Source organism: Mastacembelus armatus, chromosome 7 (assembly GCF_900324485.2).
Source record: "Mastacembelus armatus chromosome 7, fMasArm1.2, whole genome shotgun sequence".
NCBI classification, from domain to species: Eukaryota; Metazoa; Chordata; class Actinopteri; order Synbranchiformes; family Mastacembelidae; genus Mastacembelus; species Mastacembelus armatus.
In genome coordinates, this window is record NC_046639.1 from 8,027,289 (window position 1) to 8,131,699 (window position 104,411).

The 104,411-nt window shown below is 40.2% G+C and overlaps 8 protein-coding genes and 1 non-coding gene across 11 annotated transcripts; 6 read left to right on the forward strand and 3 right to left on the reverse strand.

The window, feature by feature from the left end:
* The first annotated feature begins 1,141 nt into the window (after window positions 1-1,141).
* nkain5 (sodium/potassium transporting ATPase interacting 5) lies at window positions 1,142-5,885 on the forward strand. The gene is made up of 7 exons (XM_026332966.1): window positions 1,142-1,283; window positions 2,188-2,325; window positions 3,287-3,367; window positions 4,611-4,808; window positions 5,322-5,382; window positions 5,645-5,718; window positions 5,809-5,885. The coding sequence occupies exons 1-6, from the start codon at window positions 1,230-1,232 to the stop codon at window positions 5,698-5,700; spliced, it is 588 nt and encodes a 195-aa protein (XP_026188751.1). The 5' UTR covers window positions 1,142-1,229; the 3' UTR covers window positions 5,701-5,718; window positions 5,809-5,885.
* A 1,581-nt stretch (window positions 5,886-7,466) lies between these two features.
* ythdf1 (YTH N6-methyladenosine RNA binding protein F1) lies at window positions 7,467-13,593 on the forward strand. The gene is made up of 6 exons (XM_026332982.2): window positions 7,467-7,836; window positions 8,217-8,244; window positions 9,175-9,269; window positions 9,358-10,986; window positions 11,561-11,605; window positions 12,061-13,593. Exons 1-6 carry the CDS (start codon window positions 7,807-7,809, stop codon window positions 12,073-12,075), a joined length of 1,842 nt encoding a protein of 613 aa, XP_026188767.1. The 5' UTR covers window positions 7,467-7,806; the 3' UTR covers window positions 12,076-13,593.
* Window positions 13,594-22,726: 9,133 nt separating this feature from the next.
* LOC113145837 (glucose-induced degradation protein 8-B homolog) lies at window positions 22,727-26,865 on the reverse strand. Its single transcript, XM_026332950.2, has 5 exons — window positions 26,386-26,865; window positions 25,942-26,069; window positions 25,434-25,630; window positions 24,831-25,028; window positions 22,727-23,979 (listed from the first exon to the last, which is right to left on the reverse strand). The coding sequence occupies exons 2-5, from the start codon at window positions 26,060-26,062 to the stop codon at window positions 23,806-23,808; spliced, it is 690 nt and encodes a 229-aa protein (XP_026188735.1). The 5' UTR covers window positions 26,063-26,069; window positions 26,386-26,865; the 3' UTR covers window positions 22,727-23,805.
* A 1,728-nt stretch (window positions 26,866-28,593) lies between these two features.
* On the forward strand, window positions 28,594-34,084 carry dnajc5aa (DnaJ (Hsp40) homolog, subfamily C, member 5aa). The gene is made up of 5 exons (XM_026332951.2): window positions 28,594-28,816; window positions 30,957-31,085; window positions 31,207-31,420; window positions 31,544-31,715; window positions 31,806-34,084. Exons 2-5 carry the CDS (start codon window positions 30,976-30,978, stop codon window positions 31,907-31,909), a joined length of 600 nt encoding a protein of 199 aa, XP_026188736.1. The 5' UTR covers window positions 28,594-28,816; window positions 30,957-30,975; the 3' UTR covers window positions 31,910-34,084.
* Window positions 34,085-35,480: 1,396 nt separating this feature from the next.
* Window positions 35,481-40,241, forward strand: LOC113145142 (tumor protein D54-like). Its single transcript, XM_026331541.1, has 9 exons — window positions 35,481-35,493; window positions 35,945-36,060; window positions 36,164-36,312; window positions 36,610-36,657; window positions 37,094-37,195; window positions 38,925-38,951; window positions 39,939-39,974; window positions 40,085-40,133; window positions 40,221-40,241. Exons 1-9 carry the CDS (start codon window positions 35,481-35,483, stop codon window positions 40,239-40,241), a joined length of 561 nt encoding a protein of 186 aa, XP_026187326.1.
* A 1,514-nt stretch (window positions 40,242-41,755) lies between these two features.
* On the reverse strand, window positions 41,756-41,827 carry trnae-cuc (transfer RNA glutamic acid (anticodon CUC)). The gene has a single exon. It is a non-coding gene; the product is annotated as a tRNA-Glu (tRNA).
* Window positions 41,828-42,279: 452 nt separating this feature from the next.
* ppdpfa (pancreatic progenitor cell differentiation and proliferation factor a) lies at window positions 42,280-44,489 on the forward strand. The gene is made up of 5 exons (XM_026332696.2): window positions 42,280-42,444; window positions 43,529-43,631; window positions 43,757-43,834; window positions 43,912-44,005; window positions 44,084-44,489. Exons 2-5 carry the CDS (start codon window positions 43,577-43,579, stop codon window positions 44,208-44,210), a joined length of 354 nt encoding a protein of 117 aa, XP_026188481.1. The 5' UTR covers window positions 42,280-42,444; window positions 43,529-43,576; the 3' UTR covers window positions 44,211-44,489.
* A 10,972-nt stretch (window positions 44,490-55,461) lies between these two features.
* nol4la (nucleolar protein 4-like a) lies at window positions 55,462-73,884 on the reverse strand. The gene is made up of 11 exons (XM_026332957.1): window positions 73,407-73,884; window positions 64,765-64,920; window positions 62,358-62,469; window positions 60,858-60,967; window positions 58,399-58,540; window positions 57,373-57,665; window positions 57,051-57,236; window positions 56,443-56,631; window positions 56,207-56,323; window positions 55,879-56,068; window positions 55,462-55,679 (listed from the first exon to the last, which is right to left on the reverse strand). The coding sequence occupies exons 1-11, from the start codon at window positions 73,746-73,748 to the stop codon at window positions 55,462-55,464; spliced, it is 2,055 nt and encodes a 684-aa protein (XP_026188742.1). The 5' UTR covers window positions 73,749-73,884.
* An 11,371-nt stretch (window positions 73,885-85,255) lies between these two features.
* On the forward strand, window positions 85,256-102,629 carry LOC113145375 (uncharacterized). Of its 3 annotated transcripts, XM_026332023.2 has the most exons (26): window positions 85,256-85,386; window positions 87,515-87,649; window positions 88,381-88,526; window positions 88,841-89,012; window positions 89,118-90,850; window positions 90,949-91,003; window positions 91,201-91,260; window positions 91,500-91,555; window positions 91,938-92,087; window positions 93,290-93,352; window positions 93,476-93,625; window positions 93,715-93,822; window positions 94,355-94,484; window positions 94,675-94,791; window positions 94,896-94,940; window positions 95,035-95,114; window positions 95,274-95,386; window positions 95,847-96,030; window positions 96,906-96,990; window positions 97,188-97,333; window positions 97,471-97,561; window positions 97,725-97,873; window positions 97,982-98,067; window positions 98,164-98,233; window positions 98,660-98,778; window positions 99,352-102,629. In XM_026332023.2, exons 2-26 carry the CDS (start codon window positions 87,526-87,528, stop codon window positions 99,491-99,493), a joined length of 4,374 nt encoding a protein of 1,457 aa, XP_026187808.1. In that variant the 5' UTR covers window positions 85,256-85,386; window positions 87,515-87,525; the 3' UTR covers window positions 99,494-102,629. The 3 variants fall into 3 exon arrangements, with proteins under 3 accessions (XP_026187808.1, XP_026187807.1, XP_026187809.1); XM_026332022.2 differs by having other exon boundaries at window positions 97,982-98,233; XM_026332024.2 differs by lacking the exon at window positions 91,938-92,087 and having other exon boundaries at window positions 97,982-98,233.
* The last annotated feature ends 1,782 nt before the right edge of the window (window positions 102,630-104,411 follow it).

Consider the following 104,411-nt stretch of genomic DNA (forward strand, 5'->3'; position numbering starts at 1 on the left):
ACCGTCCTGCCAAGAAAATAACAGCATCAGTCGTTTAAGCAAATGTCTGGATGCATTAGACACATGTGAAGAGGTTGGGCTGGTTAGATGTGTCAACAACTTTACCTGGGAGGTCAATGTCTCCAGTTTACGGCTAAGAGTGATGCAGTGTCCCCATGGCATCTATCTTAATCCAAACCATGTTATTTCCCTAAGCCTAGCACACATGACAAGTGTTTCAGCATCTTTACCCAACAAAACACTTCACTATAGTAGCTATAGAGTTTGGTCAAAAACGGTTTTGGTTTCAGGAGGCATTAATATATGATGTCATCCTGCACAAAGAACAAACTGGAAAATGTTTACACATGTTCTGGACAGCACTTCCAAATCACTGATGATCTAAAAGGATATAACGTGAAGACATAGACAAATATAAAATAATTTCTCTGTGTAATAGGCAGCCTGGACTTCAAACATATGTATCTCATGGTTCCTATTACACTAAAAAGTAATAGAGTAATAGTAACAACAATATAATATAATATATTATAATACATAATAATGTATATATGTAATATATAGATCATGTATATATGTAATATATATCAATATAATATAATATAGTAACAACACTTTAATGTAGAAGCTTCCAAAGGATAAAATATAACTTTCAAATTGTTATAAAATTGTTATATATAATGTTATTGACTTGTTCAGGCTGAAAAAAGTCCAAAAGTGAAAAATATTTGTTTGCAATAAGAGAAAACAGAGAAAGAAAAACTGCTCATTTATGCATAGAGGGAATGTTATTGTGGCTCGTAGTGTCGCATTTGCTTGAATTATCTCTGGGTGACAAGAAACCAACAACAAGAGAAAATGGACCAAGTTTACAAACTGGGTCAGTGATTTGAACACATGTAAAGGAGCTGCATGAAATGTCCTTCAGGCCAGAATCTGTCAACCTTGCAAACAAACAAACAAACAATTCCTCACATAATAGCAATGTATGGAAGTGCACTCATCTCTTTGGTGGCACTGATGGATCCTTATACAGCCTACCCTCCCCCTTCTTTGTAGTTTCCACACAGGGACAGCCTACGTGTTTTCCTCATGAGGTAAAGTGCACGGTGCGTTGCCTCACACGTCTGGCAATGGATCTGAAGCTCCGCAGGTCTGGCTCCTGTGTTTGAGCAATTTTTAAAATCCAGGCTCTTCACCGTGGTTATTCACCTGCTCATCAGAGGAAGATGGGCTGCTGCTCGGCGAGATGCATGCTGATCCTGCTGTGCTGTCTGCAGCTGGTAAGATGTTTTTTCTCTCTCACACATGATGCTTTGACATAAACACCTGCTTACACATCAGCCTAGCTGCTTGCTTTCCTCGTTGAATTAACTTATAGAAATATAAATCACAAGAAATATTTTTTAGGAATTAATCTGATGAAAAGACTATTTCCTAAAAGTTATTTTCTTGGGGCTTTAAGGCTTCACCTTTTCTTTTTTTCTGACAATATAAAGTCTTCCATTTAGACTATGGACTGCAACATTTTAATAATCAGCAAAACATTAATGCCGGTTTAAAAAATACTGCAAAACTGCAAACTAAAATTAAATATAAAAATTTGAGCTGAAACAATGAAACCAGTCTTTGGAAAGAGAATTGAAACTAACAAACTAAACAGGAGGTGTTCAGTTTTACTTATTGTCAGTTGTTATTTTTAAACAAAAATGTCAAAAACATCCACTAGTTCCAGCCTCTTAAATTCCGATATTTCCAGGTATGAACGAAACAACTGGCAGATTGAGCATTAAAATCAATCAAATTAATTGTGAGTTGCAGTCCTATTGAAATTATGCTCAAAGAACTTGTATTGTTATTGGTGATGCTGATGAGAAGCAGTGAATACCCACCACTACAACCACCACAATGAAGGGCTGCCCCCACGTTCTCCTCCTGTGTGTTTCCCACCCTGCCCCCTTTTATGACTGGTGGGGGCACCGTCCTCAGAGGGCGCAGCACTAAAACCTAGGGCCTTGTCCCCTGTGGGTCAGTTGCCTTGACAACCTACAAGAAAAAAATACAACTTTACGTCTTGCAGAAGCAGAAGGTCACAGTCTAGTCATCTGTAGCACAGTCTCAGCTGACAGAGACTGGCCAAACAAAGTCACTGTCTGTTGTAACTTTCTGCTCCTTCTGACCCTCCAGATGACTGCTCTGGAGAGGCAGGTGTTCGACTTCCTCGGCTACCAGTGGGCTCCCATCATGATCAACTTCTTTCACATCATCGTGGTCATCCTGGGCCTGTTTGGTGCCATCCAGTACAGGTCACGCTATGTTATTATGGTAAGAAACCAGTCTGATTTAAAGTCTGTGTGTCAAATAACTTAATCTTGAATGTTGGGGTATATCAGTGCTTCCTAAAACTTTTTGACCCTCTGGAGGTATAGTTTGATATTTTTGGGTACTTCCTTAATTTGTTTAGTGTAACACAAAGAGTAGAAACAACCAGATTTTTAACATGAGTAAAATCACCTATTAAAACAATGTCTGTTGCAGTGACTCACGTGGCTGGTTTTGTTTTATGATGATATTATTATTAGTTTTATTTATGCTACTGGAGGCATTTGTGTGTGCAGCTCTTTAGTCCAAGACAAATGTCCCTAAAGGGACAATAAAGTATATTGTATTGTAAACACTACAAGTAAAAATCCTCCATTCATAATCTCACATATGCAAATGTACTTATGAACTTATCAGCTAAATCTGAAATATCTAAATTAACAGCACTCTTTCTGCAGTAAAATGTCCCAAGTAACTGATATTATTATATAACATAATGTTTCACATTCTACTCATCGGACCTTTAAGTCTGTACTTGAGTAAATGTACTTGTTTGCTCTTCACTAATGAAAACAACAAGTCTGGCTTTGTCCAAACAGAATCCATGTGCCATCACTTTTAAAGCTCACATTATATCTTGTTTGTAGGTTTTATCTTGAAGACATTACTGCTAACATAAACCAGTCCAGCAAAACCCTCTGTCAAACAACAAAGTGCTATGTTTCTAATTTGTTTTTGATTGGATTAAAGAAACAAGAGATCAAATGTTGATTATTAAGCCTTATAGGTGCTTCTAAGTGGATTTGGTTTTCATTGGACCAAGCCAGACTAATTGTTTTGACTCGTTACCAGTCTTTATATGTTACAGAATGTAGAATTGTTAGTTTAATACATTTTATTATGTGTTTGTTTGTTTTGTTTTTTTTCATTTTTATTTTATCATTATTATTATTATCTTGCTCAGTACTTGCTGTGGATCTTGTTCTGGATTGGCTGGAATGTCTTTGTGAGCTGCCTCTACTTAGACTTGGGAGGGCTTACAAAGGTAAGTCTAATGGTCATGTGAGTGTCTGTTAATTAGAGACCCACAGAGCTACAGCAGCTAAATACAGTGTTCAGCTCTTTCTGTTACCAGCTCCTCTCAGCAACCTGTCTCCAATTACAGACACATGACAAAACTCCTTTCCAGTATATATTTCTGTTCTCATTTACACAGTATTGCATTTCAGGAAGTGACAGCAGCTGTTTTTGTCACCTATCTAAACTGGAAGAGATATGGAATTGGCATTGATTGGTCTTTACTGAATAAAATAACAAGGGATAGCATTAGTTAATTAAAATGATGATTCGTGATAGAAATAAAAGTGGTGACAGTCTGATTGATTTTAGCAGAAAGATGAATTGATGATGATAAGTGGAGCTGCTAAAATAATAAATTCATTAAGCAATTAAAAAATATATTTAAGGAGCATCCTATGTACTTTTAATTTGTCATTTATTTCTGTAAAGCACTTGGAATGACTCCGTGTATGAATTGTACAATCAACTTGTCTTGCCTTGCCATTAATGCCCTGCAGAGGGGGCTGAGAGGATCACTGGAGTCTTTACTCCAGTAAAGTCTTCACTTGGCCCTGCAGCAATAGAACCAGAACAACAAGAGTGTTTAACAGCGTCCTATCCAGGCTTTCAGGCTGCTTCATAGCCACCTCACTGTGGCCATTGGTGGCATAACTGCAAAAATCAGAATATTACTGGATTACTTTTACTATTTATAATTGTGATTGTTTAGTGGGCACTTTAAAGTGGGTGTTACTTTTGCTCTTTGCTCTCAGAGAAACTCTCTGACTACAGAGCAAAATGCTAAAATGACAATAAAGTTAAATTGAAATGAATTGAACTAAATTGAATTGCATTGAATTGATAAGTCTTCTGAGATGTCTTTTTTTCTGAGGCAGGCTTCACTTAAGCACATGATTCTTGTGAATAACAATCTCAGGATGTTTGGATGTTTCTGTATCAACCAGAGTAGCTCTGACAAACACCTCCAGTCTGGGTTCACTGGTTTGTAACGCCTGACTCCAGTTAGCTCTTGTTGGTATCAGTACCTGATAGACTCACATACTTTTTCCATCATACACTGTGAATGACGGAGTGATGTATTCCTTATGGACATGGACAATACTTTGTTTATTATTGTAGATAAACACATTTTAAGTCAATTTTGTACATAAATTTACATAAATTAAAACTTGAGAGCTGAAGTGTTTCTGTCTGATTTCTCACTGCAGGACAGTGATATTCTCTCCCTTGGAGTGTCGTCACATCGTTCCTGGTGGAAGGACAACGGGCCTGGCTGTGAGCATGATGACCTTCCCTACGCTGCGTGGCAGAACCAGCAAAATCCTGAGCTGACCACAGTGATGCACTGCTGGCTGGAATACCAATACATAGAAATCCTGCACAGCATCGTCCAGCTCCTCATATCAGTGAGTCTCTCTCTAAGTAACTCAGGCGTCACATTAGTCCCTGTGTTTACATCTGAAACTGAACTACTACACAGTGTTTTAAAAACTTAAATCAAACTGCCAATTTATTAACTTCCTAATATTGTTTTAATATCAAGACATATGTATATGAGCATACAAGAGTGAAAACTGATATATCAATCATATCTATTAGGGTGCAGAGGTTTTGTTTAGTCTATGCAATCAAAAAAAAAATCACAGTTGAAAGTGACGTCTTTTAATGTCTGGTTTTGTTTGACCACAAGCTCAAAAAATCAATGACATTTTTTCACAGTCTCAAAAATGAAGAAATGGTTGGTTATCAAAAGAGTTGCTGTTTATCTTTATTTCAATACTTCAAATACTGTATCTGTAACATATGTGCAGTCAAAATTTATTATCTTTATTTTACACTGCGATGGCGCTTGTATGAAGCAGCGTGCAACAGATCCAGACACAGGATTAACATTATTATTTTTGCATCCACTTCCACAGCTCCTGGGATTTGTTTTTGCCTGCTACGTTGTCAGCACTTTGTCAGATGAGGAGGACAGCTGTAAGTAGCTCCTCATCAGTGGTAGAGACACACAGGAGAGATGACATGAAACCACTGTTATTAATTTCACCAATATAATATACATTTTTACATACAAAGTATTATTATTTTCAGTTATGCATGATGATGAAACATTGTTATGATATGTTCCCCCAAGATCAGCATGTTTTATATCTGTTTTTATATTTTCCTTTTACATTTATGGGGTTGATTTATGTTTGTGTATCGTTTATTTACATTGTTCTTTCCCCATTTATTGTAGTTCATTTCATTGGTGAATTTCATCATCCATCTAAACCTTCTCAGTTGCTCTTCTAGTGAAAAAAGACTTGATTGGTAGGTATAAACTGACAATCCCTCAATTCATGCATCAGACTTTTGCAGCTTTTTATCCAGTTTCTCATATATTTCTATAATTTTGTTCAGATTATAAATAACAATCTTGGGCGGAAGAAGAAACACCTCTGAAGACTGGTGGTCGATAAAACAACTGTCACAGATGCTGAACTGTCCACAGTCAAGAGGGGAAAAAAATCCACTGAATCACTATAAACTTCACAGTTACACAGGTTTTTTCCACAGGCATCAAGTGATGTAGATATAAGTGAAAGCCTGTTTGTGAGTGTGCACGTGTGTCAAACAGACAGAAATCACTAGATATTAAGCACTCAGATACAGTTAGCTTAAAGAAAACTGTGATTTTAGGTTTGTAAATAAATGTCTTTTCTTTCTGCTGGTTTGTAAAATGTATAAGTAACCATCCCATGTTGTGTATATGATATTATTCAGTGAAATAAACATCTATAGTACAGCTTGTATTGAAGTGCAGTACACATTTCTCTACTGGTAAAGAATCTCTTGAAAAGACCAAAAGCAACACTGCCTCTGTGTTGCTGTATGGGTGACATGTAAAAATGTGGGCAGTGCGGTTTTATTTTGTGTCCATCCCATAATTTGTTCTGCTGCTCACTAAATGTGTATTAATCCTACACCCCAAATAGCTTCTGACAAATACACTATTTCCTCCTGATTGAACAATAGTTGCCTAAAAACAAGCGTACTCATCTGTTTCTATTTAGCCTTTAAAAATGAATCTGTACATGTGTGGAGTCATTTTAAAAGCTTTATGTCTTCATCAGGAATCAGTGTGTTCAGAGGTAGGGGCACAGTGTTTATTTGTTGTTTATTGTTGCTGTGCTTTTCTCCCTCCTCCATCCTCTCACCCATCGAAGCAGATGGCCTCCCAAACTAAGCCCAGATTTGCTTGGTTTCTATGTGAAGTGCCTTGAGATGATTTTTATTGTGATTTGGAGCAATACAGATAAATTCAATTGAAGTTGAAGTCAGGACAGTGTTGAAAGACTGATAGACGGCTAAATTCTTGATTAGTCTTATACCCATGAGTGACAAAACTGATTATTTATTCCAAATATATATATGTGACCTGAAATTGTGTGTATCCAGTTGTGTTCATATTTGGGCTTCAAGTAACAATTATTTTCTTTATTCATTAATATACCAATTATTGTCTTCATTTATCTTCTGATAAGGCCTATGGAAAGTCAGGTAATGTAAGAAAAACAATCTCCTTTTTATAAACAGTGTCAAGAAACAAAAACTATAAAACGTGATCATTTGGTCCATGACACAGGGAAAAGGTTAGAAACCCGTCAGGTTACAGAAATTAGGAGAATCAGAAAAACGTAAAGGGATAGTATGAAAGATTTCCCTCTGACTATTTGAAGACAGCCGGAATAATTAAACTAACGGGATATTGACGAAAAGTAAAGCCAAAAGGTGGCAGTACTGCAAAATACGGGCGCAGTAGATCCCTAAAAAAGACGAAGAGGACGGACAGTAACTCGCTGATCTACATGTGCACTCATTCATTGTCCTAAGTCTGATTCAGTAACAACTGTAGAGCTGCTGGGATTCAAATTCATCTATGTACAGTGGAAACTACTGTTTTCGCTGCACCGTGACGCTTTTAGCGCTCTGCGAACATATCACTCAGTTGCAAGGGCCGACGGTAAAAGTAGTGCACTACATGGACCAGTGGTAAATACAGTAGTTACGGACGCGCACTGGATCCGTGGCGTAACTTCCGCCAGGTAGATCCCGGATGAAGCTGCCATTGGGGCAAGTAAGCAGGGCCACCGAGGCTGGTCGGGTTTTGGTCTGACGGCGCGGGTCGGAGCGGTTTGCGGCCCTGCTGGATTAATGTGGACAGGGCAGCGCGGAGGGGCAGCAGGCCTACGACGAGCAAAGTGTCCGCGCCGAGCGGAGACACCGGCGGACAGCCGCCGCTGACGGTGCTCAGCTGTTAGCCGAGTGACGGAGCAGGGAGGCGCTTCTCCATCATCAGCCTGGGCACACAGCGGGTTGGCACAGATCACACACTGTACGTGCTGTCAGGGCGGATGAATGATGTCTGCTGCTAGTATTGACCCTCAGGTAAGCAGCGAGAAGAAAATAAAACATCCCTTCAGGCTTCAGTTTTTTATTTCCACAGGGAGGCGAGATGTGCGTCCCAGTCTGAAGGCGATGCCCGCCCCCCCCTCAGCTAGTCCGCTATTCGGCCAGCTCAGAGCTTAGCTAGGAAACTGCTGTAAATACCCACGGCCTGGGCCACAGCAGCACTGGGCATCTAATATACCATAATATTAAACACCATCTAGCGCTGAGGGCCTGCATGTGTCAGTCAGGTTTCACAGGAATGGGATGCATCAGTATGTATCTAGAACAACGTGTCTTGCATGAGATTCGTGACCAATGTGGGGCTGTCTCCTTTTCCTTCTTTCACATGTGTCCCTCCTTCATACATGACCACTAAGACACCCAAAGGACAAGATGCAAGCAAAGGTAAGAAAAACAAAAACATCTGTTTAGCCTACTCCCAGATGTTCCTGTGTCTAAAGATTACAGATACAAACCAGGTTAGTTGTCACCTGATGTTTTATACAGCGCTCTGCAAACGATCACTGAGGATGCTTTCATAAATAATGCAATTAATAGTTTTTATTTAGCAGTCAGCATCACAGCCTGCAGGAGACAGACAAAAGCATAAATCAGTATTTGGTGTGACCACTTTCTGCCTCCATGATAATGCGTGATGGAGAGGAATCTGAACTGTATCTGATGCAGCTGACTCATGTGTTATTGTAGTGCTCCAACACACATGTTTAAAACATGTATGTTTTTGGATGTCAGCATCACATTTTGTGATCCACGTTGCTGTTGTGTGTAATTTTCGAAACACATCATTCTGAGGTAAGCAGCTTATCAACTGAAAACAGCTTGCGCATTTCAAAAGGTCAACCACCTCACTGTGCAGCGCCCCCCCCCCCTCACCAGTGAGTGTCATACAGGGTGATCTGTTTGAAATCTCTATGCAGTGCTGTACATCATTCATGTTGGTCACATGTGGGAAGTTTTTAATTCCCCCCCGCCATAGGTTTAGTACAGCTGCATAAGTATTGGCAAACTGCACAGTTGCTGATAGTGCTACTAGTAGTAGTAGTAGTAGTAGTAGTAGTAGTAGTAGTAGTAGTAGTAGTAGTGCAGAAAACATATTATTTATATATTTCCACTGAGCACATCCTGTTTTGCTTTGGTTTTAACCACAGTGTGAATAAGGTTATATCATCGGAAATCTATGCAGGTATTGTGTAATAACTTGCCCTGTATGTTGGAGTATTTTAGCCTGTGTAATACATTTCTCATCATTAAGTTGTTTGGAACTGTTTTGAAATTCTGGTGTGCAGTTTTTACAACAGTTTAATTTTATTGCAGCTTTTCCAGTTTCAGTTCAGAACGGCTCCCTCCACCAGAAGGATACGGTCCATGACAATGACTTTGAGCCTTATCTCAGCAGCCAGTCCAATCAGGTGGGAAGTGCCTCAGGATTTGAATAATTTAGTATCTGTTTTACAACATTGTGTTGCCTCAACAAATTGTCTCTCTTTCATCTTGCAGAGTAACAGCTATCAGTCCATGACAGACCCTTACTTGTCCAGCTACTATGCCCCCTCCATTGGATTTCCTTACCCTCTCAGTGAGGCCCCTTGGTCTACAGGAGGGGACCCTCCAATTCCCTACCTGGCACCCTATACCCCCCTCAGCAATGGAGATCATCACTTCATGCACGACACAGTGTTTGGGCAGCCAGGGGGGCTCAGCAGCAGCATCTATCCACACAGGTTTAATTTTTTCCCAGAGAACCCTGCCTTCTCTGCTTGGGGCACCAGTGGTTCTCAGGGCCAGCAGACTCAGAACTCAGCCTATGGGGGAAGTTACAGCTACCCACCCAGCTCTCTAGGAGGCACCTTAATCCCTGATGGCCAGACAGGTTTCCATAGTGACACCCTGAGCAAGGCTCCAGGTATGAACAGCCTAGAGCAAGGCATGTTGGGCTTAAAAATAGGCGGGGATGTGACAGGAAGTGGCTCGAGCGTGAAGAGTGCAGGCTCCGTGATCGGTGGAGGTGGCAGTGTAGCTGCAGCTGTTGCCACGGGCAACGGTAGCACACCAATCGGAATGCCCCCTCCGAAAACGACATCGTGGGCTGCTATTGCTAGTAAACCTGCCAAGCTTCAGCAACAAAAGAGCAAGAACAAGTCTAGCGCACCCATAACTGCAGGAGTTCTGCCTCCACCTGCCATTAAACACAACATGGACATTGATACATGGGATAATAAAGGAACTGCTGCCAAAATGGCCCCTCCTTTGCCCCCACACCACCGCCACCAACCTCAACTGCACTCCCACGCTCCCAGTCTCCTTCCTCCTCTTCAGCAGTCCCTACAGTCTGCCCAGTCCCTCGTGCAGCAGATGACCATGCAGGGTCCTCCACCCCCTCCTCCCCAGTCCTACCAGAACCACAATTCCACTTCAACACCTCAGACCCGCTGGGTAGCCCCACGCAACCGCAACTTATGTTATGCTGGCGGAAGCTTAGACAGCAGCAGCTCTTCTAATGGTGGTGGTGTGGGTAACGGAGGCGGAGGTGGTGCAGGTGTGCCTCCAGAGCTGATATCAGAGTCCCACCCAGTGCTGGAGAAGCTGCGAGCAGCCCACAGCTATAACCCCAAGGAGTTTGACTGGAACCTGAAGAATGGTCGAGTGTTTATCATCAAAAGCTACTCTGAGGATGACATCCACCGCTCCATCAAGTACTCCATCTGGTGCAGCACTGAGCACGGCAACAAGCGTTTGGACTCAGCCTACAGGGCAATGAACTCTAAAGGGCCCGTGTACTTGTTGTTCAGTGTCAACGGCAGCGGTCATTTCTGCGGCGTGGCAGAGATGCGCTCTCCTGTAGACTATGGCACCAGCGCTGGTGTTTGGGCACAGGACAAGTGGAAGGGAAAGTTTGATGTGAACTGGTTGTTTGTTAAGGATGTGCCTAATAGCCAGCTGCGCCACATCCGCCTGGAGAACAATGACAACAAGCCGGTCACCAATTCGCGTGACACTCAAGAGGTTCCTCTGGAGAAGGCAAAGCAGGTGCTCAAGATTATTGCCCAGTACAAACACACCACCTCCATCTTTGATGATTTTTCCCACTATGAGAAGAAGCAGGAGGAGGAGGAGGTGGTGAAAAAGGTAATATCCTATACACTTAAAACACAAGACTTGTGACATCTATAGGGACTGTATGAAAGTGTTGAGTGTTTTGTCCACACTCTTAATCAAAAATATATTAAAAAATAGAATATAATAGTATTAGCCTGGAACAGTTGTATTTATAATTTAATATTGTGCCCCACTTGAGATATTTAATATCTTAATACACTTGTATCGGATATAGATATTTTTTTCACACTGACTCTAATATCCACATTCTAAGTCAAATTCATGGTAAATGTATATGATAAATAACCTGCTGAAGCTCTTAACCACCATAATATTTTTGCTTGAGCCTGAAGTATAAATAATACGATAAAATCTTATAAATATTGCCAATAATTAAAACCACTTCCATGTCTGAGACACAGAACCAGGTGCAGGTTGGAGCTCTTCTATGTAAATGTGATAACTATATCTCTGATAGAGACATCACTGCTGTCAAAACCTGAATGGCCCATCTTGTTGGTGTAACTCTAATCTCTCTTATGAATGTATTTTTTAATATGATTTTTCAGTAAAGCTTTACATGTTTTTTTTTTTTTCTTAACAGAGCTATGAGCCCACTTCAATACAGAGCCGATCCCGAATTGATCAGGTAAAGTCTCTTATCTTAATTTTAGCTGATATGGCCAACATGAGAAAAGTAAATGTGTACAGAACTACATATATAAAATCATCAAACTGATGTTTAATGCACGAACTGTGTTCTATTGTTTTTCATTACACCAAGCAAAATTTCCATATGTGTAAAATAACTTCAGCGTCTCATTTAGTTAGTTTATAGTGGTCTGGACAACAAAAATTTTGTAAAACAATAACAACATGGTTAAGTTAAGTCAATGTAATTTCACTAAAGGTAAATTATATTGAATTGTTACTTTTTGGCTCCTTTTTTTGCAAATAAAATCTTTGGTCATTTACAGCTACAAAAGTGGTGTAGTTTTCCCCTATAATATAACAGGTGTCTTGCATCATACTGGTTGATCATCTCTGATCATTTCTTGTTTTTTTTTTTTTTTTTGTTTGTTTTGTCTTTATATCTCCAATTAGGATCGTCAGAAGTAAACCACAGAAGTCAGCATCTGAATGATCAATCATCAGTTGTGCTTGGATGGACATACTGAAATTGAGATTTAAAAAGAAGACACAAGGACATAAAGAAATTTAAACTAATATTTTTTTTTTTTCTATTTAATTTTGACTTTAGAACACATCAAACTTTTGAGCCACATTTCTCCTGGTTCCCCCAACTTAAAGATGCGTGCAGGGATGAAGCTAGTTCCACTAGTTGAATCACTTCAATAATATATATTTTCTTGTTTTTTCTGTATTTTTAAGCCTTATAAATCTTATTGCTATCCCGGAACTTGCATTCTAAACTAAATATAAATATCTGCACGTCTGTTTTGAAAATCTCTTGACAACATGCTGCTGATATCCAGTGACTGTTCACTTTGTGATTTGTGTGTTGGAGAAATGTTAAGTGCTTGTATTGATTAATCTTAACAAGTGAACAACACTTTATTGACAAATGTCTGCTATCTATGTGTGGCCAGTTGTATTTTATATTATCAGAAGAAAAAAAGTTGTGTAATTCCCCCTTTTTCGTGTGAGGGGTGTCTTACTATGGTGAAGGAATGTGTACACTGAAAGTTTCCGTATGCATAGACATAATTGTGCAAAGTTGTGACATTAGAAAGCATAAATGTTAGACAAATATTTTGAATAACACCTCACCTGGCTTACATCTTATTTAAATTTAACATTAAGGTGCAGAAAATGTGTGATGTTTTTTTTTTTTTCTCTCTCCAGAGTGGAGCCTTAACATTTCATTTCAGCAGTAGTGTAAATGAACTTTTGTTTTTCGGTACTGTACCTCAAAGATTTCAGCTAGAGATTCAGGGAAAAGATGTCTAGAGATCAGAACACTCTTGAAGGTGGTCCCTCTCTTTCTTGTTTAAAGGATGGAAATACAAATATACTGTATGGGTTCTGGTTTTTGTCTGTTTCGGTTAAAGCGATTTTTATTTTCATTTGTTCCCTGCTGTTCCAATAGGGGGCTCTGTTTATGAAACTTATGGAGGTAATGTAGCATGTACTGCTTTGAAAACTCAAGCCAAGCCCATCACTTTGGCTTTTGTTACTTGTTCTCTTTAACGTCATTATAATCTTGGCATTTTCATTATTTTCATTGCTATAACCTGTCCACGTCATCCTCAGAAAATGTAAGCTTTAATGTACTGGCATTTCTAACTGAGATCGCCTCAAAAATGTAAACTGTAGCATTATACTTAACTGATTTATTGTCAAGTGTATGAAAACCCAGAGGTTAGCCTATATGGTATATGTTTGTGACCTTTTTTTAAACTGCTTGCTGTACTGTGTGTATATGTATGCAAGAGTGAAAGAAAAGAGAGGGAGTGTGATTGTGGTGCCATCAGAGATATATAATGATATTGGAATACAGAAAATTTATGCAAAAAAGTTTTAAGTCACCCCTGAATTAAATATCCATTGTATCAGAGCTCATTATCATATTCTTAGATTTGATCATGTTCATCATTAAAGATATACTTATCTGTTGTTTGTGTTTTATTTTAATTTGTTACTATATTTGCATACATAATCATCAGTTTTATTCATACTGTCCAAAATCCCACATTTGCCACATCTTGTATCTTTACTATACCCATGTCCTGGACAATGAAAAACTCCAAAAGTAATACCCTAAAAAGCAAAAATTATAACCTGTAAGAATTTTCACACCATCTGTTTTACAGGACCTATACAGGAACCATTTTTAAATCCATGTGTGATATAAGGTTATGAATATACTATGTTAGTCATATATGCGATTGTCTGGGCTGTGTAGATCATAAGAGATCATTTACAGTACAAGTTGATAAGAGTACAAATGAGTGAATCATTTATGTTTCATACATGACACTGTAAAACATAAAACAGCCTAACAGTGTTCGTGCTACTCCCACCATGGTGTGACACAATACACAATCACATACGAATGCCTGATCACTAAATACTTTTCATTTGTGTCTAAACAATATTAGGCAGAGTACAGATGATACAACTGACTGCTACCTGCTGATAACTGGGTTGTTGTGACAAATATTATCCAAAGATTGTCACACACATTTCTGTGTGCTGCTTATGTTTGCACATACTGTACTGTAGGGCTGCAACTCATTCATTCATTCATTCTCAATTAACTATAAGTAATTACTTGTTTGCATCAAATGTCAAAAATAGTGAAAAAAAAAACATTGAAATATATGAAAAAATATCAAGGCTACATTTTTTTTAATTTGTAAAGACAGACAGGAAATGTTTGGCATTTTTGCTTAAAAATGAATCAATAAAACAATGAATCTATTATCAAATAGTTGCAGATTAACTAGTCGACGAATTGTTGCAGCTCTAATAAATAAGGATGAATTTATGATTTCACTGACTTTAAATAGACCAAACCATCAATCAAGCAAATACCCGTTAAGAATAATAATTGCTAGTGTCAGCCTCCATACAGGCTATTTTGATGCCCTGTGGACAATGCAGAAGTAGCCTGTAGTACGTATGGAAGACCTTTTGTATGAAATTACACAATCTGTAGTAAAAAAAAAAAAGGGCGCACTGGGTCACAGGCGGTCTTTGTTCTAAGAGCAGGTGTTTCCTCTCTCTCTCTGCAGATGTTTCACCCTCTCCGTCTCCATCGGGGATGCAGGACGCGCAGAGTGGGATTCCTCTCTTGGCATTCACCGCGTGCCTTAATTGTATGGCTAATAAATCAAGGTCCGCCGTGAACACGAGGAGCGGCAATCCTGTCCCTGACCGAGGAAACTTGGAGCTTTATGAGCATTTCACAATCAGATGATGAAACACGCACAAGAACAAAACAACATCTCCACATAATTTCTGTAGGCCGTGCGCCACTGCAGTGCAAGGTCACTGAATGCCTAAAAATATATGTGAGCCTATTTCACATAAATACAACGATTGATTTAAGATGTAGCTCAACAATACGCCTCTTCTTCTTCTTCTTCTTCTTATCACTGCTGGTGTAATGGCACACACTGAAGCTCCTCTGGTGCGGCCTCAGGTCCGGCTCCAGCGTATGCAGCTGCATGCCCCCATTCCGCACCACGGCCGCTGGTTTTCGGGTTGCTTTTCAGCTGACACTGCTCACTGAAACGATTACAGAAAGATGGATCCGGTGAGGTAGAGCAGTTCAGACAATGCCGAGCACAGACATCGCTGTCAGGAGAGGCGGGCGGACAGGCCCACACTTGATATCCATGCAGATTCAGATTCAGGGCGAAAGACGCTTCAGCTGTGTCGGGCCTTCGTGTTTAATATAGCTAACAGACTGTTCCTCGGCACGGTGGATAGGACATTTCTCCACACCGAGTCTACCCATACTGATGTGCTGTGGCTTTATAGGCTAAAGCAATAACGTCATGACGTGGATGCGCTGAATGCTGCCCCCATTAAAGCGTCTGGCAGACCAGGTTAATGTAATGTATTGGATGTGCTGCCGGACCGGCTGTGGTGCTTTGTTTCCCTCTGTGCGGACGGGAAAGCTCTGCGGGCTGCGCTGACCGGGGTGCTGAAACCTAAAGACGCACAGCAGCTTTTCCTCCAGCCTCATTCTGTCAATGCAATTCACTCAGCCCTTTATTATGTTGTTGCTTTCCCTCAGTGCAGCCGTAGGAAGATAGTTCCTAAAACATCAGTCGTCAGGTCTACACCATAATGCAGGACTGTGTAATCTCAATCTTAGTTTAATACGCTTCATATATTACGGTCTATTTTAAACCAGAAGGTAGAAACATAAGTTCCCTTGACTTTAGGTCTTTTGACAAGATTAAGTTGAGTTAATGACTTTTGATTAAGTTAATGAACTGCAGATAGTCCACACCTCTCCCTCTCTCTCAAATGAAGTTTAAAGAAACATAATCAGTATATTAGCAGACTTCCCAGCATGCACTGGGTGGACATTTGACTCTGCACAGATTTTTTTTTTTAATATGAGGAAAACATCTAGAAGAAAACTTTAGTTTTTTAGTTCACTCACATTTTAAGACAGCAAAGGAATTCATATGTTTAAGTTGATCCAGTTATTGGCTCAAAGCTGACCAGGCTGTCCATTGATCAGATTGCATTGTGGGTAATGTAGACACCTGTGTCTGAATGTATTGTCAGTATGTAGCCCAGAGTGCATCAACCAGCCCAAAGTATGCATTTATTTAGTGTGCTTTCTCGGAAATATTATACCTTTTCTTTGTGTCTTTATTTTATTTATTTATTTTACACATCATATAAAAATCAGACTAGGCTTCCATGAATAATAGACTATGGTTTATGTGGTGAAGATTTGCCCAAAACCATCAGACAGATAGGAATTTAACACAACATTTGTGTGGACTAAATCTCATGACTAGAAGTTGTTTAGACTTTTTATACAGACCAAAACACCTCATGGTGGTGCTAGAGAAAAGTCAAGGGACCACTAATACTGTTAGGAATAATCCTCTGAGTATGATGAACATCTTTACACAATTTTTTAAGGATTTATCAGTTGTTGAGATATTTCAGTTTAGAGTCAAGCCTTCTCTATACTCTGTTAAAGTACGGTATTTGATTATTATTAGAAGAGTATTTTCACTTTATTATTCATGGGTACATGGCCGACTACAGCCGTAATTACTGTACCTTTTAATAAACACTGCCACACAATGAGTGCCCAGAGTCCAGAAAGTAAACCAGTGTGGAAGAACATGCTTTCCCAGCTGTACGAATCGTGTTATGAAACAGAGGCCCCATCCCACCTGCTAATAATGTTCTGAAAGAGCAATGAAGAGAAGAAAAAAAAAGGTGTTGCCATGGATGGACAGAGTGTTTATGAGTGGACTACTGTATATGAGTGTGTACACAACATACCCCAGGTGACTACTGCTGTGTATGGTGCTGAATAAAAAACCCCTCTTCCCTTCCACTACACGCTGTGAGCAAAGACTGGACAAAGACTGGAAGAAAAACAAAGACATCATAGGTCCTTTCAATAAATATGAGCTTGAACAGTTCAGTCACACTTTATAGCAAATTGTGAATTATTTATTAATCATTGGATTTCACTGGATTTATCATTTTCTACTTCCACTTTTCCAAGTGTAAGGATCTACCTATCTTCTCAGTAGAACTTATTTTCATATTCATGAGACCAGCAGTGTGAGAGCCAAGCTGAGCCAGAAGAGGTGCGCCAGTCATAACAAAAGCCCGCAAGGCTACAGGGATGAGCAGGATATGTGGTGCTACAATATTTTACCAGCTGATATGCTCACTGTAACTAAAGAACAGGATACTTACAGCTTACTATCATATCAGACCTGTAAAATCCAAAATATTTTCATTGGAGAAGCTGATAACCATATTTTATGTGTCTCTCCTAATGAAAAACAACATAACAATTAAGGGATGATCAAAATAGGATCAAAATCTTCAGCTGATCAATTAAAAAGTTAATCAAATAATTGTTGCAGCTCTACTTTCACGCACTTTCACTTTATAATCAAGGTAGACTGGTTTAAGTCAATAATAATAATAATAATAATAATAATACATTTTATTTCATGGCGCCTTTCAAACTCTCAAGGTCACCTTACAGAGAGAAAAAGGAAGCATACAGCATGAAATACATAGAGTGCATTAAAACAACAATAAAATCAACAATGCATTAACAGAGGGCCAGAAAGTAAAGGCAAAAGTGCGGAGCATCCAGGAGGTGGGCGATGCACAGCAAAAGCAAATTGAAACACAGAAACCCAGATGACAGAACAACAAATATGAAACAATATGAGACAATATGAAATAGGCAGAGGGTGGTAGAACATCACGGGCTGCTTTGAGAAGTTAAGACAGTTAGGTGGAAAACGCTATACGGAACAGATACGTTTTGAGTGATGATTTAAAAGTTGATAAGTCCGGAGACGACCGGATGCGATGAGGGAGAATGTTCCAAAGGCGGGGCGCAGTGTGGCTGAAGGATCTAGCGCCCATGGTGGCCAGGCGCACTGTAGGGGTGCAGAGGAGAGTGGAACTGGAGGAACGGAGAGTACGAGGCGGAGAATAGATGTGAAGTAGATCAGTGATGTATGGTGGGGCAATAGAGTGGAGGGCTTTGTAGGTGAGAAGGAGGATTTTATAGTTTATACGGAAGGACACAGGGAGCCAGTGAAGTTGTTTAAGGACAGGGGTAATATGATGTGAGAATGGAGTTCTGGTGATGATTCGGGCAGCAGAGTTCTGGACAAGTTGAAGTTTATGAAGTGATTTGAGAGGTAGACCAGTGAGGAGTGAGTTACAGTAATCCAAACGAGAGGTGACAAAGGCATTAACGAGTATGGCCGTGCTATCGATGGTGAGTGAAGAACGGATGCGGTTTATGTTACGGAGATGGGAGTAGGCTGACCGGGTAGTGGTATTGATATGCTGAGTGAAGGAGAGAGTACCGTCTAGGATGACACCCAGGCTTTTAACTTGGGGGGAGGGGAGGACAGTATTGTTGTCAATTAAAATGGAGAAGGTGCTGGTTTTAGAAAGGGTGGATTTGGTGCCCACGAGGAGAATTTCAGTTTTGTCGGGGTTGAGATTCAAAAAGTTATGGGTGAACCAGGATTTGATATTATGTAAGCAGGTAAGGAGGGAGGGAGGGGGGAGGGTAGAAGATGGAGCAGCAGAGAGGTAGAGCTGGGTGTCGTCTGCATAACAGTGGAAATTGATGTTATGTTGCCTAAAGATATGTCCGAGAGGAAGGAGATAAATAATGAAGAGGAGGGGCCCCAGGACAGAGCCCTGGGGCACGCCACAACTGACAGTAGAGGGCTGGGAGTGGAAGTTCTGGAGATGGACGGACTGGGTGCGGTCAGAGAGGTAGGAGGTGAACCATGAGAGGACCGAGCCGGCTATGCCGATGGAAGCAAGGCGATGGAGGAGAATATTGTGCGAGATGGTGTCAAAAGCTGCAGTTAGGTCAAGGAGGATGAGGATGGAGACAAGGCCAGAGTCTGCGGCTACTAGGAGGTCGTTGGTGATTTTGACCAGGGCAGTTTCAGTGCTGTGAAGATGGCGGAAACCAGATTGAAAGTGTTCGTATAAGCTATTGGCGGCAAGGTGGGTATGGACCTGGTGGTGGACAACTTTTTCAAGAATTTTAGAGAGGAACGGGAGATTGGAGATAGGGCGGAAGTTGTTAAGGTTTGCAGGATCGAGGCCAGGTTTTTTTTAGGATTGGTGTGATGATGGCTGTCTTGAGTGATGGGGGTACGATACCAGAACTGAGGGAAGTGTGAATAATGTGGGTAAGATGAGGAAGGAGAGAGGGGAGACAGAGCTTGACGAGGTTGGTTGGTAGGGGGTCAAGTTTACAGGTTGAGGGTTTGGATTTGAGGATCAATGAAGAGATAACGGTGGTGGGTGGAATGATAAAACTCGAAAGCGGGGAGGATACTGATAGACAGGGTAGGGTACAGTGGAGGCAGTTCGCAGTGTCACAGATGGGGGGAAATTGCTGGTGTATATTTTCGATTTTTGATGAGAAGAAATCCAGGAAGTTATTGCACAAGGTGGTGGAGAGTGAGGGGAAGAGAGGAGTATCGGGAGGGCCCAATAAATTTTTGACAGTGGAGAAGAGGGAACGCGTGGAGCCAGAGGCGGATACAATAAGAGAGGCATAGAAGTCAGATTTTGTTTGGGTAATGGTTTGCTTGTACTTCAGTATGTGGTTTAGGTATAAGTCCTTGTGGGTGGATGAACCGGTTTTTTTGAAGAGACGTTCAAGGCGACGGGCTTGGGTTTTGAGGAGGCGGAGTTCGGGGGTGTACCACGGAGCAGAGTGCGTAAAGGATACAGATCTAGTTTTGAGTGGGGCGAAGTTGTCGAGTAGATTTCGTAGCTCACGGTTGAAATTGGATAACATGTTGGAGAGGGACGGTGTATAATTAGAACATGAAAGGTTGTTGAGAGCAGCAGTGAAGGAGGGGAGGTCGATGTTCTTTAAGTTACGGAAGGTGATGGTGCGGGAGAGGTGGGTTTTGAAGATAGGTAGTTTGGAGTTAAAGCAGACTAGTTTGTGGTCGGAGAAGGAGGTGTCGAGGGTAGAACATGACTGAGCTGTGACGCCAGAGCAGCAGACTAAGTCGAGGGTGTGGCCTAGAGAATGTGTTGGGGAGGTGATGTATTGTTGGAGCCCAAAGCTGTCCAGACAGGAAATGAAGTCTTTTGTTGTGGTGTTGTTGGGATTGTCGAAGTGGATGTTAAAATCACCAAGAAGAATTATGTTGGCTGACAGAGAGATGAGGTTGGCTAAGAGGTCAGACAGTTCATCCAGGAAGGTCGGGTTGGGTTTTGGTGGGCGGTAGATAGTGGCCAAGAAGGTTGGTGTGTGACCGTGAATACGTGCTATGAGAGCTTCAAAGGACTGAAAGGTGACAGTGGGGTGGATGGATATTTTGTATTTAAGGTTGAACAGTATGGCGAGGCCGCCACCGCGTCCCGAGAGGCGTGGATGGGTGAGATATGTGAAACCAGGAGGAATAGATTGATTAAGTTCAGTGAAGTCGTTGGGCTGCTGCCAGGTTTCAGTTAAGCACAGGATGTCGAGATTGTGTTTTAGAATAATGTCAAAGATGAGGGATGCTTTTTGAGAGAGGGAGCGAACGTTAAGTAGCCCAAAATGAGTGTTATGGAAAGGTGTAGAGTCCATGTGTCTGGGGATGTTAGCTAGAACAGAGTGGTTGATCAGGCGTATACCAGGTTTCCTCGGCTGAGGTCGGGAGGATGACCAGATGGAGGGGATTGGTAGTATGGAGTCAGATAGTCAGGCTTGTGGGACAGAATGGACAGGTTGTCCAGTGTTAGCGTGTGGGGTACAGTGAACTGCATGTTGAATGTTGGTGGAAAGTATATGGGAGCCCAGGCGGTTGGGATGCAGACCATCTCCTGCAAAGAAGGCAGGTCGGTTCCAGAAGAGGTTGAAGTTGTCGATGAAATGGAGATTGTAGGACAGGGAGACAGACTTGAGCCAGGTGTTGAGATTGAGGATTCTGCTGAAGCGGCCAGAGCCTCTTCCAAACGTGGGGATGGGACCAGACATGAAAATAGTCTTACCACAGTTGCTTAGGAGGTGGAGGAGAGAGAGAAAATCCTTTTTAGTTAGTTCAGACTGGTGGAGTGACGTGTCACAAGTTCCGATATGAACAATCACTCTAGAGATGGAAGACGGAAGTGTTGGCAGTAATCCAGGAAGCATGGCCAAGATGTCTGAGGTCGTAGCTCCAGGGAAACAGTGAGTAGTGGCGTTGAAAAAGCGTACATTCCTTATAGTTGAGTCTCCGATGATTAACGTGGTTGGGGGGAAAAGGGGGCGTGGAGAAGTCGCCAGTAGTTGGCCGTTTGAGTCCTGTCGTCTTGTTGACTGGCGGGGAGGCGGGGCGGTGACATCAGGTGCTGAGGTGGAAGATGGAGGCGGCAGTTCGGTTGGTCCGTAGCTAGGGTGCCCGTGAGTGTGCCTGAGCACGGCCTCGCGAAGGATCCTACGGCGCACTGATGTAGTAGCTGAGCGGGATGGAGACTGTTTTCCGCCGGGGCAACGGGCTTCGCGAGGAGCACTTGGACTAAGGCGGGGGCAGCGGGTGTCGTCAGAGGGGAGCGAGAGCAGGTGACGGCGCCGAACGACATTGGCGGGTGACGGGTGTTGTTGGGATACCGGAGCGGAAAGATCCGGTACGTGATTGGCAGATGAGACAGTATGTAGGTCTGGAGTGGGAGAAGACAGAGGTGCAAATCGATTGGAGAGGTCTAGGGAGGGACGCGGAGACCCGTGGTGATATTTTTTCCGCCCACGAACCGCAACCTCGGTCCAGGAGGACCGAAGACATGGTGTAGAAGAGGAGGAGGGTCGTGGACAGGTTGACGGGTCCCATGGCTCATTTGTCAATGAGCATAGTTTACATTAAGGGCAATATAAAAAAAATTCATGCACTGTGTAATGCAGACTGACTGTACGATGGTGAAATGATGTTATGTTTGTAAAATTCATTTTTTTAGCTCAGATGGATAAGTAAAAACTGGAATAACAGCAAGATTGTACATAAAGTGAACTCTAACATGGTTAGTGTGATCTAGGACTTCTGTGCCCTCATCTGGGCCACAGGTATTGTTCTTCTGGCTCCACTTCAGCTGAATCATTGGCAGTGTAAACCTTATGATCCAACAGAGAACCACTGAAACTGTTCCCATCCTCTCCTGGTGTGTGTTTGTCAGCCACTCAGAAAACACCAGTGACTTGTCCATTATCTGTGCAGCTCCAACACTTCAAGATGTATGATGCTTCAGCCATACCTCATATCCTCATACAGACAGGGCAAACAAGTTTAACTTCTTGGTACAAAACCCATAAGAGCACCTGGATATAATTTGCAACAGAGTAGAGGTACCGCTGGTGGCTTCACTGGGAATAGTTACATATTGCATCTGAAAAGGACAGAGGCATATTTGTTGTTTCAAGCTTCCTGTTTTACTTCAGAACCATCACCAAATTGCTAAAGTAAAATCAAAAGCCTGAAAAAGAGTAACTCTTCTGTCGCATACACACACACACACACACACACACAAACACAAACAGCTCTTTTATGATTCACAAAAATTTTGTTTATTTCAATAACTGCAAATCTGATCTTAAAAATGTTGAATAATAAAAGGGATGTGAGCTCTCTGGGTCTCAGCATTTCTCAAAGCCAATACCTATAAATACAATACAACCTTAAAAGAAATTAAAGATGGACATCTAGCAGCAAATCTGTTTCTTTTTATAAAAGTAAACAAACCAAACAAGCAAGTATCTTTGCCCATGAAAAAAGGTACACTTACATGCAATGAAAGTGAAAATGCTAACAGCTTTAAAAAGTGCAAAAATCAACAAGAAGTCCTGTTGGCTTGAAAAAGGCTCAGGGGACTCGACTTGGTAAGAAGGACATGTCTGCTTTCATTTAGGACCCATTTCACTTTCTCAACACATCTGAAATCACTTTTATGAGGCAGTTCATCCCAGAGACATATTGTAGAGGTACAATAAAGTTTGAAAATGTAGAAAGCAAATGGTTGATTCTACAGCTAATGATACTAACATCCTACTAAATAAAAATGTTAAATAATATATTAATTAAAATAATATTGCATTGATAAAGTCTATCTGTCCATTCAATTGAAAAAAATAGTCAGAATTTGTTTATGTGATTTACGTTTTAAACTTATTTCTGCAGTATCTTCATTAACTGTAATTCTGTGTTTACTGTTTGAATGATTACAGTTCCTCTTCATCCTGGGGGCGCCCAACACACACACCACACTAATAAGATTATTCATTTACACCATCAAACCCACTTTCTGGCAAAATAATGTCTTGGTCGGGAAAAGTTGTCACAATAAATAATACTACTGGCTTAGGCTTTAGAAAGACAAAATATAAAACAGCAATGTGAAGTTTTTTTGTCTTCAAGATCTATTTAAAATTCAGGATCAGTATTTAAACTAAATAAATTCTGTCACTTTGCAAATACAGCAATTTACAGTTTGCACAATGAGTAAAGTTTTACTTCTCAAGAATGAAACATGAAAAAACAACATAGCATTTGTTTATACATATATGTTACCTGGTTGTCACACAGTCACTGACTGATCATAAATTAAGGGGACATGGGAGGTGTTTGCTCTTGTCTGGTATGTTCACTTCGGGTCCTCGATGGTGCCTGTGCTAAGGTCAGTCATTTTGGGATATTTCACCTTCTTCTGGTCCAGCTCATTCTGTGCCCACAGCAGTAACTTCAAGAGTTTAGCCAGTTTAGGTGTTGACTCCCTGTTTTCATAGTCCAGCACAGCCTGGTTCACTTCACTCCACACCTGCGCAGCAAGACACGTGTTGCAGTCAAAATGAAATGACAGTTTCTTCCACAGGTGCTTATCAGTTGCATTCACTTTGTTCGTCATCCTTATATAGAGTCTCACACACCTCTGACACAACCAGCAACAACTCAATAGCCTAGTTCCAGACCTCTAACAGTGCTTTCACTATTTGGGTCAAGCAAAGTCAGATGTGCTTGTCTATTTAGTTTGGTTCATTTAGGCCTGTGTGAAAAATGGTCAACTTCGAGGGAATCTGGTGAATTTTGGTGGTAGTGGTGGTTGCAAACCCGCAAAAGTTTGTGATAGTTGATGTCATTCTGGCATGAATGCAAAAGCCAATATGCAATTAAATGCATAAATCTAATCTGTAAAGGCACTGCACAGTCCTTATTTATGATAGACATTTTGGTAATCATATTGTAAAGTACACACATCAACATGTGAATATAGTGTCTTTCCCAGATACAGTCAAAAACACTATGTTCTGTTTGTTTTCTTCTGTCTATTGAGCATTTTCCTGATAAAAGTACAAAACTTTTTTTAACATACAAAATGCCTCTCTGACCAAGCTGCCACTGAACTACAACAGTTTACACACATGTACCCAATAAAGTGGCCAATGAGTGTAGAAATATCTTTAAAAAAAAAAAAAAAACAAACAAAAAAAAAAAAGACGAGGTGCTTTGTTCTGTAACATTGTGGACATAACAGGAAAAAAATGTTTAATTCTTTTTCTTTGCTTGGACAAAAAGAAGATGCACTGAAATCACTGCTCACACCTCATTTGTTTAGCGATTCAAAGACAGAGGTGACTTAGTCAATGAAACGAAACAATAATTCAGTCTGACCTTTTGCCGCTGCATCATGTTGAGCAGGTCTCCAAAGGGGGACTCTTCTGGGTTGTCAAATGCCAGAAGGGCTAGTGTTCTCTCCATCTCTGTCAGACACTCTCGGCTCTCCTCCCCCTGCTCGGCCAGCTGTGTCTGCGCAAACTCCAGTGCTGACTCAGTCTCCCTTAGCCTGATTAACTCAATCAAATGTTGCTGCTGCAATGACAAAAAAGTACAAATAAAATAATCAATGCTGATGTTCAGCCTTTATCAGACTTTCCTTGGTATTAGAAAAACATCCAATTTAACCATGACAAAAAAACATCTCATTATGGGGAATGGGAGGTTGGATTATTATCTACAGGGAATGGGGGAGTTAAATGTTTATTCACATTATTTGGTGTTATTTCAGTACTGTCACCATTCCTTACTCTCAATGCTACTAAGACAGAATGTTGCCTTTTACCTTTCAAAAGTCTTCATTCCACATAAAACTCAGACTAACACCTTCTGTCACACTTACATGACATTAAGAATTGGTCACCAACTAGTTTTCAATTCACAGGCAGGCACTATAATCAGAACCCCTGACACTTATTATAAAGCACTGTGCAAATGTACCTGCAGATGAAAATACAAGTATCGATTGGTGTCCAGGAGCTCGGGGTGTAGGCTGTTAATTAGTGCGATTGCCTCCTGTATCTGTCCCTTCAGGATCATCTCTCTAATCTTTATCCTTTCATCCAGAGAGTCCAGGTCCACGCTTGGCTCGATACCAGACTCCATCCGGAACTTCTCCGCTGCCTCTTTGAATCCCTCTTGACAGAAATGAAACAGATGCAGCCAGAGGCAAAAAGGGAAGTTAATAATAAAGCTTCAGAAGTGAGTTTGCTATGTTGATAATCTTAAGTCATTCTGAAAGTAACAATGCCAACATCCCCTAGTTCTAGCTTGTTCATTGTGAGTATTTGCTGTATCCAGTATTTTCATATTTCCAGTTGGTCGAATTTAAGTCAAATTGATGACGCTGCGTTAAAACGAGTTAAAAGACATTTTCACAGTTTTAAACACAAAATGATTAATCATGTTGTTCAGCTCACAGCCACTGTCCTCAAGCTAGATGCCTTACCTGTCACCAAGTAATTCATAATGAGCCGATTCATATCCGCCCTCTGTATGTGAACATTGTTTAACTTGTCCATCCACTCCTCTTTTGTGATGTCTTCTGGCTTTTCGGCATAACTCATCATTGGGATCCTGAAAAGCAATAAATCCATTGGAAATCCAGCAAAACGGGAACAAGACTGACACAGCTTGGTCACCCTTTGTACCTACATGAAGAGTAACGTTACAACCGTGCGGACACATAATAACAACTGGACGTACATAGACGTAACATGCGTTACAAACCAAAATGAACCGAACAAAAGACACTAAATGCCTGGCACAGACTGTTTTTCAGTGCTTGTTAGCGTCACTAGTAAAAATGATTTTGAAATTCTCCAAAACAAACCCATTTCCTCCTGGGAAACAGCCCTGGCTAGCTAGCACACCGCGCGTTTACACAACTTACCGTACAAACGCAAGATCTGGCGATTATCCTTTCGTGCAGGCGCGACAAGACAGTAATCGAACAGCAATGTGCAATCTCCTCAGTGCTTTGGAAACTAGTTAAAGAAACTGTAAACTGCGAGTACACGATCAAGCTTTTCGCGGCTAGCTAACTAACCAAGCTAATGTGATAACCTCGCGATAGGACCGTCAGGCCCGAGAGCTCTTCCATTGGTGGGGACAGTGACATCACGGTTGCCGAGGAACAGTTCGGGTCAGTGCAGTGACCGTATAATGTTCAGATATATGTTCATTTAATGTTATGAATGAAAAGCCTATATATATATTTATATTGTATATGTATATCAGTATTGACATTTAACGGATGCAATGGACCACAAAGCTATGGTTCAGGGTGCAGGTATTATTCTCTGTATTGATGCCAGGTGTTATTCCTCAAACTAGTGCAATGAAGCTGCCATATTTACTCTGTCATGTGCACTGCTCTGAAAGTAAGAATGTGGTCAAATGAGTTCGCTGCAGCAAAGTTTTTGACCTAGTGCATGCTCACAGGTCAAGCAATTCATGCCTATATGGGAGATTTTGGACCCAAGTGTTAGAGCTTTCCACCGCTATCAATAACATGTCAAATGAGTGAATATCTCTTGGGACATGTATGTGTATTCATGCATCCATGCAGTCATATCCAGGACAAGCAGCACTGAAGCTGTGGATGCTCATGGTGGCCCAACTATTTGCTATGACTCTTACGGATGTGTTGTCTTATCCTTTCTTTTTTCAGCTCTTAGTTCTAAAGTTTTGAAAATACCATTAGTAAAGAAAACACCACCTTTCAGTGATTCAAATATTTATATTTGCCACACCATAGGATATACAGTGCAATGTAAAGTGAAACAATATTTTTCACAGAGAATGAATAAAAATATACTGCTCCCCACCTTTAATGAGAAAGAAATAAAATTTTGTGAAGTTAATGCAAAGGAGGGCTTGAATAAAATTCTATACTGAATTATAAGGAAGTAGTGAAGGGTTTCTTAGTACTGTCGTGCAGAAGTGGGGAATTGCCTCCAAATGCCCTGTGATTTATTAAAAGTAATAGCCTTTTTTTGCCAGACATTTTTACAACCACATGAAATAATGGCTGATGACGTAGCAATATCATATTAGTACTTCGCTGCATGTATGTTGAATTGGGACCTGTTCTAGGAATACAATCTGGTTAAAATTAGGTGTGTTGTAAAAGACACCAGTGTCATTCCGGGAATGGTTTATGACCCTGAGGCATCTGCCCTACTTTCCCTGTGAATTATCCAGGCATGAGTTTGTAGACTGTCCCACTCACAAAGGGAATATCAGATATTTGCCAACAGCTGCAAGATGAGACACACGTTAATTATTATGGCTGCAGTCAAGGTCGAATCTGCCCCTTATTATGCAGTAAAATAAAAATAAAAAAATGTGTAAATTGCAAATTATGGGACCATTACTTTTTTGTAACAGTTGGTTCAAACTCAATGTGAGATTACTTTCCAGGGAATACAACATATAGGCAAAATATATGTACCAAGCACCACCCACAGACCACCATATAGACCCCTGGTTCTCTGTAGTCTGTATTATCCCAGCATTGAAAGGAATTGTTTAATGTGTTAGCTAATTCAGCTTACAGTAAATATGAACAGCAGTTTGGTTTACAGTTATAGAGACTGGAAGCAGAAGGAACCTGAAACCTGAAGGGTTAAAAAATGTACATAGTGCTATTGGTACTGTAGCCAAAATACAGATGCATGTCATATCTTGTGGATGTAATCTGTACAAAAACTGAACAATAATTCATGAGACTATGTAACTTTGTGGTTTCTACTTATTAAAGCCAATTAGGTTTCACAACCCACCCCGCCCCCTTTTATTATGCATTTATTTATTGATTTATTTGCATAAATTAAAATAGTTGGTACAGTGGGCAACTTTATGAGCGTTTGGACGTCCTGGCTAGGCTAGGCCAGCTGTTTCTGTCTGTTTCCAGTGTTTGTGCTAAGCTAAATGACTGCTGGCTGCAGACATATAATTAACACATATATCGCTAAAAGGACTCGATCTTCTCGGCTAAATGATAGAATGCAAATCAGCCTATTCCCCACAATGCCGAACTCCTGTTTCACTCTATTCCATCCACGTTAAACGGCGTTAAATAATATTACGGTTTCTGTGATCGTAAAGCAGCATCTAGCACTTAGCTTGGTAGCAACGTCCTCTCCGCCTGTGCACGCGCACGCTGGGGGCGGAGTCAGCGGCTGCAGCTGTGCGCGGTCGTAGTGGGAGCCACACAGGGTGCGGGTGCGTGCGCGATGCAGCCATAGTCACGAGAAATTGTCGAAAATCACCACCTGCTGGGATCCATAGTTTAGCAGCGCGTCAGAGTCAACTGGAAGGTGAGTGTTGTTGAGCATTTCGGTAATTTCTGTGCCTCCGAGCCGCGGCCCCGTGCCCTTGACAATACTGCTGATCCATCCCTGTCTACATCCAGGGCAGGCCAGGAACCAGCCAACATGGATGCTGTGCGCTATAGCAGTGCTGCTGATGATGCTTGCTCAAAGATTACGCTCCTTACATCTCGGGCCTAATCCTTCCTATAGACAATTTACAACGATATGCGATTGGTAAGAAAGGGATATTTGACACCTGCGTTCAGCCAGTTTGCGTCAAAACGTTGAAATAAACTATACCTTCAAACAGATCACTGTCTGTTCATTTGTGTCAAGATGACACCCATTTGGAAGCAGCTATGTTGTCATCTGTTTTTTATTTCTGCATCAATTCGATGGGCTCAGTCTTTCTCTCCTGCGGTATCCTTCACTGTATGGATGTCATTTTCTGATTTACTTAGACCCAGTCACTGGTCCTGTCACAATTGCAGTATAATCATTATAGTCTACAGTAAGTACACCCTGGAATCATTTATCACTAAAATGTAAAAAAAAAAATATATATATATATATATATATATATATATATATATATAGCCCAAGAAGAGTAGAGCTAGTTAATATTAAAAACAGAAATGTTTCACTAATTATGCTACAAAAAGGTTCCTCTTAGTGAAAAAAAACTATCCTATTCTTTTATTCATTATTCTCATGCCTGCCTTTATTTGTGGTGACACATTGGATCCCCCGGGGCATGGAGGATACCAGTCTCGCACATATAGGTACATGGAGAGGTGTTTGGCCGTTCTTCTCAGATTATTATTTCTCAGCTGATCCTTGCTTTAAAATACTTGTAAGGCGTTCTGTTAGGATTCATGTCAGTGCAAATGCTTGGAGTAGTATAGCAGAAGTCTTATTTAAGACCACTCAGTGTTGATTAAATAAACTGAAAGCCAAAGTCCAACATTTTGGGAAATATGCTTTTTGGCTTTCTATGAGAGGGTTAGCTTAGAAGATCAATACCTTTCTGTTTGTTAATTATATGTTGTGGTGCAGCAGCCATTTAGCTTATCATTTCGTTTTTTTAAAACCTCTTGTGGGATTTTTGCTGGGTGTTTAGTATCATTATCATATTGGAAAATTTCTCTCCTCCTAGACTTCGTGAGACTGTGAGTCTCCTTTTTAAACTTGCATTCATAGTACCATATATAAAAGTCATCTCTTCTAAACCCTTTGCACTCGTGCAGCCTCTTATCAGCACATTCCCACCTCCAGGTTTCGTGGTCAGCACTACATTGTCGCTGTGCACATCAAACATGCTGGACCCCATCTGATCCAAACCTCCTAACCACTGCTGCTGCTGTGTCTCAGCTTCTGACCAGCAGCCTACTGATGCTCTTGTACCTTCTACCATCTTTGTGAAGCCCCAACAATCTGGTTCCTTACTTGTTTGGACAGTTCATCGCCATGTGGAGCAAAGTTGTGTTAGACGCAGCCTAGGACAAAACTGAGAAAGCTGTGATGTTCACAGGTTCTTTTACAGTGTGACCCGGTTCGTGCATTTAGCCTTAAATGGAAATCACAGGAGCATTCATCTTTGTTGCAGTGGTCACAGAAAAAAGACCCAGATTTTTAAGGCAGTGTATCTAACCTGATTGTTTTAATCATATATAAAATCAAATACCCCACCACTTGAACTTAAAAATAAATTGCCAAATACTACAATTTTGAATAGTTTTGTAAGTCATTGGTGCAATTACATATGAACATCTGTTAAAATTATTGTTCAAAAGAAATCCAGTATATTTTCCCCTTATGGCTCTTCCTCACCCTGTGTTTTCACTCAGAGCTGTGTCTTTCCACAAATCTACACTGCAGTACATTATGTATGTGGTGCTGAAGTATTTAAGTGAAACAGTGCTGGATCATCTGTTGCCACAGGGATTTATTCACACAGGTCTTACTTTAGTTAAAGACCTTAAATCTACTGTATCTATATTATACAGTAGATTAAAACACATATATTAAATGTCTTGACCATATGTGCAATATGTTATGATAAACAGACTATCTTAACAAAGTGGGCCTGGTTCCTTAGTCTTATTTTATGAAGCACTGCATTTATTTTTCTGTTTTTGTGTTCCAGCCTGTGGACGTGAGGCATCATGGCTGAGCAGCAGAGGCAACGTTCTCTGTCCACCGCTGGTGAGTCTCTCTACCATGTGCTGGGAGTTGAGAAGATGGCCACAACGGATGATATTAAAAGATCTTACCGGTGAGGCATCCCTCTGTAACTTATGCTGCATCACAGTGTTGCCACGGAAAGTTTTAGTCACGACTGACTGTGAAAGTGATGCTTTTTTTAAAATTGTCATTTTACGCCTTGCTCTCCACAGGAAACTGGCGTTGAAGTTCCACCCTGACAAGAATCCTGACAATCCAGAAGCAGCAGATAAGTTCAAGGAGATCAACAACGCTCATGCAATTCTGAATGACCCCACAAAGCGTAATATTTATGATAAATATGGTTCACTGGGACTGTATGTGGCTGAGCAGTTTGGAGAGGAGAATGTTAACACGTACTTTGTCCTTTCAAGCTGGTGGGCAAAGGTAAGATCAGACTTTTACTATTTGCATCTTTCAGCTATTCGTTTTTCTTATCTCTGCTTACACACTTAATGTAATCTCTGTTCCTTTATTTCTGCTTCCATCCATTAATCTGCTTGCCTGCAGGCTCTGTTTGTACTCTGTGGCCTGGCTACAGGCTGCTACTTCTGTTGCTGCCTGTGTTGCTGCTGTAACTGCTGCTGTGGAAAATGTAAACCACGACCTCGGGAGAACCAGGACCAGGACTTTTATGTGTCTCCCGAGGACCTGGAGGCTCAGCTTCAATCTGATGAGAGAGGTGAGACTGAACACCCTGTGAATATTTCAGTTATTTCCAGAACGAGGCCCAATGCAAATACTAAAACTACTACTGCTGTTTGTAAAACAGAGGCTGGTGGTGACCCTATAGTGCTGCAGCCATCAGCGACAGAGACAACCCAGTTAACATCGGATGGGCACCACTCCTACCACACTGACACCGGCTTCAACTAACCCTCTGTTCCCATCAATCCTGGCCTGCAGTCCTGCCTGCTTCCCTGCTCAACGTCAGTGAGATGAAAAAAAGGGGCAATCCATCTTTCCACTTTAGAAAGAGAGCCATGCAGAGGAGAGGGACTAGTAAGCATGGCACGTGAAAGGAACTAATGAAGTCACATCCCTTACACCCCTACCCTGATTGGTCCAATACCTATTACCCCCATTATGAGAAGAAAAGAGAAGCAAATAAATTGTTTCCTCTTTACTTTTTTTGTATTTCTTGGCCTTTAACCACACAGGTCGCCTTCCCTGCTTTCCCTCTTCCATATTTTGCATTATGGTGTAGCATGCACTGTCTATAAAACATGGTCTCCAAATTGTCCTCTCCAGATTTTTGTTTTGCAGGACTTATAATGTAGGTGCATATGTATGTGCAATATGTTCATCTAAGTACAGTTAGGCAGTAAAGGAGAGCCATGGCTCAGGGAGGTGCTGGTTAGAGAGATGTGTTTGTTGGGTAGTGCCATCATTAAACCTAGACGTCGTATATCAATACCATTTTCTGTTTGGTTGATTTACAATCAGTAATATTTTTGTTGAAAATGCAGCTTGCCATTGTCACACCACTGGTATGTCTGTGGCTCTGTTTGTTTTTATTCTGCTCCCCTGAGTGTTTTTGGTGTGAATTATGAGGTTGTTAAGACACAGAGCTTTGTTTGCAGAAGGTTTTTCAAACATGCCTGCTGACATAACAGTGCTATTTTAGTAATTAATTTGTGTTGGCTTTTTTTAAATCCTTTGCTCAGCTTTATTTCAGCTCATCATTGCAGGATGTAGACTATTTTCACCTGCAGCACTGAACAGGTTGTCATGACAGTTAATCTGAAAATTAAGTTTTTTTTAATGATTTTATCTGGATCTGTTGTTTTCAGCCAGCAATGAATTATTACTGTTTTTTGGTCATACCAGCATTTACATCAGCCAAATAAAAAAAATGTTGACATTCTATTCATAAATTAGAAACATGCTTAATTAGTGGAGGAAATTTAATTTGTCTTTTTTTTTTCTAGCTTGGTAAAGCATTTATTCTGTTGGAATCATATCCTGAGTTGCTACTATCTGTTTTATTTATTTACACTACTGCTTTCTTAAAAGCATAACAGCTCATTAAGACTGAAGGGCATTCATTTTGTGCAATTACACCAGTTATTTGTGTTTATGTATGCATTTTGTGCTGTATGAAGCCAAGGAGCTCCAGGTAATCTAGCCAGCTGTTAATAAAAAGGTAAAAGTAATAGATCTCTATCAGCAGCAGCCCTGGTTCAGAGGGTGACATGTTTTTGAATCTGAGCTGTCTTGAATATTAAGTAATCAAGGTGATGTGAAAAACAAAACATGTCACACTCATTGGGAATTACTTTGGGAAATAAATAAATAGAATATTTTAGAGAGGGAGGAATGCAAATTTCATCATGTTTTTAGTCCTTGTGTTTTGAACTGAAGTCTGATGACTCACATTTTGTCCAATGCTGTGATCGTTTTTTATTGTTGACTTTTTGATTCCATGCAGAGTAAGAAGCTCATATCCTCTGTGAGCCAGTGCTCCAGGCAGCTCTGAGTAAAATGACTCTAGATTTTTCATACTACTGAATTTGCATATATTGCCACATGTTTGCAAATTGCCATAAATTGCCATGAAAATCTTTGCCACTTTGTTAGTTTCATAACTGCTAATGTGTTTAAATGGTTTACAATTGGTGAGCTCCTGTTGCCCACCCTCTGCTATTAACAGTATGGATGTTGACCTATGTGGCCCTTGTATGATGTTTCCTGTATCCCTTGATGACACATAGATGTTCCTGTCATGGCTTTTTCATTGAAATACTGAAAAATGCTACTGTAAATGTTCTAAGTTGAATGCACTGTGTTTAAAAAAAACTATAATGGATCAATGATCAGGAAATGACTCCATAAAAAGACAACATAGTATATAGTGTAATTATAGTGAAATGGTTATATGATGCATTTTTGGATTTTATTTATTTCATACTTTGTCATGTCTCAAATGATGATAGGCTATAATTGTTACAGGTATGGTGTTGTAATGTAACCATTAAATTTTGGAATGATTAATGGTTAAGGTTGCTTGTACATACACTTGGCCCATATAAAGTATAAACCTTAATGTTTATGTTGTAGCATGGTAATTGTGTGTCTGGAAGAAAACAAGTGGGTCATTGATCTGATTTGCTGTTGTTGAATAAATGTTCCTGAACATTTTGATTTGTGCCCTGATGGTGTTTTTGTTAAACCCTAGGTTTATATAGTTAGTTTGGTGGTTTGAAGTTTTAAGATTTACAAAATTTTGAAAGTACAAAAGTGGTAACACAAAATATAGTTAGAAGTACTAGCAGCAAAATGGGTCATTTTACAGAATGACCCCCCTTTTCTGTTGATGAATTCATGTGCAGCTCATAAAGGTGGAGCTGATTATAATTTGTATGCAGATTAGCGCCTTAATCCAGAATTATGCATCACATTTATTTGCTGATTACATCTTGTAATAATAATACAAATCTGCAAAGCTGTCATATAAATGTAATGGAGTAAAACATATAAGAGTATAAAGTTGCATAAAACACAAGTATAGTACATCACAACTGTACTTAAATTCATGCTTAAATAAATGTTCTTGTCACCGCTGTGCCATTTTAACATATTTATTCTAATGCATAATTTACAGCTCAAAATATGTTTGAGCAGAATATGACATATGAGTAAACATACTTTCCTATTATTAAATCATCATTCAAAGATTTACAGGAATTGTGTTGTTGCTGATTTGTCGTTTTACTCAGTGTACTATGATATGTCAGCAGTGCTGACTTTTGTAATGGCCAGAGAACTGAAAGCTGTCAGGTTTTGGTTAAATGTCGCACTAGAAGGAGATGTAGCACTTTGCGGTGTGGTGGCATGTTTTACCAGCAGATGGAGACAAGCTGTTCATTTTCCCACCTTACTGTGGGATGTGGGATAATTGTATAAATGACAATTTACACATAAAAAAAAATCTGAGTTTTAGTGTCCTTTAAACACTAATACAGTTAACGCTATAAGAAAAGATGCTATAACCCTCATTACAGGTGCTTTACAGTGGCATACATTTTTAAACAGACCATCATCTCATAGGCCTATATCATTGTGGATTAAACTACCCAACACTTTATACAGTCTAGAAAATATTATAAAATGTCCATGCTCTCTTTGCTATAACACCATAAATCTCTCCTGAAAATAAATTGTACCTGAGAGAAAAAAGCCAACTTCAAGGCTCTCCATGTTCAGGTTAAAGGAATTTAAAGTAGCTTGAAAGTAAAGTATAGTACATTAAGTACTGATAATGAATGCAGTGCACCAGTGCGTGTGGGTGTGTGTGCGTGTGTGTAAACATCAGTCCCATAATAACTTCAGGGATTCTGGCTGCGCCTCCTCCCGCTGCTCCTCTCTGTGCTGGATGAATGGACAGAGGGAACAAAACACTCACACGACACAGGGGTCGAAACACTCCCAGGCCAGAGTGGCAGCAATGAACCGAGCAGGTAAGACCTCTCACTGTACAGCTCATTTGAAGTGAAGTCTGAATGGAAGTTGACATGTTTACATAGCTGATGTTAGCTCCGTGTGCGACAGGTAAGGATAACTGTTAGCCAGTCAGCTGCAGTTAGCCAGGCTCAGCACTGTGGAGAGCTCCGGCTGTGTTTGATCTAACTATCATCTGTAGACCTACTGGAGTTTATCTTTATCTGTCTATATGTTGGTGTAATATTGAAACTTTCCCCACACCTCATCAGGAGGTCACAGCTGGGCTTCTTCATCCACTTTACTTTAGGTCCCCTTTTTAATATATAAGGTTCTGATAGTAAATTGAATAGGTTATCCTCGAGAATTGGACAGGCACAACAAAACTTTTGATGAACTCACCTCTGCTGTCTGAAATGATATCTAGATTATACTGGGATCTATCTATCTAATGTTTTTCTTCTTCCTAAGTTTATGTCAGGGCTTCACCATCAATGAGCTTCTCTGCCAGGACAATGGAAAATGGATGCTCACCCTCAGATCTGGTGGAGGAGGATTTAGACAATCTACGGATTGAGCTTGCAAAGGTGATGCAGTTTTCGTGGGCTACTTAGCACAGTTTAACAGCATTTTGTCACTGTCGGTTTTCTCTTTGCTGATTACACTTTTTTTGTATTTTCACTCACATAGATAGAAGATGAAATTCAGATGTTGCATCAGGTGCTTTTGGCTAAAGAAAAATATGCAGCAGATATCAGGAGGCAGCTGGGTATGAGTCCTCTCAGTAACATCAAACAGAATCTGTCCAAAGGCTGGCAAGACGTCCAAACCTCAGGCCCGTAAGTGCACTTGTCTTGCATTACATAAATTTTACGTGTTTAGCCTGGGAATGTATAGGAAACAAACCCAGCAGTAAAGTCTGCCGGATGCTTAAAAATGTTACTGTACGCCGCACTAGTCATATCTCATTACAGACACCCAATTCCTGCACTGGTAGATTATTTGCTGCACACTGTCTTGGTGTGACACTGTTACATAACCAGGAAAGGCACACCAATGACTAATCACTGTCATGATCGTTCTCTTAAATCAGGATTATAATCTGCCAACTTGTGCTTGTCCTCCTCTTGTTCCAGGTATCTGACAGCCTCTGCCACTCTGGAGGACATCAGCCACTCTAATGTGTGAGTGTCAACATGTTCATATCATATGCTGAAAAAAACATTTCTACTGCACTTTATGGAACAGAAATTTAACAAGGTTTGCAATCATATGTTAAAGAAGGATCTCTTCTGAGAAACAAGTGATGGGATTCTCCAGGTCAAATAGGATCAGTGCCCTGTTAATAGTCTTACAGCCCGACTTAGTACAAAGAACAGCAGTATTAATAGGCAATGGCAGGACTAACATGGTACATGTGTTTTGTTAGAGTTAGCGAGGAATCTGCAGCCAGATGAACCTGAGCCAGTGACATCATGAGCTTTTGTTAAATGTTTAGTTTCTCTGTTTGAATTCATACTTTGTGCTCTCTTTGTGCACTCTATGTATCATGTATATGTTGGCAGTATTGTGACCTTCCCCTGTTTAGGTCCTGACTTCTACACTTCTTTCTGCATGTAGATATGTGAGGACACGGGAGAGTCTCTCTCATGCAGGCCATGTGACATCTTCTGCTCTGTCCAACATGGGCTTGTCCATCACCACGAGACTGGCAGAGATGAGGTAACCTCATAAGTGGTTTTAGCTCCAGAGGGACTTGCATTCCCAAACTTGACTTTTATTTTATAATATACAACTGTATGCACTATAATCGCATATGGGCTACCTGTGTTCACCTACCAGCAGGGCAACATAAAAATAACAAAGTCATTACAAACTAAAATGAGCAGAAGAAATTCTAAGAGATTTTGAAGAGATGTTGTCACTTTTGGTCTCCATGATGCACATTTAACATTGTCATAAAATTTTACATGCTCATAAAATCACTGGACTCCACATGTGTTAAATTAAAGATGAATAAGAATTAACAGTGCTATTGAAGCTAATTCAGCCAGGTAGATGGACAGGCAGGAGACCAACATATGGACATATGGACCACATGTCAGAATGATGCTTTGAAATCCAAAGTGAGGTTACTGATACATATTTGATGGCTAAAGGGAAACAATGCACATCAAACTAATATTTCTAATAGATATTAGAAGGTAAAAGAAAGTACCTAAAGCCTAAGTAGCATATTATGTAATATGTATATACCAATGCATGTAATGCATGATTAGACACAGCCCCAGCACAGTTTGAATTTGCATATCCTGATTTGGATCACAGTATTTTGCCAGTCACTTAAGTGATAAGGCGGTCTTAATAGACATCTTGCTGAAAGCTGCACACAGGAATGATAATAATAAAGGCACCTCGGCCCTGTAGTATCGTTTTAATCTCTTCATGTCATTAGTTGATAGTTGATATGATAGTTTCTAGATCTAATTGTATTTGTGTGTTATGTCAAACAAATGACATGAGACTACAAGACATCCCTATATTGCGAAACATGCAACTTCTAGCAATACATCTTTAAAAACAAAACAAAAGACATTTTTAAAAACTTCTTCTATATTATTTATTTTTATAATATTGATATGGGAAAAATATTCAGTTCACAGAAAACTGCTACAGATCCTTATTATGCAGTTCCTAAATGGAAGAACAACAGAAAACAGAACAAAATATGAAAAAAAAAAGCTTTTCTTTTTTCAGAAGTACCATCCAGTTTGAACAGTAAGGGGTGAAATACCAGATTTCAGCTGACCATACAGTCGTCTTTGTCTTATAAATATAGAGAAGATAAATTATTCAGAAACATATTTTTCAGTCATGCTAAATGTTCACTGTTTTGATTTAGTCCATATATGATCAAAAAGAAAAAAATAAAGAATTCTGCCTGCCTTATTCTTTAAAGCTATAAGTGATGGATGTCCCTTTATGTCTTCTCACTTATTCTTTAAATGATACTCCATCTAACATCTGACTTTTGATTAGCAAAAATGTCTGCTCACTTAAAAACTCATGAACTGCACTGAGTCTGTGTCAGCTTTGATTCGCATTGGTTGTTCTGGACTCCCAACAGCAACTAGTTAAGCATAGTGATGGACATGGTAATACTTTTTCAGTTGCTCAGTATTAGAGTAACATCTGTGCTATAATATCTACAGAGAATGAAGCTGTCAAACTCAGGGAAGATTTTGCATTAACTATTGCTTCCACATTCCAAAGCCTCCTGTCTTTTATTTATGTTTAGCCAGTTAGCAACCCTGATCCAATCACACTAATACACCGGGACTTTAGCAGCAGTAGCTGGTAAGTCTGTTGTTGTTCTCATCCATGTGGAAACAGAAGGTGGTGTGACGTTATTTGTGTCTCTCTCTTTATCTTCATGCTGCAAACTCAACAGAGCTCTGCCTCTTCCAAGCCCACCACGGTAAGACCTATGAGTGGTACGACGAAACTGAGCTCAGTGTTGTGAAGCTGCACAGTACGAAGTGTGTCCTGCCCAGTACAAGAGACTATTTAAAGCAGAATACAGTGACCTTATGATGAGTTTAATCTTTGTGCAGCTTTGTTAGCTGTTAGATGATCATACAGTTTACATGAATATAGTTGCTACTGTATGAAACAAACAAATAAGGCTGAAATAATTAGTGAATTAGTTACATACTTATGGAAAACTACTATACCCTAGTTGAAAACTTCCTACAGTTTAGGTACCAGAGACACCAAGAAAAAAGCGTGTCGATTTGCTTAACCTGCACAAGGCATCACCTGAACATGTGCAGAAGTGTATTAGCACTGATGCCCAGGAAATGAGCCCAGCACTTGATTGAGCTGTCACCACATAGGCTTGTCGTAATCACATTATCAAGTCGTTAGTAGAGTCAACATGTTGAAAATTTTGATCATACAGTTTGATTGAAGAAGGTAGTCCAGTGAAGGCATATCCAGGAGACCTTAACACAGATGAAGAGACGTGGGCCATCCCTGTCAGCTGTCAGTTGATTTCTAAAACAATGTCCAAGGACTAATCTGGTCAAAGGCTCTGAGGGCTTCTGGAAAAACAAAGACAGCAGAACCTTGACTTCTGTTGTATGGGATTATTTCCTTCAAAACCAAAACACAGCTGTCAACTCAATGACCTTATTTAAAACCAAACCTGTTATCAAAACGTTCTAAGTGATGAACAGTCACCTCCAAAGCCCTTGACACTGGAGCAGCTGTAGTGATGGGATGATGCTTGTCTTTACAACTCAAATCACAATTTTGATTCTTTGAAACTGACACAAATGTCACACTCGTCCCATTACTTATAAAACTTTGAACACATTTGAGCTTTTATTTTATTATATATTTTTAAAGCATTCTTATTAAACGTGTTAATGCTCAAACTCATTTCCTTCTGTCTCTTACCCAGCTCCCTGAGCCATAGCATAAGTGTGCCAAGTATGAGGTAAAACATCAGTCAATTTACTTGCAATATTTGCCGTTTACTGGTTTTCATGTTAATTAAGTTATGAATGAAAAAATGTGTTTTTCATTTATGTTCACACTTTTCTGTAGACACTCTTCTACAGTCAGGTCTTTTGAGGAAATCATTGGAAATGTTAAAGTGAGTTTATCAAAACAGTAATTTTATAGAACACACTGATTTTATTGTATAAGTATTGATTATTTGTTTTGTCTCTAAATCACCCAGGATAAGGTGACTGGCAAATAACGGCAAGTGAACTGAAAGAAGATCTTCACGTCACAGTGCATGAAATAACACATCACAATTAATTATTTTCATACCTTATGAAGTCATAAAAGAATATTATTTCAGTCCCTTGTTTGTGCAAATGTTTTTACTGTTATTTTTAACTGTTAGGTAATACAAAATGATTATAGAAGGCATTGTATTTGTAACATGAAGTTATTTTATTCTGAAATATGTCATTTTAATATATAGTATATCAGCATGTTTAATAAATGTCATTCATTTTTAAATGAGTGCAGTAAAGCCATCTTCTGAAATCAGCTTAATTCCTTGCAATATGCATTCATTGACATAGATTATAACATTTACGAAATAGAATATTACTAACCGAAGGTATTTTTGTACTTTAAGATTTTTCAATTAAACTCAGTTGAATGGTGTGTGGTTTTTTGACATATTGTCAGGGTATTTCTATTAAAATAGGTCACCATCAGAAGTTATTTCATATACAGCCTTCAGGGGGCACTGGAGTCATTGAAATGTTTTAGCCTACCCCTGTTGTTGTTGTTAGCATGTAATATTATTATAATCAACAGAAACAGATTTATCTCGCCACCACACGGTCACGTGGTTCATGTAGGCTTCACTAGTTTCAAACAAACCCTCCTCTATGATTAATTCCTCTATGGGACAGACCAGCAGCAGTTGCATTATTGGAAGGTTAATATTAAAATAAACCAAATCATTTTTACACTTTAACTATGATTCTACATTCATATATTGCATGTGGAGTGGCGGAGTGACAACAGTACAGTTCTATTAGTTTGTATTTTTTCGAGGGAAGTCTAGGTCACATGCAGGCTAAACATATGGTAGCATCCTGTACCCCCATTACACTGCATGTACTTCTCCAACAGTTATATTCGGGAATAATACTCCATTCCTTATTGACTTATTAGACATTAGTTAGTATTGGTTTCCTAAGATCTGCATAAATTCCTTCCCAACACTGTCGAAGATCGGTCAATCTTTTGTGTTTGTTTGTTAGTATCTGTCTTGTCCAAGTCTTTCAATGATGCAAAGGTAGCCATCCCAGGCCCAGCACACATCCTTTGTATTATTTTAATGCTAATTCATGACCATGTATGAAGTCAAGTAATAGTTAATAACAGCTTAAATTAAAGTAAGCTTGGTCAATTGTGAAAACAAGGAGACAAAAGCTTCAAAAAAAGCTTCAATTTAAAAATATGGAAAATGGAAAAACGTAGCAACAAAGTTGTCATGACAGAAAATAACCTACAAATAACCTTCCTCTTTCAAACTTTTACCACTCTCACTTCCTGTTGTTATTATACTCACGTGGTTCTCATCAGGAAAATGACCAGTCCATATTACGGCCAGCAGTCAGCACTCAGTCAGACCAGTCAGAAAATCTGTCAGACCAGTCAGAAAATCTGTTTTTACAGAAAATCATGTTCATCTCGTAACATTCAGGTGATACAAAACGAAAGTGAAAGTGATTGAAAAAACAAATGTTCCCTGACCGGGAATCGAACCCGGGCCGCGGCGGTGAGAGCGCCGAATCCTAACCACTAGACCACCAGGGAGCATTCTGTGTTCACCTATTTAAGTACAATTAACTTTTACCATAGTTACAACAGTTTTTTTCTATTTGGTAGGCATGCATAGCGTTCTACTTCCCCTTAACATTTGTCCACCAGGAACAATAACTTTGACGTTTTAATGTTTTTTCTGTAACGTGTATTACACTTAGCTACTTTTCACAAGCACTGTTTTTGATTGATTGCCTTTGCATATTCTGACATGAGCACCACTTTTTCTTTGCCTTGATCGACAACGAAAATCACTGTCTACTCTGTGGGTTTATCTCCAAACCACCAGCCTCGGTGACATGTAGGCTACGTGCGATTAAGTTCAGCCTGGCCCTCAGCTAAAGTCTCTCTAAGCCTCCTCCCGTCTGGTGCCACTATGTTCCCGCCCGGGCCACGCCCCGTGCCACAACGGCACGCGCCTGGCCTGATCCTATAAAAGCCGGAGCTGAGTGGACCCAGAGTCAGGGACAGTAGCTTGTAGTGACCGTCGGATCCGTGCAGAGGATCTATACACAGATGGGCCATTGTAATAACTAGTATCTCTACTACTCAGAGCCATCCGCACCTTATAGCCGCCTCCAGTGCCAACAACAATATCCTGATCTTAAAAGGTGGGTCAAAGCTATTTTTCTTCTTCTATAAACTGAACCATCTACACCTGTCTTCGCAAAATACTAAGTCAGCTTTTGCAGAGGTTTGCTGGATTCAGTTTGTCAGATTTTTAATATTTATATTTTATATATATTTATATATATTCTGCAAGACCACGCATACGCAAACCCCACATAACGTTACATCTTTATAACCTCTAATGGGTAAAATTGTCTTCTGATCACTGTATAAGTGGCGTGTGTATGTGTCAGCTGCTGTGTTTATCTAGGATGTGAAGTTCAGAGCTGTAGCTGTTTGCCTGCTCCTTGAAATCCTTAAAGCCATCTGCAGCTCACCACTTCTTCTGTGTAAAATGCATTTAAAATATAAATGAATATTATGTATTATATATATACTAATATTAAATGTTTATCTTTGCATATATTCCAATATTCAGTGCATTTTGTTGCACTGACAATAAAATCCTGAATTGTTTACTAAGAGCACTTCAGCATTTAGCATTAAACATTTTGAGTAGAGCCATCTATAATTTTCTGGGTGGATCCAGTACTAGCTTGGACATGTACCAGCAACACAGATACAGTATGCCCTCCATGACAAGAATAGTGGCACTGTAGCCAGTAACTTCTATGTGTTGTAACCAGATCACAAACTGTGTTGGATATGTGAGCAGCTCACAGACACGCTCTGGTAAATTTGAGTATGTGGAAATGGGATTCCCAGAAGCAGCTGACTCTGTTTTATCACTCAGTGACAGCAATGGACACCAAAGGGCATGAATGAATGCATGTATGCAGTAGATAAGTTATTTTGTGAAAGCTCTCATTGCAATGCAGATGTGCTTTGTGCAGATTTGCTTTCTTTCCTTATGTCTTCATAAGCCTGAGCAGAAACTTTATTGCCGTGTTGGATGACACACTGTTTGCACAGTGTAGTGCTTTTTAAAATAAGAAAATGTGGTGATAATAATCCAAGGCACACTAAATGCACGACAAGGAAACTGAATCATGCTGGAAACACACTAGCATATATTTTAAATCCAGCCTAACTTGTGTCATCTGTTTTTCGCTGTCTCTCCTTCAGGTTACCATTTTCCAGCTTTGAGCGGTTTTCCACCTAAGGTCGGAGAAAATGGCAGCAATTCCATCAAGTGGCTCGCTCATCGCCACCCATGATTACTACAGAAGTAAGTCAGACGTGGCCTACTTGCAATCTTATGTATTAATTTCAGTGAATAGCAAAAATGCTAGATGACACTTTCTTTTCGTCTTATCCTTTATTCATTAAAATAAAATGCACCATCTGTTCCAGGGCGGCTCGGCTCCACCTCCAGCAACAGTTCTTGTGGAAGTGCTGAGTACGCAGGAGAGGTCATTCCACACCATCCAGGTATGAGAAGGTTTTTTTTGAAGGTGTGAAGTCTCCCTGCCCCCAAACCTTTTTAAACTGCTTTTTGTTCTTCACAGGACTTCCAAGGCAAGATTCTGGCCACTGGTGGACTTCGTTTTTCTTTGGAAAACAGAACCAGCCCGGCATGCACAATGGATCTGAAAATCAGAAGTGAGTGTAATATATGAAATGAGGCGATAGGGTTGTTTTGCTCTGCTGGGTAAGACTAACATCCCTTTGTGTCTGCAGGAACAGAACCTACACAGTGGCCAATGGTCAGGTGACCTGCATTGCCAGGGAAATGGTTTTGAACAAAGAACTCAGTGAAAACACTGAAAAGACTGAAACATTCATCCCGCCACCAACTTCCTCCTAGACCCCCTCCCCCACCACATCCCCACCTTCCATCCTCCTCTTCTCCCTTTACACCTCCGGCACCTTCAGCTTGCCATCCCATAGTCCCGCACTGGGGATGGAGATGATGGTGGTGATGATGACGGTGTTATTTACCTTTAGTAAATAGTTTGCTTTTCCTTTTTTCCTATGTATAGTATGTTTTTATTATGACCAAATGTTTCAAAAACTCAAGTATGTAAAGTTTTTCATTCTAGTCTTCTTGTGACGCAGTTAATAAATAAAATGCTTGAAGTCAGTACTCATATTGTATTTTTTTTGCTTCCATACAGCGAGTGTTAACCTTTACAGGCAATTTGCCAAAAGGAACACAGCCTCATTATTATTTAGGTACAGTAAATAATGTGTCATTATCTGTTTTGTATTTTTAGTAAACCTCAAATCTCCAGAAACACATTGTCATCTCTGTTCATTTACATAGCAGAGCAGCAGGTTTATAAGTCTCTAAGGGAACACCTGAGGCCTACTTACCAAACATACATAATCTGTTTAGCTTTGATATGATTAGAAACGATTATTTCAGCTCTTAATACAGCTTACATAACGCTTCACCCCAGTGTAAATGTAGGGCAACAGCTTCTGGACACAGTGTGTGGAGTCACAGACAGTAAGGATACGAACCACTTTGGATTTTACAATGTAGTTATGTAGTTTATGTTATTTTTGGTTCTACATATGTATGAATTAATTGGAAATAAATACTAAATAATACTTATATATAATTCTACTTAATTAAATCTTGTACTGGAATCATTTTAGTTATATGACATTATTGTAAAAGGTTCAATCTGCACAGAAATGCTGTGGTCCTCTGGTCATTGTGTTGCGTTGTGTTCAGTTTTCAGACTAACTGCTGAGCTGAAACAAATACACAGTATGTTGGGGGAAAAAACAGAAATATTTATTTTACTTTTTTATTTTGAAACAAAGGGAACAAAGTATGACAGAAGAGCAATGTCATCAATTAAATACATAAACTCTTTATATTGTCATCCCTATATAAACATATACAAATAAATCAACTGCAAAAATCGCACCTAACAAAGGAGAAAACAAATTTCAAAAGAACTAAAAACAGGGCGTAAAAAAGAGTAACACTGATTCACAGTAAGAGAAAATGTTAGTAAACTGAATAAGGTCAATTAACCTTTGCTGTCCACTTGTAAACACAAAACATACAGATGGTCAAGTGACTCAAGATCCTTTGCAATACAGTGGATAGACTCTCATGAAGAAAAAGCATTGTAATGCACCAAATATCACAGCAAAGCAAGACAGATTCATTTTAGAAATTATCACTTGTGAATATGTGATGAATTGCAAAGGTTGAAAATGTTCTGTTAACTGTAATTTTAGTGGCATGGCATGCATTTCCTGTAACCGTTAGATCATCAAATGGTTTTGTAATCAAACTTTTCCTGAAAAAATACGTGGGGAACATTTTGCAATGTGTGTCCTGACAACTAAGAATAGACTGTCCAAAGTCTGTGCTGCCCAGTGAAAAGGACATTATTCTGTTCAAACAAGAAAGTCAAACAGTTCCTGTTTTCGCTTGCTGACACAAATAACGTGACAATCTAAAGACTTGACTCATGTCTTCAGCTACTCTACCGACCCTCCACAGCCCCCCAAGTCCTGGCACCGATTCCCTCGGAGGCACTTGGCTCTAAAAATGTCCTGTAACAGTGGCCAAGTAGAGTCACTTCAGTGAAATAGGAGACATTTTTTTATTACTCCAGAGGGCACTCTGAGTTTTTTTTTTTCTTAAATAAAGGTTACAGCTGAAGGACTAATCCCCAGAATATTTATATCAAAACAATAATGGCCTTAAAAGATACAAGAAAAAAACAAACAAAACATGACTAAATATAATAAAGGCCTTGTGCAAAAGTGCAGGATTTTGAAAGTTGAATTGCAACATTCATTCATCCATCCATCCATCCATCTTCTTTACCCACTTATTCCAATTTAGGGTCACATGGGTCTGTTGGAGCCTATCCCAGCTCTCTTTGGGTGAAAGGCAGGGTACACCCTGGACAGGTCACCAGTCCATCACAGGGCCACATAGAGACAAACAACCTCACACACTCACACTCACTCCTATGGGCAATTTAGAGTCACCAATCAACCTTACACACATGTTTTTGGACTGTGGGAGGAAACCGGAATACCTGGAGAAAACCCATGAAATCGCAGGGAGAACATGCAGACTGTGTACAGAAAGGTCCCTGCTGGGTTTTGAACCAGGGACCTTCTTGCTGTGAGGCAACAATGCTAACCACTCTTCCGCCCAACTATTAATTTTAACCAACACAAAAATGTAAAAATGATGATGATTGAACTATATATACTAAAATGACACTAACTTTAACTAGACACCAGACTATTTTTTTATAGATATAATACTTATTTTCTGAGTTTAAACATTTGACATGTTTTCTATCTTCTTTTTTGAATAATGTATGGGTCCATGAAATTTGCAAATTTGCATTGCATTGTGTTTTTATGTAGATTTTACACAGCGTCCAAATGCTTCTGAGATTGGGGTTGTAGATATTAAAAAAACATAATTTGTAAATGATTTTAATTTGTGTTTAATGTTCTATGTCATGTGCGACTGGAAGAATAGTTTCAGTTTTGCTAATTCGAATCCTACTAAGGGTTTTTTGAGTAATGATTTAGAGAAAGTAAATCATTTGAAGGTATTATTTCGAGTACTTAACATGAGTATGTTTTACTGTTCACATTTTTTAAGCCAAAAAATTAATCAACTAAACAACTAAACTAAATAACCGCTGGTTACACAAATTCTTTTGAATTCTGAATTCAAGTCGAATGAACAATACCGAAAATAACTGCCAGCTGTATGTGCCAGATAAGAGTTTTACAGATGACACAGTCTTTTTTTAAACACTGATTTGCTGTAGGTGGCTATCGTCAGTGGAAAATGTTGGCACAGCCACAAGGAGCGCTCTTGTACATTAACTAGCTCAAACATGGTAAATCTGGGTCAAAGGTGTCACTTGACTCAGTGCTGCCAAATAGTTAAACTCCCAACTGCACAATATGTACACGCTCATAATGGACAGAAAAGAGCAGAGCAAATACATATAATTGGATTCTCAGTATCGGCAGACACATGTTAGGTAATTGTTTGTCTTTACAGGTAAAGTGGTTCACAGTGTGAGCAAGAGTAAAACCCATGTGTCATCCTGTTTCAGGTCTATATTTAATCAGCAGCATGAGCAAAGAACGTGAACGACTGGGAGTCCACGTGTCAGACTTCTAGCATCAACACAGAAGGTTACATGCTGTTCCACCATGCTTCGCTGCCTCTGCATGACACACTTGCTGATCTGTGTTGCTTCTGTTATACATTTAAAGGTCCAAATGTGTAACATTGGAGTGGTCTATTAGCAGTAATATAGTGTTTATAAGTATGCAATCACCAGAAAATGCCAACTGTTGCATTTTCTTAATCCTAGAATGAGGCTTTTAAATCGACATAGGGAGCGGGTCTCCATTCACAGATGCAGCCATGTTGCGTCACCATGTTTGTACAGTAGCACAGAATCAGCAACAGACTGATGGGCCACATAAGGTTGTGTTCTGCAATCTCACCGCTAGATGCCCCTAAATCTTTCACATTTTCCATGTTGCACCTTTAAGGCTAGTTTTCTAGATTAAAATTGCACTATTTTTAATCCTCTGGCTTGTCCTGTGACTTATACAAACAAACAACTTATATATGTATATTTACAGTCATTTTCGATGGCACTTTTGGCACAATTGAACATAATACTGTACCACCAACAAGGATAAAATGTTTATGCCATTAACGGTGTATAGGGGGGGGACCTATACACTGTCATAGCATTTTTGGCCGTTATGGATGTCGCCATATTGCTTTTTTGGAGACAGAAGTACCATATTTGGACAATAAGGTAATGTCTAGAGAATGTTCCATGGCGACATGGATGAAAGGCAGCACCTGATTGGTCAGTTATTTACCTTAATATTTTGTGTTAGAAAGCAAATATCAACATAAAGTGTTCAAAGAAAGACGACAAAGCCACAGTAATTACTGTGGCAACAATAGTAACTTAGTAATAGGTGCCGATTTTTCAGTGGAAGTCAATAAGGGCCAGGGCTTGATGGTGCAGTTACTACCAATATGGATTCAAGCCCAGAAGCAGGCTTGCTATGTCCACCCCTTCTACAGTTACTGGTTTATGTTCACACTAAACTCTAACTCTTAGTGTACACAAGGGAAAAAGCAGTACACGTTAGACACAAGTGCAGGTAATAAAGTCCTGCAGCTGAAACTAAGTTTGGCGTGAGTGTCAGAATTCAAACAACCTGAGAGATGTGGTGGACATCTTCATCTTCATCTTCCCCCACCCCGATGTTGGTGCGGTTGTTTAACATTACTTGAGACAGATGAATGCTGTCCTGCTTGCTGTTATGCCTAGACTACATTCTTCATAGGCTAATTTAGACTAGAATTTGTATAATTAGAAATGCAACTTATACACTTCCAGTTTTTTTCTGTTGAACAGAACAACAGCTGTTTTTTGCTAAACGTGACTCCGGTGTGACCTATAGCCCAGAAAGCAGTTGCTTCTTGTTCACAGTGTGAAACTTCTGTACTTGGATTGTACCCATAATATTTTGACTACATGGGTTGTAGTGTGCAGCTTGTAAAATATTATGTATTGATAAATATGAAACTACAAAATAGTATTATTTACTCTACTTTAAAACTTTGCATTTAGAACCTTGAATACATGTTTGCTATTTTAACATTTATCACTTAACATAACATTTTAAGTACAGGACTACTAGTACTACTACCAACTTGCAATTTTCTTACATTGTATTTTCAAAGTTAAGGTTAAAGATGAATGCAATTTTCAAAATATGCCTATCACCATGGTCATTGTGTTTCAGAAACTGTAAAGTTATGATCAAGTTTCAATACATATAAGTAAGAAAATAATGCTGTCGTTGTTGTGTTGCTGTCTGCATGTGGGAATATTTAACTTGGGCGCTGGGGAAAGACAGTGTTCACTTTCACAAGACTGTTTTCAAAACAACTGTGAATCTTGCCAGACCTACAGCTGGTGTGCCAAACATTTTGACAACATAACTTATGGGCTTAAGTATTAAACCGTGTATGATAAGGCCACACTAGATTAGAGGTAATTAGCTAGACCAAAAGTAGTAAAGCAGAACCACAGGTTTATGGGCACCAGGTATGCTAACCTAAATAATACCATTTCTTTAAATTAGGGCTAAAAATCAGCCTGAAAAATAAAAAGCCTGAACATGGCACATACTGAAATATAAAATGTCTGTTATGTAACTCTTTGCAGAATTTGGGAAAACATGTTTGATGTTGTTTTAGAGGTTGGCCAGGTGGCCTGTTCCTTTGGTCCAGACTGAAATAACTCAGCAACAAGGCTGAAGTGAGACTGTGTGTACAAACAGTCATAGTATCACACACCTTTGGTCTAATGATTGTTTGTGAACGTTCAGTGTGTTCTGATCATTGAATTCACTGTGTTCTTTATATTGCATCATGTATAAAAAGCTTATAATATCTTCTGAATGGAAAATTTTAACTAATACAATAAAAAGTAACTAAAGTACAATGGGTTTTATTATTACTATCAACACTATTAATATAATTTGTGTACTGTGGTATACAGTAAGAAAATGATATGAGATTTGTGCTCATGTACATTGTTTGGATATTTTCTACTTGATAAGAAAATTTCTTATTTCCAGTCTTTATTAGTGGGATGCCTATTTGTTCTAATATGTTGTTATGTATTTATTGTTATTATTTAATAAATAACTGTAATAAACATGAATGTCTGTGTGGGATATGTGCGTGTCCCGGCCCTATGGGTGACAGGTGATCTCTGCTCCCTGGTCACTTCTCTGTGTTTTCTGTGACTCTGCTGTGACTCTGCTGCCCTCCTGTGGATCTGATCTAAATATGTGCAAAACCACATATGGTCTGTTCTTCAGAACTTAAAGACAAAAGAAAACCATGAGCAAAGTCTCAGTTTGATAGCTCATCGCACTATTTTATTCAGTTACTGACATCTCAGGAGAAGAGGAGAGCCTTGCAACTCTGCTGTTGGTAAACCACTGGTGTTTTTTTATTTTTTGTCATAGCGTTGATGCAACACTGAAAAAGCGCTATTTCCAAACAAACACAGGTCCCTCATTAGTGATATGTAATAGGCAGAGATAATCTCACCTGGACAATTTTGCATGAAACATACAAATGAAACAGGTTCAACCTTTTCTTTTGTCTTTTTGTAGTTTCACATATAATAATAAATATCCATACCTATAAACACTTAAAAAAATCAAAATATTAAGTCACAGGTACTGGAAAAAGCTCCACTTTTAAATCACAATGATAAATGTACAAAACAATAGACATCTCATATAAATGTTAATGGTTTTGTTAGAGACTTAAATCTCATGTCAGAAGAAATTAGTGGATAAAAACTAAACTTGGAGATTCAGTATTTCCTGAGGTTTATGTGTTCCCCCTAAAAGGCCAGGAGAGGGGAATGGCTTTTATGTTACCGAGGAGTTATTACAACAGGTCAAAGTGTACCTTTCAGGATCGCAGTCAGGTTAAGGACAAGGAGTTCTCCCTGACTATGCGGCCGGGATATTAAAACACTATGAGCACTTGATGTAGTATAATAAATGTAGCTACGACCCACCATTCTCCATTTAGGCCACAACAATATTTTAAAACAGGTGATTAAAAGTCATCTTGATCATCAGTAAATCTTTTCTGGTCCACTTTGAGAAGTTGTGAAGCTCCCTTAAAAAAAATGCTGGAAGCCGCCACAACATCGAGCCGACCACAGCCAGTTGTCACGGCACACTCTGACCGTGGGACCAAGTAGTCAAAGAGGAGACGTCTGCACTTGATGCAGTGAAATGACAAACGGGAATATATATCCGGGCAAATGCACACAGATTAGGGGTATAGGTGAGGAAAGAAATATCCTGAAGTGAATGTCATGAAAAAAAAAAAAAAGTATTCTGAAAAACTGTACATGTAAACATCACACTTTCACTGAGTCCAAAAACCAGAGGAGAAAAATACAAAGCTTCACACAGGTTTACAGTACAACCTCCTGCACAGAGCTACAGTCCCTTATCAGTGCAGGAGAGGCAACAATTGAAATAATATAAATAACAATAGAAGTAATACAGACCACCACCAAATGATAAGTTTAAACAGGCAAGGGCTAAAACCACTTTGATTTTTTTTAAACAGTGCTGTACCCACAGAAAAAAGAAAGGTTTAAAACATCTTTTTATCACTCTTTGTACAGATATACAGTACATTTATCTGACCACTTTAGCAATCCACAAGCTACCAGGGCATTTTAATCAACACCAATAGATTACATTGTCCAGTCAATACAAAGAGAAAATCCATTGGGCATCATTAGAAAAAAAAAAAACAAAACCAAAACAAAAACAACATGACAGCACGTGGTTGTTGTTGATCACATTAACTCTGGTCACACAGCTAACATGTTGCTCAGCATAGACTTAAGACAGCATACAAATCTGCAAGCAAATGTTTGGCTGTTAGAATGGGACAGGATTCAACATGGCATCACTGGAGTTGGGAGTAAAATGCAGAGGATCTGCTAGAGCTACGGTAATAAACAAGTGGGTTGGAGGAGATGAGGAAGACGTGTGAGGACTCAGATCCCACATACATCTATGATAAAGTCCATTTGAGTCCAGAGGGGTGTCTCATACAGGATTAGCATCTAAATCAGTAAGTCAGGATATTCTGTTACATAAAGAAGGTTTAATTTGGTCTGACCAGACTAGCGTGGTCCACATCAGGGTACATTTTATCACAAACCTTTCAATAAGTTACAAAAGGTTTGTCAGACTGAAATGAACTGTTTGCTCAAAAACGGTTTCTCCCTGAAACCTGTGAATTAAACAAGACTATGATTAGTCTACACATCATATTGCCATGGGAGGCGTTTAAATGCTTATAAAAATCTGAGCCTTGATAGCTGATAAGCAACTTTGGCACATGGACTTAGCCCCACAAAAAGAAACATTTTCATAATTTCTTCATCACTTTAGGGTCTCTAAGTAACATTAACCCTGCAATAACTGAATTATTTGGTCACCTCAGGGGAGTGTTTACAAGACGTGAATCTGACATGAACATTTCATCACATTTTACATTGGTACAGTCAAACTGTTAGCAAATATTCAGTCTTTAAACTTGTTTTCTGTCTCTACCAGCTCCTGAACTCTGATTGTGTCTGTCTGGGAATGTATACTACACTTTTAAAACTTTTTCTTTGAAAACCTCTACAGCCAGCTATTTGTACATTTTTAGCAGTAATTATATGAAGAATGCATATAGGATTTAAACCAACAATGTCATAATTACTAACAGAGTGCAGAAAAAGACTCAGGAACACAGTTCGCAGGCTGAGCCCAGCGCTGACCGACTTTGACAGCTCGCTTTAGCTTGGAACCAGCTTTATGAAACAAATTAATCCTGCTTCAGTTTGTTAGGTGGGTTTTTCATAGTGTCCCACTTTTTTAGACCTCCATTTTAAAACACCCCTCAGACAGGTCATGCAAACTAATGAATTCAAACTGAGCTCTGATAAGGTTTCCAAAAAAGAATAGGTTGATATTGTTTAGAGTCATCAATAAAGCAGACTGACAACTGCTTCTGTTTGTGAGTCATGCCAAATTGTCCTTTGTTAAAAATCAGTTTTTAATATGTTTGAACTGAAGCTGATATTTAAATGAGGTAAAGTCACACTCACTCACCATTATGTTACCTTAATCCTGAGCTTTAAAGTGCTTCCAAACTTGCAATAGATAATAGCATTTAAATGTAAATGTAATGTAGCCCAGTCATGAAGTGCTAATAAAATGTAAAATGATCATTTAGGTCATGTATGTAAATCCAGATCTTGATCAGCTTGGTAGTGGTAGGAAATTTATGAAAGACAGATTCATGATAAATATGCTGGATTTGTGATAAATACAGAAATATATCTCTCTAAACTTTGACAAATCAATAAGGTGCGAGCCACTTTTGAAGAGTCATTGTCCTTGTTTGGAATGTTTCAGCCCACTGAATCAAATCTTCACAGATTGATGTCGTACAAACTGGGTCACTCCACTTATACACAAACAGAAAATCAACATACTGTACTGTTAATACAGACACATCAAAACCACAAAGGATTTAAAAAACACCACATACACACACTTATACAGTGTTTTTTGTGCTGAGTGACTCACCATTAAAAGTGTCTGGAGACTGTGCTCTAGATCTCTAGATCTGCTTTGTTGAATATTTTTTGTGTCCTCAGACCACGTACACGTACACACACACACATACACGCACACACACACACACACACAAGAAGACATAGAGACACACACACGCACACACCATAGCAGAAAGCCGAGAGAGTAAACTGTGATGTGATTACATCTTTTTCAAAGATTGTCTCTTGCTTCTTTTCAAACAGTGTGTTTTGAGATATAACTGATAAGAAAAGTGAAGATGGGACAGAGGGTTTGAAACAGCTGAGATTAGAGAGGATGACAGATAGATGGACAAATGGACGGATGGATGGACAGACGGATGGAGGAGTTTCTTTTGTCTGAGCAGCCCACACACACACTCACATTGCATCCAGTAAAGCCACATGGATGTTGGGGGTTACACCACTGCAATCGTCTGACTGTCCGTAATGGATGCATGCGTCCTTTAAACTTAAGAACACTCACAGAGCAATTCCTTCACAAAATGACCCCAAATCACTTTAAAAATAAAAAACGACGTGCAACATTAAGTTTCATTATTCTGCCAGGTCCCATTTCCTATGATCACTGATCCCAATACACGAAAGTGCCTCAGTTATGAGGTTATCTATGAAGATCAGTATTCACAACAAACAACAACATTGAAATAGGCTACAATGCTGCATGGGATATCATTCCTTTTTACAATTTGACAGTTGCAGGAGAGGATTGTGGTAAAGTACTCCCCTCTTAAAATGCCTTAAAATGTTTCAGAAAGTCCTTTCAGTAAGCAAACAACTACCGATTATCTTCAATATTGCACCTTTTTCTGCTTTTCCAGAAGCACTGGTCTAAACAATATATTAATTTCCTTTTTTCCCTGACAGGTGTCTTTGACCTCCATTTGCATACCTGGGCTTAAAAATCTCCTTCCTTTTATGTAATGAGAAATTGCCCATGATAAAAAATAGTCATAATAAAATAACTGAAAATAACATCACACTGGGTAATGAGTCTTTGTCTCTTTGTAACCACATGTCTAACAATGTGGAAACCACTCCAGAAGTGTAGGACCGAGGTATAGATTCAACCACATGACTTGACAGATCCGTTGGTCAAACTTTACAGGTCAAACACTCATGTTTTTATTTTGTTTTCTCTTTTTCATTTCTATTCTTTTCTCTTTTTTGTGTATCAGTACGTCCTTTAGTTGCAGTTGAGGTTAACAGGTTAGTGGCAGGCTGCCACATCTTTTAGCAGCGATTCATCTAAGGACTTTCAGAATGCAGTGCTCCAAATTTTCTACTAAACAGAAATGAATTTGGTCATTTAGAGTTGACTTGATTCAGATGACCCAATCAAATCATTTCACTATACAGAATATTTTACATTTGTGTATAAACAGAAACAAGGTACTGAGACCAAACCATTTAACTATTAATTTGTCCAAACCTCTGCACAAATGAGCCAATGTGGCATTATGGTTACAGCTAATTTAACACCTCTGGTACTCCCCTGTGTACCAATACAGAATATTTTTTTCACTTAGATCATTGCTTCCTGAGACGAATGGAGGTTGAGGTGGTAAAAAAAACTGAATGGGATGAAAGGCTACAGATAACAGGGCACTAAGGTCAAAGTGAACTGAATGCATAAATAAACATTTTTCAGATATGTTCAGGCCCGTCCAAACACATAAACATGTGGGAATAAGTAAACGTACCATACCTACAGGACCCACTGTGCACTGCAGTATCACATTTGTCTCTCTGTATACGAAAGTCTGTCCAAATATGTGTGACTGAGAGCAACAGAGATGGACAGGCTTGGACAGCATCTTGGCACGGTTTGGCTCGGACTCAGTTCTGCTGCAGGATCAGGTTTTCCAGCTCATCTGCTGAGCGGAGCAGGAAGGCCGCAGACTCCCGGTACCCTGCAATGAGCTGCCTCACGGCTGTGACCTCCGGTGGGCTGAGCTGGGCCGACGCACCACCACCGCCACCTCCCTGACCGTGACTGTTGGAGCTGGAGGAGGAGGAGTTTGGGCCAACTGACTTCATACTCAGATCTGTGGGACCTGTGAGTGAAAAAAATATGATGCAGGAGATGCTTCAGTTCAGCATGACATAAGATCTAATGATTTCTTTATGTTAAAATATCTGTGTAATGTAATGATTCAATGTGTGGAAATATCTTTTTTAATGTAAATACACAGCATGACCATGTCTTTCTAATCCACATTATCTGGCTGAGCTGGACTAATAAATGCTCCTCACCATTGACTTGTGCAGCACCAGAGTTCTGCTGGTTACTGCTGACTGTCCCATATCCCCGCAGGTTGTAATTGAGGCCCCCATTGGTGTAGAGCTGGTCTTGGGCAAATGCTGCGCTGGAAACGGAGAACCCTGATGGAGCCACAGACGCCAGGTCCCTTGAGTTGGACTTGTCGACAGAGGAAGGCTCATCCTACAAGAAATTAAAAGTTTTCACTTTGGGGAGAATCTTATAGATTATGTTGTACAGTTTGCCATTAATGATGCATAGCCATCTTCACACATTCCCAAATCCCTGCTGGGCAGATTCACAAACACCAACTGCCAATACCGCTTGGTAGACATCGAGCCGCATCCTCTTGGCAGCATTTCGTGTTTCACTCTCGCAGGCAGCAGCGAGGATGTTCTCAGCCATGGCAGAGGTGAGGTGAGGAGGTGTTGGTCGTATCTAGCAGCGAGAATCAGCAAAATTTGTGCAAATTACAAATGTGAAACACTGCATTTTAGAGATTTATGAGTGGATTGGGGACTCATAATGACAACGTTTTAGGCAGGGGCACTTTGTACCTCAAAACCGCCTTTTTTCATGCGGCGACAGGATTTGAGGTAGGTGCGGATGCGCTTGCGGGAGCGCTCCTGGAACTCTGGGAACTGACGGCTACAGGACTCAATAATGGCCTGGATCTTCTCCTTAGGTTGTTTGGAGATAGGCACCATGCGGTCCAGGTTCTCATCCACGAACAGACGAACAAACATCTGACAGAGACAGAGAGAGGGGGAGGGGAGAGAGGGAATATAGAGCAGAAAAATGGACGGGGGGGGGGGCGCAGGGATGAGAGAGGGGGTGTGAGATCGAAAACAAAAGAGATAAAAGGGCATTAGAGGTAGAATGGAGAATAAAGATGGACGAGAAGGTGATTAAAATATTTGTGGTGGATACAGTCATCGCTCATTCGCAGGCCAAAATTTCTAGTGTTGCACACTTAATGGTTGAGTACTTGCTTACACAGAAAATGGAAATTAGATTTTTTTTCTCATCTTTAATATTTGAAAGCATAATGTCTACACAATAATAACAGTTAGATCTACTATTCAAATGTATGACAGGGCCACAAATTGCCACTGCACTCTGATATGAGTTTAATTATACTGCAACAATAAGACAGGTTACTTACATTGAAGGCTTTAAGTCTCTCAGGGTCCATACCCTCAGCATCATTGATCTTGTCACTGTCATCATGGTCATCATGGTCATCATCGTCATCATCAATTATCTGCGCTCGACCAGAGGTTAAGTCCTCTGCGCTCATGCTCAGTTCAGTTTTCACAGAGTCATAGCTCCCTGAGCTGTACGGAGGAGACTGGAGACACACAGAAATGTCATTATAAGAGCCTATAAAGACACATAAGCTGTTGTTTTTAACTGTTTGTTGAGAAAGACAAAGTTGGATCTACATAAGATAGGAGAAACTCAAAAACTCAAATCAGGTTTCTTACCTTGTTGGTGTACTCTGTTTTGATGGGGTACTTCCTGCTGGAGTCTGTGGGGTAGGAGCTTGGCGGAGAGCTCCCCACAGGCAGCAGTCTGTCGCTCAGATTGACCGGCTGCTGATCCTCTGAGGAGGATGAGGATGAGGTGGTACTGAAGTCCAGGGGAGCGCTCAGACCATTCTCCATAACCTCCCCGTAAGGAGCCCCGCCATCTGGAGGGTTCCCGCCAACAGCCAGTGCCTCTGGGGAGGTCAGGGCCGGTAGCCCATTGGCACTGCCGCTCTCTGAGGAGTCGTCGTCTGGCAGAGGGGAGAGCAGAGACACACACAGAGAGATGAGCTGTGCAATTATTTGCCACCATTTAGTACCAGTGCATCTTTGTTCACTACAATAGGCACTATTTCTGTCAACAGAGCGGGTGTGTTACTACAGGGGGATGAGGCTCTCTGCCTCGTGTTTTCTGAAACTAAGAAACTAAGAAAGTGGGTATTGAGGTCAACTGTCAAGACCAATGAAAGTCAGAATAAAAGGGTGAATCTAAATAATAAGAGCAAAGGGAGAAAGCAACGAGGACGAGCAGGGGTTGACAATGTATACTTTACTGATTTCACTGTGATGATCTCTACATGTGTCATCTGCACACCAACTGTATGTTGGCTGGAACAGGGTGATTTGCCCTGTTTTCAATCTTTTCTATAGTGGTTTCTAATCTGCAAATGTTAATATCAGACTTTGTCCTACTTCCCTAAGCCCTGCACCCTGGGAGAGAGGGGTGCACAAATGGATTGGGGCTGTGGTGACGTCCCACCCCCTGTAAGAGTGGATTTATGTGGATTAGTCCACTAAGAACAAGGCATGCTGTTTCCTGCATAACACTATTCTTCACCTTTCCAGTCTGAGTCTGCCAGTTATAACTAAAACCAAATATGCAAATATCATATATGTCTTATAGAAATATGCATATAACATTCAGTATAGTGCTAACATAAAGATAACTATGCAGCTTCAGTTAGTGATATCAAACAGCCTTACCATCCTGTTCTTTAATGGTGGCTGCTGGATCACTGACTCTCTCTCCATTTGGTGGACCGAGCTCGGGCACTGGGGCCTGCTCAGGTGCAACCCATGTGGGCTCAGCACTGTTCATGTCCTCGCTGCTCACCGAGCTGTCATCCTGAAGAGAGAGCATGGGGAAAACATGGACTGTTAGACTAGAAAGAAGAAGATGCGAATGTATGGGGAGAAATGGGGATGGCCGAGTGTTAGGAGATAGGTCAACTTTTGACAGCAACTTTCAAGTTTCCTATTTGTCCTGAGGAGATGGAAAGAGGGATCATTATGCCTTTTTGTACCCCTGGTCTTGTATGTTGTTAAAGGATTTGATCTAATTTATCCTTACAGTACTGGATTATTAAAGTCACACTAGTGAATGTAATTATCCCTGCTCTCCCCACTGGCTCTAAATTCTTTTTCAGTGAAATTTCAGTGTAAATGCTGGGGAACAAAAATTAGTATACAAATGAAAGTGACAGATCAGCTGCAGCTAATATGAGGCTTCAGTAGTCTGTGTTCAAGATACAAGCTTTTAGAATGAAATTTTTGTTGACCTTGTAGCAGAGGAAAGTCTGATTATCTGAGCTTTAGATTTTAATTTTACACTCAAACAAACAAACAAAGTGAATTTTGAAATAGCTTTAAGAAAGAATCTGTTTCAGGCAAGTATGGTTAGGAGGAACAATTAAATAATATTTGGACTTATTACACAATTTCAGCAGGAAACACAGGATCCTCCCTGTTAAGTAATATTTTTCTTGGAGCACAGCTATTTTTAACCCTGTTATGTCGAACCTGAAGATGCTTGTTGTAGCGTAACACAAATATGAGTAAATTGCGAGAATGAGGATTATTCAAAGAAAGCAGAATACTCTCACAAACTATTCAAACACCGTGCTGAGCTTTGGCTTCACACTCAGTAAATGGTCTGTCTGCTAACAGGCATGGTCACATTTCAGACCAATGGTAAGCTTCACAGAGGTTTACTTTGGTTTACTTTAAGCTAACATGGACAGTGACTTCTCTTTGGCCTCCATGCTGTCATGAGTCAGAAAGGCCAAAACTACAACTGAACAGAATTACATTTCATTCTTCCCCACACGAGAATACAAACAGGCCTAAACCCAGGGGAATATGCATCCATTTGAGGAGGACCAAAATGCTCAGTGACAGCTCCATTAGGCACCAAGTGAGCCGTGCAGCATTAAAGACAGAGAGACACAAACCCAGAGAGGAAGAAAGTCTCTAATTACAGTTTCTAAGTAGTTACGTATGTAGCTACATTCATGTCTACACTTTAAGAAAACAGATAATTGGTAAAATTAGATGATCTATTTTTAAATACTGTGGCTGTTAGTTGAATGCTTGAGGGCCTTTACTCACCTAGTTTAGAATTGAAAATAATGACTTGTATTGTGTCAACAATAAAGACAATAAGCATAACACCAAGAAACAACACAATAGACATGCATCACAACATTATGTACAGCACAATTAATTCATGTAGTATGATTAATATTCCCAGAAATGTTTTTACTGGCTTTTTTTCTCTATATTTTGATATAGCAGAGGCTAATCATCATTAGTTTCATTCCAGCTGTAGTGGTGTTTTTCTAATTACCCTTGCATCAGGATAAAGTGCACAAGGATATTTAAAAAGAGGATCAAAAAACAAATTAAAAACATTTCATCATTCCTTTTTCCAAGGGGATAATTACACATTTACTTTTGATCTGCTTTTATCAACAGAAAAAATCTGCTGCATTTTTGAAGCAACTGCTGCTTTAAAATCTAAAACGGTGCTGCACAGTTATGGAACAAATGGAACAAGACTCCTACAACACTGAAATACCCCTTGGTGATGGTTAATTATTAAATTATTGGCTTGTTCATCCTCAGTCTGCACACAGATGTGACCAACAGTCCGAGCATTTGTTAATTTGTACTCACCCATGAATCGGAGCCTGGGTCATTGTTCCGGATAATCCTAATTATGCGTGAGTGAGGTCCACATTATCATCATCAAATACAGCTCCCTGCATTTTAGTGACAGTGGTTTCTGTGTGTTTCTGTCACAGCTACACATGGGAGTGGTTTCACACGTGACGTCACTCTGTACTGATGCTTTGCTAATCCTTATTTCACACTGGGCCCCACCTCCCAGTGGGGGTGGGTCGGTGGTTGGGGGTGGAGAGGGGGCTGCCCTGATTGTTTAAAACTGAATTAAAAGTTGAGACGTAGGATGTGCACTCTGTCTGGCTGCACAAAGCAATCCCCCCTACAGCCTTAATAATTACACTAAAAAGAAAATAACCAGAGGACTTCAATATAAATACTATTATGTGAATAAAGAGCATCTGACAGCTTCTTCTAATTAATTCATTAGGACACTGTGTATCACAAGCATTCATTGTTCAATTTCAGAAAGCGAGACTTACCCTTTCAGTGGTGGTCATGCACTGCAGTTTCATTTGTTTCAGGTAGGTGGCAGTAAGAGGCATGTTGTAATCAATGAGGTCCGGGACCAGTGAGGTTGGCCTGTCATTTTCTGACAAAAACGAAATACAGACACATGGTAAAAAAAAGTCTGAAAACATTTATCTAATTTCAAATAAAGAAACGAAATCGGACAAATCTAGTCAAAAATCCTTAGCACGTTTCATCTAAAACAGAGGAGAAGTGGGAATAAACATCTGCCATTTAAATACTGCTTATAGTATGTTTATACATCAACCATACTGATCAATTAATATAATGATATAACACTATCAGGGGCACTGATCTATAATGAGTACTTCAATTCCTAGTACATTTTATTGCTAAAACTGTATATTTATACTTTTAGTCAAATTTTGAATGCAAGCTTTTACTTGGAATAGATCATTTTATACTGTAGAACTCCCACACTGCCACACTCAAAATTACCATATAACTGAGTCAACAAATACAGAACATTAGTAAACAAGGTAGCTGCTGTTTATTGTAGTTTTATTACCATTGCATTAAACTGTACAGATGTTAGTGTCAAAGTCTGATACCCCTCATTTCCTGTTTGCAGTGTACCCAAGGCTGTGCACACTACTGTGACTGGATTACTGTGATGCTGCTCACCAGGCAAGTTCTGGCGATATATGGAGCATCTTTTATTGTGGGCATTTACTTACAATGGACATTGTAATAATAAATCCTCAGAAGCCATAAGCCACACTGAATATGTGCATCATGACTGTGTGTTCAAGTTTCACTCCAAGTTGGAGTGACATTTTTGATTTACAGCTCCACTATGCACCTTAATCCACTCGCCTCTCTGCAAGAATAAAGAAATGGAAATGGAAGTGGAAATAAAACTGGACTGACAAAGAGTAAATACAGCTGCAGCATAATTAACTTTAATGGCTCTCTGTGAGGTCTGACCTAATCAACAGATAAATTCAATGACTATGGCAGAATTGCTGCAACATCCTAAAAAAAGGCTGAAATCCAAGCAGTAGCCTCTACTCTCTGAAGCATCTTTTAGGGCTTTCTGCAGTCTGCACACCAGCCACTAGAGGGACTCTGTGACCATAGTAGTGGCTCTGTACAATCCCAGAGATGTGGTCCTCTTGAGTCTTTGTTACATCATGTTGTTGATGGATATATACAATTTGTTTTATTAATGAAGGTTCAGTTTAAAAAAAACTCTTCAAAGTACAAACACATAAAATCATATCAGCTCACATTCACATTCCAGCTCCATACTGAACCCCTGTCTTATGTAATAAAATACTTCTATGAACCTCAGGATGAAATTAGTTGCCTAATTTATACGCTAATTACATTTGGCTGTTACTATCCTAGAAAAGTATTATCTGCGGTTGAATGTTGATATTTAAATGCCATATCAATGAATGATGCCTCCAGAATGAATGAACATTGACAGTTCTGATGTGTGTCATTACCTTTGAACTCTGCAGTGCTGGGATTGATGTGCATCCTCTTCTGACACTCTCCACAGCTCATTAGGAACCGAGTCACCGCCTCTCTGGGCAGGAAGGCGTAGGTCTCTGCTATCTGTGCCAGGGGAATGGACAGAGGAGACAAGGTTATGGCAAGAAAACGGCTTGGGCTACAGCTTAACTCAAACTGCATGCAGGTGTTTTGTTATTATGCCATGTGTGTGCAAAAGTTTGTGGTCAGTGGTAATGCGTTATCTCAACGTGGCATGAGGAGGAATCCTCCCTCTGGGTGATCGCTCATGCTTTCAGATGGCCTAATTCCAGCTCCAGCCCTCTACATATTTCTGCTTTAATACCTTAAACACATGTGGTGTTCAGCTTTTCTGTTTTCTTTTCCTGCCCTCTCAGGTGCAGTCAGCACATATCTACACCTCTCTTTCGCTCTCATGCTCAGCCTTCCTTCTCTGTTTGTCTCCATTGCTATGCCACCCTCCCCTCCTCACCCCCTCTGGCGTTTCCCTGTAAAATGCGACCTTCACGTGACCATGGAGGGGCAGCAGGGGTGCCCACCCCCGCCCGGCTCACCACCACCACCACTGCCACTGCCACAGCTCCCCATCCCCCTTGCACCCCCGCGCGGCCAACCCCTCATGGTTCCTTGAGGCAACTGAGAGAAAAAGGCCACCCAGGGGAGCGTGCACCTCCCAGAAGGCCACAGTGACAGTTCCATATTATGCCCTGCCCCAGTGATGCTGCCTCCTCAAAAGGGTACACTCTATGAGACGTGACAGGACCTCTCTACAGGGCAGGAGGAATTGGCTCTATGTTTTTTCAATGGTATAGGGAGGAGGGAGGGGTACCAAAGGTCCACCCCCCCCTTAGAAAACTGCATCCCAACATAGACCTACCCCTAAAGCTGCACACAAAGCCTCTTGGTTTGACCACACCTTGGTTTGCAGTAGAACTTCATAACCTGTCTTTGTTCCAGAAACATCAGTAATGTGACAAAGAAAAAAAAAACCTGTGGGTTGAGTACCACAAGTACTTTGTTTTCCTGGTAAAGGTGGATGGTTGTTCCCTTGGTAACTCCTGATGCTAAAAATTATACATTGTTGACAGAGCTAACAAGCATAGCCTAACGTGTTGACAGACAAAAAATCCTGGTGTTCACTGGATGTTAAATATGAGATTGTTTACATTAACTGTCACACAGAAGAAAGGGAGAGGTTCTTATGTGTGAAAATTGGAAATGTCCCAAAAAATCTTTCTTACTCGATGCAATTAATTATTATTATTATTATTATTATTATTATTATTATTGCTGTGAGGTAAAACCATGTGAACAAACTCAGCAGTACTGCACAAAATGCTAAGATTAGCATGCTAAATTTCTGATCTCAAGCAGATACTGCATAATATTTACCATGTTTGACCATCTTTATTGTATTAGCATATTAACATTTCCTAATTAGATTTAAACACATAGTAAAGTTGTGGTCATAGGAATCTTATTTGTTTTACTCAAAAATCAAAGAATTGGGCAAATTGAAACACTGACCTGCCGGTGACACAAATGGAAACTTCAGAGGATATTAGCATTTGTCTTTTCCATAACATCAGTGTTTGTAGAAAATTTCATGGCAAAAAAATAAGGTGAGATTTTTCAGTCTGGACCGAAGTGGTGGACAAACTGATATATAACTGAGGGAGGTTGTCATCGCTAGAGCCTTAAAATGTGCTCACATGTAGGATATCCTGTATGTGTCTTTTATGTGAATAGATAAATATTTGGGGGATAAAGAATGTTGTTTTGTTTGTATGTGGTCTGCTAATTGGAGATCGGGTTATTATTTTTAGCCAGGCTAGCAGCACGTATCTTGGCATGGCAAAATCGGTCAGTCAGTCCAGTCCGTTGGTCCAGACTAAAATAGCTATGAAACCCACTGATGGATTCCGTTTACATTTTATACAGAGACTCATGATCCCCAGGGGGTGAATCCTGCTGATTTTGGTGATCTCTTGGCTTTTGATCTCCCACCACGATCAGGTCAAAACTAAACTAGTCAGGACTAAATACCTGCACAAATCAGAGCATTCCCAAAAGCCTCAACTATAGCCCTCATCTCTAGACCTATTTTGTTTAGTGCTAATTAACAAACACACTTCTAGAAACTTGACCATTTCAGTGGGCAGACTTCTTGTTTACAACATGTGGGGTTGTATGTGCACACTTTCTGCTTTCTTTTCTTTGGCACTTTTCCACCAATAACAGCAACTCTGCTCATGCTGTAGATATAGACAGTGAGGCAGAGACAAGAGAAAATAAAATGTCATTTTTAATGTTGACATGTTCAATACTAACAAACAGCAATGCTAGCAACATTAGCTACAACCTGTTGGACTTACTCACCGCTTTGTAGGTCTTCTTTTGGCCTGCATGTTTGGGTGCTCTGCCAGGATCAGCACCCATCTCCACATGCATGGCATAAATGATGTCAAAGAAATCTTCTACCACAGCTACACGCTTCAGGGAGGAGTTCTCTTGAGCCGAGTTCCCATCTGAACACTGAAACACAGACAGAAGGGAGTTCAGTTTAATGTCCCGCCTCAGGCATACAGAGATAACACTTGTGCATCATTTACAGCCGAAAATCTGCAATATTGTGACAGCAAAAGGAGATCCTTGAATCCATCTTGGACCCGTGAATCACGGGTCATGGGTTACTGTCATACACACTGCACATGGTGTCCTCATCAGCACTAGGGAAAACTCGAACATGCCTTGTTCTTATCCTGCAATCATTAAGTGTTTAAAATTTTCCTCCAAGTAGAGAAGTCTTGGCCCCAGCTGGGTCAGCAACCTCATCCCTGCCATGTTTAAAAATAACAACACCAGCACTATACAAGACCAACAGTCCCTCTTTCCACCACTTCTGGCAGCCATCCTGCCTCTTGTACTGCTGACCCTGTCGCCATAGAAACTGCTGCTGATTTCTCTCGGGCAGGTGTGCTGGGCAAAGGGTCATGTGACACCCCATAGATGTGGGATTGCCAGGACAACGGCCTCCATCCACAGCACCGAATGGGGCTTTCCTCTCCTTTCTGCCTCCATCTTTTTCTCTTTCATCCCCTCATTACCTCCTTAAAAATAGTCAACACTTTGCGTTTTCCACTAGAGCTTAACATTATATTCCTGCACCTGCCGATATTTTAAATACAAAGTGCCCCAGCAAGCATAAAATGGAACAAATGGATTTGGGCATTTAATTACTTTTTTTCCAAGAGTCCACCACTTCCATGCAGATAGAAGACAAGCGCTGACATTTGCTGGAGATTGTGTTCTAGGTGGGGAGTAATCTTTTTTTTTTTTGTTTGAGTGAGAGGAGGGTCTTCAGTTCAGAAAGTTATCCCCTGGTATTGAGGAATCACACTTTTTCCCCCTCCTGTCCTTGACATTTCTGCACTGTTCCTGGGAACTGACATTTCATTTTCTCGTTTTCCCCCAACTGCGTCCTCTCTCCTGCTCCATATCTTCATCATTACAGCTCTGTCCCATCTCTTTCATTCTTTTTTCTTTCTTTTTGTTTTCTTTTATCCTCTCTTTCTTTCTTTCTTCCCCCCTCCTCTTCTCTCTCCTTGCTCCTGCTCTCCCAAGTGCGAGGTAATGATCGTTGCCATAGCAACTAAAACAGGCTCACAGAGCGGGTTTGTTTTAATCCGGCCCTCTCCCTCTTCCTCCCTCCCTCCTCTTCTCCCTCTCTCCTAGCCACTCTCCCCTGTCAGCATGGGCTAAATATAATGATAATAAAGGAAATAATAGAGATCCTCCACCTCATCATCACAGCTGTAATCTATCGTACTTGGAGGTATCATCATCATTCCCCTAGTGGCACCACCACCACCACAGTCAGTGCTGCTGCTCCTTGGGACAATAGTGTCAGGTCCATTCACGCTGGATTTAGATAATCTCATACAACTGTGGGGTGTGCAGTGCACCCACACCGCTGCCGCATCTTCCACTGATTTCTACCCCAACAAAATATCCAACATACACACTGGATAAATTCTGCTGGGTGTGTTTTCTCTGACCCGGAAACACACACACACATACTGCACACTGCAGAAGTCCACTGTTTTTATCCTTGATTTATTTACTAATCGCTTTGTTTATAAACTCAAGTCAGATTTTAGTAATGTAGCCCAATATCACAAATCACAACTTGTCAGTCTATACAGCATGTGGCCCTCAAGTCAGATTAGGAATAAGTCCCCCTAAAAGAGATGGCAGATGAATAGAGCACAAAGTGGATTTACAGTCAGGATGACAAAAATGAATTTATAGAACACAAATGTCCATCACAGCTTCCTAAAGGTACAAGGTTACATCTTCCAATGTCTTTCTGCGTCCAGTTGTAATCTGAACATGTGAATTGCGGACTGTATAGCAAGGAATTTGCATACAGCATCTTGTGATTTGAGAAATTATAGCGGCACCTTCGGCTAACTTCTGATGTTTTATAGACATTTTTTAAACACATTTATAAACACAATTAATTGATTAATCAAGAAAGTCTGCAGATAAATCTATCATGAAAATAATTGTTAATTGCAGGCAAGTATTACTTCTCCTGCAGAAAGAACCTGCAGCCAAGACTGCGTTTCTTTCAGTCAGTCCTGCTACCTGAAGGCCTTCCAGGGGCCTCCTGCTAAGGTCTTTAGTTTTTCAAACACAAGTGTTTTGGGAGTTAAAGACTGTGTGCTTTCAGTGCGTGTGTGTTTGCATGTGCTGTGTACGTAAGTATAGTACATGTCTACCGGGCAGAACATGTAGCTGAAGCATCTCAGAGGAGAACAGCTGTTGGATGGCGCTGCAGTTATTTGGGCTCATCAGCAGCATGCCGTTTAAAGAGCAAAGGAGACATGTCAGCATCCCCAAATCGCCAACAACCCTGAGAAACTCTTGCCCTCCTTCTCCTCCTTCTCTCTATCTTTCTAATCCCGTAGGACTTTGCTTTTGCTCTCCCCAGCCACTGTACAACCAGCCCCCATCCCCTGCGCGCTCTCCCTGTCCCGCACCAAACCGCTCTGTTGCTAGGAGACTGGAGGGGTTGAGTCGACTGCCCCCACCCCCGCTGGCTGTCTCACTCACTCACTCACACACACACACACACACACACACATACATTCACACACGCACTTGCTGAGGGGAGAGAGGAGCAGTCCTGCACACAGGCAGGTCAGGAGGAGGAGGAGCAGGAGGTGGAGGGGTGGGGGTTCAAGGGAAGCAGCTGGGTCACAAAGACAGGCCGGCAAAGATACAGGAGACGCATCACACAAGATATTAGCTCCATTGGTGGACAGATAAGCATGAGTTTGATGTGAATTTCTGAAAAGCAGAAATTTAGCAATGCCCTTAACTTTTACAGTCAAGCGAAAGCGCAAAATTAACATGGAGGTGGCTGCCCAATATAAGTAGCTTAAGTTGGGGCAGTAGTCTGGTGCTTTCTGTGTGTGCTTGTGTGCTTGCATGACTGTGCATTGTGAGGACTCTCTTTGGTTTTCTTCCATTGGAGTGAGGATGTTTTGGTTGGTCCTCATTCACACACATTCAATGCAGGATTAGGAGTGAAAGGCATGTTTTAGGTTCAGGTTAGAGTCAGGTTTAGGAGGGGGTTAGGGTTAGGGTTATAAGGGTTAAGGTTAGAGTAAGGGGATAGGGAATGCACTATGTCATTGAGTGTCCTCATAACTATAGAAAGACAAACGTGTTTGTGTGTCTGCACCAAGATGACTGTGTCAACAGTACTCATGACTCAGATTATCTCACTGCAGATGTGACAACAGGTCATCTTTTAAAGCCCCATCTCTCCTCTGTAAATCTATCAGCTGGCTAATGGACACGTAAATGGGACAATCCTTGTTCCCTCTGTGTGTGTGTGTGTGTGGTGTGTGTGTGTGTGTGCGTGTGTGTGTGTGTGTGTGTGTGTTCCAAGGGGAAGGTAGAACAAGGTAAAGGTTCTTACAACAAAAAACCTGGAATAAAAGAGACTATTACCTCCACAATAGCCCCAGTTTTTTTTTTATAAAAACCCTTTCCTTTCTATATCTTTCTTTTCACCATCATCCTCTCCTCTTCAATTCATAAAGCCCCGTCATTAAATCCACATTAGATGCACCAGGCTCTACCCCTCTGTCTGACATCCGTGTCTGTGTGTTTCTCTTTCGACTGCTCCCATGATGAACGTTACTGGATAGAGTGTGTGTGACATCCCCAGTATCCCACTGAACTGGAGACACAGACAGTCCCACTGGCCCAACAGACTGGCACTGGTAACGTTCCAGTCACTGACTCAACGTGGTATGTAAATGACTCGCACGTACATCATCACATCCCAGAATCCATTTCCCTGTATTCAGGCCATTATCACACTGTCCCAGTTTGTTAAATGTTAGCCTTGCAAAGGTATTAAAAATGACAGTAGTGGTGTGGTAGGAAGATTATTGTCGTCTTAAAGACTGTGTGAGTGTGTTTTGTGTGTGTGTGTGTGTGAAGCAGAACTCATACTATCTCCCACACAGGGGGGAGGCCCCCGGGCCAGTTAAAAATGGTGTTAATTTCTCCTCCTATGGGAAAGCAAAGAACGGTCTCTCCATGGCAACAGAGAGGGTGCTGAAGGGAGGAAACACAGAGCATGCGATCAGCGACCCCCTCTTTGTAGGAACACACATACACACACAAACTACCACATATGTGCAGTATGGATTTTGTCCTCCTATTTACAGTAAATCATCAACACATCTGAACTGACCACATATTGACATATCATCTGTTTATGAATCTCTGTTTGACTCTTGTTTAACAAAGAAGGCCTCTGCACCCTCAAACCAACACATCTCAACCTTTAGGCATAAAGGATGAAAACTTATTCGTAGGCTCAGGTAATTCTTGATGATGAATATGGCGAGAACAACAGCGTGATTCTTGTTTAGGGTGGTGCTCGTTTGCCGTTTGAACCCATGAGCATGAGCCCATGTGCTGCCTCTCCGTAAGCACTGCCAGAGAGGGACAACACAAAAAATGCTGGACAAAAGCACTAGAGATTCGCTATGCAAAAATAGCATTAATGCAAATGCTGCTGAATAATTGGGCCAGTATTCTTTTGACTCTGTGGCCCTTCCACAAAAGAGGAGCTCTCAGGGGAAATGTGGACTAATTAATCAGATAATAATGATGATGTTCCTCTTCCTGATGATGATGGTGAGGCACAAACATTTAGGGCCCATTTTCCAAGATATAGATTAGTAATATTAAGTTCTGATTTCTGGAATAACAGAGGACATCCCAAGACAAACCTTTATTTAGTACCATCATTTGGTAGTCACTAAATTCTCCATTATGAAAACCTCTTTCTGTCACATAAATACTGTGAGCCTCTTTAACTAAAATATAAATATTTATTTTATCTAATCAACAGTCCAAAATGCAAAGACATTCAGTTTACTACTGTAAAATATAGCAACCATTAAATCATCTCATTTGATATGCTGAAAACAGAAGATCTCTGTCCCCTCAAAAGATTATAGTTGCCTATCAAACTACAATTAGCCCAATGACTGATTACTGATCCTGCCACTGTTTGTTGAGCTATAATTTATACATAGTCTATCCGTATTTATACATAGTCTAGCCGTATTAAATGCCAAATTTCTTGTTTTCACCTTTCAAATGTGGGTATTGGTGGTGTCCTTACTCTTCAATGAAAAGTGTTGTGTGATGAAAACAATATCTGAAGCTGAAGCTTGAGCTTTAAGAAACTGTAGTGTATTTTTTTCACTATTTTCTGACATTTTAATAGGCAAATGAATCGATTCATAACTGTTAACTGTTAGCTGCAGTGCTAATTAATTTTCTGTTGATCAACAAGTCAACTGATTGTTTCAGTTTTAGAGCACTTGTCTAATAGTGTCTATTAACTAATTCAAGTTAAAAATGTTTAAGGTTTCCACAAACTTCATCATTTGTGACAGCACACCCTGCAAGCATGATATAAGCACCTTCAAACACCACGTGAGTCATGTGAAGTGTTTCTGAACTGTAACATGTATATATACCCTATGTGTGTCCCTATGTGAAAGCATGTCCACCAGAGCATATTTGTGAGAAACGAACAGATATTTACAGATTTCAGTTGGCATGGCAACAAAAAGCAACAGCTCGCAGTATTTCAACATTTTTTGTACAATGCTCATGTCAGCCGAAAGGAAATACAGCAGACATTTAAGATTTCTTTTGAAACTGGCTGCACTCTGACTCCCTTCATCTCAGGAAAGGCTTATGCTTATGTAGTGTGCAATTCTGTGGTGTCTGTCTGTGTCTGTTTCTGGTCCTATCCCCCTCCTCCTCTGTAGCGTCCTCTAATCAGGACATAATGAGAGCTAAACGAGGTTGTATCTCCACACTGAGGGCTGCTGGATTCTCTGAGCTCTAGGAGGGCTCTGAGTTTTGCAGAAAGAGAGTGAGACACAGGCAGGAGGACAGAGATGGACAGAAACACAGAGAGAAAATAATCCTGTGTCCGGCTTGAAAAGAAGCATCTACACTGAGCCTGTGTTACTGTGCGCTGTCTTTCTGTCCTGTCACACACTGAAGCCGCCTTGTATGGTTTATACTGACACATAGAAGAGACCTTCTCTGTCTGCATATCAGCCACCATCCATCCCTACCCCCACCCAGCCTCCTGTCATTTAGTCCCATGCCTGCCCCCATACAGAAACTTGGCACACCCTGGGAGCAGCTGCAGCAGGGGCTCCAATGCTCAAGCTCCAGAGACACGTCCCCAGCCCTGCAGCCATACGAGGAGGCAGTGACCATTGTGAACGTGTGTGTGTGTGTGTGTGTGCGTGTGTTTGTGTGTCACTTTTCCATCGGCCCAGGATGGCCTATTTATAAAAACCTACGAACGCAAGCTGAATCAAAAGTCATGCTTTCTAATATAGTCACATGCATATAAATTGGTTGATTTGTGGCTTCTGAGTCATCGTCAGAAGCAGCTTGTGTTGGCTTATGTTTTGTTTGTTGTTTAAATATCCCAAGTGGAGCTGAGTCAGGGGGAGGTTTCCCCCTGCCTAATGATATTAGTTAAAAAGTGTGTACACCCCTCCAGTAAATAACAAGGTACACTTTTCAGTACAACTCTGCCTTGCTCAGCCTCTCCTGTTTGGTTTGACCTGGCATCAGAGGGTTATTTCAGCTCAGCAGCTGCTGGAAGGACCTCACAGAGAAACCAGGCTGAAAAATGCTCCATTGATAAATATATTGTACAAGATGAGAAAAAAAACAATTTCAACAAGAAAGGACAACAGCCACAGACAAAGCTAATCAACAACACATTTCGGGCACCATCTGCACCTGCACAGACAGATCACTCCTGCCTTCTTCCCCATAGGGAAACCTAATATTGAGTGGAGATCAGAGGACTTTTATAAAGGCAACTGGCCTAAATCTAAATTGTGCATTCACACAGGTGTAACACCTGTGGAGGGATCAGTGCTACTCAACTAAAATCAAATCGATGCCAACATCTTCTCTAGTTTGTGAAGAGAAAACGTGTTTCTGCTCTTTGAGGTCCGGAGAGACTCTGTCCCAGCAGGGTGGGGGGGGGGATTATTCCCTGAAGGCACTTATTTAAAATGGTGGTTGTCTCTTTGCTGGCACAGCAGGACCAAACACCATACAGACTCGCGTGCGCGTCCACGTGCGCACGCGCGCAGAAAGAGAGCTGCTGGGGCACCAGCGGACAGTTCGTCGTGTAGGACGTTTATCTTCTGTTGCAAAAGAAGAGTGTGGGTTAACCCCTAATGCACCGGCAGGCTCGGTGACGGACCGCGGGGCGGATGACACGACTCCGTTGAATAGCTCAGCCCTTGGTCCAGAGAAGTCTAAGCACTGACTGTGGGCGTGCGTCGCTGTGGTCCCGAGCAGACCCTTTTGTTTCCGCCACAGCCCCTCACGTGGTCACCAATTACGCACAGCTGCCACCCTCTATCAAATCCAGAAATTCATTTGAAAAGGTTTCTATAGCACAGGGCGTCTTAAATGGGCTTATAGAGCTTAATGTCGGAGGGTACACAATAAAATGCGGCAGAGGCAGACTGTCCTGGACTACACAGGTGTTGCCAGAGCAACGAGTTCCTGCGAACCGATCCGCATCCTGCCCAGGACAATGAAAAGTGGGGTACAAACACTCAGACTCACTGCCACACAGATACATATATATAAATATAGATTTTTTGACAAACGTAGACATTTGAGTATTTTCGAGTATTTCGCTATCTCGAAAGAAGACAAAATCGATGCTGCTGACGCACGGACGGCGTCCGTTTCATTCGGTTCAGATGGGACAGTGTTGGGAACGAGTCCTTCGATGAATCGGTGATAGTCAAACCCGCCGAGCCTCACAGCAGAAAGGTGGATCTGATGTGTTATAAATTGGCCTCAGCAGCCTGTGGCCCCTGAAGGGGCATACCAAAGTACCCCGACATAACCGACCCACAAACATGCCGTTGCATCCACGAGCTCGCGCACACATCACCATACCGGGCTACAGGAAACCTGAAGCACCGTTCAAACAAAATGTTGTCAGTGGTCAATTATCTCGTGCTTTGCACCCGGGCTGGACTTCACCCTCACTGGAGACATGGCTATGCACGATAGCCTACCTTTTATAATTGCGATTGCCAGGAGGCACCGGCGTTGCTATGGCAGCAAGGGATGAGAGTAGGGCTCTTCTGGTCGGGATGTGGACAAAGTGAAGCTTTATCAGGAAAGCAGGGGGCGAGCCGGGACCATAAAATACTGTAAGTTGTCATTTTATTCATGTGACAGGTGCATGTGTGCAGCCTGAATAATGACAACTTATAGGCGACAACGGGACATCTCGTGCGCGTGTACACGCACGTTTTCTCTGTCTCTCTCTCTCTCTCTCTCTCTCACACACACACACACACACACACACATGCACACGCACACACACAGACATGCATACACTTTACCGTTGACTTGACCGGGACATATAGGACGGGTTTCCCTGGGGCTCCTTTCTTGTTGTGCTCTCCCAGAACGTTGGTCCCGACCTGAAATCCTTTAGACTTCACCCAGAATTTGAATTTGGCGTTGATGTGGCTGTTGTCGACATAAACGCCATCCGACTCGTCGTTCTGCAACAATGTCTGCATGATTTTGTTATATTTTCGTCGGGTGACGGTCTTTGTTTTACCGGAGTCTCCATAAGTCCGGAGACACCAGTCCTGAAATTCACTGAACATCTCCGCCTCCAAAACGACCGGACTCCGGCTCCTTTTGGGCGCATCCACGCACGCCTTTTTCGTTGCCATTGCTCCCCCTCTCCCTGTCTCTCTGTCTCAACACGTTCAAACAGCCCAGGCTAATAAAGAATAGTCTTGAACGGGTTGCTTTTCCCTCTCTGGTCCTCGCTGTCCCGCGTCCAGGTGGCTTGGTTCAGGTTTTGGGACGCTACCTCCCTGTGGTTTCCCAGTAAAAGTGACCCGGACAGCAGCACACCTGTTTGCAGAGGAGCAGTGCTGTCCCGAACCGCAGCGGTGAAAAATGTCACTTCCTCACATCATCCGCTGAGGAGCAGAGAGGGGGGCTGTCCTATGCTGAGCGGGTATCTCCCACCTGTGCGTAAACGCTCTTCGCTAAAGGGTAGGCTATGGAAAAAAAACCCACAGTCCTCGCTAAACAACAAAGAACACAGACAAAAGCGCGGAAACAAACGTCGCTCTCAGTTCCTATCGACCTACTTTCTAAAAGCTAACACTATATTCGGATGCGGGTTGCTCAACCCTTAAAAAAAGCGCAAAGATGCTCAAAATGTGATCCTGTGTGGCCATGTATCCGATCAGCATGCGCCACCTGGGATTGTTTCTGCTGCTCACACCTGTTTGAATGGGATCCCGCAAAAACACACTGCACTGGTAACTGAATTAATTTGCAGCACAGCCTGTTTAGCCCAGTCAGAGAGAAAAAAAAATGTCCGATTTGGAGACGTGGAAGGTGAAACAGGGTGGGGGCAGAATTTATTAGAAATTGTATGAAGACTGTACCAGAAAACAGCGATAACACCATTTATCTGCACTTTAGGAAACATTTATTTTATATAACGATGGACTGCGATGTTTTGATAAAATAAAATGAGGATAAAATAGTTACAACCACAGAGAAAAAATCCAAAACTATATCTTGAATTCTTGAAAAGACATGATCTTCATATGTCATATTTAGACAAAGGCCTAGGCCTGCATTGTGATCTCACACAAAATAAACTGTAACATTACTGTAAATGTACCAAAAAATACTTGCTTATATTTAATTTCAGGAAATAGGTTTATTTTAAAAAGTGAAATTACAAAGGTGAAAGTTTCACTATTGCAACATCTCTCTGAGTAAAAAAAAAGACATGAACTATATTTTTCACAGAGAATATGCATCTCTATGTTAAGGTGCACAGATGTTTAAGAACTGCACAGTTAGGATCTGTATTACCTACTATTTGTAGTTTTCTGCCTGTGCAGTGTCGTGGTCTTAGTGTGTGTATTTGTGTGTGTGTGTGTGTGTGCAGCCTTGTGAGCCTCCTCCTGGCCTGTGCATTATAGGCCCATGCTGGCGGTGGTGACTGCTGCTGTTGCCATGACAGCAGCGCAGCAGTGTCTCGGGCCATGCAGAGGGTGAGTGGGATGCCCCGTCCTCATCTCTCCATCCTGACTCAGACAACGGTATGCTGGACAAAAAAAGCCCCACCCTGACAGAATGATGAACAGCTCAACACTCTGTCAACAGATCAGATCAAGAAAAACTGAGTGTATGATTGTGGTGAATAGCCGAGGCCTTTGCTAGCTATTTCATTTCATTTCATCATTTGGTCTCATACTGTGTCTTCTCGCAGGACTGCCCTGTATGCAGGATAAGCTCCAGAGGGTTCCCCATCCATCCCTCAGGGGAGAAAACATCCCAACACTGCTCTTATTTTGAAAGGTTTGGTTTTACACACAAATCTCCAGTTTGTTGTTCCAAGATGCAGAACACCATTGCTTGACAAAAACAGTAGTGGAAGTGAATCTAATCAAGTGCAGCATTTATGTAAATCATTTGAGGTACTTCTACTTTTTAAAGTACTGCTATTTTATGTACCTTTACAGGGTTGCACCTAATAATTAACTTCAGTTGATCTGCCGATTAGTTTCACAATTAACCCATTAATTATTTAGTCTATAAAATGTCAATGTAACACACACAAATGTTCACACAACCAAAGAAATAAAATTTTTCTTTTTAATAAGTTTAACGTCAAATGTGGACACGGAGGATACACAAAAACTGCTTTCTTCTGTGTGCAGGCATCCTTATGTAATGAGTGAGTCCTTTGTAACTTTTCACCACAACTTATTACCAACATGTAAGTTCTGCTGTACGAAGTACTGCCTGTAATTGAGGCATTCTCATGTTTACCTCACTGAAACCTCACAAAGTCCCTTTCACCACATTCACTTCCATATTAAATAGAAAAAACTAAACTATACAGTCACAGACTATATACATATCAGACAAGGAAACAATTATAAGTATAGACAATTAAGAAATATTTTCAACCACCAAAGACACCAAAATAAACTACATGAACTAAATGAATTTAGTATTTGTAGAACACTACAATTGTTATGTCACTGTAAAAGCCGGAACAAACAACAACAAATTGTTTTAAAGTTTGTCACAAGGAAGGAGACGTGGTGCTAAATGTGAAAATCCAACAGGCTTCATGTAAGTAGTCTTTCTAAAGCACTGCTGTGTATGTCCATCACGTTTTTATACTGACCCTTGGGAAACAATGGATAGTTTCTCTAAAATGGTCAGCAACAGGAGATATAATCAACATGGCTGATGTATCTTGTGAGATTCCTGTTTTTAAATGGCAAGTTGTTTTTCCTTCCCTATATAAATGTTTCCTGTATGTCAAGTTATGCATGACTTAATATGAAAATGTTTACCTGGAATAAAATGGTGAATTTCTTCTTCCCACAGTAGCGTGACATAATTTCTGCCTATAAAATGTCAGGAAATAGCTTGCTGATGATATGTGTATACTTCGTGAGATTGAAAGTCATATTGTTTTGTACATCCAACAATACATTTGTGACATTTGAGCTTAATCTGTGTTCCACAGTTTGGGTAAATAACTCAACATTAATGCAAAAAATAAAAAACAATACACTGATGCTGGATCAAGGCAAACAAGGGTTTTTAGTGGCTGAAATGGCAAAAGTATGCATTATATTGCATTACTTAATTAAGTATTTGGAGAGGTTGTAAGAGGTAAAGATATCTAGCATTTCACTTGTTTAGTGTTGTTTTCAGTGGCTGATGAGGTGAAAGTATCCAGTCATAGAGGCTATGTATCTTCCTTAAATTAATTAATATATTTCGCTGATAATACTCCTTATAAGACTTGAGTAGAGTGTACTTGAGTTGAGGATTTTTACATTGCGGTGTTACTACTAAACTCAAGTACAGATACTAAATTCTACCTTCTCCACTGTGCAAAACACAGGGTTAACAAGACACAAGCCAGAGGCAGCTTTCCACAACTGCTCTCTCACTTCCTCTGACCAGACAGACCCAATCATCTCTCTGCACCACAGGTCGGCATGGTTCAGCTATCGGATCTGTGGGCAGGGTCACTCTCCTCACTCCTAATGATGTGAAACTGCTCTTGCAATTCCCCACTGATCACTTTTCATTCACAATGAGGTGGACAACTCTTGTCCTGGAGGCCATACTGAACGCGATCTCTGAGATACCCCACATTCAACACTCACAGAGTGTTGACTGAATAATTTTGCTGCCTTTAATGACCACCATGTCCCATAAACCCTAGATGTTCCTAGGCTGAATGTCACAGCTTGACAGAAGAGTTGAGTCTATGAGCGAGTTGAGGTTAGTTCAGCTATGGTTGTAATAACAACAGGACCGGGAGGACTGAACACTGTAGAAGCTTTTTGACAGCAAACATGACTCAGAAATGATTTGTGCTTACAAAGTTAAAATCACACGTTTTGTAAGTTATCATGCAGTGGATGCCCCCTGGTCTAAGAATATACACAGTAAACTCCCAGAACTCCAGAAATGCTGAATGGGAGGTTGCACTGCGAGGCTCGCAAAATAGAATAGTGCCATCTTGACTTTGGCTCTCTATATAGCAGTCAGAGAAGGTCTCATGAAAGATGCTATCGAAAGTGCCTTTTTTGAGAAATGTGGGATCCGGTGTTTCTGAAGTGTACAGACTAAGACGCTGAATATCTCGGCCTCTACAGCTTCAACTTTCACCATTCTTTTTAAAATCTGTCTTTTGCAAGTCACTCAGCTTTATGGAAGCATTACACCAAATTGCTGAAGTACCAAATTAAGTACTGTTGCAAGTAAATGTTGCGCATTTAGAATCTTTTTCAAGTAGAACTCTGAAATATTTTCTGCATAATTATCATGTCAATCCATTAATATAGAAACTGAATTTTAATGTTGTAGCTGGTCATGGAGCCATTACAACTTTATACATATGCAATAAGATAGTTTAATTTATAACAAAGCATCCTGTTTTATTTAGGTTCTTGCTATGTTTTGTAACATCTTAACCCGTAAAAAAGTTACAGCTGCCAAATACATGTAGATATTATGAACAAGTTTCCCTTTAAAGTGTATAGCACAGATGAACAAAGTAGCATTTCCACTACTTTCAAACAGGATGTTTCCAAAACCTTGTTGCAAAGATAATGATCATGTGGATATAGGATAAACAAACAAAATCTGCTTTGGAGGAGGGTGCAGCAAGCTAAAGGGAGTTTAAGGAAGTACAGAGTAGCAGAGTGGAGAGACAGACATTGACACAGAGCAGTGAGTGTTAGACTCAATATGAGAGGCAGACACAGTGAGGGTGAATCAGCCTCAGTTAGGGTGACAAGTATACCCTGCTCTGCCCATGTGTTGATCTCAGAGCAAGAATTAAAATCTGAGTGACAATTTGATTACTACTGCCTCCTGATGGTGGAGCTGAAGACTGCACCTCCATTGTGTCACCTATCCTGAACCGGACCAGTCCTATACAGGACTACAACATCATCGTTTTGTTTGTGTTGTAATATTTGTTGGATTGAAACATGTTTACATATACAGTAAAGCATTCCTCATTTTAAAATAAAGGGTCAATTCAGCCTAATTACATAAAAACATGATTTCCCACTAAGTCATTTTGGTGTTATTTGCTGAGATATAGTATATGCTGTACTGTACATGAAGTGTTCCAAACTTTGTACAAACACACTACACACAATCATGTATTGTACTGGCACATGGTAAATTAAAATAGTATTGTTAGCTTGTCCATAATAACCTTTGAAGGTATTTCAGTATATTTAAGGAAGAATGAATAAACTGTATTAAAAAGAAATACTTACACATGACCTTGCGGGCTATAATCTAATGCATTACCAACCCTCTTCGTTCATGTTTTATGTGATGTGTGGTGAGATGTGGCTCTGCAAAGGACAGAGAGAGCGTGCTGACTGCATATTTACTGTCTATTATATCAACTCTTTCTTTGTCTGCTCACTCAGCCACAGCACAGAGCAGCCAGAAGTTGCATTACCAGTCTGGCATGGTGAGGGGCTGCAGTGCGACATGAACACACACTGACAGCCTTATGGGGCCATGAGGCAGGGAGGCAGAGAGCTGTGGGTCAGGGCCCAGGGTGGATACAGGCCATTGGGACAGCACAGCCAAGAGGCAGCCAGGAGACGACAGAATGGGCACAGTCACCATGGTAACACAAGCGGCCCAGGCAAATCATGGCAACTGGTAACTAAGTAACAGGAAACGACAGACCATAGAGGGCGATGAGTCTGGTTAATCATGAGAGGAGAGAGGAGGGAGGGGCAGTGACAGGGAGATAAGGTCCACACAGTTATGGCTCACCGCAGACCCCTCTCCTCCAAAGTGTGAGCTCATTCCCTCCCCATGTGCACCGGATTGACACTGGATTACTGTCAGTGTGAGCTGGAGAGGCAGCCTCCACCCCTCTTTCACCATCATGTTCTTTGGAAATCCATGAGGGGGTGTAAATGAGCACACACTGCAAGCAGAGGAGAAACGAGCTGGAGTGCAGCCATTAAATTGAGCTTGTGTGTGTGTGTGTGTGTGTGTGTGTGTGTGTGTGAGAGAGAGAGAGAGAGAGAGAGAGAGAGAGACAGCCTATGTAAAATGGCTATAATCAGTGGTGGGGGATGTATGCAAATCCTTTACTGAAGTAAAAGTAGTAACCACTGTAAAAAAAATTTCTCCATTACAAGTAAACCTCATGCACTAAAAAGGTAATTTAAGTAAAAGTATGTAGACCAAGTATAATCAGCTTAATGTACTTTTAGTATCAAAAGTAAAATTAGTCAAAGCAGAAAATGTCCCCTGTGACATTTAGAACATTAGATCATAATTAATCACACAATAATCATGCATTCCTGATTAGCATTTTACTGGTGTGATGGAGCTAATTTCTATTTTATAAAGAATGCCAACTAATGACTATTTCAATTTTGGATTAAATCCCCTGTATATTTTCTCAATTAATCAATTGTTTGGGTCATGGAAATTCAGACTTCTTGTTTTGTCTGATCAGTATTCTTAACTGTAAAATTATTCAGTGTATTATAATTTAAGACAGGAAATCCTTACTTTTGTGAAGCTGGGACCTAAAATGTTGACATTTTGTAAATTAATAAATATATAATCATATGTAAGATTAATTTATTGAAAATAAAAAAATGTCTAAAAATAATAGTCTAAAAGAATATAGCTGAAGCATATTGGGTAGTTTATTTTAAGAGACAACATTTTATAAGCTTTTCATCATGTTTTAACAAACAGCAAACAGCCCACAGCTTACTGTGTTGGTTCACTCGCACTATACTCATTGTGCTGTTTATGGCCACAGCAGGGAGCTCTCACAGTGAAAAGGCTTTAAAAACTATACACTACCTGCTCAGCAACAATCCACAGACACAGAGATGAGCTAGCAGAGATTTTAGCAACTAGAAAAAACAGATCCCTCAGGAGTTGGTAGAGACTAAAAACAGAGCTAAAAGAGAATTGAACATCAGGTGAGGAACATGACTCCAAGTAAATGTTAATGTTGCTTTGTAACTGCTGCATGTATAAAAAAAATGTACTCTTAGCAATAAGTGCACTGTATCAACCCAAAAAGTGAATTGATTCCACTCCTCCCAAAAGACCAAATAATCAGTTACTGCCAGTTTAAATTTTCATGAGATGAATATATTCGAGTAAATGCTGATATACAGAACCTCTGTGTTTTTATAACCAGGTTCCTATCCAACAACTCTGTTGGAGAAGTTGCAAGTCTGTCAGCCCAACCCTCTTGAACTATGCTCTGTGGTCTCAGAGGCTGCGAGGGGCCCAGAGGAAGCCTGTTAACTCTACACAAAGGCAGGCGCTGTGTGTGACCCTAGTGACCTAACCACTGCGCATAACTAAAGCTTTATCTTTGACACAACATCTGTTAATTGCACCGGTAGGCATGAACAGCTTAAATGGCTTCAACTTCTTCTAGTGAAATCATAACCAAGTGCAAGTTGTCAGAAAGTTAAGCATGACCACAACCTTATTTGTTTTGTTTTTTTTTTATTTATTCAACCTTTTTTTAACAAGGTAAGTCCTACTGAGATTATAAATCTCTTATACAAGGGAAACCTAGCCTGATCTGTCTATTCACACATAGCTAAGATTCATGTGCCTGGTGCATATGATCAACCACCCCGTCTTGTGTATGAGCATACGTCAGAGCTACCTATGTTTGTGTCCTCCATCATGCAAATAACACTCTGCCTCAACAGCTGTAATGAGCTCACCATGAAATGACACAAACAATCTCTATCACCAAAGTATCCTAAACCATCCTGATTGGCTGGGACATGCTTATAATGGCTCCCCACAGCTGCACTGACATCCACTTTGCCATGGTTGTGTGACACATCTGATTGCACCTGTCAGGCAGTGTCTTCTAAGCCTTATCCCCTATATACTCCCAGTGATTTTGTCTTGTTGTTTCCCCTTTTCAGACTTTACTTCCCTGTTCTTAGACCTCAGACCTTATTTCTACTACTTTGCCCACACCACATGACCCTCCTAAAAGTGGTATCACAGACTAGCTGATGAACACTGTGGAGCATTTAGCAGCTCTAGAGCCAGACATTTCCCTCAAGAGTGGGTCAAGACAATATCTGACTTACATCAGGTGACCAGAAATACTCCAGCTGGATACTCCATTACTGCTGGAGCTGCTGTTGTGACCGTGTGTTATTTCAATGCTAATGAGATGATAAAATATCATCCGAGAAGGCACATTTGAGTGATAAAGCCATTCGTGTAAAAGTTTTTGATGCTTTGATGGGGTCAGAAGTGTAGTCAGGTTCAACTTTTTGGCATTGGTGCCTTGCTGCCATTGCATTTAAGTGAACGAGAGGCCTGTGATTATTCACATTCATACACGTTTGATGCACTAGCAAGTATTTACAGCAGCTGGATGGTGTATGTGGAATTGCGTCAAAATAAACTACACTGCCCATCTTCATGGTAATAAAGGTACATGTCAGCCAGTACAGCAGCTTGGCTCAATGATGCGTTTTTAATTGTTTGGGAACTACAAAGTTACTTTATGTGGGGACACTATGACACTATTATTAACTCACTGTGAGTTTTAGGTTTTTCAAGGGATTTGCTCACAATAAGCATACTATGTAACATCAGCAGACTTACAAATGTGGTGAAAAGGAGAAAATGTCTATAATATGGGATCTACTGCATGTAATTAAAATTATAGCCAGTGATTTTCTTTTCTTCCACCTTTCAAACTCTTCTTCCTTGCTCTCAGACCACACTTAATCTTCCATTTCTGCCCACACACATTTTTTTCTTCATACCTTAATATTACATAATTAAGGTAAGTGTGCTGCTATTTCAGTTTTCCATTAAATTTTCTTCATGAGGCAGATAGTACACTCAGAGGGCCAAAACAAATTAACAAGTGAATCATAACTTCAGAAATTCACACAAGATCAAATGGCATATGAAAATGAAAGCGCTATAATGTTTTGAGTTTGAGGTTATGTGTTTTCTACCCAGAGTTAATCATTTACAATGGCTAAACTATGTCTATCTTAGTCTAATAATTAGATCCCCAGAGGTTGTTATTATACACTAATAACTGACTCTGCTATACAGATAAGAGTTGCAACCTATGATAATCTCAATTAAATGTTAAAATATGCATTAGGACAGGCTCGCAAATGTATACATGCTATATGCCATTTACCTTACTTGAACAATGATTGTTTCTTGGCATATTAGACCAGGCACCCCAAGTTTTGTTTGTCTCTATGTGGCCCTGTGATGGACTGGTGACCTGTCCAACGTGTACCCGTCTTTCACCCAAAGAGAGCTGGGATAGGCTCCAGCAGATCCCTGAGACTAAATAATAATAAGCAGGTATGGATAATAGATTGATGGATGTTTGTAATAATGATTCCTGAATTCATTTGTCTGACCTCTTAAATTAAGCTAAGAAGAGGACTTCAGATGGTCAATCTCCTTTTAGACGTTGTGGATTTTTATAAGAACATTTATCCACTAAAGTCTGAGCATAGATGTCAGTCACATAAAGAAAACATCTAACATTATGCTTTCTTTCTTTTCACTTTGATAACCCTGGGTTGTGGAAGAATGGGCTGGTGGACAGACAGATAAAGTTTTCTCAGAATCCTGCACTAAAAACTCATGCATCTTAAGTGACATCATAAAAAGTCATTCAGGAATAATTTGATGTTTTCTGTATTAATGTAAGATTTCTCCCTGTGGAAGCATGTTCACAAGTGTTATACAACTCCGTATCAGTCCATTGGTACTGAACATCAGCACGCACAGCCCTTAGTGTTCAGCATTTGTTGTCCCATCTAATGCTTGATATACAGAAATAAGCTGAAATATAGAAAACTTACATCTCATAGCTAAAAATTGTTATAACCTCACTATGCGTGTTGGTGCACAGCTTAGCAGCAAGCTAAACTTCCATTAAAGTCAAAAGACAGCAGTTAGCCCCTTTTTTCAAGGGGTTTATAGGCTGTAATTAATAATAAACCACCAGAAAGCGTTATAGTTGGTTATCAGTGAATAATAAATAATTAATATAAATAAGTAATAAAGAACTCCAGAAGGATCCACTTCATCTGTAAATGTTACTAAGCCATTTATACATGGATTTTGTCCAGATGCCAGCAGCCCTTTTACTGAAAGTGAACAGTGAGACAAGTGTCATATGGTGGAGGAGGATATTCCATGACCTGGCAACCCCAAAGTTGATTATAACAGATTTATAAAAGTTGAATTATCATTAGTTAAGTGGTGCCACTGACTCAGTAGTAATTTTATGTCCATGCAAACAAAAAGCAACTTTCTGTTTTGGCTTCTTTGTACGTGTAGGCTGCTTTGCACCAATCTTTTGGTTTTTAATGTAGCGTATGCTGCCCAAGATAAAACCATATTATGGTTGTTTGTTTTTTATACAATCCATTTACATGTTAGTATAGCTACATATATTATTAGGCCTGGGTGTCATTTCTCGGTTGTGTGGTGCAGGCGGTGTAATGGCTTCACGGCCCTTTAGGTCATTTAACAAAACCATCTTGCCTGCACCGGGTAACGCTTTTCTCCGCTTTTTCTTCCAGTTTACACCGTCGGTGTTTTTTACGGTACTGGGCGACAGTTTTACTCTTCACCGTGTGCACTCTTCTCTTTGGTGTACCCATCCGTGGAGTAACACTTCCTCCACCTGCTCCGCCATTACACAGTGCACTGAGTGGGGCCAGGAAACAGGCCTGCTAACCACGACACATCCGCCATTACTGCGTGTTTGTGTAACAACCGCGAAAATCTGCCAGTTATAAACTGGTTTTTACTTCTCGTGGTTTTTACTATCGAGAAATACAAACCACAAGAAAGAAGAAGTGTTTTAACAGTTACTATGTCGGAAAAAAAAGTTAGCCGCAATACCTGAAACCAAGCCAAGACTAGTTGGGTGTATCAACTACTTAACGCTAGTGTTACGATTCTTTGGTAAAATGTTTCTGCCGACATTTTTCACCACCTGTATCGGTATAACGAATACATTTTAGAGATGTAACTCGACGGTTCAGTGCTATGTTGGTCTGCACTATGGTCACCGTGTAGCAGAGACAATCGTGATACAGCTGGTAGTTAATATTAGTTAGCCGGTAGTTGGCCGGCCTAACATCGGTGAGATACGGTTAGTGAGTTACATGTACATGTGACCCGTTTCTAGTAGGAACTTAAGACTTGACTAGCTAACGTTCATCCTTTTTACAGGGTGTGTGTGATAGCTAATGCTAAGGTAGCCTAGTCACTAGTTCATGTTTAGGAGTTTAATGTTTCAGGCAGGTTAGAATAATGAGATTGTAAGAGTTAGCGGTAGTCGTCCAACTAAAAATCGGCGACATGGAGTTTTGCCGGCGGTGTTAGCATAAGATTAGCCTAGCTTTAACTCTTGGCAGGGAGCTGTATTAGTGGTCACCGTGGTTTTCAGAAATAACGCTAATCGAGATTTAAATAGCTTTTTTTCCCCTTTGCAGCGACGTAGCGCTAATGTTGAATTATTTCCCGGGTGTTGATCAACCCACTGTACTCCCTTTGAGAGGGCTGGGCTTAACTAAACCCCGGGTAATTTCATAGCTAGCAGTGCGGCTACGGGACAGCCTCCCGCATCGGTCGTCCAATGGATGCTTCGAGGTAAGGGCGGACGTCACGGGGGCCGAGCACCCTGTCGGAGATGAGATTTTTGATGTAGCTAAGAGGTTCATCTGTAGCTGTGTGGGAACGGGAGAGGTAAGCTATCCATAATTTGTCTTCATTCAAACCCATCGCTCTTGTGTTCAGACTTTCTCCCGACAAGGCGCTGTATGGATTATACCGCACATTCATGTCGCTACAGTTTTTATCGTCCCGGTTTTTGAGTGCGACCTTGTGCAGGCTCACAACACAAAGACCGGTGGCGAAATCAACAGAAAGGCTCATGAGCCGAGGGCTGCTTGACTTCCTAGTAATGATTACTATTGTTTGCTATAGTTTGGTTTCGCTGTTGTAATAACGTGCATGTGCACGGATAGTCAGCTGTAATTACATTTTCTTGAAAAGATCATGAATGGGTAGCCGTCACTTTTAACTGGTTCTTTCAACATAAAGATAGAACATAAAGCTCGCCCCCACACGTGAAATCAGTTCATAGCGGCGATACAAAATTTCCACATTTCACTTGAAAATGTTGAAAACTAACTAACTAACTACAGATCTGAAAAGCCGGTAAACGTGTTAGTCACTGAGCCTCTTCACTCGCGGTGAACATGTGTGTTTGTTATTGGTGTATAAAGTAACAGGCAACTTTACTCTAGATGATAAAGCTCAAGTTTCTTGCTCAGTGAAAGTTGTCGAGGAGGAACGTTCGCGGCAAAAAATGAACAACGCGAGACTTCATTAACGGTTTCTATACGTTGAGGAGAAAGGGGAGGGCGACACGGCAGCCGCGTGGCCCGGTGTCCTGTAGCAGTCAGCTCCAGCACAGCTCGCCCTCTTATTGTACACTACCCATGAAAAATGGTCAGATAAAATCATGAGATGCAGAAGTAAAGGTTACCTGATAGGAAAACCACGGCCTTTATCGTCCACAGTCTTGTCAGACAATAGAGGATTAGGCAGTTCATCCATTGGCCCAGTCTCACCCACCACCCCCCACTCCTAAAAGTCATGGGGTAGGGGCTAAACATTAGCTGTGCCAATACTGAGAGCTGTGTTTCGTTAGAGGAACTATTTGATCAGACCCCCTTCAAAAGAAAAGATCTAGATCACAGCCTTTATGTCAATACTGAATGAATAACGTATTTGAAAAAAACTACAGTGATGCTAATTATTCTGTAGTATGTCAACATTGGCGATAAGGATAAGGAAAATGATCCAATTTGTTTTTAGTGATTGTTTGAAAATATTACTGACTTGCCCTGTACTTCCCTCTGAAACTACTCTTCCCAACTGTGACAGCAACATCAGTAGTTGTGAAATTTGCTAAAGGTCTAATTGAGGCAGTTGACCTTATTTACTTGGTGAACTTGTTAAGACAGCTCAGAAGTTTCTAAAACACTGATGTAAACTGACTATTGTCTTGGAAAAATGACTTGGAGGCAAATCTCAGGTCAAAGGATGGCAAATTTAATAGGCAAAGCAACAGGCAAAGCAATAGGCAAAGTAACAGGCAAAGCAATAAGCAAAGTAAAAGGCAAAGCAACAGGCATTGAAGCATATGGGCTGAATAAAAAACATTCAGCAACAATGACATTGACTGAAAATTGCAAGATTTTGCCAGATTTGCAAGATTTGCAAAACCTACATCAATAAAAACTGAGATGATTGTACCATATTTTCCGGACTATAAGTCGCACCTCTTTTAGTCCTCTGGCTTGTACTGCAGTTTATACAGCGAAGCAACTTATATGTGGATATTTATAGTAATTTTGCCAAGTAGTCACTAGCGTTAGATGCGACTCTTGACTCAATTAAAGATAATATTGTACCACTGAAAAAGTAAAAACGTTTATGTTCATGCTAAACTACAACTCCTAGTGTAACATAAGTGAAAATGCCAACCAAAACAAAGTGCACAACTGCGGACTTCAAAGTGCAGGTAATAAAGTCTGTGGCTGAAACTAATTAACTAAACTAATTTAGAATAGAATCAGTATATGATCATCATCATCATTTCTAATGTGACTTATACACCACAGTGACTTGTATATGGTTTTATTTTGGTTCAACAAGGCTGTTTTTACTAAAAGTGACTTATACTCCACTGTTCTGGCCATGACATGAACCTAGGGTAACTGTGACAATAAGGTTTTTGATTATCTAATCAATAATTCTTAATACTCGGAATTTATAAAAATCTGGTTGTTGTTTTCTTTCTTAGAGAGCTGCAGGATGGCAAGTACAGTGGTTGTCACTCCAGACTCCCTCCATGATAAAACCAACCGCTTTCATTTGTTGGCCTGGGTCAACAACCTGCTGAAGACAAACTTCAAAGATGTGCGGGAGCTGGGTTCAGGTGCTTTATCAGTATGAGCAGATCTAGTTCAGTTTTTCCACACAGTTCCTTTGGTCCAAATCAGGCATGTTAAGTCACAACAACCCATGAATACACACATTTGACTGCACAGCGCTGTATAATTTTGCCAATCCATGTCGCTGTGGCTGTATGTAGTTGCCCATGGTGATCTCCTCAACCAACTGAGGATGGGTTTGGTAGTAAAGTGCTTTGCTGGTGGTGAGAGAGAAAGCACTGATTTTAAAAGTTTCAGGCTCAGCTCAGAGTACATTTGTAAATTGTAATGGGATGGCTTCGGTTTGGAGTTTCACTTCACTTCACTTCATACCTTCTTATATAAATCTTAATTTGCTATTAAGGGATTAATTTACAGCTGTTTCACAGTTGTATTAGAGCTGCTGCTTTATACTGTAAGTTTTCCATTTTAAAACCAACATCAATGTTTTATTTTGAATAGCTATTAGAAATCTACTATATTTCTCATGGAGTTAGCAGACTAACCTTTGTAGTAACACTACTCAATTAGAATGTTCTACACAGCAAACAGTGGATCTGTCTTAAATGTTGTAGGAACAGCCACAGTGAATTGTGCTCCATTACTGCACATCTGGCCTGGCCATGCCTGCACACAGCTCAGCTCACAGTGTCTCCACTGCTACTGGAAAAACAGCAAAAGAGTGTTCTTCCCATCCATTGTTTGGAGCTGTCTTCATGTGTGTGTAATTCCACAGGTGCATGTCACTGTCAGATCACGAATTGGGTTATTCCTGGATCTGTTGACTTGACCAAGGTGAAGTTTGATGCGCAAGGTGAAGATGACTATAAGCACAACTTTAGGCTCCTCAATGAGGCCTTCAGCAAGAGCGGTATCACAAGGGTATGCACATTTTCTCCAGTGGAGCAGCATTGCAATTTTCATTTTACTTCACTGTTAGATTTGTCAGAGGAGAGGGTGTTAGTTCTAAAGTGTATCAGTAATTGGGAAAAATGACTTACAAGGACCACACCGATGGTTTTTGTGCTCCTGGATACAATACATCAAATTGTGTATTAGTTATAACTAGATTATGTGACTCAAGGAAAATATTGTAGAAGGCAGGGCTTTTTTTCATCAGTTTGTCTGTCAATCAAATGGTGATGACAAGGACTACAATTTTAACATTTTGTCATGTCTTCTTTGTCTTGATTTAGACCATTCCAGTTGAAGAGCTTATAAAAGGGGATTTTAAAAGGAACTTTGAGATCTTGAGGTGGTTCAAGGCATTTTATGAGATGAATGTGAAAAGTGAAGACTACGACCCTGTGAAAGCGAGGAACAGCCATGACGTCAGCCCTATAGTGGTATCTCAACCATTTCAGAAATGTAAGTTGACATTTTCTCATTCAGCTTAATAACAAAATAAGGGATTGTATTGTGTTTAGATTATTCATAGTACTTTTACTAAATTTTTTTCTCTCACTTTGTCAGGGAGCTCTAAATTGGAATTGGACACAGATGAGAATGACACTGAAATAACTACAAAATTCCATTACACTGAAAAATGGAAGAATACTTTTGATTGGGCCGAATGTAGCACTCTTGGAGAGCAGTATACTTATTGCCGCTCATGTGCTACACACCTGAACACATTTCATAAAGGCATTGCTGATCTCAGGCGACATGCAGAAACGAACAAACACATGAAAAGCTCTACATCTTCCAAGAGCACCATCCCACAAAGCCACGACTCTGACCAGCTGCCCTGTAGTGACACAGCTATTCGATTTATTCACATGCAATGTTACACTGGCTCAGATAAAGGCGAACAAGTGTCTAGACATTTTGCACTTAGTAAGCTGGGGCAGTACCTCAAGAATATTACATCCGTTTGCCAGCACACGCCTTACTGTGTATACATTTATGTAGGGGTAACGGTGGCAAAAGATGACACTGTCTCTGTGGTCCTTGTTGGGTTTTTTGATGTCAAAACCTCCAGGTACTGCATCCGATTTTTGGATGCTCTTAAGTCAGTGGATGATGCAGGAGATCAAACAGCAGCAGCAGTGGTGGCGACCTTGAAGAAATTTGGGTTACCCTCACATAATCTTGTTGCTGTTTATTGTGATGCTAGCGGTAAAGCATCAGAGCAGATCTGCTCACAACTCAGGGAACTCAACCCACACCTCATAGCCTTAGGAGGACTGTACACCATGGCTGATGCTGCTTGCAGTGCTGGGGTTAAAGAGCTATCCAGTCACACTCAAGAGTTAATAGCACACATCCATGCCCACTACTCCTCTTGCCCTACGAAGAATGACAACCTCACCAATCTTTTTGACTCAGATATCACTGTGGACAGTGCAACAATTGATCTTAACACCAGCTGCCTTCAGTCGTGGATGTTAGTCACAAAAATCTTGGACATATGGACAGATCTCATGTCTTACTTTAGCTCTTGTGACAAGGAGGATGACAAAGCCAAGTTAATCTACTCCCAGTTGCAGGATCCCAAAGTGAGGGTGAGATTTATGTTCCTGGAGAAGGCCCTAAATCCTTTGCATAGTTTCCAAAAGCATCTGCAAACACAGGACGAAGCTGCATGTGCTGATATGCTGCTCATCCTAGAAGAAGCCAGTAGCCTGCTGGGCACCTACACCTCCTACTTCCTTCATCCACAAGCTGCTGCTCGCTTCCTCAAAGAACGTGATACTCAAATCCTTAAGAACAAGAAGTTCCACCTATCAAGCCCTGAACTCAATCTGGGTGGAAAAGCTGTGGAAGACTTCCTGAGTAACTCTGAGGCTGCAGAGGCATTGCCATTATTAAAACAAGAGGTAATGTCTTTCTACATTGCACTCACTGGCTGCATTGCAGAGGAGCTGCCTCTAAGCGACGGGGTGCTAAGGAGCATAGCTCAGCTGCTGAATCCCCAGAGCAGGCTGAAAGTGACAGGGAAAGCAGTCGGGGAGCTTGGGACCAAGCTGGGAATCTGCAGCTCCCCTGAGGAGGTCAGCCAGCTCACAAGGGAATTTCTTGAGTATCAGCTGGCAGAGGAGGGAGAGAGTGAAAAGGGAGAAAAGGACTCCGCAGTGGTTTCACTGGACAAACACTGGGCTAGTGTGCTGAAGGACACCAAGCCAACCTCCATCTTCAGAAAGCTAGTTTTGACCCTGTTGTCTCTACCCTCTCCACCACTTAATGCTCAGCAAGTTTTTACTCAGGTATGTAAAATAGCAGGAGCTGTAGCAACATCATTTGTAAGTATTTACCTATTGTGTGTTTGATTAATGGTGTGCACTTGCTCTATTTCCTGTCACAGGCCTTAGAGAATGGAGATACCGCGCTGTTTTCTGAGAATGAACCTTTACAAGAAAGTAAGTGTGACGTCACATTCGACAGCAGTCTCACTGACAGCATCAGCAACACACCTGATGTATTTTAATAATCTGATAAACCAGTTTTTATGAGATGACTTTGATTTGAATGTTGTTCATTCAAAAAGAGGTTAAGATGAAGTGTATAATGTCAGTGCTTTTGATAATTTGATGTTATTTTTGCTTTGATTTTCTAGAACTGAATGGCCTTAATGTGACATTGAAGTCATGTGAAGTTCGCCTTACAAAAATAAACCGTAAGAAAACCATTTTAACTTTTTGCTTGTGTAATTTAGAAAGTTTTAAGATGTTACTATTAAAGTGAAACTGTACTCCTATAATTTGCTTTTGTAAATGTAGTAAAATCTAATGAAGGGTCTTAACTGAAAGATGGGTATCATCTCTAGACGTTCAGTTTTAACATGACAGAATGCAGTTTTTATGTCTCTGGTCTCAGCTCATACTGTGATACATTACACTCTGTTTCCTTTCAAAGAGCTACGCATTGATCATGATGTTACATCTGGAAGGAATGGTGCCTCATCGAAAGAGGTAAAAGATTTGATCTATATATTTTTTATCCACTTTTTATGCTTCATCCACTACATCTACATGGAGCAAAAGTAACTTGGGTTAACAAGACTGACGATAAAATTTGACAATCCATACAGACTCATGAGACCAGGAACCACAGACAATTCTTTTCTGCATCATATTTGGCTTCATTTAAATTCTGTGTTGCTTTTTTAATGAAGTGAATCTTCTACTCTTCAGTCCCACACATCTACCAGCAGCAGCCTTTTCTGCATAAACTAATTTATTTTCATGTTGTAACATGACTGAGAAATTTGCCTACATAAAGGTGTGTGTTTTTTAGAGTACATTTGCATGTGCATGGTATTTATGTGTGTAATGAGGGTATGTTGTCTCTCAGAGGACCAGTAGGGGAGGTTTTGGCTGGGAGAACAGTTTGCGCCAGAAACCACAGGCCCGTACAGTGTTTCAGGCTGGTGCTAGCAACTGGTGCAAACCCACAGATCTTGATAAGGACAGCAAAAAGGGTGTGGAGTCCCACGATGAGGTGGTAGGTATACTCAAGTATACTACCAGACTACAACCTCTCTCTGCCCTCTGAAATGCAACTAGACAGAAAAAACTCTTATTACAATTATTAATTACTCAGTAGTAATTACACCACATAATTACATATTTGCTATTTCATAAAGAAAGGCCATGGAAGATATTAAAAAGTCTTAAATTTGACTTCCAAAAGTTTTTCTGGCCTTCCATAGGCACTAACATTGGTATATGCTTTTTGGATGTGGCTGCCAGCTGTTGTCGGGAACTGTTATAAACCACAGATGAGACTGGTGTGACAGAGGCTGTTCTGTCATTTTATGGTTTTTCAGCCGACATCATCAGACCTGTAGCAAACACTGTTACAGGTACAGCCAGGAAATGCACCTACTTGAAATGGGCAATGTCACTTTTAGCAAAAACCCTGTGGAGTGTTCTTGTAATAAAACAAAAGTAGATTGTGTTAGCCCCCAAAAGACAGTGTGTGTGTGTGTATCCTAACAAACATGTCAGGTACTTTCCCTTTCTCATGGAGCACTTGCAAAACTTACTTCCAAAGTATTTTAAATTCAGCTTTGTTTACATCCATGTTTACCTGGTAACAGTAGTCCCTGTGTTAGTTTTAAACTTACATAAAAGGTCATTTGGCAATTGACCTTAAGCTGATGGAAATCATTACAGGCATTTTTCACAAATATCTAACAATTTATAGACAAATCATGCCACTTATGCACATATTAATCAATAATGAATATAGTTAAATTAGTTGCAACTATCATTTGATCTGTACAGTGTGAGCTGATTTAACAAATGATAATCGGAACCAGGTATCAGAAGCCTCCAACACATCTAACATACATTTAAGATTAATTATTCGCTTTGTTTACCTGGTGCCAAGTCAGATTAGAGATCTGACAAAAGTAGTATAACATAATCTGCCAGTCTGTGTGTTACCATGTTGTGTTGCGAAATTTATGTTTACAGATTTTATTGGGTAATTTTATTGGTGATGTTTTTAGTAGATTATCTACTAAAAATGAAATATCAAAAACTAGGACTATGTAAGTGATTGGTGGTGAAATTAGAAATACCTAAACTTACTATCAAAAACAATTACAGTAAGGGTTATTCTGTGAGTAATACAGTTGTCACTTACCTAAGTTACTTTTTACCTTTGACGTCGCTGCTCTGTATGTGGTCGACTTTCAGGCAGAGGATTCACCACTGTCCACTAAAAGTACGCCAAGAGGACGACGGAAAAATGCCTATCAGGTGACTTGTTACACTAGCAGGAAAATAAATGCACAAAATATCTGTGTTATAGTTTTGTCTGTTCTGAAATGGAAATTTGGTTTTATATAATGTCTCCTCTTTTTGTTGATTTGACATTTGCAGGATGGGAAAGGGTTTCTGACAGGAGAGCTGGTGTGGGGCAAAGTCAAGGGGTTTTCCTGGTGGCCTGGGATGGTGATGCCTTGGAAAACCAAGCCAGTTCCTCCTGGTATGAGGAGGGTGGAGTGGTTTGGAGATGGGATGTTCTCAGAGGTTAGAAGTGCAGTGCATGTACTCAAGCTAGAGAAATACTTCACATGTGTTGAGTTGGACTTTTACATCAGTATTGTCTTCTGTTGCAGATCGGTACGGACGGTCTAATGCCATTTAGTGCCTTCACTAAGTGCTTCTGCAAAAATTCCTTTGCCAGCTTGCCCATCTACAAGGAAGCCATTTACCAGATCATAGAGGTAAGAGACCAAAATTGTCTCTTACTAAATCATGTTTTACCAAATCTTCTTCCATTTTATTTCCATCAGTTATTTTATACAATTTGACTGAGTTTGGCATAAGAGTTATCTATCATATCAAAGATATACCAGAACATTTAAACTAGCATATTTGGTTGTATCTCTCCAAATAAAATATCCCTAATATCTATTAGCTGCAACAGTTGTGCAACAAATAAGTGAGGTGGGAAGTTGGCTGCAGCAGCTATTTGGTTGTTCTTTGACTTCTGTTTGAAATCAAATGATGTGCTGTTTCAAAAGCATGACCTACCCTTTTCTATGAAAAAAATAATTTAACAAACATTGCGTTTCCAACAATGTTTTCTACAGCTGAGTGACCATTTGATTCTGCTAACAGGAACAAATATCAAAGATGTTTCATGTATTATGGTGTCAGGTAGATTGCTCACAATCAATAGAGGGAATGTGTTAACTCAGTGCCAGAAAATGTTTGACCAGTGCTCTGGATTTTGGTCACACCTGTAATTTGCAGTTGGCAGGTGAGCGATGTAGGAAGTCTTTTGCGGAGGCAGAAGGAAATAAAGAAAAAGAGCTGAAGCTGATGGTAGACTGGGCTGTTGAAGGATTTCTGCCCACAGGACCTGAAGGATTCTTACCTCCTGGTATGTGCACATTAAAAAAGTCCATAAAAAATGCATTATGTGCTGTATAATCAGTGCACATATAGCCAGTAGTATATCAGAAGATGAATAATAATAACTCTAGTCTTATATCGTAAAACACTGAAAGTATCATAATGCAGTCTGAAAAAATGTTTTTTTGAATAACATTCCTCTTTTTGTGATCTTCAAGATTCTGCTGCACGTTTTGAATCTTCTGACTTGCTTCCATCTGACTACCAGCCTCCAGCTAAAAGGAAATATGTTTTTAAAAATAAGGCAAATGCTTCCACCATCACGTATAGCAGAGGTATTCATTATTTTTGTCCACATTTAGTTCCCCAATCAAGTAACATGAGAGTACTCTCATGTCATGATTATCATCATTTTTTCCTGTGTGATTTATTTTCACAGAATCAATAACAGAAAGGGTCAAAGAGAAAGGCAAAACCATTGAAGGTGGGTTTTGCGTGATAGTATGATTACAGATTTAAAATCTTCTTTGATATAACCATAAAGTTCTCAATTCTAAGGTACTAGTTTGTTATTTCAGATTTTTGTTTGTCTTGTGGATCACCTGAGCTTGAAGTGCAGCACCCGTTGTTTGAAGGTGGCCTCTGTCTAAAATGCAAGGTAATCCAATATCCCTAATGATCTGTCTTTGTCTACTTCAATGTGTTTGTGTCTGCTTTGCTCCATTCCAGACCAGTTTGTCAGTGTCTCACCTCCATCTGATACACAGCTGCCATTAACATCCCATATGCTGCAAAACAACCGTATCACTGTCTGCAGGAGAACTTCACTGAAACACTGTACCGCTACGATGAAGATGGCTACCAGTCGTATTGCACTGTGTGCTGTGCCGGCTTAGAGGTCATTCTGTGTGGCAATGCCAGCTGCTGCAGGTAAACAGTCCTCAGGTACTACTGTATCTCTCACAGACCAGTATACCAGTAGCTGTTTTTTGTTTTTGTAACACTGTAATCATGTACACACAACTAAGTCATTATTAGCTGTACCTCTAATGCTAAAAGGGGGCAAGAGGGGTACATGAATCTACTGTCACTGGATTACTTTGTTACTATTTTTAAACTGTAGGGTACACTGTAGCATGAAAACACGTGTCTCCAGATTTGACTGTGTTATGAATTTATTATTATTGTTTATGTGCCTGTGATGAATATGCCACAGTCACTGGTGCAGCTCCACTGGTGACTGTTCGTAAAAGGGGCAAAATCACTGTCTAAGGGCAAAACTGTCTCTATAATTAATAAATATAGAGGACTGCCAGTGTATACATTTAGAAATCATTTCTTACTTGTGTCTGTACATTTATCGTTTTCTAACATTCATGTTCTTTCCCAGATGTTTCTGCAAGGACTGTCTGGACATCCTGGTAAGCCCAGGAACATTTGACAAGCTGAAAGATGTTGACCCCTGGAGCTGTTATGTGTGTGAGCCATCACAGTGTGAAGGAAACCTCAAACTCAGACCAGACTGGAGTGTTAAGGTCCAAGACCTGTTTGTCAATAACAGCGCCATGTCATTTGTACGTATCACACTATACAGCATGGTTTTAGTGTTTTAGAGGCCTGTAAATAACTGCCAACAATTTGTTTTAGTGCTGATAAAGGCCTGAGGATAGAGGACACCTGAACAAACATGTGGGGTCTTTTCCAATTTGAGTCCACCCCTTTTTGTCAAGCTATATAAACCTGAATTCTGCAGAGAAAAGACAGAGAATTCTGTAAGACTTCTCTCCGTGCGCACGTAATTAAATCTGAGATGATTCATCACACTTGTGTTTGTTCTTGAGAATTAGCAGCTCTCAAACCTTAAAGAAATTTCCACAACTCCCAGTGTGTTGTTATAGTTCACGTGTTGAGCAGATTAAAGTATAAGTTCACACATTAATCACAATTTATTGGCTGTACCAACGGAAACAGGTTCAGTGAGGAGAAACACTTAAGTTCTCAGTTTATTAGGAACACCTATCAACATCCAGTAATGCAACAGTTTGTGTTTATTGTTTTTATCAGAGAGGTGTTCATGCTGTGGTTATTTTGGAGGCTGTTTTTGTGGCCAAGTTTGATTTTTTTTTTTTTTTTTTTAACATGAGTTTAAAATAATTTACTTCTCAATATGAAAACTATTAGACACCAAAAAATTGGCAACTTAATTGCATCAAAAGGTGATGTGTTGTTCTAGGTGAAAACCTTTTAAATTTAAAAAATGGGAAAACTAAATGACATGACGTTTCGGTAGTGGTCTGTGTTGTACACCTTGCCGGACAAGATGTTTTATATTTCTTCAGATTGCATAAAAATACAGCTTCAACTCCTCAGTTTTAATTTGCTGCATTTTCTTGTAATTAGCTAATAGGTGCAGTGGTGCTGAGAGTTGTCTGTTTGCTTTTTGTCTCAGGAGCCTCACAGAGTTTACCCCTCCATCCCTGCTGATCACCGCAAACCAATCAAGGTGCTCTCACTTTTTGACGGCATTGCAACAGGTTGGTTCACTGTGTTTTGCATAAGTGATGTAAACTCTACTTTAGTTTTAAGACAAACTCATCCCGTCCTGTCATGTTATAAAAGGAGTGGAGGAGAAGAGAATGTGGGAGCTTCAGTCAGACAGAAAAAAAGCATGAATGGAGTTTATATATAAAATATATGAATTTGTAATTGAACTATTGTGACATTATGACAGGATACCTGGTGCTCAAAGACCTGGGCTTCAAGATTGAACGCTACATTGCTTCAGAGATTTGTGAGGATTCAATTGCTGTGGGCATGGTCAAGCATGAAGGAAGTATCGAATATGTCAATGATGTTCGCACCATCACAAGAAAGCATGTGAGTACAAGCTGCAGTGAGTACAGTCTCACACCTGAATGCACATTCAGCTCTGTGATCATTTTGTTTGTGTGTTTAAGAAGCTAAACGCCAGGAAAATACGAACTCAGCTTAAGCTCTGTATTTGTGTGTTGCAGCTAGCTGAATGGGGACCATTTGATCTTCTGATTGGAGGCAGTCCATGTAACGACCTGTCCATGGTCAATCCGCTTCGAAAAGGATTATTTGGTATGCAGCTCCTTCTACTTGTGTTAAAGCTACAGACATGATTATGCATGCTGGACAGCAAAAAAGTAGTTACTGATGGCATACTAGATAGAAAATGAGGTCAGTATAGGTTAAACTGAACTCTTCTTTAATCACTCCATTTACATCTCTCTCTGTCCTGCAGAGGGCACTGGAAGGCTTTTCTTTGAGTTCTACCGCATACTGACCTTGTTGAAGCCAAAGGAGGATGACGACCGTCCGTTCTTCTGGTTGTTTGAGAATGTGGTTTTTATGAGTGCCAATGACAAATCAGACATCTGCAGGTTTCTCGAGGTGATTATATTTGACTACTGGTGAAAGTGTCCTCTCAGCCTAATGGCTGATGATGAACAGAGTACCATAAATTTTATTGCTCATTATTTATCTTCTCCCTTTTTTCAGTGTAATCCCATTCTTATTGATGCAGTCAAAGTTAGTCCTGCTCACAGAGCACGCTACTTTTGGGGAAACCTCCCTGGCATGAACAGGTACATCCTAATACACAATAATAGTCTCTCACTGGAAGACAAACATTTAATCCTCAAAAATGTACAGTTTACATACCAGTGTTCTTTTCTCTTTAGATCTCTTGCTACAGCTTTAGACAACAAATTGGCTCTTCAGGATTGTTTGGAAGTTGGGCGTCTGGCAAAGGTAGAATAATTTAGTTGGCTGTGTGTGTAATATAGATGTTGCTGCTGAAACAGTGTAATGTAACCAGAAAACAGGCTGTCTGCAGCTCTCAGACAGTTTAATTCATTTTCCTCAAAAATGGTATTAACAATATTCTGTTATGTTTTTTTCACAGTGGGCAGTATCGTAAGTTATTAAAGATCACAGCATGTTGTCAAGAGATATTCCACACTTTATAGTCTTTTTCTGTGATGTCTCAGTGAGCTCTATGAGACCAGTAGCAAACACTTTCAGCACTGGTTGCTACATTAGCTGCAGTAAAACACATTTTATCTTGATAGTGAATATTAAAAAGTTGGTAAGCACTGTAGACATCCTGTCTGAAAAGAGTCAATAACTCTGTTCTCTCAAAACATTTTTCCTAATGTTTGTCATGTCTTCTTACAGTTTGATAAGGTACGCACCATCACAACAAAGTCTAACTCCATAAGGCAGGGAAAGATGGGACCACTACCTGTCACCATGAATGGCAAGGAGGACTACCTGTGGTGCACTGAAATGGAACAGTAAGTATATCTGACTTTTAACGTGCTGTTCCCTTTACAGTTGCATTCTCATTTTACTGTGTTCATTAGGGAAAGCATTTGGTCTGCAGCTGCTGCAACCAGCATTATGTTTTACAAAGAGCTCATTAACTATGATTTAACATTAAGTATGATACTGTTCACAAAACTAGAAACCTCCTAGTCTGTAAGCTAAACTCAAAAGTTGGGAGGTCATTTCTAAGAGTTCTATGTTTATAGATACACAGTAGTAGTAATTGTAGCAGTGTTGGGAATAATAAATTTATAAACAAAAAGTTGGGGTTATTTCTTTGAGCAGCATTTATAACAGTCACTAAGTTTGTTTGGGCTGGTGAATAACATACATAGGGACAGTGTCTGTGCTTCATTTCCAACTCAGGCCTTTTCTTGCATGTCATACCTGCCTCTCTGTCATTATGTAATAAATGTAAAATACCAAAAGACACTTTTAAAAAATACATAAAAGGCAGGTTGAGCTAGACACTGACACATTAAAAAGTCTGTTTTGCTGTGATCTCGTTAGTGCAACATTTTCCATGTGGTTGACTCTGTTAGGGTCTTTGGTTTCCCCAAACACTACACGGATGTGAACAACATGGGCCGGATGCAAAGGCAGAAAGTCCTGGGTCGTTCCTGGAGTGTCCCTGTTATTCGTCACCTCTTCGCTCCACTGAAAGATTATTTCAAATGTGAATAACAGCTGTGAAGTGAATCTTCATTTGAGAGCAGCAGCAGAACAACACACTTTAGTATCTACTAGTTGGACTTTTACAAGTGTTTGTAACAACTTCCTTTAATCCTGTGAGTTGTCAGTCATCTACAATCCACTATCACCAGCAGGCACAAACACTTTCAATTTCTTCAGGTTTCCTTTGATACATGATGGTGCTATGATCAGATGGTAATGTTGCTCAGAACATGGACCTGTATCATGAAGCGAGATTAGACCTTTATCCAGCTATCTTTTGGCTTAGCTCAGGTTTTCTGGAATCTGGTCTGCTTTAAAAAAGGCAAAAAAAAAGGCAAATTTATTTGTATAGCACCATTCATACACTAGGCTATTCAAAGTGCTTTAATCAGGGGAAATCCGAATGTAACCTATGCTTCTCAGCTGACCTCCTCTGGAGCAGAGTAACTTAAGAGGATCAGCCCAGAGCCCATCAAAAGCCCAAGCACTGCCCAGTCACATCAGTCGAAACGGAACATTTCTATACATCAGTATAATCACTTAGCCTCCCGTGATGATTATTACGCAGAGAAAGGACATGCATTTTTGCACAACTCTGAGCTGTTGTCTAGTGATTATAGCTGTGTATTAATTTCACACTGTTTTTAATAAGATCAGTAAATTATAAAAAGAATATTTTAATCAGATATAATTAAAACAACTATAATCTATATGTTTTGATTAACCCGATAAAATGGCTACAATTCTGAAGGCATTTTAGCATCTTTTAGCTTTTCTGGCCTCTAACTTTACTGAACAGCTGGTGAACTTAGCCGGTGAGCATTTAGCAGCTAAGGAGCCCAGTGTTTATACCATGTTAAACTGTGGAGCCGGGTAACCCAAAGACAGCTGCTGAACTTTCTTTGTGATACAGGCCTCAGGTCTCTACCTCAACACTGATTTATCGGTTACAAATCTGCAGTTACACTTTTATCCTCTTATCTAATTCATGAAAAATGTACATTTTTCTTTCAACATTTATTTTATATTCTTTTATTGTGAAATCTTACCAGGGATTTTCTGATCATGTTTGTAATTGACGTGATGAATTTTCTTCTCATTTCCTATGAGTTAATCAACTAGCCAGTTTTAAAGTCTGCCTTTTAATACATTTTTATCCAAATTAGATAAATGTCATTGTCTCACTGTGCACCAGTGATTTTGTGCAAAGTGACCTCACTGGCTTTGCATTTGTACTAGCATTTTATCTATTTTAAGGGCTGTTATTTATAAAAGACCAAAAATATTCAGTGACTACTCACTGAGACCAGTTCTCAACATTTCAGCTGGATTTAATATTGCTGTCGATGATAGTGCAGACGTCTGACTTAAACATAATGTACATGACTTGAGTAGCTTAAGAGTACCGTAACAATGGTTTTGCATGTTTGATCCCTTTAATAACAAAGTGTGTACAATGTTCACAGCACAGCATTATGAGCTCTATCTTGAAGATGTTGTGGTGCTTTGAGACCAGCACGTATCTTTCTCAGGGTGAAACATGCACTCAATGATCATGACTTTTAAAAATGCAGATCACCATTTTTAATCATGGTAAAACAGTGATAAAGGTTTATTAATGTTTAATTAATAAATTTTTTTTTTTTTTTTTTTTTTAAGATTTTTTGTTGTTGTTTTGGCTTGCCTGGGGCAGATAATAGACTATAGTCTTCAGTCTGTTTTAAAGCCTTTTAAATGTTATTTCATCTTGCTTCTTCTGAGAAGTCAGTTTGGTTTTATTCCAACAGTTTTGATCACAAAATGGACCATTTTATATAATGATGTGACATTGTGTTCAGCTGTCAGTCAATATGTACAGATGTAACATGATTGGCCAGACCAAACTAACAACCAATCACATAGCACTCTTTATCCTAATTTTGAGGTGGAAACATTTATTAGGAACATTTTGAAATAAAGCTCATGCTTGTGATACATTAATGCGTAAAAGTGTAAAATAATATAAATTACTTGCAATAAGATGTCTAAACAGACTCTTAAAGGTAAACTGGATTATTTCATGGCTTTATTCCACATTTATTCCCATTCAGGTCACAGTGTCTTCTTTATTTTTAACACTTCGGTGTCAGTAAGAAATGACCAAAATCCTAATATTTCATGTTTTGTTACTGTTGGTTGGATTTTTTTGATTATTTGGCAAAGATGAAACCAGTAATTATTTTATCTGTGCTGCACATCTTCAGTTTCTATCTTCTCAAATAAGAGGATCTGCTGCTACTTTTATTACAATTTATTACAATATTATTTATTACAGGTTTGACATTTGATGAACTAAGCAAAAAAAAAATCTGTTATTCAGACAAAGAATAAACTGGTAATGAAAAGGTTTTCAGCTTTTAATATTTCTGGACTATGTTCTGTCAGCTGGATAAAAGATGTCATGCTCTCCAGGTAAATTGATGAGCCTCTCTTGTATATACTGTAGGTGTACATGCAAAACCACTGGTATGGTCCTTTAAATCTTAGTGAGACTTTACTGACATTAGTTTGCATGACTGTGAAATCTGTGCTTCCTCATGTCTGGTGTGATTTCTGTTGAATTGACAGCTTTGTAATTCTTGTAAAACATCAACCGTACTGTTCAAGTGTAACAAAATGAGGATTTTGTCAACACTCATGTGTTTATTGTTCTAATGAGGAATTTATTTTTATCTTTACTCAGAGTTCAAATTGTGGTGCTGTCTTAGGAATGAGTCACTGTTACTTGACCATTCATTACTTTATAACATATGTGATGTGTCTGTTCTCATGTTGTTGAGGAGGACAGGCCTCAGAATAGACGAAACTTTTACCTCATTCGGTGTTTGGACTTTTTTTTCCTCATGGTGCTAAAGCTGATGATGCTATCCTTGCGTGTACAGTTGAGTTTTGTTTTTGTTAACCTCTACCTTTTATCAGTTTTTACAAACATTCATGTTTGTTTTGTTTTTTGCTCTTTCAATTTTGTCCTGAGTAACATAATCAAAAATAACATTTCTGGAGAAAAAACATCTTATCTATGCTTATAAGTTCAGGACAGAGTGTTGTCGAGGTCTGTATAACCACATACACACACACACACACACATAATGAAATAAAATCGATGCGGTGTATCTGTCACTTGTATTTTTATATCAGGTTGTGTTGAGCAGGTTACAACTGAAATGACTGCTGTATATTCCACTATGCTGCAGTAAATCATTTGGGACATGCTGAGAGAGGAACAGGAGGTTTGTGTTGAGTTGATCATCAGCCTCCTGTGATCCAGTGTTGTGTCACAATTACAGTTTTTGTAAGATGCATGAGTTAATATAACGGCAACAGTTCCTTTTAATTTATTTCACCAGGATGATCTACCCAGTATCAGTAGGGTTACTAGGAGTCCTGGTTCATGAAAACTAAAACATCAGACAGTTTGTGGTCTGTTGATCATGTGTACTGGTGTTCAGGTTTCACTCTGTATTTGAACATCTGTACTTACTTTATTACCTATGTTTCCACTGGTTAACTGGTTCAGCATAGTGCCACTACAACATTACAGGCTGCTCTACATAGCATTTCGTCCTTCCACGAGATGTGGATCACTTGGGAGTGGATGCTTCTTCCCAGGGTTTAGGGATCCTTTCCATTTGAGAGGGAGTGGGACTCTGGTTGCTTGGTTTTATGTCCAGTTTTATTGCCCCTGGCACTTCTCTCCCCTCCTGAACCAGGCGCATCACCTCAGCAAAGGAAAGCTTTGTTGCCTCCATCTCTGCTGTCTGGTTTTTACCGATATCAGAGTCTGAGTCTGGTGCCACATGAGGAGAAGAAAGGCTCCACTGTTTGTAGCTGCTTCTGTCTATGGGCTCAACAAACCTGGTTCCAACAGACAGAGGAACAATAGTGAGTTGTTTTTTTTTAGTACAGTATATTATCTGCATTTATGTATAAAACTGAACTGAAAAAATGTTCAGATCTTAAAGCACAAACTATTTGATCTGATAACACACAGATCATTGTATTGTCCGTGTTCATACTGAATACATCACTCAATCATTAACAGTGTATGGTGGAAAAACAAGAGCTAACTGGAGTCAGGAGTTACAGACCAGTGAACCCAGACTGGAGGTGTTTGTCAGAGCTACTCTGGTTGATACAGAAACATCCTGAGATTCATCAGATTCAGCGTGACATTTCTGCCATATTCACTTCAGGTGACGATTAGTGACTCGCCTGTTATAGAAGAAGAGTTTCATGTTCAGCAGTGTGGCTGCCTCCCGGCTGGGCTGCTGTGCGACCTTCAGTCCGTCCTGAAACCTCTGATCAGCCTCGAAGTCGTAGGAGTCAAACCTCAGGAAAACTGACTCCATGTCCGCTGGGACTCCTGTCCCATTCCACTTACTCACCTGGTCTGGGCAGAACCAGCCTCTGCAAACACATCAGAGCTTCCGCTGTAGTTTTTATTTGGAGTCGACGATCGCGTTACAGAAGGTACACAGCTGGCTGAGTGAGCAGGACTTCGGCTGCAGCGCCCCCTGCGGCCGGATCCGGCACTGCAACCTGAAGTTTTAACGCTTCATTTTGTGCAGATAGTGCAAACATTTTACTTCAGAGAAAAGTAAAAAGAGATTTGTCCCATCCAATTTCTTCTGAAATAAAAATATATTTGATAGGCTGCCTAGTAACAAAAGGGGGTCTGTTGCAGATATACAGGTGAAACAGGGAAAAGTTGGAGGAGCAGGGAGAAGGAACCAGCATATATCTAGTTACAGGTGCACTGCTGAGAGTTACTGAGTGACTGAGGTAAAATAGAGCTCTGTTCATCAGAGCATATGATCAGATTGTAATATTTGAATCTTTTCTCAGACAAATTATGTTTTTGCGTTATAAATTTTTAAGAAACCAGTGG

Excerpts from the sequence above, each read along its gene's own strand:
- nkain5 (XM_026332966.1), top strand. The coding sequence starts at position 1,230 with ATGGGCTGCTGCTCGGCGAGATGCATGCTGATCCTGCTGTGCTGTCTG. Across the intron at positions 1,284-2,187 it reads TGCTGTGCTGTCTGCAGCTG|ATGACTGCTCTGGAGAGGCA; the intron begins GTAAGATGTTTT and ends CTGACCCTCCAG. Across the intron at positions 2,326-3,286 it reads GGTCACGCTATGTTATTATG|TACTTGCTGTGGATCTTGTT; the intron begins GTAAGAAACCAG and ends TATCTTGCTCAG.
- ythdf1 (XM_026332982.2), top strand. The coding sequence starts at position 7,807 with ATGATGTCTGCTGCTAGTATTGACCCTCAG. Across the intron at positions 9,270-9,357 it reads TCAGCAGCCAGTCCAATCAG|AGTAACAGCTATCAGTCCAT; the intron begins GTGGGAAGTGCC and ends TTCATCTTGCAG. Across the intron at positions 10,987-11,560 it reads AGGAGGAGGTGGTGAAAAAG|AGCTATGAGCCCACTTCAAT; the intron begins GTAATATCCTAT and ends TTTTCTTAACAG.
- LOC113145837 (XM_026332950.2), bottom strand. The coding sequence starts at position 26,062 with ATGATGAGTTATGCCGAAAAGCCAGAAGACATCACAAAAGAGGAGTGG. Across the intron at positions 25,029-25,433 it reads ACTTGTATTTTCATCTGCAG|CAGCAACATTTGATTGAGTT; the intron begins GTACATTTGCAC and ends TTGTCATTGCAG. Across the intron at positions 23,980-24,830 it reads ACATGATGCAGCGGCAAAAG|GTGTGGAGTGAAGTGAACCA; the intron begins GTCAGACTGAAT and ends CTTGCTGCGCAG.
- dnajc5aa (XM_026332951.2), top strand. The coding sequence starts at position 30,976 with ATGGCTGAGCAGCAGAGGCAACGTTCTCTGTCCACCGCTGGTGAGTCT. Across the intron at positions 31,421-31,543 it reads TTTCAAGCTGGTGGGCAAAG|GCTCTGTTTGTACTCTGTGG; the intron begins GTAAGATCAGAC and ends GCTTGCCTGCAG. Across the intron at positions 31,716-31,805 it reads GCTTCAATCTGATGAGAGAG|AGGCTGGTGGTGACCCTATA; the intron begins GTGAGACTGAAC and ends TTTGTAAAACAG.
- LOC113145142 (XM_026331541.1), top strand. Across the intron at positions 36,313-36,609 it reads GACGTCCAAACCTCAGGCCC|GTATCTGACAGCCTCTGCCA; the intron begins GTAAGTGCACTT and ends CTCTTGTTCCAG. Across the intron at positions 38,952-39,938 it reads CCTCTTCCAAGCCCACCACG|CTCCCTGAGCCATAGCATAA; the intron begins GTAAGACCTATG and ends TCTCTTACCCAG.
- ppdpfa (XM_026332696.2), top strand. The coding sequence starts at position 43,577 with ATGGCAGCAATTCCATCAAGTGGCTCGCTCATCGCCACCCATGATTAC. Across the intron at positions 43,632-43,756 it reads CACCCATGATTACTACAGAA|GGCGGCTCGGCTCCACCTCC; the intron begins GTAAGTCAGACG and ends CATCTGTTCCAG. Across the intron at positions 43,835-43,911 it reads GGTCATTCCACACCATCCAG|GACTTCCAAGGCAAGATTCT; the intron begins GTATGAGAAGGT and ends TGTTCTTCACAG.
- nol4la (XM_026332957.1), bottom strand. The coding sequence starts at position 73,748 with ATGGCAACGAAAAAGGCGTGCGTGGATGCGCCCAAAAGGAGCCGGAGT. Across the intron at positions 64,921-73,406 it reads ATGTCCCGGTCAAGTCAACG|TGTTCAGATGGGAACTCGGC; the intron begins GTAAAGTGTATG and ends TCTGTGTTTCAG. Across the intron at positions 56,632-57,050 it reads AGAGACTTAAAGCCTTCAAT|ATGTTTGTTCGTCTGTTCGT; the intron begins GTAAGTAACCTG and ends TGTCTCTGTCAG.
- LOC113145375 (XM_026332022.2), top strand. The coding sequence starts at position 87,526 with ATGGCAAGTACAGTGGTTGTCACTCCAGACTCCCTCCATGATAAAACC. Across the intron at positions 87,650-88,380 it reads TGTGCGGGAGCTGGGTTCAG|GTGCATGTCACTGTCAGATC; the intron begins GTGCTTTATCAG and ends GTAATTCCACAG. Across the intron at positions 88,527-88,840 it reads GCAAGAGCGGTATCACAAGG|ACCATTCCAGTTGAAGAGCT; the intron begins GTATGCACATTT and ends GTCTTGATTTAG.